A 138,208-nucleotide genomic window follows, 5' to 3' on the forward strand; every position below is an offset into this window, starting at 1 on the left:
AAAATCCTTCCAGAGAAGAATAGCCTCTCGTAGAATCTCCTCTGGCAGTGTTTCTTAGGAGAAAATAAGAGTGAGCTGTTGTCCTGGCCAGTTTGGCTCAGTGGTTAGAGAGTCGGCCTGAAGTCTGGAGAGACCCAGGTTCGGTTCCCGCTAAAGGCACGTACTGCGGTTGCAGTTTGTCTCCGGCCCTGGTTGGGTCGTGTGAGTGGCAACCACTCGATGTGTCCCTTTCACCTCGATGTTTCTCTCTCTCTCTCTCCCTCCCACTCTATCTGAACAAAATATCGAAAAATGTCCTCCAGTGAGGATAAAAAAAAAAAGTTACAAAGAGTGAGCTGTTGCACAGGCTTCCAGACAAAAAGCTCCACTGCTGCACACTGTCTATGTTCTGCTAACCTAAGCCACCAGCACCTCATGCCCAGACCTCTGCAGTCACCCGTGACCTGATCCTCCAGTCCTTGCCTTATTTCTCCCAAGGTATCCATGGTCATGGCTCAAAGAACATTTGATAATGTCATTCCCCTACTTAAAACCTCCACCGTGTTCTTCCCCTTCCTCCTACCCTCTCACAGAGGTCTCTGGGCCCTGTGTGACTTGCCTATTGTCGACCCCTCCACTGCCTTAGTCACTCCTGTGCTTGTCACACACTTGCCTTCTGCCCCTGAACATGCAGACTCTTTTGTCCCTCAGAGCTCCCTGCCCACTACATTCACCACCTACTAACTTCTCTTGATTTATTCCTCATTCATTCCCTCAACCAGTCAGGCACCAGGTACTGTTCAAAACAAGAGAGCCTGTCCCTACAAAGCTTACTCTCTACCACGTGGGGAAGGGTGGATGATATAAACAATAAGTGCATAGTGTGTATGATGGTGCTAAGGTGCTAAGTAGGGGAGGGTATCAAGAGTGATGGGAGCCCTGGCTGGTTTGGCTCAGCAGTTAGAGCACCGGCTTGAGGACCAAAGGATTACAAGTTCGATTCTCAGTCAAGGGCACATACCTGGGTTTCAGGTTTGATCCTGGCCCTGGTCCAGATACGTGCAGGAAGCAATCAATCGTGCCTCTCTCACATCGATGTTTCTCTCTTTCTCCCTTCCACTCTATCTAAAACTCAGTGGGAAAATATCCTGGGGTGAGGATTAACAAAACAAAATAGAAAAAAAAAAGAGCAATGGGAGTCAATGTTTCAGATGAGGGACCAGGGAGGTCTCTGAGTGAGGACCTAAAATCAGCAGGCAAGCAAGTCACAGCTCCTTTCAGAGCAGCCTCTTCCACCCCTCAACTCAAACCAGGCCCCGACATCTCCCATGGCTCCATTTCCTTTCTTCCCCTTGTACCCATCGTACACTGTACTTTTATGTTTCACTATTTTCAGCACATTAAATAAAATAAGCTCCATGAGGCCACAAGCGATGTCTATTTTGCACCCCTTTTCTCCAGCATCTAGCATAGTGTCCAATGTTTGTCTGTGACTTACCAGGTGAGTGATATTGGTCAAGTTATTTAACCTTTCTTCTATTCAGTTTCTTCACCTGCAAAATGGAGCTAATGACACCTACTCTCAGTTGCTGTGAAGAATAAATGAGTTAACACGTGTAAAGTGCCTAGAATAGTACCTGGCACACATTAAGCACTCAACCAATGTTCCTTATTAGTTATGAAAGACTGCTTAATAGCTATTTATAAAATAAATGACTGACTAGGGAAGGGAAGGGGAAAACTTGGGGTCACATTCTCCTGCCATTGGCAAAGGGGAGGCTGGAACCAAACTCCCAGCCTGCTCCTTTTTCCATCAGAACATGCTGCTTGCTGCTAGTAAATCCTTCTGGGGGGTGGGTGGGTGGGCAAAATATCCAATGCTTTAAAGAGAATAAGGAATTGATATCTGAATGGATACTACTCTTTCTTCCCTTGGGAGAGCTCAGGACTTAAGTTGGAAGTGAGTTCTGTGCTTTGCATGTCCCAATCAACAGCCCAAACCTGCTTGTTTTGGGGCAGGACCTGGCTCCCTCATTAACAGACATCTTCATTTCTTCCCCCTTTTGCAGCCTCTCAGGATCTCATACTAGGCATGACTGACCAGCCATGCGCATCTCCTTTGAATTGCTCTCCAAAGGCTATGTATCCATTTTGTTCCAATGATCAATATAATCACTCATGAATATGAGTCACTCCCTGTCTTGGGACCCAATTATTTTCTTATGGAAGCAGTGGTTGCAAAAATATATTGTTTTCCAGTTAACTAGTAAGTTCTATTTTTATCTATGGTTTCCCCACTCCTAATCTTGTATTACTGGTGAGAGGTTGCTGTTTAAACCTGAGTCCAAGTTCCCTTGTCCAAGTTCCCTTGTCTGCTAGGTCTATTAAGTCACCACCTTCTCCAGGCTGCCAATGATCTGAAGGGGCCACAAGAGAAGGTGCTAGCAGTCAATCTTCCTCTCTCTTCTCCTTTTGCCAACACCAGGGGAAAGGGAGGGAACAGGTCTCTGTTCTTTAGCACTCTCTAAGCACAAACCATCACTCCAGAGAGATTTTATGGGTGAGCAGGGAGGTTGTTCGGACTGAACTACTATGCTGGCATTTATGCAGAAAAAGGATCAAAGGGAATGCCATCTCTCAGGAACTTCAAAGTCATAGGAGCCTTGGCAGACATATCAGCTCTGTCCCTTAAACTAGCTGTGTGGCCTTGGGCAATATGCCACCATTGTGGAATTCTGTTAACTTGCGTATAAAATGGGATTGATAATGACTACTCACAGGGGTTTTGTCAGGATTAGATGAGGTAACAAATGTCATGATTGCTTCATCTTCTGCAACTCAGTGTGTGATACATCAGTCACTGAAGTCTACTCTATTTCCCTAAAGGGCAACTCTATCCTTTTAATTGCTTAGGCCAAAAACCTGGCTGTCCTCCTGGTTCTTCTCTTACAATCTTCATCTAACCCATCAGTGCCCTCTGCCAGCTCTGCCTCTGACCTTCACATCCAGGCCGGACCCCCCGTTCCATCTACCACCATTGTCTTGCTCCTGGATTATTGCAGTAGCCTTTGAGTGATTTCCTTGCTGCCATCTTTGTTCCCCAACAGTCTATTCATAATACAGCAGCTAAGCTAGTGTGGCCCTTTAAAGATGCAAGTCTAATCATTCAACTATTATGCTTAAAACCCTCCAGTGGCTCCCATCTCACTTAAAGAGTATAAGCCAAGTCCTTCCAGAGTCCTATAGGGGCTTCATGATAGATGCCGGTATTTCCTCTGCAGGTATCTCCTGCCACTGTCCGCCTTGATCGCACCCCTCCTGATGCACTGGCCACTTACTGCTCCTTGACCATGCTAAAGCACACTCCCACCTTGGGCCTGTGGACATGCTATTCCCTCCACATGGAAAGTTCTTCCCCCTAAAGACTGCATGGCTAACTCCCTTCTCTGCCCCACTGTCACCCTATCAGAGACTGTCCTAAATATATAAAACACCTCCACCTCCTTTCTTTTCTCCTTTTGTTCCACTTTTCTTCACAGAACTTATCAATTTATTACCACCCAACATATTAACTATCCTTGTGGATTTACTGTAATCTGCCCCTCTCCCTAGAATCTGGGCACAACTGTATCCAGGGTGCTTAATACAGGGCCTGAAAGTAAAAGGCCCTCCAAAGATATTTGTTGAATGAATACATAAGGCATGCAGCAAAATGTCCAGTTCATGGGTAAGCAGGAACTCAACATTAACTATTTTAAACTAAGGACATATATGGTCTAGAAAACCTACTATGAGAAGAATCACAAAACCTTTTCACTTCACTTCCCACTCCCACTTTTGTGGGCTGACAGTATCTTGGGCTCGCAGATGAGGAAACAGGCAGAGTGCCCAGAAAGGTGTACTTCCCAGCAGCAGGAACTAGAGTATAACAGCCATCCATGGAGTGCTCTCCCTGTGTCAGGGACATCCTTGATCCCATCTGATCAACACAACAACCCAACATGGTCAGTTCTTGGATTTATTCCCATTCTAAAAGTGAAGAAATGGAAGTTAAAAGAAATTAAGTATTTGCCCATAGCAGTTCCGGATGGTCTTCATTTTGGGGAATGAGAAGCCCTGAGGGATGCATTAAGATTTTCCAAGGGGTACAAAGGCAATTTAAAAGGAATCAATTTCAACTCAATTCCCCACCTTCTTCCTATGGGAACAAATCAGCCATGGAACTTGCCTGTAGCTCCCCCACCCCAATTCACATATCTCCCACCTTTCAAAAAAAAGGCATAACTACCCACTCATGGCAAATCTTACTAAGGTGCATTGTCACAGAGCAAAATATGGCTGGCACCACAAAGGAGCAATTCAAAATAGTATTCATGCTGAAACTGTGACTGCCTATAGTGACTATGTAACAAATCCTCCTGCTGAGTCAAGGTGATTTCCAAACTTTTGCATTCAATAAAGTTAAAGGAGGACCTAAAAGAATTGTCAGCTGACAGATCTGTAATAAATTATTTCAATAATAGATCACTGTGATTTTTTTGGCCCATAACTCAGAAGGTAACCAAAGAACTGAGTAATACTGCGACAGCAAAATGCCTTCAATTCCTGTGTACTTAATTACATGAACCAACTTTTTCAATACGTAGAGCCATGAATAAAAAAGTTGTGCTCAGCCCTGGCCGGTTTGGTTCAGCGGTTGGAGCATCGGCCTGCGGTCCTGAGAGACCCGGGTTCGGTTCCCGCTAAGGGCGCGCACCTCGGTTGCAGTTTGTCCCCGGTCCTCCCTCCCACTCTACCTGAACAAAAAATGGAAAAATGTCCTCAGGTGAGGATAAAAAGAAAAAGAAAAAAAAAAGTTGTGCTCATTCTTGCCCTGGCAGGTTTGGCCTAGCGGTTAGAGCATTGGCCTGTGGTCCCTAGAGACCAGAGTTTGATTACTGCTAAGGGCACGTACCTCGGTTACAGTTTGTCCCCGGCCCTGGTTGGGTCATACGGGTGGCAACCACTCGATGTGTCCCTTTCACATCGATGTTTCTCCCCTCCCCCCCCACTCTATCTGAACAAAAAATGTCCTCGGGGGAGGATTAAAAAAAAAAAAAAAAAAGTTGGCTCATTCTAGCAAATATGCATGAATGAATAAATGCATGAACTAAAACAAGTAGTTCCACTCAGCTTATGAAAAGAAGCATTTCAAATAAAACTTTTTAACAATGATCGCCCTGGCCGGTTTGGCTCAGCGGTTAGAGTGTCGGCCTGCGGTCCAGAGAAACCCGGGTTCGGTCCCCGCTAAGGGCACGTACCTCGGTTGCAGTTTGTCCCCAGCCCTGGTTGGGTCGTGCGGGTGGCAACCACTGGATGTGTCCCTTTCACATTGATGTTTCTCTCTCTCTCTCCCCCACTCTATCTGAACAAAAAATGGAAAGATGTCCTCTGGTGAGGATAAAAAAAACAACTTTTTAACAATGATCAAAACTAGTAATATACTTATGCTTGATCAATTGTGTATTTTAAATCATAAAAATTAAATCTCAAGGAAAATGTTTAATATTATGACCACAACACAATATTCAAAAATGTTTTAATTCCTGTATGTATTGTTGTTGTAGAGAAGTAGGATGACAAACTAAAGGCTTTCAAGGATAAAGTCTATTATACTAGAAAAAAATTCTGTGGAGGAAATAAAGTAGAAATATGAGTTCAAGCATGAAAAATGAACTATGTAAAATTTCAACTGATAAATAAAAACTGGTTTGTGTATTTTTTTCAAATGATGAGGGAAATCAAATCACTATGGTATTTAGACTCCACTGAAGATTTAAATTCCTGATGTAACAGTTTTATTTTTAGAATGTCAATATTTACAATAAACTACAATCATATCCTTTGCAACTTGAAACTCTCAGAGAAAAATTTCAGCGACCTAAAAATGTGCAAGTGGATAGTTTTCAAAATAAAACTCAGCTCACTGCTTGCCTGCCTTGTTATCAGCCCTCCTTTCTCCTCAAGGCCTTTAACCATTTTATCTAGGAACTGACTCTGACTGCTTAAGATAGAAGAGAATTTGGTGGGAATTTAGGGATCTGCTAAGAAAAAAACATTTTAACTGACCTACTTTTTTTTTTTCTAATCCTCACCAGAGAATATGTTTTTTATTGATTTTTAGGGAGAGGGAGGGGGAGGGTTATGAACTAAAACAAGTAGTTCCACTCAGGAATTATGGATCAGTCCCCCCCTGCAGGATATCGAACTAGCAACTTTTTGGTGTAAAGGACATGCTCCAACCAACTGAGCCACCCAGATAGGCCTAGCCTGTCCACTTCCTATTCATCAGCCAGCTCTCTCCCCAGCATTTCACCGTCTTCCAGGCCTTTGTTTGCACCCCGCCAAATCGATCTCATTTATTCAGGTAAAATCAGCCCATATTCAAAGACTTCCATTTCTTCAACTTTAAAATTAGGACTTAATGTCAAAGTTAATTTTCGTGATGCTTTTCCCATAAGTAAAGGAGAGAGAAAAATCTCTGACAACTCCATAAGCAAATTCAATGCCAAAGGTGCCAAAGCCTCCATTTGGATTTGGGGAGCTGGGAAAGGACGGGAAGCAGGCAGTCCGGCCGCCTCTTACTAGCAGCCAAGGCCTGGGGGCGGGTGTCTTCACTAAAACCGTACAACCAGGTTAACCTCCTGGGGAAGAGAAAAGCGGAGGGGCGCCTGTCTAAAAAGCGAAGATGACCCCTCAGAAAAACAGCAGCTACCCGGCACCTAACTGTCCATCCACCCCGAGATAGGTTATCATTCTCCAAGTGGCTTTGGACTTAATCCACCTTTTCCACCGCTACTTGTAAACCTTTCTGCACAGCTGTAAAACAGGAAAAATAACACCTTGCTTAGCAGGATTGCTGCGGCGGTGAGCCACAGGCGTAAAAGCGTTCGACCCAGTGGCTGCTACACAGTATGTGCTCAGTAAATTGTAACCGAAGCTTGAAAAAAAGGCGCGTACTCTACACCCCACCTCGCAGCACGACTGGTGCGCCTTGGGCGGTGGTTCTGCGCGCCCAGGGCCCGGCCCAGCAACAGCACACAGGCTCGGACGCCGGAGAAAACGAGGCAACTTCAGGAGCTGCTGGCCGACCAGTCCCCTCCCCTCCCCGGGGCCCGGCCGCTACCACCCATCCGCCCACGCGGCGTGCTACATACCCGGGGCCTCTGACCCGGTCTGTGCCGCCGCCGCTCGCCCAATCTCAGAGGCGCTTACTGGGTGGCTACCAGTGGGCAGGCGGGGCTTCGGGAGCGCGCACTCGCGGGCCGGAAGTCCGATCGGCGGAAGGGGCGGTACTGGGGTGGGCGTAACCAGAGAGGTGGGTGGGGAAAGGATGCTGCCCCAGAGCTCCGGCCCGGTGGGGCAGTGGGGTAATTCCTCCCAGAGCCAGAACCTTTACGTGAGGGGCGCTCCGAGAATCCTAGCTTCGAATTCAGGCCTGACCATCATTAGCTGTGCAGCCTCGGGCAAAGGTAATGGTACCTGTGGTAGTTAACTGAGAATCCTTTACCTGACAAGTCTTGAGCACTCTGTAAGAATTATCTCATTGAATTCTCATAGCCCTTGAGGTGGATGCTGTCACCATCCCCATTTTACACAAGAGGAAATATATTTAAAGATCAGTTCCCTCTCTCTTACAAAGCCAGTTGGCTGCAGAGCTCAAATTTGTGTTCATAATGGCCTAGCAAGTCATTTAGCCTCTCCTCATCCTGTCTCCTCTACTAAAGCTACTGTCACTTGTTGAAAGAGTTGGAAATACAGAAGTCCCCCTTTATCCGTGGCTTTGCTTCCATGGTTTCAGTTACCCACGGTCTACCTCAGTCTGAAAACATTAAAGTGGAAATCCAAGAAATAAACAATTCATAAGTTTTAATTTTTTGTTAATCCTCACCCAAGGATATTTTTCTATTTATCTTCAAATAGAGAGGGAGAGAAACATCTCTGTGACAGAGCCACATACACTGATTGCCTCCTGCATGACCCCGACCAGGGCCGGGGATGAACCACAATAGAGGTATATGCCCTTGGCTGGAATCGAACCTACAACTCATTGGTGTGCAGGCAGATGCTCTACTGCTGAGCCAAACTGGCCAGGGCCATAATTCATGTTTTAAAATGCATGCTTTTGAATAATGAGTCCTGCTCCATCCTACTAGGGTTATGAATCATCCGTTCACAGCTTATCCACACTACCCACCTGTAAGTCACTTAGTAGGCATTGCAGTTATCAGATCAACTGTCACAGTATCTCAGTGCTTGTGTTCAAATAACCCTTTTTTTTTTTTATAGCTTGTCTTCCCTGGACCAGCATCTAATCCAGGCTCATATATTGCATTTTGTTTTTATATTACTTCATTGTTTTTTTTGTTTTTATTTTGTTTTGTTTTTTATCCTCACCTGGGACTTTTTTTATTTTTTTTGTTCAGATAGAGTGGGAAGGAGAGAGAGGAAGAGAGAGAGAAACATCAACATGAAAGGTACACATCGAGGGGCTGCCACCCACATGACCCAACCAGGGCCGGGGACAAACTGCAACCGAGGTACGTGCCCTTAGCGGGAACCGAACCCAGGTCTCTCTGGACCGCAGGCCGATGCTTTAACCGCTGAGCCAAACCAGCCAAGGCCCCTTTTTTATTTTAATTTTTGCAGTGGAGAAACAATGGCTATTTTATTATAAATGGCACCACCCAGGAGAACAGGAAGCTAATGCTCAAAAACACAAACTCCCCAATGGTGTATAACTTACAGATTACATAGGGCAAAATCACAAGACACTGTGGGTTAAGGAATTTGGGGTCATGCTGGGAACTGATTGGTCAGAGGTGAGATAAGGATAATAATTTCTTCAGGTCTTGAGGACAGTTCTGAGGTCTGATCTTGTGTCCCTCTTTCTGGTCTCAGGCGTCATTCCATCTTAGGGCTCAGGAGCTGAAACATAAATTTAGGTCAAGATGTTATCTTTAGCCTGCCGTAGTGTGGACCTTATGACCATTAGTCAGATCCAGGCCACTGTCTTCTGCTGCCTAGGCAGTTGCTGATTATCCAGGGGGAATGGTTAGGTTTCTGAGGGGAGATACAGATACAGAGAGAGAGAGAGAGGATTTCCAGAGCTAGGATTTAAAGCTACATTTAATCAATGTCATAAGGACTCTTGGTTTCAGGTTTGTCTAGTATGAGCCTATCTGATACTTGAAATATTGAAAAACACCACAAGGGTCAGAGCATGAGGAAGCTTAGGTGAAGCCATCAACTAGATGAGGTGTTCTATACTGGAATACCCAAGGACCTCAGCTCTTTCTTTGCAGCATCCTTACCATCTACTACTGTATTTGGTTTGCTAGTTTAAATTATATCCTTTGATTCCCACCTACAACCTGTGCACCACCATTGAGCTTATTCAACATTTCCCCTTTGCTCCCAATTTAAGTTGTATTTCTACTTTGTCAGAGAGTGTTCTTCAACTTGTTTCTCTATATTTGTTTTAGTCTTAGATTTATAATTAAACCTATCCAATTTTCATAATCTGTTCTTTGCTAAACTTTTCCAATCATCTCTTAGATGAAACTTGACCCCTAGTAGAATCTTCAGTAAGAGTGCTTGAATATAAAACTTCTTGAGTTCTGAAAGTTTAAAACTAAAATCCTTGGCTCATATTTTTTACTTGAGTTTTTTTTTTTTTTTTTAATATTTCTTCACTCTTACTCTATAATCCTGTCATGTAGTTTGATGTCACTTGATTTTCATTTCTTTTTAAAAAAATGTTTTCTGCCCTGGCCAGTTTGGCTCAGCAGTTAGAGTGTCAGCCCGCAGACTGCAGAGTCTCCAGTTCGATTCTGGTCAAGGGCATGTACCTTGGTTGTGGTTTGTCTCTGGGTTGTACAGGAGGCAACCATTCAATGTGTCTCTCACATCGATGTTTCTCTCTCTCTCTCTCCCCCTCCTTCCCACTCTATCTGAAGATAAATGGGAAAAAAATATCCTTAGGTGAGGATTTAAAAATGTTTTTTCCCTTCCCACTCTATCTGAAGATAAATGGGAAAAAAATATCCTTAGGTGAGGATTTAAAAATGTTTTTTCTTTTTTTTTTTTTTTTTGTTAATCCTTACCCAACAATATTTTCCCATTGACTTTTATTTTATTATTATTTTTTTTTATCCTCACCCGAGGATATTTTTTCCATTTTTTGTACAGATAGAGTGGGAGGGAGAGAGAGAGAGAAACATCGACGTGAAGGGACACATCGAGTGGCTGCCACCCGCACGACCAACCAGGGCCGGGGACAAACTGCAACCGAAGTACGTGCCCTTAGCGGGAACCGAACCCGGGTCTCTCCGGACCGCAGGCCGACGCTTTAACCGCTGAGCCAAACTGGTCAGGGCTCCCATTGACTTTTAGATAGAGTGGAAGGGAGGGAGGGAGGGAGAGAGAAACATCCATGTGAGAGAGAAAAATCAATTGGTTGCCTCCCACACGACCCGACCAGGGCTGGGGATCGAACCTGCAACCCAGGTACGTGCCCTTGACTGGGAATCGAACCCACGACCCTTCGGTCCTCAGGCCAACGCTCTAACCGCTGAGCCAAACCGGCCAGGACTGTTTTATTATTTTTTTATTTTTTATTTTTTATCCTCACGCGAGGACATTTTTCCATTTTTTGTTCAGGTAGAGTGGGAGGGAGAGAGAGAAACAGAGAGAGAGAGAAACATTGATGTGAAAGGAACACATCGAGTGGCTGCCACCCGCACAACCGACCAGGTCCGGGGACAAACTGCAACCGAGGTACGTGCCCTTAGCGGGAACCGAACCTGGGTCTCTCAGGACCGCAGGCCGACGCTCCAACCGCTGAACCAAACCGGCCAGGGCTGTTTTATTTTTTAATTACAGTTGACATAGCCCTGGTCAGCTTGGCTCAATGGTTAGAGCGTCGGCCTGTGGTCCAGAGAGACCCGGGTTCGGTTCCCACTAAGGGTGTGTACCTTGGTTGCAGTTTGTCCCTGGCCCTGGATGGGTTGTGTGGGTGGCAACCACTCGAGGTGTCCTTTTCACGTGGATGTTTCTCTCTCTCTCTCTTCCTCTCTCTCCCTCCCACTCTATCTGAACAAAAAATGGAAAAGTGTCCTCGGGTGAGGATAAAAAAATATATATATATAACAGTTGACATAAAATATTATATTAGTTTCAGGTGTATAACCCATATACATGATTAGACATTCATGTAACTAATGAAGTGCTCATTTCAACAAATCGAGTACCATCTGACACCATAATATTTAATAATTATTTTTTTATTGATTTAGAGAGAAAGAAAGGGAGGAGGAGAGATAGAAACATTGTGGCCACCTCCTGCATGCTCCCCACTGGAGATCTGACCCACAACCTTGGCATGTGCCCTGACCTGGAATCAAACTGGCGACCTTTTGGTGCAAGGATCGATGCTCTACAACTGAAACACACCGGCTGGGCAATAATTATTTAATAATGGCCTCAAAGCCCAATAGTAATGATGCTGGCAATTTGGATACACCAAAGAGAAGCTGTAAAGTGTTTCCTTTAAGTGAAAAAGTATGTATATATAGGAAAAAAACATAGTGTACATAGGGTTTGGTACTATCTGTGGTTTCAGTCATCCACTGGGGATCTTGAAAGTACCCCCATGGATAAGGGGGGACTTCTGTACATAAAAGCATCTAATAATGCCTTACAGTAGGTGGTCCTTAATTAGCTCCTGCTCTGACTTCTTTTCCTCTCCCTAAACTGTACTGCGCTGTGCTTTCTTTAAGGTAGGAATTGTGTCTCTCTTCACTCCTGGTATCCCCGGTTTCTAGAATAGTGCCCAGCATAGCAGGGATCCAATACATTGAGGAATGAAGTAATTCAATATCTTTCTCTGATCACTTCAGTCACTGAAACCTTTCTCATTGACATCAATAGAACTGACAGCAACCACCCAACAAATAGGATGGTATCTCATGATCAAAAGGGCCATTTGGTCCAAACACCCTTCCAATGTTTGAATCTCCTCCATATTATCTCTTCTGTCTATACTTGGATGCGGCTGGTGTCAGGGAACTCACTCAGACTTTTGAGACAGCCTCATGCTGTCTTCAAAGTCTAGTCCTGGCAGTTAGAAAGTTCCTCCTTAGATCTTTCCTAGTTATAATCCATGGGGTCATGCAGAATAGCTCTAATACCTATTTCATAGAAGCAGATCTAATGACCCAGTCCCCTTCCTGGATCAACTTGCAGATAACCTAGGTTTGTGGTTCTCAATCTTTTCCCTACTCCACACATTTCAGAGGGACACCCAGACTCCCATCAGTAACCATGGCAGTGATAGGGATAAGAACATGCCTGCCCCTCCCCGCTAATCATCAGGCTCTTCCTGGGGCGTATTTTTAGGACACCCCTGCAGATGATCCTACTTTTCCCAGATACTGCCTCACAATATTGTGAGCTATTAGTGTACAAGCGGGGGCTTTGTCTTCTAAGTAGGCATCTCTGTGGTCCAAACTGTCAACAGCAGCTGCATCTCGCTCTGGGATGGTCCCAGAGGAAAGACTGAAGGGCTGCTGCCCAGGCACCTCCTCAGAACTGAAGTTCTGCCTTTGCAGTTTTGAGGTGATACCATCAGGGCTTTTTCAGCTCAAACACACATCCTGCATTATTTGGGATGGCAATAATGATCTTTGAGCTGGTTCTAACTGCTTACAAGGTCTCATTCCATCCTGACAATGACCTTCATCTTGGTCACCTCTGTGTCCTTAGCATCTAGCATGATGCCTGGAATATAGTGATGCTCCAGGTTGTGTGATGAACAACTCTCTGAGTCCGGTAGAGATGACTCCTTTGACACCTGGGTCTTTTATTCTTGGTCTTAAAATTAAACTTATTTTCCCTATGTTTATTTTAAATAAATATTAATGTGCAATTAAACTTATACCATACCTTACAAATACCATTAATATTTATTCTTTATTAAATAGCTTAAAAAAAAAAAACCTCCCAAAGGTTGTCCCCAGGTAGAAGATAGGGTCCAAACTCCTTACCCTGAAACTTAAGGACTTCTGTGACTTGGGCCCTGATCACCCCCTCCAGACATGTCTCACCGTATGTCTCACCAAATGTTCCCTCTTGGGAAAGGCCAAGGAGGATGGTAATTTAGTTACTTGCACCAGACTGTGTTAAAAAAGCAGGTTAAAGTCTGAACTCATAGTAAGTAGCAGTGAAACTTTGGGAAAATCATTGAACTTACTGTTTTGTCATTGTAAAACAGGAATAACACCTGCCCTGCTCATTGCACAGGGTCAAACAAGACAGCTGACCGTAGGGATCAAACAAGATCATGTGTTAGTGCATTTTGTGGGCAATAAAGCACTGTACAAACATAAGGGGTAACTACACTGTGTTCCTGCCTCTGCCCTTTGCTTGTATCATTTCCGCACCCTGAAAGCCTTATCCCTTCTTTCTTGCCATTCACTCATTTACTCACTCCTACATTAATTAATCCAACAAATATTGATGGCCTACTGTGTGCTGGTCCAGGTACAGAAGTGAGGAAAATCCTCACAGAAGAACATAGGGCCTTGTGGGGGAAAATGGTTACAAACTGAAAAATCACACAAACAAAAGTAAAACTGCTGCTGTGACTGAAGCTCTGGAGTGGGTCCATGGGGCCTGCCCTCAGAAACTATAATGGGGGGTCCAGGATTTAAGCTGCCTCCAAGGCCAAGTTCAAAGTCTGCTTTCTTCAGGAAGCCTTTTTTTAACAATGCTGTTCCAAAGAGCCAAACCCCCTGCCCTGCCCCCAGTTTCAGTTAACTTATCTATCTAGCTCATTTCATCATACCCCTTGTTATTTTGTTTTCAAGTGAGCCTGGTTTTCTGGATTTCACTGTAAGTGCCTTCTGGGCAAAGAATGCCTGGCACACTCTCTTACATACCACAGCATCAAGCAGAAGGCTGTGCCCGCTGTGCTCCAGGCTCATGTGTCAGGGGATGTCATAGGAAGGGTCCCCTTCCTTAAAGTGAGCGCCAGAGGAGACAGGAAACTGCCTAAGACCATTTCCCTATCCCTTATTTCATGATTGAGTCCACCAGCCCTGTTCTTCAGAGGAGAAAAACTCTCTTCCCTAGGACATCCAGTTGGATCCCTAGAGTACCATCTTTCTCCAACAAAAATTTGATCATATCTCTCCCCAGCTAACAATCTTCAGTAGCTCCTGAGTCTTCAGGACAAAGCCTAAACTCCTTAGCATGGCATCCACATCCCTTCTTGGTCTGACTCTTGACTAACTCTCCAGCCTCAACTTTCAAAATGGTCCTCACACTCTAAGCTCCAGTCATATTCTTCTTGTTTGTAGTACCTCAAAAGCACTTTACTCAGGCAGCTGGACTTTCATACCTTCAGCCTAGAATATCCACCCATTTGTCTGCTTCTCATATGAAAACTCAGCTTAGCTATCTTCTCCTCCAGGACCCCTTTACCCTGGGTTAAGAGTCCCTTTTCTAGGCTCCTGCTACATCCTGTGTTCCCTCTTTTATACACTATTCTGTAACTGTCGGTCTGTATACTGATCAACTCTTGGAGTGAACCCAAGGCTGGAACTATGTTGTTCTAGACTTGATTCTCTAGTTTCTACCATAGATATGTCATGAGTGCTCTAAAGTGTTGACTACAGGAACCACAACCTAGCTCTTGTCTTCCTAGGACCATTAGAAGCATGATTATCTGATATGTTGCGAGTACAGCAAGGGCCTTGATCTATGGTAGATATTATGAGAAAGTTTTTCTATGATTATCACATTAATGATGCTGACTTCCTGGGAAGGGAAATACTTTACTAGATATTGACTATCCCAGACATTTTACTGAGTGTTTTGCATACACCGCCTCATTTTACAAATGAGGACATTCAGGCTCAGGGAAGTTAAATGACTTGCCTAAGGTCACTCATTAGGCAAAGGCAGAGCCAGGATTTAGAACTCAGGGAGGCCCTGGCTCAGTAGCTCAGATGGTTAGCAAGTTGTTCCAATACGACCAAGGTTGCAGACTCAATTCTTGGTCAGGGCACATACAAGAATCAACTCATGAATGCATGAATAAGTGGGACAATAACCGATGTTTCTCTCTCTCTCCCTATCTAAAATTAATTAAAAAATAAAAATTAGAACCCAGAGAGCCAGACTCTGAAGCCTGTTCTCTTAACCACTATATTCTACTGTCCCCAGTAACAACCATGAAGAGATAATGGAGTATCTCCATGAAGAGCAATTTCCAGAATCTGCAGGACTTCACAGGCATATCCCTCAATCACCCTCTGGGCCCTGCTGTAGCCCACTTCCTTCTTATAATGCTCCTGCCAGAATGGGTGGTTAGGAAGAGACAGCAGAGCTAGATGGGAGAGTCCTGCTAGTCATTCTAGTGTGATGAGGTACTCAGAAAGCCAGGAATGTTTACCTTGAAAAAAATAACAATGTTAGGGAACCAGCTAGTAATTGTAGAATATGTAACAACTACCTAGAAAGACAAAGGATTATATGTTCCTACATAACCCCATAAGGCAGAACTTGGCCAACATCCCACCAATGAGAACTGTCTGAAAAAGGAAGGCTGTCTCTTATGAGGGAGTGGGGAGGAACAAATATGAGAACTCTTGGAACCCCAAAAATGCATTTATGTATAGACCCAATTCAGGAAACTCTACATTGCACTGTGACTGTAAACTCAACAGTAAACTTAGGCACCAGAATCACATGTGGTAATAGTACTGTTATCAAGTGGTCATTCAAATAAAAAATGTCACATATTCTCAATTTCTATTTAAAAACACAAAATTTAAATTTTATTTAGAAATCATGGATTCTACAACATCTAAATGAGGATTATAACTTGAAAAAGCCTAAGAAAGAGAATAAGAGCCTCTCTCAGGTCCCTTCTAATGCTGAAATTCTTAGAGGTGCTGGATATCAGAACTTTGGGTTTGTATTTGCATTCTAAACTCAGTTATGTTCACACTGCCTGCCCACTTCCCAGGGATGGCTCTCCACTGAGCCAAAACTGCTCAGTTTGCAGTAAAATGCAAGGCAGAATGTCTTAAGCTTTGAAGTACAAGAATGGCAGGGTTCACACAAACCAACCAGCACCTTCATCCCCCAGTAATCATTATTCCTCGATCATGTTTCATTATCTTTCACTTAACCTCTGCCTATCTGTGAGAAAAGAAAATGCAGGGTTGGGAATTAAAATATCAAGTGTGGCCCTGGCTGGTTTGGCTCAGCGGTTGGAGCGTCAGCCCGCGGACTGGAGAATCCTGCATTCGGTTCCCACTAAGGGTGCTTACCTTGGTTGTGGATTGTCTCCGGCCCTGGTTGGGGTCCTGTGGGTGGCAGCCACTCGATGTGTCTCTCTCACATCAATATTTCTCTCTCTCTCCCTCCCACTCAAAGGATAAATGCAAAAGAATGTCCTTTATCAGGTGAGGATAAAAAAACAAGTGTGGATTCTGGTTCTGTAACTACGTATCATTGCAAGCACAATTTTCTTCAAGTCCCTTTCCCTGTCTACTTCACAAGGCCACATAGCTACAATAGGTGAAACTAATACATGTAAAGCTTTATTATTATTATTATTTTTATCCTCACCTGAGGACATTTTCCCATTTTTTGTTCAGACAGAGTGGGAGAGGGAGAGAGAGAGAGAGAGAGAGAGAGAGAGAGAGAGAAACATCGATGTGAAAGGGACACATCAAGCGGCTGTCACCTGCATGACCAACAAGGGCCAGGGACAAACTGCAATCGAGGCACGTTCCGTTAGCGGGAACCAAACCCGGGTCTCTCTGGATGGCAGGCTGACGCTCTAACCGCTGAGCCAAACAGGCCAGGGTAAGCTTTTCTATTATTATCTCTGACTTCCTCCACTGGCTTGGGCTGCAAGTATGGTGGTGTGTTGACAGCAGTCTTGGCCCTACAGAGATAAATGTAGGTGACAACCCTCAGCCTGAGCAGGTGTCTTTGACTGCCTTCCAAAGTCAAATATAAATGATTTAAGATTATCTGATTTGGACATTAGTTACTTCTGCTCTTGCCACTGATATGAAAACCAAGAGTTGACAACATTTAGCTTTTATTTGTTTCCCTGAGTCAGATGAGAACTATTTCTTCTCATGTTGAGAGTTTCCCAAAGGCAAAGATCATTTTCCTTTTTGGCCAAGGAGCTCTCTGATGTTAAGAAGCTGCTCTTCCCTTGATACCCAGCACAATCCAACCTGAATGGGAAATCTCTCCGAATGGGAACCATGTCCTTGGGCTCCCTCCTCAAAACCCAGGTGTATCAGAGAACACTTGTGATTTCCACCAGAAACTGTTTCCCTGGTTTGCAAACTATTCATCTGAATAAAGTTTCTAAAAAACAAACAAAACTCAGGTATGATTACTCAATCACAGAGGTGAGACCCAAAAACGAAGCATTCAGTCAAGGCTAAAAGAGTAAGATGTTGCAGTTACCTTCTAATAACTGATTTTCTTAGATAGATTTATCAGACAATGAGACTTTTGTAGTGGTAAAGAATTAAGAGCGCCAAGGGCAGACAGATTTATATACTGATTTTGCCACTTACTAGCTACGTGACTGCAATTTACCAACCAATCATGGCCACATTTCTTCTTCCGTAAAAAAAAAAGCGGGGGGGGGGGGGGGGTAGAGTTCACATTCTAGGTGTATTAGGAGATTAAATGAGAAGTTTGAACATCTTTACTACAGAGCCTGGTATATAAGTGCTCAATAAAGAGTAATTGTGGAGGGCTGCTGTGGAGAGTGAAAGGGATACTGTGGAGTGGAGGTGGAAGAAGGCAGAGGGAATAAATGGTGATGGAAAAATAAAATAAAAGGGACACTGTGTGCGGAAGAGCTTTGTGGAGACCAGTACCTGGAGGTCCTGAAGCGGACACGTCTGCCCCGGCAGTCAAGTCTGCTGGCTCAGAAACAGTGCTCCGCATACCACAATCCACCGCCTCTCGTGAGGCCTTGATCTACCAACCACCAGAGGCCGCCCAGAGTCCCGAGTACAGGCGGCCAGGAGCCAACCTGGCTTCCTGCAGGAAAGCCGCTTTAAGAAAGCTTGATGATTCGGGCTACCGGTGGGTGGTCACACACGCGAGCCTTAGGCCCTCTTACCTACTCAGGAATGGTAACGGTTCTTAACGGCAGTCAGTAACGGATCACCTACGACCCGGGCACTAGCAAGGGCAGGCTGAGGTCAAACCTTGGATTTTGGAGCCTCCACGCCGGAAACCCTAAACTTACATCGAACTGCAATTCCCAGCATGCCACACGACCCTCCGGGTCGCGGAGCGTCGGCCCTCGAAGCGCGACCCAACGCCCAGTGTTTCCCAGTAGTGCTGGCCCCGACCTAGAACAGCCTCCCCTCTTGATTTCTGGGTATTGTAGTGCATCTTGTTCCGGTTTCCCGGGAATGAGCCACGCCTAGGTACGGCGTCCTTCGCCACAAAAACTACAAACCCCAGAATATACCGCCAGTTCCCCTCGTCCAATAGGAACCCCCCATGTAGCGAGGCGCGGAGGCCGGCTCTCGGGACTCAAGATGGCGGATGAGAGTGAGACAGCAGTGAAGTCGCCGGCCCCTCCGCGGCCGCAGATGATGGAAGGGAACGGAAACGGCCATGAGCACTGCAGCGACTGCGAGAACGAGGAGGACAACAGCTACAACCGAGGGTAACGAGATCCTCGGAGTCCAATTCCTGTCCAGTCTCCCACCACCTGGGTCTCTGGGGTGCGGGGAAGTCACCGGAGCTTAGTGTAACCCCACCCCCATATTTTTATTGGCTGAGACATTGAGATTCTGCCTGGCGATTGGTTGCTTTCTTTGTCATTTACCAAGGGTGGGTGCTCAGTGTATTAAGAGCCGGAGACATTCAATACTTTTATTATATAAAAGTTCTTCTCTGTGTGCTTCAGGCGCGTCCTGAGAAAAGAGCCTGTAGGACGATGGTTTTCGGTGGTACAACACAGGTCAACATAACAGTACAGTTCAAAGGGAATGTTTCTTATAGAGGTGTGTGAACAACGTGATTAGCAATAAATAATAAAACATTTCGCTGCACTTCATCTCCAACGAGGAAATTAATCAGGCTATACAAACCGTAATTATGTTGTAAAATGTCACTACCAGAGAATCTCAAAATATAAACTCACCTTATAAACCCTACGCAATTACTGTATAATAATGTTTTGTTGTATACTGTGACTGTTGCTCCCAATAATTCATGTTTCCTGAACAGTATATAATTAGATCTTCCCAGCATATTGGTTCTATTAACTGCAAAGTAGCCCCAAGCTTCAAGAAATTGAGTGATTATGCTTCTTGGACAGTGTTTGGAAGTGGGTAATACTGCTTCTCCTGTACTGTAGGGTCTTGCCTACTAGTAACTACTTGTTCCTTGTGCAGAAGAAACGTATCAGGCGTTTGAGTGTTGAGTTTTATTTCCAAGTCAGTTTTCAAGTCACACCCTATTGTTCCTCTTTCTTCACGGTGTTATCGTGGCTGGAGCTGACGCTCATTCCCTATTTATATCTATATTTACATATATTTTTTTTGATGTTTTGGATGAGTAACTTCCACCGAGTCTGTTGTCTGATTTTTGTAGTCATCTTGTCATTTGCAGTATTGATGGTATTCCTTGAGATAAAGGTTGGAATTAGGTCTTTGGATAAACTTTTTTTTTTTTTTTTCTTTATTGATATTAGAGAGAGAGAGGAAGGGAAGAGAGATAGAAACATCGATGAGAGAGAACAGATTGCCCCCCACTGGGGATCAGGCCCACAACCTGGGCATGTGTCCTTAAAGGGAATCAAACTGGCAACCTCTTGGTGCATGGGTCAGTGTTCAACCACCGAGCCATAATGGCTGGGCTTTTTGGATAAACTGTTTTAAAAAATTCTGCTACCTTGCAGAGATGAGAGAACATAAGATTGTTAAAGTGGTTTATAATCTACCTGTGATTAACCCTTAGGTTAAAAGATCTTTTATATTCTTCAGCCGGCATTAAAAAGGGCAAGAAGGTAGAGGAAAAGGAAGGTTGTCAAATTTGGTTTTATAAGACTGTGTTCTTTTGCTGTAACTCACAACCGATGTAATGTAAAAAAAAAGCCTTGTTTTGAAGTTTGATATTCCTAAGAATGGAAGAGCTGAGAAAGAGGAAATAGGAGGAACAGGAAGAAGGGAAAGCGCAGCCCTTCTGAATAGAGAGCACACTCAGAAATGAGAGTTGAATTAGAAAGTCATTTCAGAAGCGAAAGTACAGTTTCTTTGCTCTATATGTAGTTTCTTTTATTTTTCTGCCAAAGTGTTGCTCTGACCAGTTTCTATTGCTCTTTACTGGGTTTTGTTCCCTTTATTCCATGAATCATTTTGCAAAACTGCTCTGGTTTATTAAAGTACAATGAAGTCGTAACCTTTAAAAACTTTGAAGGTGTTTCTTTTTTTGGTGGTGATTGTTTTGTTTTGTGTTTTTTTCATCCTCACCCAAGGACATTTTTGCATTTATTTTCAGATAGAGCGGGAGAGAGAGGGGGAGGAAGAGAGAGAGAAACATCAATGTGAGAGAGACACATGGAGTGGTTGTCACCCACATGACTACAGCCGGGGCCAGGGACAAACTGCAACTGAGTTACGTGCTGAACCGAACCTGGGACTCTCTGGTTCGCTGGCCAACGCCCTAACCTCTGAGCCAAACTGGCCAGGTCTTGGTGGTGATTGTTTTATTTACAGTTATAGTCTGGGTGAATAAATTAAGTTTATTAGTATCTTAAATCTAGAGGTCTTTATAATAAGTGAGTTTGCGATGGCATTTGAGAAACAGAGGACCCAGGCTGAAGGACAGAGACTAGTTCTGACATTTAGATTCTGAGGTAGAGTCAACACTTTCCCATTAATTGTCAGAGTAGACGGTTTTAGGAAGAAACTGTATGGCACAGTGGGAAAAACATATACTTTGCAGTCATTCAAACCTGGTGTCAGTCCTGGCCCGTGTGGCTCAGTTGTTTTAGCATCGTCCTGGACACCGAAGGCTCACTAGTTTGATTCCCAGTCAGAGCACATGCCCAGGTTTCGGGTTCGGTCCTGGTTGGGGTGCAAACAAGAGGCAACCAATTGATGTTTCTCACATCGATGTTTTTCTCTCTCTCAAATGAATAAAAACATAATAGACCTATGACCTTGGGGAAGTTACTTAACGGTTACTTGTAGAGATTAAATGAGATAACATCTGGAATGCAGTCTTCCACCTCCCTCCTAGTCTTTCTTCAAATCTTTCTTCTCCCAGCTTGCCTCCCTGCCCTTATCACATACTGTATTTTTTGTGTCTTTTATCATAACACTAGTTAAATAATATATATGTCCAGTCCCTGCCTCACGTGAGTGTAAGGTGCCCGAGAACAGGGTTCATATCTTTGAGATGCCTGGCACTTAGTGTGCCTTAATGATTATATGCTGGATGAATGAATGGCAAATGTTTAATTTCTTAGCCTAGTGTTAGTGGCGTTTTATTTCTCCTCACTGAGAGGAAGGATGTCAGATTTTTCTTACATATACTCCTTCTTTCCCCCAAATAAGCCTCATTATAAACCATACTACAGATTTTGTGAAATACCTACAGAAATCAAGAATCTTCCACTTTACTATGGAAGTTTTCCACTGCTTTTTGGCTTCTTGAAATTTTTCTTGTCTTATTTAAAATGTTTTCAAAAGTGATATAAGAGTTGAAGGGGAATATCTCCCTTTTATGCTAATGATTCTCAAATATAATATGCAATTAGCTAATGATAGTTCAAATTGACCCTTATTCTCTTAGGCCTTTCAGGATGGGCTCACAGTGCTTTGTACTAATGAAATAAGCTACATTCATGCACTGAAATAATAGGAAATGCAGTTGTGCTAGTTTCTTATGTTCCTTTGCATATAAGTTTAGTTGTTGACTTTTCTTGTCATGTATTTCTTCCCTAATTAAACATTTAGTGAGTATAAATTTCATTTGTACATATGAACATATATGTGCCCATGCATACATGGATAGTGTACGTGTGTGTGTGTAGTAGATGTATCTGTGTGCAGTTTTTCTGTCAGCTTTTTTTTTTTTTTTTAATTCACTCTACAGATGAAAGGAGGGCAGCATTTTTACCATGGTTACTTGTCTGACATAACTTAGTTGTCCTGAGCGACTGAGAGGAGAGTCAGACTAAGGTCATCTTTATGCCACATCCCCCTGCAGTTCATGATTCATCTACATATCTACATATATGGTTTAATTTGCTTGTTTGTTTTTTGTGATAGGCTTTCCAAGAAATATCACTAAAAAATAAACCTTATTAGCTGGCAGATTTTAATTTTGGAGTACCAAGTATGTAAACTTTTTCTGGGTGTTTTGGAACAGGAAAGAACTTTTAAACTATTTTGTTCCTAGGATTCTTTGGAATTTATTTTGCAGTGTCATCGATACCATTGAGATGTTGGTAAGCCATGGGTCAAGAACCCTTTGAGCCCTGGCCGGTTTGGCTCAGCGGTTAGAGCTTCGGCCTATGGTCCAGAGAGACCCGGGTTCGGTTACCGCTGAGGGCACGTACCGCGGTTGCAGTTTGTTCCTAGCCCTAGTTGGGTCATGTGGGTGGCAACCACTCAATGTGTCCCTTTCACGTAGATTATCTGAACAAAATATAGAAAAATGCCCTTGGGTGAGGATTAAAAAAAAAAAAAAAGATAAAGAACTCTTTGATAAGGGATGTCTCTTTTTTATCCTGTTCTCTTACTCCATGGGGACAGGTTAAGATGGGTTCTTAAAAGTTTTTCTCACTTTCTAATTATGAGTTGTTATTCCATATGAAGAAACTTAACAGAAAAGTCTTTTTATGCCTTGGCCAGTTTGGCTCAGCGGTTAGAGCATTGGCCTATGGACCATTGAGTCTTGGGTTTGATTCCAGTCAAGGCCATGTACCTGGGTTTGTCCCTGGCCCTAGTCGGGGTCATGTGGGAGGAAGCCAGTCTCTGTGTCCCTCTCGAGTTGATGTTTCTCTCTCCCTCCCACTCTATCTGAAGATGAATGGGAAAATATCCTTGGGTGAGGATTTTTTTTTAAAAGGTCTTTTCGAAAGGAATTCCATAAGCTATCCTTACTTGCTTTTTAAAAAATTGTTCAGATTCTTTGAAAGTGGTTATTTCCGTATTTATTTGATGGCTTATAGCTGCATCAAGCTCTTGGAAAGAAGAAATCTTTTTAGTTTCTTTTTCTTAATCTCTCCCTTCAGCTTTTGCTTTTTCAAAACTAGATCAAAGCAGAAATGAAAAAAGAAACCTCATCGCTGATATCAAATAAGTGTTCTAATTTTATTTTGCAATTAAGTGGCAATTAAAAAGAAACTAATCAAGAGCTGCTTCAAAGAGAAGAGACTGGAAAGCAGAAGAAATGAAAAATAAATGAGAGCCTATTTCAGGGAGAATGCTGCTCATGGCAAACACGTTTTGCTGATTTTTCACATTGTTTAATTTGCTCACTCCAAAATTTCCCAGCTTTGCCAAGTTAACCGTTTCTCTGTAAAGTCTATAGATTTTGGGACCATAGATTTAGTAACTTTAGGAGGATGCTTGTTTAGCTCTTCCACTTTAACTGTTTATTTGATATCTGTACCCTGCTGGCCTCTCTTCTAATTCCCTAAGGAAGGTGCTTTTGTGATTGTTGCATTTAGGGCCCACAAAACATGGTGTTTTCTATTGAGAGCACACACAAAAAGAAACAGGGTTAATCCTTGTTTCGAAATTTTTTCTACCGCTGCTGACTTTGAGAGGCAGCTGAGGAGGACTCACTGTTGCGTTTAATAAGTGTTATCTCTTGCTATTATTACTATGTGCTGGGCACGTGGACTCTATGCTAAGCCCTTTGTATGGATTATCTCAGCTAGGCTTCACTTATAACTGGTTTAGCTTTTGTGATGAGGCTTGGGATTTGCTTCTCCAGTTCTCCCTTTGACACCCTGAAGGACCCATTCTGAACTTACAGATTTCTTTTGCCTACTGCATTGACGTCTACATCCTGTCTGTGAGTGTGAGTCTTCTCTTTGGATCTATTTAGTAACCCATGGACTTACCTAATTAGGAAGCTGATTGGTGATGGAGGTGGCTGGCCTCTTTAAACTCTCCTTTATGGACCAATATCTTTTTCAGAGGTCATTCTGGTGTGTGAAATTGCTACCAGCATTGAGTCATTGCTCAGAAAATTACTGAAAATGGTCTATGAATAACATTTGATTTGACCTTGGAGTTGCCAGGTTATATGGTCTAGCTCACCAAACCAACGCAGAGGATATGGAATTTACATTTCTGTCTCATTCCCATTTTAAACTTTTGAGTATATCAGAGCTTTTGTGACCCTTTAAAAACACACACGCAGACAAAGTAGTTTTCCTCCATGACAGGAATTGGCTTGTTCACCTCAAAACTCTGACTATCCCAGGGAGGGAAGAAGGTGGCAGTAAAAGCAATCTTTTGTAATCCCCACAACCTGCTGTTTTTCACAGGCCTCCTAGGGTACTTTGATGGCTGTACCAAAGTGTTTTTATTTTTCCTGTCATGTAGGATTCACAAGCAGGTTTTTATATAAATAACTGGAAATTTGCAGAGTTTGCATTAAGTGATCCTGCTGTCGCAGCAGTACGGAGGATAGGCAGCTGATACTGATTCATACCGTGTGGTTTCTACCTGGGCACCCTGGTAAATGCCACTTCGTTCACCTCTCTTTAGGCCTGCTGAGTACTAATAGGATTGCTGGTGAAGGTATCATACCTCATGAGTAAATGGATCTGCAGAAGGATTTCCAGATGTCTAAAATTGGAATCAAAAGGGTATTAGAGGATAGGATTTATTTTGTAAGTTTCTGTGGAAATTTTGAATTTTAGCCCAAAGAATTAATTTCCAGTTTTTGGGGGTAGTAAACAAGTGACTGGAAATTGTGAGTTTTATTTTCTGAACTCTTTTTTTTTTCTGTTGATCTTATAATCAAAGTTAAACCTGTGGGACTTCTGGTCAAGATGGCAGGTAGGTAAATGTGGTATCGTGTCCTCCCACAACCACATCAAAGTTACAACTAAACTACAGAACAACCATCATTCAAAACCACCTGAAATCAAGGTGAATGGAAGTCCTACAACTGTGGAATTAAAGAAGCAGCCACATCGAGACGGGTAGGAGGAGCAGAGGTGGATGGGCTGGTCCCACACCCACGTGTGGCAGATAAAAATCAGAAGGACACCTCGGCTGGGAAGGTCCTCCCTGAGGACTGAGGGGTCCCCATCCCACACCAGGCCCCCCACTCAGCGTTGCAGTACCAGGAAGAGAAGTCCCCATCACTTCTGGCTGGAAAAACCAGTGGGAACTGAGGCTCAGGGAGGTTGAGGCAGCTGGAGCCCCAGGCAGCTCCTCTTAAAGGGTGCGCGCACAGACTTATCGGACTCACTCCCTCTACGCTTGGAGAAGAGGCAGCTCGAGGGGTACCAGAGACATACAGGGAAGAACTGAGCTGTTTGGCATTGGAGCGAGGGCTGGAGAGGGGGCTTTCTCCAGGACAAATGTGCTGTCAGAAGCCTTTGTTCCTTTGGTGAGCCCTTCCCTGGGGCGGCAGACAGCCGCCATATCTGGGACTCCAGCAACCTGGCTCACACTGGTTGCCCCACCCTGGTGATTCCCTGAGGCCCCACCCCACCCAACTTTCAGGCCCACCCAAGCTGTTGGCACTTGCTTAAGCATAGGATTGGCCTGTCTTGGATCCTGCTTCAGGTTTTCCTAAATTCTTTCAAACAAGCAGCATCTGGTCTCAGCTAGCCCCATACCTCTCATTAAGTAATACATAGAAACAAACACAGGGAGGCAGCCAAAATGAGGAGACAAAGAAACAAGTCCCAAATGAAAGAATAGAACAAAACCCCAGGAAAAGAACTAAGTGAATTGGAGATAAGCAACCTAACAGATGCTGAGTTCAAAATACTGCTTATAAGGATGCTCAATGAACTTAGTGAGAACCTCAGCGAACTTAGGGCCTCAAGAGCATAAAAAAGGAGCAGTCAGAAATGAAGGAAGCACTGCCCTGGCCGGTTTGGTTCAGCGGTTAGAGCGTCGGCCTGCGGTCCACAGAGACCCGGGTTCGGTTCCCGCTAAGGGCATGTACCTTGGCTGCAGTTTGTCCCCGGCCCTGGTTGGGTCGTGTGGGTGGCGGCCGCTCGATGTGTACCTTTCACATCGATGTTCCTCTCTCTCTTCCTCTCTCTCCTTCCCGCTCTATCTGAGTAAAAAATGGAAAAATGTCCTCGGGTGAGGATAAAAAAAAAAAAAAAAAGAAATGAAGGAAGCACTAACTGAAATAAAGAATAATTTACACAGATTCAGTAGTAGAGTAGGTAAAGCCAAGAAGCCAACCATTGATTTGGAATATAAGGAAGCAAAAAACAACTAATCAGAACAGCAAAAAGAAAAAGGAATCCAAAAAAATGAGGATAGTGTAAGGAGCCTCTGGGACAACTTCAAGCGTGCCAACATTCGCATCTTGGGGGTACCAGAAGGAGAAGAGAGAGAACAAGAAATCGAAAACCTATTTGAAACAATAATGGCAGAAAACTTCCCTAACTTGGTGAAGGAAACAGACATACAAGTCCAGGAAGCACAGAGAGTCCCAAACAAGATGAACCCCAAGAGGCCCACACCAAGATACATCATCATCAAAATGCACACGGTTCAAGACAGAGAGAATCTTAAAAGCAGCAAGAAAAAAGCAGTTAGTTGCCTACAAGGGAGTTCCCATAAGACTGTCAGCCGATTTCTCAAAAGAAACTTTGCAGGCCAGAAGAGAGTGGCAAGAAATATTCAGAGTGATGAAAAGCAAGAACTTGCAACCAAGATTATGCTATCCTGCAAAGCTGTCATTTAGAATCGATGGCCATATAAAGAGTTTCCCAGACAGCCCTGGCCAGTTTGGCTCAGCGGTTAGAGCGTCGGCCTGCGGTCCGAAGAGACCCTGGTTCGGTTCCCGCTAAGGGCGCGTACCTCGGTTGCAGTTTGTCCCCGGCCCTGGTTGGTCGTGTGGGTGGCAGCCACTCGATGTGTCCCTTCACGTCGATGTTTCTCTCTCTCTCTCCCTTCCTCTCTCTCCCTCCCACTCTATCTGTACAAAAAATGGAAAAATATCCTCGGGTGAGGATAAAAAAATAAAAAAATAAAAAAAGAAGAAGAGTTTCCCAGACAAAAAAAAAAAAACGTTAAAGGAGTTCATCACCACCAAACCATTATTATATGAAATGTTGAAGGGTCTTTTTGAAGAAACAGATAAAATATATGAACAAACAGCCCTGACTGGTTTGGCTCAGCAGTTAGAGCGTCGACCTGCAGTCCAGAGAGACCTGGGTTCGGTTGCCGCTTAAGGGCACGTGCCTCAGTTGCAGTTTGTCCCCAGTGCTGGTTGGGTTGTGTGGGTGGCAGCCACTCTATGTGTCCCTTTCACGTTGATGTTTCTCTCTCTCTCTTTCTCTTCCTCTCTCTTCCTTCCACTCTATCTGAATAAAAAATGGAAAAATGTCCTCAGGTGAGGATAAAAAAATATATATATGAACAAACAAAATGGCAATGAATACATATCTATCTACAGTTGAATCTACAAACAAAATGAATAGGCAGAACAGAAACAATCTCATAGATACAGAGAACATTTTGTTGGTTGCCAGATGGGAGGGGAGTTGGGGGAATGGGTGGAAAAGGTGAAGGGATTAAGAAGTACAAATTGGTTGCTAGACTGACCTCAAAGAGAAGGGGGTTGGAGGGTCGGAAGAAATAAACCAAAGATCTTATATGCATAACCAATGGACACAGATAACTGTGGGAAAAGGCAGGAGGAGGGGGGCGGCAGTGGGGAGGAGGAGGTCAATGGGGGAAAAATGAGGAACATCTGTAATACATTCAACAATAAAGATTAAAAAAAAGTGAAACCTGTGGTCTATGTATAAGACATTGGAGCCATTTGATGTAGTTACAGTGGAGCTTTTTTGTTTTAATTCTTATAGGAATAGGATAGGTCCTAAGGAGGGAGAAGACAACAAATAAGAAAATTGATAATAAGAAAGCTGATTATTTGAAATCTTAACCAGTTGCTCTGGCTGGTTTGGCTCAGTGATTAGAGCGCCTGCCCTTGCACTGAAGGGTTGTGGGTTTGATTCTGTCAAGGGCACATACCTGGGTTGCAGGTTCGATCTTTGGCTAGATCTGCCCTGTGTGGGAGGCAACCAATAGATATGTCTCACATGGATGCTTCACTCTCCCTGCTCCCTCCCTCCCTTCCATACTCTCTCAATAAAAAAGGAAAAGGAAAAATATCCTCAGGTGAGGATTAACAAAAATAAATAAATAAATAAATAAAATGAAATAAAATCTTAACCAGTACTCTAATGAGCACAGCATATCCACTGCTTTCATAGAATATTAACATAGCTGTCTTATGGAAACATTACTATAAAGATGTTTCCTGACCCTTTTTAAGCTCTAGCTTTTCAGAGTTTTATTTTAATCTGTTATGCCTAGAAAGCATCAGTCAAGCACATATTTGTTGAACTCTTAACTGTGTGCTCAGCACAACTAGAAGTGCTGTGTGAAACAGCTGTATAAGCTGTGGTCCCTACACTTAAGGACATTTTTATTTCATTGGGAAGCCAGGAAGCAGCACATTATATATAAAGTATTAAATTGGGAGATTATAATCTTAAACAAATCAAGCATTAAGGAGGGCCAGGGAGGGAGGCTTTTGTGTAAAATATGGCTCACTCTCCTCATTGCCTTTAATACCTGCTCCTGTGATACACAAAGTCTGTTTTGGGGTCCTGTGTGATGAAACAGTGTTGTTTTGGCTTTGGAGATTCTCAAGTAAATTCTCACAGGGAATGAGACTGTTGTGTTGTGGGAGGAATGGGCCAAATCTTTAGAGATTGGTGGCTTTTCCCTGCGTACCAGTTGGTTAGTCAGTGACCAATTTGTTTCACATCTTGGGTCTTGGTTTCCTCTTCTGTAAAAAACAGAAGCCCTGAGATTCCTTTCAGTTCCCACTGTAACAGCTTTCTGTTCCTAAAACACACACCTTTGAGTGGATTTTGTCGTTCAGTGGAATTGAGAGGAGACCCACCTTAAGACCATCACTGGTCATGTTGTCAGGAAGTTTGCTGCTCCATTGCTCTCTGTCATCTTGTCCTTCCCTCCCATCCACTCACAAGCCCTGGCACTGCCTTCTGTTTCTAGAGATAAGTACTGAGGTTTATTTTCCACCTCCTCCCTCTAGCCCTAACATTCTAGCAGAGCATAGTATTTCTTATATGTTGGAACTTAGATGATTTTGACCTCTGGGTCTGTCATTTTGCTAATTCATCCCATGTTCCCTAGATTGTTCGTTAATAGCTTGGGTTGATCAACTTTACTTTAGAATGTAAAGTTCAAAATTTTCATGTGAACTCCCACCTCTCTTTCCATTGTAGGCATGTATCATTCCCCCCCACTCCCCCACCCCCCAAAAAAGAAGGCAAATTTTACTAGTTCTCTGTTCATTATTTTGGAACCAAATGAACTAAAGTTGGATCTTGATTTGGTGTATTTCAAGGTTCTAATCTATCACTTTGGAGTATGGTAAGGTGATTAGCAGGCTTAGAGAACTCTGAGAAATTTCTGTGTCACTTTGCAGAATCCCAGTATGCCCTGGGACATCTACCCAGTGGTTATGGACTTCAGGTCCCTTTATACTATGCTGAATTCACCAGCCGGTATGGCTCAATGTATTGAGTGACATCCCGATGCAATTCCCGGTCAGGGCACATGCCCAGCTTTCGAGCTTGATCCATGGTAGGAGGTGTGCAGGAGGCAGCCAATTGATGTTTATCTCTCTCTTCCTCTGTCTCTAAAAAAAATAGAATAAAAACCTATTTAAAAAAATACACTATGCCGAATTCTTTTTTCTTTTTTGTGGTACATGCCCCTAGTGGGAACTGAACCAGGGACTCTCTGGTCCACAAGCTGACATTCAACTGCTGAGCCAAACTGTCTAGGGCATTATGCCGAATTCTTAGAGGAGGGATGGCCTGGCTTCTCTGTGGTCCTCTGGTTTGGTTCTCCCTAAATCCAGATTGAGGCCATTCTTCTGTGAAATGATATTGGCTTCCTAATGCTTCTTTTTTTTTTTTTAATGTCCAGAATTAGAATCTGATTTTAGTGGTGGATGAACAACGCTGAAGAGAAATGGGTTCTTTTACTTATTTACTTATTTATTCATTCAGATAGAGAGGGAGGAAGAGAGAGAGAGAATCATCAATGTGAGAGAGACATACATCGAGTGGTTGCCACCCACACAACCCCAACCAGGGATGGGGACAAACTGCAACCAGGGTACGTGCCCTTAGCGGGAACCAAACCTGGGCCTCTCTGGTCCATAGGCCGACGCTCTAACCGCTGAGCCAAACTGGCCAGGGCCCTAATGCTTCTTGAAGACCTACTCTGAAGGTCTCTGAGCTTGGTTCCTTGTGAATAATTATAATCACATTAAAAGCTAACTCTGATGTGGGCTCCTTGGAAGTCTCTTCTCTGAATCTGTTGACTATAAGACCATGGTGAGTTCATTATATGTTCTCATGGATATGGCTCAGTGCAGTAATATCTTCTCTTTTTCTTACGTGAAATTGTGTTTATAACTATCCAGTTGGTTAATATGTAAGTGAGGATTTAAAAAAGAAAGAGTGGGAGAAAGGAAGAGAGAGAGACTCACCAGTTGGTTACCTCCTGCACGACCCCAACCAGGGTCGGAACAAACTGGAACCAAGGTGCATGCCCCTGACCGGAATTGAACCCGAGACACTCTGGTCCACAGGCTGATGCTCCAACCGCTGAGCCAAACCAGCCAGGGCTTTTTATTATTATTACTACGGATTTCAGAGAGAGGCAGGGAGAAGGAGAGAAAGATAGAAACATTGATGATGAGGGAAACATCTGTCAGATGCCTCCTGCATGCCCCCTAGTGGGAATTGAGCCCACAATCCTGGCATGTGCCCTGATCTGGAATCAAACTGGGGACCTCCTGATGCATAGATTGATGCTCAACCCCTGAGCCACACCAGCCAGGCTCACCTTGACCTTTTTGATGATTTTTTCCATAGAATTATAAAAAATTATTGTTACAGTAATTAATATACAAGGACCAGAGAATATATTACATAAGCTGAAATGCAAAGGATTGCTAAATTGTATCAACAGTGGGATGCTGGTTTGTCTCCTAACATCAACCAATTTTTTTGTTTTGTTGTTTTTTTGTTTTAATCCTCACCCGAGGATATTTTTCTTTTATTTTCAGATAGTGGGAGGGAGGGAGGGAGAGAGAGAAATGTCAGGAAGAGAGAGAGAGAGACGTCGATGTGAGAGAGACAGTCGACTGGCTGCCTCCTGCATGACCCTGACCAGGGCCAGGGATGAACCGCAACCAAGGTACGTGCCCTTGATCAGTATTGAACTCGCAACTCATTGGTCCACAGGCTGATGCTCTGACCACTGAGCCAAACCGGCCAGGGCACATCAACCAATTTTTAATCCTTCTAATGTTGCGTGTAATCCTGAGACCGAAGTGAGAATATCTCTGGGATAAGAAAACCACATACAGTTGTCATAAGCTGCAAATGGGCCTCTGTGTGATAACAAAATTTAGTTATTAAAAGAAAAACATTATCGCCTTGGCCGGTTTGGCTCAGCGGTTGGAGCATCAGTCTGCGGACCAGAGAGTCCTGGGTTCGGTTCCTGCTAGGGTCACATACCAAAAAGAAAAAGAAAAAAGAAAAACATTATCTTCGGGACATAAATGACTTTATGGTTCCTGTTCTTTTCCATGGCCTTGGAGGTCTTGCTGAGCTTCTGGTTTTAAGGAGATTACCTTATTTCTCCTCTGAATGTTATCAGTCTTTCTTCCATGTTATACTTTCTATGTCTCATTAATGTAATAGGTAAGAGGGTGCACTTGCATGTAGACTTCATGGCCTTCCTTTTGGGCTAAAGTAACCTCCAGCCTTCATTGGATCTTGTGACTTCATAGTCTTTGCATCAGGAAGAGGCTTGATACCTTCCAGGCTAAGAAGCTGTTGCCACTGTAGGCTTTCAAGCATGGGAGGGAGGCATGGCAAGCCATTTTCACAGCGGGGAGTTCCACAGCTGTAAGAGTTTAGGATGATGCAGAAAGGTTGTGACATCGAGACCCAGTAAAGATTGGAGGTAACTTTAGTCCATATGTAAGGTCATAAAATCTGGATGTGAGTGCTCCTACCAGGACTAGGAAGAGATGAGTCTGAAGACATTCTACAATATGAAATGGCAGTACCTGGTTACAAATTGCCTCTCTCTACACAGTATGAAAATATAATTAATATAGTGATCCAAGGCATTTTAAGATCATGAAGACTTTCTGAATTATAAAATAAATAAAGCTTAATTGGTATTTACCATAATGTATGGAAAATATATTTTATACTGTGGCACCTATAATTCTTCAAAAGTTGGTTATGTAGAATATATAGCTAAAACAATGTCCTAAACTAAGCTGATCCTGCAGATTAAGATTTACTGTACTCTCCTAATGTTGACTTTTTTTTGCTTTCAATTCTATTTATTTATTTAGTTTTTAATTTTAGGAAGGGAGAGGGAGAGAGAGAGAGAGAAGAGATAGAAACATCAGTGAGAAACATCAACATCCATCGGCTGCCTCCTGCATGCCCCCTGCTGGGGATTGAGCCTACAACTGGGGCATATGCCCCGACAGAAATCGAACTGGTGACCTCTTGGTGCATGGGTCTATGCTCAACCACTGAGCCACGCCAGCTGGGCTCAGTATTGTCCACCAAATTATAAATAATTTGTTCAAGAATCTTGATCAGATAATTATGAGAAGTTATAAAATATACAGGAGATAATTATGGTTCATAGCTTTTATTTGTCACCCAGTACCATTCCTGGCATGCAGGCATGCTTAGTCCTACCCACCTCCTTGCTTATTCCTTCAGCGGTTTTTTGTTCTTAGGTAGGAATAGCATATCTAAATGGGTCAGAAAGATTTCTGAATTGTTGACATATTATAAAAAAAATTAGATTGAAGATACTGTGCCTTGATTTCAACTCTAATTACAAGTGATTTACTCTTTTAAAAAAAGTCCCTAACATTATGTATTTCCAACTGCTGTGGCCCATGAATACATCTTTATTAAAAAGATGTAAAATCCTAATACCTTTGCACACCGTGCAGAGTGAGCATGGAACAGGAGAGTTCCCTACCTGAAGCCTTTTTCCTCCTCTCTGTGACCACCTCTACGTCTTTTAGACCCAAGTGTGCCCAGAGGCTTGATACCGCATGTATCTGCTTGCCAGATATTTCACTTGCACCTACTAAAAGGCAGAATCCTCGTATGAGTTTCCCCCACTGGGGACAGGCCCGGTGTGCCTTCCGTTCCAGGGGATACCTAGAGTGGGTGCTGGCTCCTTTAATAGGTTTTCACGTGTAAGAGAATCCATTTCTGAGGACCAGCAGAGATACTGACTAGAATGTTTTAAGGAAGAGAACAATCCAGAAAGAAAATCCAATTAAGGGAAATGTTTGCAGTGAAGTAATCCCAAGTGGGACTTGGAAGTGGGAGCAGGAACCTCATAAAATGTGTTCAGATTCCATCCTCCTTCCAAAGGACCTTCTCTGTGCCTCCTCACCTCTTCTTATTCCCTAACAGAGCTTCCTTTCCTTCAATGCCCATGTCCTTTTCTTACCCCCAAACACATAAACCTTGCTTCTTCCTTTCCAGAGAAAACTTTTATCATCTCATGTGAAAATTTTAACCATCTCATCCACGTAATTAAAATCTATATAGAAAGTACCATAAACGAACTGTGTGATCCTGGCCTCCCAAAACGGGGATTGGCTTTGAAAGCCCCACTGCAGGCTGCTGCCACCTTGGGCTCTTGCCAGATCGATGGATCCGCTGATGGGCTTCCAGGGCATACTTGCTCCTGAAGCCTTTCCCACACTCGGGCCGCATGTTAGAGTGGATGTGCTGGTGACTTGAGGGGAAGAGTAGGTAATGCGGAGGCCACAGTCAGGGCAGAGTAGGGCTTCTGGCCTGTGTATGTACACTGTGGATAGCCAGCAGAGAGGTATAGGCAAATAGGCTACAGCTGGGAAAGCTGTAGGGCTTCTTGCCAGTGTGCTTGCGCTGATGGAGGGGTAAGTGAAGTGACTCTTGCAGTCCAGTGTGAGCCCACCTGTAGGTGTCCAGGAAGAAGCCCTCATCAGAATCCTCACCCACAATGGGCTTTTCACTTGTGTGGATGAATTATGTTAGAGCAGGTACCTGTGATGAGAGAAACTGGCCTGACACTGGTCATAGGGGAAGGACTGCTCCCCAGAGTGGACCCACCTGTGGTTGGCCAGGAGGGAAGAAACGCTGAAATTGCAGCCACAGTATAGGCAAGAGTAGGGTCGTCTGTGGGTGGGAGTATCTTTGAGCCAAGGCTTAACGGAGCTTCACCTAGAATTCCAGTAGAGCTCTGGGCAGGCAGCTTTGTGATTGGGGCCAGGTGGCGTGCGGGATGGCAGCCACTGCTCGAGAGATGTTCCCATATCCCATCTCTTTTTGTTTTGGACTCTTCTCCAGCCCTTCTCTTTCCTCACTCCCATCCCTGGATCCCACAACCTTTCCCTCACCTCTGCTGACAGTTGCTGGGCTCTTACTCTCTGGATCCTGGATCTCCCAGCTCCACACCTCCACCTCTCCTTCCGGGGCCTGAAAATCCAAGGGGAAACCCAGATGAGAGGTTGGACCCCACAGCATAAGAAACCAGTAGATGATGATTGATTTTGATTTCTTAATGAAAGAATTCCAAGGAGGATGGCAGGGTGATACCAGGTATTACTCCCAGGCTGGCAATGCCAACATCAATTTAGACATGGCAGAAACCGGTGACAACAGTAATTAGGAAAGCAAGCTGTAAGGTGAACCTTAAAATTCATCAATAAAATGAAGAAAACCCAGAATCAAAACTATTTTCTAAAATCAGCAATAATTGGGAGAAACATTTTGGAGCAAATAAATTGAAAATGTCAAAGAAACTGTGATAACGTGATTTGTGTCTCAATAAAGATATTGAGAGACAATACAGAAAACGATAAAACATGGTAGGAAACCTAAATGCGGCTGAGAAACTGTTTTTGCTGCATTCATTGGGTGTGTCACAAAGAAGGAAACCAGCATGAGGAAGTCCCCTTTACCCCATTCATACTCACAACCATGATTCACATAATCTCGGTGGCAGAAATGGCTGGGTGCTTCACTTTTCCCAAGATTCCTAGTACTGGATTTTCCCTGTGGTGATCATCCAGTCTTAACCAGCTGGCAGTTGTCCTCAATTCTGCAGGCCTAATTTAGGCATTTTTCATGATTGACTATTTTGAACACAGAATACAGCAACATTAAATCACCTTTTTCCTTATTGTTTCCTCCCTTTCCAATACTGCCTTGTGCTTTAGATACAGCTGGGGAAACTCATTAAACCTAATGCATTGGGAGGGTAGGAGTGGGGGTGAGGAAGGGTTTCCACAAATACTACTTTTGGTTGTCATCCTTTTAAAATTAGGGCTCTAGCCCAGCTGGTGTGGCTCAGTGGATTGAGCGTAGTCCTATGAACTGAGGTCATGGCACATTCCCAGGTTTCAGGCTCAATCCCCAGTAGGGGGCATGCAGGAGGCAGCTGATCCATGTTTCTCTCTCATCTGTGTTTCTGTCTCTCTCCCTTCCTCTCTCTCTCAAAAAATTAATAAAAACATACTTAAAAAATAAAATAAATTTAGGGCTCTGCCCTGTTAACAATTGTCATTTGCCTTTGGTGCCAGCAGCTTGACAATCTAAAGAAAATAAACATGTAAAATAAAGGCAAGAACAGAACAGCCCTTTTCAACAAATAGAATATTCCTTGCAAGTGTTCCCTCCCTGGAAGCCGATGGGAGTGGAAGGAGAGCTGTGTTTTCTGGTGTCCTCCAAATGCCCCTTCTGGGAACCTGGATTTTCTAGTCTGCTTCTGAAGCCAACAGGCTTGATTAAAGAAGGTCTGGCTCCACAGAGAGCTCTTTGTCAGTGTAGCCCAAAACAGATGAATTTTTAAAAACCCTGCATCAGTATTTACTTGTCTTACAGTGGTTTGAGTCCAGCCAATGACACTGGAGCCAAGAAGAAGAAAAAGAAACAAAAGAAGAAGAAAGAGAAAGGCAGCGAGACAGATTCAGCCCAGGATCAGCCTGTGAAGGTAACAAGGAGGTTCTGTTTTCTTGCTACTGAGAGTCGATTTTTCAGACGAGAGAGTTTGGGGATAAATGTATAGGAACGATTTAGATTGACAATCTCCACTGGTATTACTTCAAGATGGAGGAGTTGGATCCCTCTGCTGCCCTCTGCCGCCCTAGACCTAGGTGATGAATCTGCTCTCATACCTTAAGACACAGCAGGTTAGACACTGACTCCCAAGCATGATGTCCTCTGAGAATGCACAGGTACATAACTGCATGTGGTGCTGTGCAAGGTGCTGGATGGAGAGTAATTACGTTGTGCCAGTCCCTGTCGCCTAGAGCAGTGGTTCTCAGCCTTTTCCATCTTAAGCCACCAGCACTGTGGGAATACAAGACCTGTTCTTTTAAGGCAGACCTTTATATATTACAAGCATTCTCTTAATGCCATAGTCATTATAATGACAGTCATGAGTCCCACGGTCAGTTTCCGAATTCCACTAGCTGAGAACCACTGGCCTAGAGGTGACCACCACCTAAGACTGGACCCAGAGGTATAGGTAAGGATTGTTTTGTTTTTTAAATAAAACAATATTTAAAAAAGAAAACCTTTTATTTCAGGTTAGTACTGTCTTCTTTGAAGTAGGCCCTGGGGGAAGTTTGAAACATATTCATAATTCCTCTTTTAAAATTGCCTCTCAAATAGTTTTATAAGCTTCATGAGAAATTTGGTTTCATTCTAATCTACCTACACTTTGTTTCATGCCTCAAATGATATGTTCCAACTTCAGTCTTCTGTCTTATTGAGGTATGGCTTCAAATAGTTTTTTACTATTTTCAGTATCAAACCCCCCTATGAAAAAAAAATTACCACCATTATTGACCACAGTGTTGTCTAGATTCTTGCCAGGCACTTCAACATCCCTACAAGGTAGGTGGGGATCTTCCCATTTTAAAGATGAGAGAGGTGGCTCACCCAGCTCTTTCAGTCAGTTCTAGCCTAAGCCCATGCTTTGGCTTTAAGGATTTTTGTTTGTTTTTTTGTTTTTCTGGAGATGGATATTTGGGTGACTCCAGGGTGATTTGATCTTGAACCTATATTGAAATGGTTCTCTTTGACTAGAAAAGTTTAAAAAAACACCATTTACATAGTTCTTTTATTTTCCTCTTCACAAGAGTGATGAAGTTCATTGTAGAGGATTTAGCGGGGGGTGAGGTGGGGGAGGGGGAACATAGTAAGAGGAAGAAAACAAAAATCACTGATAATCCTGTGGACGGAAAAGGGGCAACATACTAAACCTGACAAGTTCAGGGGAGGCCTATGTGGTGACCTTACAAACTCAGAGACCAAAAGTAACCACACAGGATGGTCTGAAATTAACACTTTCTAACTGAAAGCGAGTCATGGTGGGTAGTCATGTTCGCGGCTGGTAATCTTCCCCGACAGATCTTTACCTTAACTGAGCCTGTCTTACTGTCTTTTTGCATCTACTGTAATACACCTTTGGTACCCCCACCCACCTACCCACACACACACACACTGCACCAGAGCAGAGACCACAAAATCCCTCGTTGTTGTTGTTATTGTGTTCATTGTTAACTGCTAACTATCCTATACCCACAAATGTAAAAGAAGTATGTCTTTTAGGTTTACTTTTTATCCAATCCCAGAGATTCTTCCCCTTTGCTTTCTCTTGCCTCCCTAATCTATCACTAGTGGATTTTATGTAACTCCTTATGCTTGTAATGTGTAAAGTAAGGTACTAAACTGCCATTCTCTGGAGAGTTTTCTCAATCTGTTGAGATTTTGCTTCCCAGCAATTGCCGTCAGTTTGGCTCAAATAAACTCATAAAAATTCTCTACAGGTTTAAACGTTTCTTGTGTTGACAGTCCTACCTCCCAAAGCAATGTAAACATGTTGGTTTGTAGTCTTCCTTTCCTTCACAATCTAAAAAGGAAGTATGAAGTGTTAGAAAAAATTATGCATATTTTTGTATTCATAAGCCTGACATAAGACCCAGAAGCCATAAAAAAAATTGACAAATTTCAACTTCTGTGTAAAAGTCAAAAGATATACAATAAAAATAAGATAAACAACAGGGAAAATATTTGTAATACATGAATCAGTCATTTTAAAATAATGAATAGATAGTTCACAAAGAAAAAATAGAAATGTTCTATCGGTGTATGAAAAGATGATTAAACTCATAATGAAAGAAATGGAAATTGATGCAGTATTTTTTTTCTCTGAGATTGGCAGAGATTAATATTTGGTAAACATTATGATGAGCTTCTGGACAAACACACCTCATAATACTATTCATCGGTATATTAATCTGTTTTTAGAGAGCAAGTTAACAACATATGTTATAATTTCAAATGTACATATCTGTTGACCAAGCAAGCCTCCTTTCTTAGACTTTATCCTGCAGGAATACATATATAAATGAGCAAAAATAGATGTATAGGAAAGTTTATTACAGCATGTTTGTAACACTGAAGAACAGGACCACTAAAATGCCCATTGGTAGGGGGTTGGCTGAATATGCTGTGGTCCATGCACAGTTGTTAGAATGGGCGAGTGTGTGGCCACATGGAAAGGTCTTTTAGACATAGTGTTTAAAGAAGAGCATTTTGTAGCATAACACACTAGATGTTCTGGTTTTAGTTTTTGAAATTGTGTGTGTGTGTTTGGAACTTGCATGCAAAAACTCTTGAATTATATTTGCCTCTTGTCATTTTGCCTCCTCTATTAAGACCGTTGATGACAAGGATTATATTTGAGGGGTGGGGATGTTGGGTTTTTATTTTCTGTATGAATTATACACTTCTGCATTGTTTGGAATTTTATACTGAGCATGTATTCTGCCATCAAACATGACAAGAAGGGGAGAAATCTTGTAGGAAGCACCCACCCATAGAATTGCTCATCGTCAACAACTTTTTCTAGTTGTACAATATGTGACCTCTGGGTTTAGGACAGAGGAATCATACCCTTTCTTTGAGTTGTAACCGTTAACTGTTGAACCTGTAATTAATCTAAGATGCTTATTAACGTAATGGGCCTTTTGTTTCCCCGACTTTGTCTTGTTTAGATGAACTCTTTGCCAGCAGAGAGGATCCAGGAAATACAGAAGGCCATTGAACTGTTTTCAGTGGGCCAAGGACCTGCCAAAACAATGGAGGAGGCCAGCAAAAGAAGCTACCAGTTCTGGGACACGCAGCCCGTTCCCAAACTGGGTATGTATATGCTTTCTTTCCTAGTCGAGGGCGATGGCAAGGGATGTGCCTTAGCTGTGCTAAGGGTTCCACACTGAATTTGCGAGGGAGGACAATAACGTCTTGGTGGTTATTTTTAGAGGGTAATTTTGAAAGTGCAGTACAGAAAAGGCTATATTCAAGGACCTTATTGTTGCACAGTAGCACACCCTAAGAACAAATAATGGTTCTTTTAGTCCATCATCATTCCTTTTAAATCTGTAAGGAAAAGCAATGCATTGACCCATAATGAGTGGGGATGTCTGCCCATGAATCTGCCTTCCTATATAGATTTTATAGAGGGACTGTCTTGTTTATCTGGGCAAATGTTTAATACTGGAATGACCAAGTCCTAAGTCTCTTCCCTTGTCTCTTGCCAATGCATGCTTACTAAATTTTACTTAACAGTGACGGTTCAATACCTGGAACACCATGTGCAGGTTTGGTTGGTGCCCCTTAAGAAAGTGATAATGAGCTCTTAGAGGGCGGGGCAAGCAGAAAATCTAAAAGGATTCCAGAAGACTCTGGACATCAGAGTTAGAGACACCTGCTGAGATCAAGCCACAGCTAACCTTGATGTTTAACTTCAGAGGGTTACTGTTGACAAAAAGTTTCTAGAGTGGCTGCATCATGATTCTGGGCCCATTGGTAGCCCAACTCCTATTTTCTATGTGACTGGGAAAGTAAGTATGTTGAAAAAACATGTTCCAACACCAAATGTGAAGGACCTTCAGGTTGTTCATGTTATACTGCTTCCCTCCAGAAACACAGTGAGACTTGACAGGGTGTTTGGTTTGGGGGTGGGGAGAAGAGGGGCAGGGCCAAAGACTGGTGAGGGGCAGTTATACCCAAGGAGATTCATCTACTCCAGCAGTTGGGAGTATGCAGTACAAAGCCTTGCTATCAAGGTGTGGTTCTCCGACCAGCAGAATGGGCATTGCTTAAGTGCTTGTAGAAATGCAGAATCTCCTGGTCAGGGCAAATGCGCAGGTTGTGGGCCCGATCCCCAGTGTGGGGCATGCAGGAGGCGGCCAGTCAATATTCTCTCTCATCGATGTTTTTTCTCTCTTCCTTGCCCTTCCTCTCTCTAAAGTCAATAAAGAAAAACAAAATTTTAAAGAAATGCAGAATCTCAAGCCCCGTTCTAGATTTTTAGAATCAGAACTTGCAGAGTATTTGTGTCTACTTTGAAAGTTTCAGAAACTCTGCTTTAGAGCAGATGCAATTCTTGGGCAGCCTAGTCACAACTCAGAAGTAAGCTGAGGTATACCCCTACAGACAAAACACTGCCTGATGGTTATGAGCTGTGAATTTTGGCAAGCGGGCACTGTTCCAGGACCCTGTCCCAACTCATCCACTTTGTCTGTTGGGCTGTCCCAGTCACCCAAGTCCCAGGCCCACTGGCTAAGCGCTTTAGCAAGGCTTTGGGTCACAGTAATGCTGTTCCTAGGGCATTACTGGTAACCAGTCCCAGTGACCTCTTCCCCACAAGGAACAGGAAGAATGCAGAGAGCCACATGGTCTGCCTCTGAGTGAAATGCACAGAGAGACATTTTGTGGTGATTGCCAGATATCTTGGCCTATTATCAGATGGAGTTTTGGAGTCTTGGTTTGATTTTATTTTTAATTAGGAATTTGCAAGTGGGAACTTAGCTCCGTTTTATTATAGACAGTGGGACCTGGGAATGAAGTGACTTTGGTAATGGGCTTCTGTTCCTCTTCAGTCCAGTTATTATTTGTTCTTTGCCTCAGTTTCTCCACCTATAATTGTAAAAAGTGCTGCAGTTTTGTTTTCAGAAAAGTTTTGAGAAAGCCACACAGTTGCTCACAGGAGCCCTGATAGATTCAGGAAGATGCAACGGTGCTCAGTGCTGTTTCTTCTGGACACGTTTTCTGTGCAGCGTGTGGTGTGGGACTCTGTGGAAGAGCAGTTGCTCTAAACATCTAATCAGACTGCCTTTTAGGTCCATGACCAATCAAGTCCAAGTAAAGGATTCCTTTGTTTCCATGAGTCAGTTCATAGAAAGTACCACATTATAGACGTCAGTGGTCTGCATGGCTGAGGTGCTACCCTTGTTCTGCTTCTGAGTACCCTTAGTGTAGTATGATTTCTAGCTACTTGCCTTTATATTTTCCACTGAAATGAGGCTAATGATTGTAAAATTCAAGCAAATTGAGTGAACTGTGTTTTCAGCACGCTCCACCTTGTTGGGAGAATCATAGATTGCATTCCACTAGAGACCTAGAATACTTTAGAACTTTAAAATCATCCTAAATTGCCCATTTAAAGGCTTTCTAAACAGCAAATGTTTTAGGCTATGTAGCAGTTCTGTGTGCTTCAAATAAATTGTTTTCTAGATCATATCACTTGACTTTTTTTCTTAATTATTGATTTTAGAGAATAAAGGAGGTGGGGGAGACTTGTTTCGCTTATTTATGCATTCATTGATTGATTCCTTTTTTTTTAATCATCCTCACCCGAGGACATTTTTCCATTCTTTGTTCAGATAGAGTGGGAGGGAGAGAGAGGAACAGAGAGAGAGAGAAACATCGATGTGAAAGGGACACATCAAGTGGTCGCCACCTGCACAACCAACCAGGGCCGGGGACAAACTGCAACCGAGGTACATGCCCTTAGCGGGAACCGAACCCGGGTCTCTCCGGACCGCAGGCCAATGCTCTAACCGCTGAGCCAAACCGGCCAGGGCCATTGATTGATTCTTATATATGCCCTGACCAGGGATCGAATCCACAACCTTGGCATATCTGGACAGTACTCTAACCAACTGAGCTACCTGGCTGGGCAAGGCTCATTTTACTTTTTAAAGTCACCTATGTCCATTTCATTTACCAGCTCTTGCACCAAAACTAGTGCATTCTAAGATTTCATGAACAAGTGATGAAGGAGTAAATGGAAATGCTTATTGCATTCAGGACCTAGTAACCAGCCTAAATGCAAAGATTTGGCCTTGAGATTATTGTAATACAGTCAGGTGCTGCATAATACCGTTTCGATCAACAACCAACCACTTATACAATGGTGGCCCCATAAGACTATAATGGAACTGAAAAATCCCTGTCCCCTGGTGACTGTAGCACATCGCATTGCTCATGCGTTTGTGGTGATGCAGGTATAAACAAACCTGCACTGCCAGTTGTATAAAAGTATAACACTTGTAATTATGTATAGTACATAATACTTGATAATGATAATAAATGACAATGTTACTGATTTATGTATTTACTATACTATGCTGTTTATTGTTATTTTAGACCAGAGTATACTCTTTCTACTTATTAAAAAAGTTGTTTGCTGTAAAACAGTAAGCCATGTTATGCTGATAGCAGCCTTCCATGTCTTGTGTTTAGCACATCTCTTGATTCCATCATTTTCTCTTGTGTTTGATTTAATCTCACGTTGTTTTGTACAATAATGGGCTGTACAGGTTTGTAGTTTAGGAGCAATAGGCTGTCCTATAGAGCCTAGATGTGTAGTAGGCTAGACCATCTTGGTTTGTCTAATTGCTCTCTATGATGTTCGCCCAATGACGAAATGACCTGCTGATGCATTTCTCAGAATGTATCCTCATTGCTAAGTGGTGCATAACTGATTGTACAGTGGGCAAGATCAGCAGTCTCTTGTCTGTGGAAGTCATTTAGGAAAATAATAATAATAAAAAGATTCTGAAGTTAAATGTATTTTTGGAAAGGTGTAAGTTCAATATAATACAGAGAAAATAGACTAGCACCTAGGTTAGAGTAGAAATCCTTGGTACTTTCTAAGGGTCTGACCCTTGGCTTTTGTACACTCAAAAAAATTTGCATGGCAGTGAATTGGAAGTGGATTGACTTATGTTAAAATACTTCACAAGGATTACTTTATGAATAAATCAAAAGGTCAGTTTCTAAACTAAGGAAGAAAAAGATCAGCTCTTTCCTAAGCAAACCTATTGGGGAGCCAGATTGTAAATAGGTAGCTGGCTGCTTCCCTGCTATCTATCCACAGTGTTGGCTGTAGTTTTCAGTTTGTGACCCTTAGCATATTGGTAACATCTCATTTCTTGAATATTTCCCCAGAAGATGGTTTATCTGTAGAGACAGGGACCTTGTTTTTTCCTGGCTGTATCCCAGTACACAGTGTCTGATACACATTGATGTTGAGTGAAGGTGTTGAGCAAAAGAGTTAGGTGGTTAGTGCTGACAGTGTTGTCCTCAGCTCAGAGCCACAGGTTACCATTTCTGTTTCATCTGCCGCACAGATAAGTTGCTGGGAGAGTCCAGAGCTGCCTATTACACACTAGAATGATATATTTGGGCCAGGAGTCTGAAAGTCAGTAAAAGCATGAATTGAGTGTCTAGTATTTACAGTGTCCTGTGCTAGGAGCAAACAGTATACTAAGTTGGTTCCTTTTGAAGAGTCAGTTTTCAAAGTGTACTAAACATTGCATTCTTCCAGGTGTGAACATGAGTAAACTCTGAATTATAGAAACTAAATAATTAAGTGGTTGATTTGTGCAACATTTGTCAAATGAGTCTGATTTGGCTCTGGGTGGGAATCGAGGCTGTATTTTATGAGGCCCCCCCAAGCACTTCCCACACACTCCACAGAGGAGCGGTGTCTGTCCTGGGTGGGGATATGGTGTCAGAGCCTAACTTCCCGGCAGCATTGTGTGGACTCAGTGAGTCAGCCTAAAGGCCCTTGCAGGACTCTGTAAACTCTGAAGGCTCGGGTTGGCAGCAGCAGTTAACTGGCCCACATTGCCAAGAGCTGAGGCTGGCAGGGCCAAGATCCAGACTGGCGCCTAGATGCCATCATCTGGTTCAGGAATGGGCCCAGGACATTGTTGTTGCTGTTGACACAAAAGCAGCCTTGTTGCATCTCCTTCTAAATCCATCTAGATTGATGGGCCAGGGTCATGACAGCCCTTTTTGCACCAACCATGAGGCAGGAAGCCAAATTAGTCAAGATTAATGTTTGTCATTCAGTAACCAGAGGGCAATATAAAAGGATTTCAAAGAACCAACCACCTTGGATCCCAGTGATTGTTCTGAAGTTTTGCTGTGAATTGGCCCTTAGTTAGTGGCCAAGAAGGATAACTGGAGAGATGGTCTGCAGTTGCCAAGCACAGAGTGTTCTTTAGATGGGGGGCTCCTGGGGACAGGAGGAATTTGTTTTGGTCAGTTTTTGAACTGAGCTCCTTTCCTCCCCTAGGAGGCAGAAGTTAAGGCTCATGGCTGTGCTCTTCTTCTAGGAGAAGTGGTAAACACCCATGGTCCTGTGGAGCCTGACAAAGACAACATCCGCCAGGAGCCCTACACTCTGCCCCAGGGCTTCACCTGGGATGCCTTGGACCTGGGGGACCGTGGTGTGGTGAGTAGGCCCAGGCAGGCCACAGGTGTGGATTGGGTGCCACTTTCACAGGGAGCCCTGCAGTTGTACAGAGACAGCTTCTACTCAAGTCTTCAAGGACTCTCTTAAGAACTGAGCCAAATAGGCCCCCACATCTATTGCCTCTGGGGCCTGCCCAAGACACCACAGAAATAGCACTTGGCTTCTCTGGCAGGTTGAGAGTTAACCTCTATAGCTCTTCAAGGTGGATACCCTTTTTTTCATGTTTCAATTTTTCTTTAAAAATTTTTTTTTAAATTGATCTTAGAGAGAGAGAGAGAAACATCAGTCTGTTGCCTCCCATACACACCCTGACCGGGGACCAAACCCACAACCTGGGCACGTGCCCTGACTGGGAATCGAACCAACGACCCTTTGGTGCACAGGACAATGCCCAACTGAGCCACATGGCCAGGGCCACATTTTTCTTGTTCATCCATCCATTCATTCATTCATTCCCTTGTCTTAATGAGGGGCAGATGTGTGTTGGATGGCATTTTTGGTTATCTGCCACTTTATGTACTTACATCTACCACTCTATCCCTTGTGGCTCAGTTTTCTAGTACAACTAGCGTGCCTGTTCCAAGAGTCCCTGCCATGCCTGGTATGGAAAGGATTTGTGAGATTAAACCTAGTTTTTGGTAGTTTGCTTTGTCCTTCGGAAAAGCTTAGAGCCTCAGGATATTGAAGTTGGCCCCCATCTGGCAGAATACCTCTAAGGCAACACCTATTTCTCTACAGCTAAAAGAATTATATACCCTCCTCAATGAGAATTATGTGGAAGATGATGACAACATGTTCCGATTTGATTATTCCCCGGAATTTCTTTTATGGTGAGTTTTAAGTTCTTCGTTATGGTTCTGGGCCAAGGCAGAGAGCAGAACCACCACAGAACATCAGATTTTTCATGCCCACTGAGCCAACCTTTGAATGGCAAGTTAGTATGTAATTTCTGAGTGCCTACATTTGAAGGAGGTTTGCTTCCAGTGGAGCTTAGCATCAAAACCTTATTTAAGACAGAATAATTGGGTGAGGGAGACTTTGTGACATTGTTATCCAGAAGAAAAGATCATGTATTGTATGGTGACTTTATATAAAAGGGGAAAGAGCAATGAAGCTACTAAGATTTTTTTTTTTTTTTTTTTTTATCCTCACCCGAGGACACTTTTCCATTTTCTGTACAGATAGAGTGGGAGGGAGAGGAAGAGAGAGAGAGAGAAACATCGACGTGAAAGGGACACATCGAGTGGCTGCCACCCGCACGACCAACCAGGGCCGGGGACAAACTACAACCGAGGTACATGCCCTTAGCGGGAACCGAACCCGGGTCTCTCCGGACCGTAGCCCGACGCTCCAACCGCTGAGCCAAACCGGCCAGGGCAAGCTACTAAGATTTAAAAAATAAAAGAGAGGGGTAATTTTCTATCCAGCTCCTGAGTATGCTCAGTTGTATGAAATTGGGGTTGCCTGGCTGGGCCATCCATCATCCTGAGCCACATTTAATATCCAGGAAGGTAGAGGGGCTGCCTGATGGAGGAGGGAAGGAAAGAATGGGCAAGTAGGAAGCGGAGTGATGGAGCCCGGAGGGCAGATAGAAACCAGTGCTCCAGGGGCTCCATAATTGGCTCCCAACCACGGGACCCACTGGACTCAGAGCCAAGGAGCCAGTCCTCTGGCTTAAGCTGTCAGAGTGAGAGAGCACAAAGAAATTGCATCGGATATAAAACCTCAGTGTGATAGCCTAGGATTGGGTGGGTAAGTAGGCCAAGTGGGCTGAGCAGCAAGAAGGAGCAATGACTCAATTCTGTCCAGGAGGGCTTGGCCCTAAAGCGAATTTAGGTGCTAACCCCTAGGGAGGTGGTAGCAAGAGGTTAGAACCAAACTCAGCTGTGGAGCCCGAAGCTGGCAAGCAGCACTGCAGCCCCTGTCTCTTCTAGGGCTCTCCGGCCACCTGGCTGGCTCCCCCAGTGGCACTGTGGGGTTCGAGTGGTCTCAAGTCGGAAACTGGTTGGCTTCATCAGTGCCATCCCAGCAAATATCCACATCTATGACACGTAAGCACCAGCACCATTCCCCAACCCCCACATCCCCACCATCCTGCTGGGTCTGGGAAGGAAGGGAAGAAAAACAGGTACACATACCTTCCACAAAAGAAAGGGAAAATCCTATGGAGGGAGGGTACCTAGGCCCTGGGAATAGAAAGTCATAGTAAGAACCACCTATTTTACTCTGAATTGCTGGTGATTCTCTTGTCTGGGACCTGGACTGGAAGAGGGCCACCCTGAGGGCCAGTGCACTCCCTGCACAGGAGCTGTGCTGGCACTTGCACTTGGCACATGTTGCTGTGCTTGAGCAGCTTCAGCAGTGGGCTGGAGCCAGCAACTCTCATTCAGATTGTCGTGGGGCCTTCAAGCTCTGCTCTTCATTTGCCCTGGAAATGTCAGAACCATCTGCCACAGTCTTCTGGACTTAGAGGCCATGGATTCTTATTGGTGTCAAAACCCTTGCAATCCTAGAATAAACCTTGACTTACTCTGAGTTTCCCTGTGTGCTAAAGGTGGGACTCCCCCAGCCTGCCACCGCAGATTCACCAGGCAGATGCTGGTAGTGCCTCCAAATAAGTCATTTTGAGTCCCACTTAACCTTTGGAAGTAGAGTCTATGCTGTGCTGAGAGCAGCTCCTTGCTGGTGGAGCGGAGCAGTGGGAAAGAGTCCAAGTACCGACTGCTGAGCGCAGGTGGTGGCAGAACACATGCCCGTGCTGAAGGCCCCCATCCCTGCAGGGGTGGCTGCACATGTTTGAAGGGATTCCCTTACCTGTTAAAAGCCTTATCACTTTTTTCTCCCTCTTTAGAGAGAAGAAGATGGTAGAGATCAACTTCTTGTGTGTCCACAAGAAGCTGCGCTCCAAGAGGGTGGCTCCAGTCCTGATCCGTGAGATAACCCGGAGGGTTCACCTGGAGGGCATTTTTCAAGCTGTTTACACTGCTGGGGTGGTATTACCAAAGCCTGTCGGCACCTGCAGGTAATCATCTCTTCCTGCAAAGCCCTGGAAGTACTGGCATGTCTGCTCTAATTGAGGAGCTGTGTCACCATCAGTCACAGCTCTGCCTCTCAGCCCAGTGCTTGCCTGAGGGCATTGTGCCTCTCTGGTGCCTGATAAAAGAGGGGTGTGGGTACCCATAGGAGCCAGGTGTAGGGAGCATAGAGGAATGAAGTTGGGGGTTGTGGGAACAGCAGACTGGAAAGTGCATGCCCCCTCAAAGGGATTCTCCGCTCCTGTTTATTCCTGCCATTTGAAAATAAGAGGTCCGTCTGCTAGGGTTTTGTTTTAGTTTTTAAGAGCAAGCTCAAATCTGGATTTTTATGATAAATGTCCGAAAGTTTTAAATGGTTGGCTCAGTTTTGTTTGAATATTGTGTAGGCCAAAGAGAGCATGTCTGATCCCTGTGTGACCCAAGGAGAACCTCTGACTCAGAAAGTTGTTTGAAACTATCACAGTCTGTGCCTCAAGAATATCTAAAGTAAAAACACCAGATACATGCAATAGAGGAGGGAGGAGGGTAAACACTATTGTAGAGAACAGTTAAGTCATTTCAGTCTTCCATTGACTTGATTCCAGGAGTGAGGAGTGCTCTTCCCAGACAACTGCTGTAACAGGAGTTGCTTTTGAAATTGAGAAAGGAAAATAGGGAGAAAGAGAATCCAGGAAGGGCTCTGGCAGCTTTGCATTCATGGCAGGGGTGGTTGCGCAGTGTTGGAGAGCAGGGCAATGCCACTGGCTCAAGAGATGTGTCTCTTGTGCCACCTGCTGGCTGTCTGGGGATCTCCGTGCCAGTCTCTCTTTTTTTTTTTTTACTATTTATTTATTTTTTTTATTAATTTTTGTTACAGATGTTTCTCCTTTTTCCCCCACTGATTTCCCCCTCCCCCTCCCTCCTGCCCTTTCCCCAGTTTGGTGTCCATGTCCACTGTTCATGCATACATGCATATAAGTTTTGTGGTTTATCCCTTCCCCACCACCCCCCTATTTAGGGGATTGTCAGTCTGTATCCCACTTCCGCGTCTCTGGGACTACCCCCTTCCTCAGACTGTTATGTTCATTATATTCCACAAATAAGTGAGATCATATGAAACTTGTCTTTCTCTGTTTGGCTTGTTTCACTTAGGATGATACTTTCCAGGTCCCTCCATGTAGTCTCAAAGGATAAGAGGTCTTTCTTTCTCACAGCTGCGTAGTACACCATTGTGTATATGTACCACTGCTTTTTTATCCATTTGTCTACTGATGGACACTTGGGCTGTTTCCAGATCTTAGCTATTGTAAATAGTGCTGCTACAACATGGGGGTACATATATTCTTTCTGATTGGTGTTTTAGGCTTCTTGCAAGTCTCTCTTTTAAAAAAAATTTTTTTCATTGATTTTTTTGTTTTTTAGAGAGGAAGGGAGAGAGAGAAATATCAGTGTGAGAGCAAAACATCGATTGGCTGCCTCCTTCACACCCCCTGCTGGGGATTGAGCCCGCAACCTGGTCATGTGCCCTGGGCAACGCTCAATCCACTGAGCCACACTAGCCGGGCCCAATGTTCTCTTAATGGGACTTGCCAGAATCCTCTGAGGATAGGACATTTGTGTCCCCACAGGTACTGGCATCGGTCCCTAAACCCACGGAAGCTGATTGAAGTGAAGTTCTCCCACCTGAGCAGAAATATGACCATGCAGCGTACCATGAAGCTCTACCGACTGCCAGAGGCCAGTGGTGCTCCAGGGTGATGGGCAGGGGGCAAGGAGAATTTGAGAAGAGCCTGTTCCTCAGCAGGAAATGAGCAAGGTTTTGGGTGTGGGGGGGTGGGTTCAGAAAATTGACCCAACCCATAGTTGCCAGGTTCCTAGATTGTTCATTTCCATTGTTTTCTGTCATCCATAGCAAGGGCTTCATTTTAGTTTGACTTTCTCAGTTCCCCTGCACCTGTACCTGGGCTAGCTTCCCTGTCATCTGTTGATGGGCTCAGAGAACCCTCTTTAGCCTAAGTGAGCCTAAATAGAAAGATGAGGCCACTCAGTAAATGGCAGTACTTCCCAGAGCCCAGTGTAAATAAGCCATACTGCTCCCTCTGCCAAGTCAGGTAAAGGGTGAATGCCAAGGGCTCATGAGGGAAGCCCAGCTTTCTAACTCCAATGTCCCCATCCAGACTTTGCCATTGAAGGACTGGGCAACCTGGAGTGAGCTGGTTTTGTGTTCTGGGCCTCAGTTTGCCTAGTTTCCCAACAAAACGAACATTCTGTGTTCTCCAGGTGTGCGTGGCTTTAGAGTCCTATGTATCTTCATGTCACTGCTCTTCCCTCCGAGCTCTTCCAGGCAGTGTCGGACAGTTACTGGGTGCCTGCTTATCAGAGGGCTTGTCAGCCACTCACCTGGAATCAGGCTCACCCACCACTGGATTGGGGTTATTAGTGTCCCATTTTGAGGGACTGCTGCAGTGCAATTAGACACTGTCCAAAAAAAACAGATTTGGGGGCTGTGTTGGATGTCTTCTCCTTTCTGCTATTATGACAGATTTGCCCTGATTTCCAGGGAGTCAGAGAGCATTCTTAAGGTGTGGCAGTCAAAGAATGTCTCTGGGTCTCCCCACCTGTGGGTGAAGAACATCAGCATGACTGCTTTAGGTGTCATTGTGGGAGCTGCCTTATAGAAACAAGTCAGTAACTGTTCCCTAACGGCATCAGGATTAGCAAGGAATTTTGGCAGCGAGAGGTCCTGGAACTGCTATTTTAAAAGCAATACCTACACTGGGAAGCAGTTACATCAGCCAGTGACTGAGGTATATAAACTATTACTCCACCCTCTTTTCAGATTTGGCTGATCCCACCTTTACAGATTGAATCTTTGGGAATATTCTCTCGGCCCCAGTATTTACTTCAGAGCATCACATGGTTTCATTCCACTGAAGCATTTCTTAAGAAAAAGCAGCTGTGGAGTGGGATTCTGGTTTGAGGTTAAATTACAGGAGTTTGGTGCTTTTGTTCCAAATTTAACTTGAGTGAGTATTCTGCTGGGGGACTGCTGGTGCAGGGTGTCCAAGTGGACAAAGCGAGCACCCGGTGCAGATCTGCTAGGCCTGGGGGTTCCACAGTACCTGCAGCTGGGAGCCTGTCTGTGAGGTGCTCTAAGTCTATAGGAGAGACACCAGTGTAAGACGACATAGCTACAGTTCAATGGGAGGTTGTGAGGGCTCAGAGGAGAGAAGCCAAGAAAGGCTTTGCTGAGGCCCAGGAGTAGCACTGAGTTGGGCCTACCCCATCACATCCATGGGGTGGTCAGGGTTTCTCGCCATCTCGGCACCATTCACATTTTGTACCAGGTCATTCTTTGTCGTGAGGACTGTCCTGGGTATGTAGGATGTTTTAGTAGCATCCCTGGCTTCTACCCATTAGATGGTTTGTGGTACCTCTCCTGCTAGCTGTGACAACCAAAAATGTCTTCCAGTATTATCAGATGTCCTGGGGTAGGGTGTGCAAAATTGCCCATCAAGAACCACTGGGCTAGGGAGACAGAAGGTGCAGTCAGAACAGCCAGCTGGTCCAGGGGTGGAAGAACTTGTCCTGTGTTGCGTTTGGAACAAGGGAAGGGTGTGGTGGGTTGTGTTTCTTAGGGAGATGGCCTGGGCCCTGTGGATAAGAGGTTGAAGCTACAGCTTTAATGGAGAGAAAGGGCCAAAAGACAGTGGAGAAGCAGGACTTGTGCCTGAGTGGATAAGGACAGTGGAAGAGAGGGAGTTGCCAAGGGTGACCGAGGATTCTGTCTTGTGGGCTGGGGTAGATAGATCCAAGATCAGGTAAGAACGGAGACAATGTGAAGTTTTTGGTTCCTGTAGGACCTGAGATGAGCCAAGATTCTCACAATCAGCACATCTGATGCTGTCTTGTCTGTCTGCCTTCCAGTCTCCCAAGACAGCTGGATTGCGACCAATGGAAAAAAAGGACATTCCAGTAGTGCACCAGCTCCTCACCAGGTACCTGAAGCAGTTTCACCTCACACCAGTCATGAGCCAGGAGGAGGTGGAGCATTGGTTCTACCCCCAGGAGAATATCATTGACACTTTTGTGGTGGAGGTGAGTGGGGAGGGGTGTTCTGGGCCTCTGACCATTCACAGAGAGGCATCCTCCTTAAGTGGCTAGGTTTTCTAGGCTCAGTGACTGAAGAACAATTGACGGGAGTGGCACCCTAAACTTCCTTAAACCATTCATGTTTGGTCCTTCTTAAAGACAGGAAGTTATAGTTTGCATTTGCTGAAATCATCCCTTTGAACTTGGCGTGAGCCCTTCTCCCTCCTCCCAGCCCCAATCCCCATTGGTGACTGGGAGAACTGATCCCCCTCTTAGGTAAGCCTGCAATCCCTGCCTGTCCTGGCTTGAGGTAGTGCTGGTTAGGTGTTAGGGACACAATTGAGGAATGTGAGCTGCAAGAAGTCCCTGGTGAGGTGCGGGCCAGGCGAGAGAGCTGACAGATTCAGCCCACATTCTGGTCTGGGTTTTCATCCTGGTTCTGTCCTCAAGTGCCCTGGCCAGTGTATTTTCTCCTCCCTGCTTATCTTGTAGTTTCCACCCATTTGTTTAGAGAGGGAGAGCTGCCTGTGGGTAGTGCGAGAGCAAGAGGAAACATTTTGTCCCCAGGCTATGGGATCCCTGTGCATGCGTGACATTGCCTCCCTTTTTACTGTCTTTTCTTCAGAATGCAAACGGTGAGGTGACAGACTTCCTGAGCTTTTATACGCTTCCCTCCACCATCATGAACCATCCAACCCACAAGAGTCTAAAGGCTGCTTATTCTTTCTACAACGTTCACACCCAGACCCCTCTTCTAGACCTCATGAGTGACGCCCTTGTTCTCGCCAAAATGGTGAGGAGCAGACTGGAGGGAAGGTCAGGAGATCTGCAGGGCAGTGTCAGTGGAGTGGTTGGAGCACAGCTCAGGGGAGGTAGCTGCCCATGAACCGGGGGCTTTGAGCCTTCCTTGCCCTCCTGCTCTGCTTAGGGAAGAGCCCAGCGGTTTTCAGCCAGCAGCTAGAAACTAGGAGGGGGCAGGTAGCATCCACATGAAGTGAAGGCATTGAACTCCTCCTGATTTATTTCAGTGAGTTTCGTTCTCACGGGAGGCGCTACCAAGGAGCCTGAATAGCCAGGCCTGCTCGGGGAGGAAAGGGGTTCTCCTTCCGACTTCCCCAGCGTGGGAATGGGGAGATTGGTCTCTCGTGGTGAGTCATTGGAACGGCTAACTGTAGAACATGGGGAGAGGGGCCTAGAAATCTTTTATACCCAAGAGGTTATCCTCAGTCATCCTTCATTATGAGTTCTGCCCACTGTGAGCCCAGCCCACTCTGCGCCAGCTAGACGATGGCCAGTCCAGTCCCTGCCCTTGGGAGAGCTTCTGATCAAGGTGGTGAGACATAGGAAGTGTCTTCATCACAGACTCAAAGCAGCATGTCAGGTGTTATGAAATCACAGGTATACACTGAAGGCCTAAGAGTTGAGGTGTCCAGGGAGTGAGGGAGCAATGCAAGTGCTGGCAGGAGCCAGCTTCCTGAGAAATGGATCCAGGGCTTGGTCTTCAGGGAGGTGTGACAAGGAACAACGGGAGTGGTGGTCTGGACACCGAGTACATACGTGGGCTCGGAGGGACACAGGAGAGGCCAGGTAGGATGGCCTCAGAGTGTCCTGAGAACTGCTACTAGCGGGGGGGCGCTGGTGGAGTTGGGATTTAACATGGAAGCAGCCAGAGCTTCGGAAGGATGGTTGCTCTTGTGGCCGCCTGTGGGATGGTTCTAATAGGATAGAAGAGGGCAGGAGGGTGAGGCAGCTTTTACCTCTCTTCACCTGTTCTTCTTGCTTCCTGACGCTGTGCAGAAAGGGTTTGACGTGTTCAATGCACTGGATCTCATGGAGAACAAAACCTTCCTGGAGAAGCTCAAGTTTGGCATAGGGGATGGCAACCTGCAGTATTATCTTTACAATTGGAAGTGCCCCAGCATGGGGGCAGAGAAGGTATGTGAGCAGCTGGGCCTGCCCAGGTCAAGGATTTGGTAGAGCAAAGACAGGGCCATGGGTCAGGGATCCAGCATCAGTGATGGCCAGACTAGCAAGGTCATTGTTCCCCTTTTAGCAGCTGGTGTGAGGGTGGCAGAGGGGATGGGCTCCAGAGCCACACAGAAGCAGGAAGGTTGTCTCCGGCTTCTCTTTCCACCAGGTGAGTCGCTTCAGCTGGCTGGGGGCAGGGCATTTGGGACTGTCTCAGTGCAAGTCGAATTACCCTCAGTTAGCCAGGAAGTTTAGAGTCTGAGGGTCAAGGATTTTTGCCTCTGTTGGGCTGCTGCCCTTATCCCAGCATGACCCCTCCTCAGCCCTTCCTCCACCAGCTCCAAAGGGCAGCCCAGGACCATGGGTGGGGTCAGCAATTACAAAATAACTGACTGCTGGAGGGAGGCCTGCTGACCAGCGTTCCTTAAGGTGCTGGCAGTTGCTCTCCTTAGGATGTGATAAATGTAAAAAGGTTGAGCATGAGCCTTGGCTGGCTGTGAGTCTGTGCGCACAGCCCAGTGGCGCTCTGCAGACAGTCATTTGGCACTTCAGGTTGGGTGGGAAGTGGGAGAGGCTTCGATCAACTGTCAACTCTGGCTCTCCCCATTGGCTCTTCTAGGTTGGGCTGGTGTTACAGTAACCAGTTGCCAGTGAGATTCTGGATAAAGCCACTGAGAATTCAAACCAGAAAATGGAACCCCACTTGTTGGTCCAATTTTCACAAACGTGAGAATCCCTGGCAAGGGGAACAGAAGTGAACCGACTTTACCAAACCGCCACTGAACTTGACAATTGTATTGCAATGGCGTAGGCTGCGTGATGTCACCTCTGGCCGTATCTCTGGTCTCCCTCTTTTCCAGTTAATCACATCCTTATGCAGCCGTGATCAAGGGAATGTAACTGCTGAAAACTAGCTCGTGATTGGCTTATTATGGAGTTAACGGGTGAATAATAAAAGTATATATATTATATATATATATAAATATTTTAAATATCTTTCATGTTCCAAATGTACAAGGATGTTCGGTCTCTAATGAAAAGCTGAATCCAGATCATTCCTCAAAATTAGAATCAAGGACAGTGCCAGACATATACATTGGTACAGTGAACTATTTCCTTCTGAAAGCAGGCATTGACTTTTCTTAGGGGAGCAGGAGAAAGGATGTGGGGAATTTTATCTAGTTCTTCTGAATTGTCTGGGATGACTTGCTTGAAGAAGGCAGGGTAAGGTGGAGGGACTGTGCCAAGCTTTGGGGAGGGCTTAGATCCCTCAGACTAAGATGGAGTCCTAGGTGGAGCCAACCCTCCTCAGAGGCTTTCTTGCAGGCCCTGGGCCTTTTCCGCATTCAGAAACTGGGCGGTGGTCTGTGGAAGCACATTTCATTGAGTCCCTTCACCCATCCTCTTGGCCTGCTCCCTGTTGGAAGTCGTCCTGCCAACTCTTCAGCCAGCTGTTGCCAATCTTACAGGCATGAGTCCCCCATGAGATTGTGTTTTTCCACTCCTTGGGGTGACTGGCAGTTTGAAGGGGACCTTCGACCTCCTTGTAGCATTTGGGACTTTGTGGAGACCATGTCAGTGCAAGCCCTGTTTAGCTCATCTTAGAGCAAAGAGCCAGCACTCTGATGCCCCCAGGGTGGCTGGGCAAGGATGGTGTGGGGCCGATTCCAGGCCCCTTCAGCCACCAACCCCTGGCCTGTGCCTTCCAACCCATTGGCCATCTTTTGTGCTCCTTTCCAAGACAGCCTGCAAGGAATGGCAAAGGAGCAGTGGTTAGACGCCAACCTGGACTTGACAACAGAAATAATTTCATGTTGCCATTGTCTGAGTGTGATTTTCACTGATGATGGTTAGTGGATTTTTGTGGTGGTGGTGGTGGTGGTAGTGATTGATGCTGCCAGTTTCCCCGCAGTAATGGAACCTCCAGTCACATGGCTGGCTGTGTAGGCATTCCTGTTCCTCACTGTGCTCAGCCAGGCCGCTTAGGGAGGATCGGGTTGTGGAATTGTCAGCAGCCCACATCTAGGCTTGTATGTAACTTTTGCTCTAGGAGAAAGTAAGTGGGTGGATAGCGTGGTGTGGGGGTTTCCTGGCTGGTTTCACATCTCAGCTACTTGTAGAGGGAAGGAAGTCTTAACCAGGAAGCCAGGCTGTCTAGTCTTAGTAACGAAAGCCAAGCTCTGCAGCCCAGCAGAGCTGTTTCAGGCTGTAGGTTTTGGTGAGGTTTGCCAAAGGCTAATTCTGCAGTCCCAAAACTGGAAGAAATCGTATGCTTGAGATAGGGGCTGTGCCACCTGCTGGAATGTTGCCTGCTCTTTGCAGACTGGATTGGATTTTCATCAGAGGCCTCTAGGGACCTCCTTTCTATTGCCCCTGTGCTGCAGTCTGCAGTCACCAACGATCATGGCTGACCTTGGACTCCTTGACTCCAAGATACCCAGACCAAAGAAGCTGCTGTTCTTAGCAAGATGCTCACTGCATTCCGCAGACAGAGGAGTCGGAGAGGCGGGGCAGCCTCCCGGACATCAGACACATCGCCCCGGGTCCCAGAGCAGCTAGCCCTGTGCAGGCTTCTAAGGATATCAAAGAATAAAGTGCCCGACTCTTTGCTACCTTGGGCAGGACCTGAAACTTGGAATGTTCCCTGTCAGAGGCTTGGTCAGCTCTGGGCCTAGTCCCAGCCCAAACTGCCTGTGAAATGTGGGGTGCACAGTAGCCCCTGGAGTGAGTTTGCCTTGGTTGACCCAGGTCATGGAATGGAAACTATGAGGCCTGTGGCTGCTCTGGAAGAAACAGATCTCCTGGAAAAGCCCGTGTCTCCCTCCAAAACCGTGCGGCCCGCTCCTTGGACCCTGCTGTTCATGGCAGGGACCCTGCCCCACCCTCAGCACCACAACCCAGGTCTTCAGGAGTCGGCTCAGTGGCTGCTGTTAGTCTCCTTTTTGTCCCAACAGTCCTTGGGTTCTTCACTCAACCCCTTACAGGACTTCAGGTCAGAGAGAACCATTGTTTGGGGTTCAAGGCCTCCCCACAAGGAGCCTTGCAGGATGGTGGAGCCACAGCTGGCTAGAATCAACAACAGGAGGACCTGGGGCCTCATCACCTGGGACCTGCCCCAGGCAGCTGCTGTTGGGAGAGCCACCTGGGCGTGGCCCTTACTCTATGCTACCAGACTCTTCGAGGGCACTGGGCTTTTGGACACTCATGTCTCTCTAGGTTTATTTCCTGCTTTTGGATGGACTCTACATTTGACCCCTGACCTTGTAGCAATTCCCACGGCCTCCTGGCCTCCTGTCTCTGTGTCGGGAGAGCTGGGTAAAAAAAAGCCTCAGCTCTGGATTGAGGTCTGTGTAGGGGTTGTTACCCCACACATGCCTACTTTCAAAGATGCTAATGTCTGGTTTGAAGGCCAGCCCACACCGAACCACTTCAACACCTAGGTTTATGGAAAATTTCAGGCCTTTTCTGCACCTCCCTTCTAACTGCCAATGCACCCCTTACTGCTGGCGCACTGAAGCCCAAGGGTGGATATCCCAGTGGTCTTTAATTCTTTGCTCAAAGATGACCAGCATTTAAACAATCCAAGGGATGGCCCACAGGCCCGGGTAGCTTCAGGGAGCTGCAGTCTAGGAGAGGGTGAGGGGTGCGGGAGTTTATCTCCAGCCAGTGCCTATCCGCCTGGGGGAAGCCTTCTCAGTGGCCTGGCCCACCCGCCCCAGACAGAGGAGACCCAAGGCTTCAGTTTTGCCTTACTGCAAAGTAAAAGCAGGCTTGCAAACAGACTGTCCCTCAAGAGGCTTTGTGGGACAGTTTCATTCAATTAAATTTAAAAACATTGACTGCAGGCAAGGTGCTGCATCTGGGAACGGAGTGGGGGAAGCTTCACCTTTTCGTCTTGGCTTTTCTCTAGGCTGTGGGAGGGGCATCAATTTCCGGTGTGGGGGAAGAAACACCAAATGCATTGTTTCGCTTAATGCATCTCACTTGTTTCTAATAAAGGAAGCAGCTGAATAAAAACCCTTCCGCCCTCCTTGTTTTGTGGACAGCAGGTGGCAGTGGAACCAATGGCAGTCCTGTCTTGGGCTAGAGTACCCTCTCGCCAAGTGACAGTGCCCTGCAGGAAAGGCTCTGGTGACCACAGCACTGGGCACCTTTTGAAGACTCTTGGCAAGGCTGCCCTTTCAGGGCAAACTTGGCTCTTTTCCCCAAACCTCTCAGCTCCCAGCGAGGAGCCAGTACTGACCCAGCTTCACTCCGTGTAAGAGGAGCAGCCAGGCTCTGTGCCAGCACCAGGTACCCCGGCCGAGGAGCCAGTCCTGGGCCTCCACAGCTGGGAGATCGGCCCCTCTGTCTGGGTCAGCAGTGTCTCCTCTGATGGAGGGGCGCAGGCACTGCCCCTTCCCACTCGTCCAGATGCCACATCTGGGCCAAGGGCTGGTGGGCCTATTACAGCACCAGCGGTGCTTTTAACACTGCAGGTCCCCAGGCCCACTGCCCACCTACTGAGCCAGCTTGAGGAAGGGCCTGAGTAACTGCCTTCAACTTCCCATTTCCTGCTCTCTTCCTCTGGAATCTTCATTCATTCCCTGCCCCCATGCTCCGTTCAGGCCCCCCATGGCTGGTGCCTCTGAGCTACAGCTTGAGAGGACATGACCTGCTTCCGGGAACTGCTGTCAGGCTCTGCCCTTGTTCAGTGTTAGTGCTGCTGCCTGATGGAACCCATAGTGCCAGGATCCACATTTAACCCTAGAAAGCCACCTCCCTGGTGGGTTTTCTCTGGGTTCTGTTATCTGGTGTCTCGGCACCTGCTCCTAGCATCTCTAGACAGTAGCCCCGAGCAGCCGCTGCCTCCAGGCTGGTTGGCTGGTGGAAGGTGAGCCCCAAGTCTCTGGGATTTGTCTACTGAGTAGACAAGAGCCTTGGACCCCGCTGAGCCTGGAAAGTGGGGGTTTGAGGCCTCTCAAGAGCCCTGTCCCCACCCCCTTCGGACCATAACAGTTCTGTTCTGGAAAAGCCCATCCACTGCCTCCCCATGCAAGGCCGCCCTGAGGGTTGGTGGGTGGTTTATAATTGGTGTCCTCATGGTCTTGTAATGCTGGCAGCAGCCTTAAAGTAAGTCTTAGACAAATCCAAGCCCTGCTGGAGGAAGAGGCCCAAGAGACTGCCCCCATCTCTCCCATTGGGCCTGGTTGTATCCTCAAGGTGGCAGTGGTAAAGGAAGCTGGCTTCTTTATTTTTTAAAATAGTCTTGTTCCATTGTCCTCTCCAGAGCTCTTCTATGAAACGAGCTAAAAACCTACTTCTCGGTGTCCCCAGGGCTCCCAACCTTAGTTCTCCCTTCTTGCTTTAACAAGGATGGGGGCCTCAGGTTCAGAAGCTGGAGGGAGGAACCCAGGAAAACCTGAGGAGGGAGTCCTTAGCAGGTGGCCAAGGCCTGGGTGGGGTGTAACGGCTAGACTCAAGGGGTAGAGGTGGCTGAGGGTCCATATATACTGCTCCCCAGTCTCCTGGTGGCAGCAGGCCTGGCTCTTCTTAAGCCACAATGCAAGGCAGGCCGAGGACCTCAGGAGCTGGGGCCAGCCCAGGGTTGCAGGGAAAGGATAACCACCTGCTGCTCAGGAGGTGCTGAGGCAGCTCTCAGCACCCGGTGGAAACCTGAGCCTGGCGAGCAGGCAAAGGGGGCGGGCTGGGCGGGCTGGGCGGGCGGTGCTCCCGCCGCGCTCCACTCGAGGTTGGGCCTCTGCCGCGGCATGCAGACGGTATCCACAGAACCCGTGTGGGTCAGTTGGGCCCTCAGGAGTGCTGGATTCGGATGTGGACAAAGAGTGTGGCTGGTGACAGGGAGGCCCCGTCCTTGGAAAGCAGGTGGATGTGGCGGTACCCTGTGGGAAGGCAGCCAGGCATCAGGTTGCAGCTCACAGCCCAGATCCCGTCCCCAGCGGCTGGGCCCCAGCTTGAGCCTCCCTCAGGAAAGGCTCACAGGAAACTGCAGTGCAGGTGAGCAGGGTCTATGGGCCCAGACCCCTGTCCCTTCCATTCCCACCAACCCCACCAACCTTGCTTCAGGCTGTTGAAAGGCAGCGTGAACTGGCCCACAAAGTCATTGGGGGATGTGGTGTCATAATCTTCTACCATGAACCGGGTCAGCGCCAGCTCTGGAGCCCGTAACTGGAACTGCAGGGTCTGCCCCCAGCGGGGGTTGAAGCCTAGGGCACGGGCAGGTGGGCAGGTGGGCAGTCAGCGCCAGCTGGCCCCTGCCCTGCCACCTCCCTGTATTCTCGGCTGCCTGCCCCACCCCACTTCCACCAGCAGACCCACCCACCGTTGTTGAGCACGTAGTTGGTCTCCTTTCGAGCACAGTCCATGGGCACCCCATGGATCTCAACGCGCACCAGGGGGTCCACGATGGAGTTGGGCTTCTCGGCATTCAGCTTGGGCAGCTGCTGTGCAGTCAGCACCTGCAGGGGATGAAGAGCTGCAGCCTGGCCCCCCTGGGCACCCCGCCCTGCCCACCAGGCAGCCCCAGGCCTCCGCTGTCTCCTCCACTTCAGGCTGGCTCCCACGGACTGGACCTCCAAAGCCAGCTCTGAGCCCAGGGCAGGGCTTGGTCAGGGCCGCTAACCTGGATAGTGAGAGTAGTTCTGGGGGGTCCAGGGCACTCAGGGTCAAAGGTTGTGTCAGGCTGCCGAAGGCAGGCAGGTTTCAGGACGTAGCCGCACCGCCCGTTGATGAGGAAGCGCCCAGCGTTGAGGTCCATCTCATAGCCTGGCGTCTGGAAGTTCAGGGCCACTGTGGACACAGCGGGCTCAGGACAGGGGCTCTTAGTGGCCCTCTCCCCAAGATCTGTAGGCAGAAGACTCAGTTCCTCTCTAAAGGGGGCACAGGGTTCTGTGTCTGGGTAGTGCTGCTCCTCCCCCACCACGGCTTGGGGAGCAAGGTGGTGTCATGGCAGCCAGGTGATGCAGACTCCACTGTCACCTAGTATCTCTTCAAGGCTGGGGTGTGGGGCTGAGTGGGGCATGTTGGAGAAGCCCCCACCTTCAGGGCCAAGCCTGAGGAGGTCTGAGGTTTCTATACCCACCCCAAGGGGACCACACTCTCCCCCTTGGCAGGCTTAGCATGGGATTGCCAGGGGTATATGTGCATGTTTGTGTCAAGGGGGCACATGGGGGTGGAGATTTTCAACTTCTACCTTCATTAAATATGGGAGCTTTTTACACTGTCAAGAACAAACAAGCCTGATTTGTATTTCCCCACATACTCTGCTCATAATTTTAAAATAATTCTTATTAACGAAACAACTGTTTTCCACCTGGAAAGCTGTGTGGCCCTGTCACTGCGGGGGATTGCTATGACGCCCCACAGGCCACCCCAAAGCAGCACCCTGGCCCTCTGTAGCCACACTCACCCAGCTGACAGCCCGAGTTCCACATCTCCTGGGGGCTGTAGTTGGCCGAGTTCATCCGGAGCCCCGATGGGTAGACACGGATCAGTTGGCGGGCATTGTGCCTGACGAAGCTGTTCCCTGGCGGGGAGTTGGGGCGGGACTGTGACAAGTTCCTGGGGTATCCCTCCCCTGGTGTCAGGGGCTGTAACCCCTTCCCCAACTCCAGGGACAAGCTGGGAACAGAAGCTGAAATCCCATCCCCAGCTTCTCTTCTCTTTGACCCAGCAGGTGGGGAACCTCATGAGGTTGCTGAAGTCCGGGGAGGGACAGAGACCCCCTCCCACAGCCCTGCACTGCATCCCAGCCCCAAATCCCCACATTCCTGACTCAGATCAAACGCCAGGCCCCAGGCTGACGTGTCCCCCCCCCTCTCTCATGACTCGCCCACACACGCCCTCCAGCCACACTGGCTTCCCGGAACCCTTCCTGGATGACATGCCTCCAGGTCCTCCTGCAACTTGCTCCCCCATTTGGAAATCCCTTCTCCCTATCACCTGGCTGCTCCTCATCCTTCCCTCAGGTGTCTTCTCAGGCATCACCTGTTCAGGAATCTTTCCCTGATCTCACCCCCTTCTGCTGGACGTCCCCCAGCCCCCATCATGGCCCCGCTGATCACAGCATAATTGCCCAGCTATGTGCAGCCCCACCACGAGGCCGTGCGCCCGGTGAGGGCAGACGCGGCCTCCCTCCTCGCAGGGCCCCCTCCCCTCCATGCATGCTGGGCATGTGCTGGGCATGTGCTGGGCACTCATTCCCTGCACCCTTCTCTGGGGTCTTCCTGACCTCTTTACTGCCCCCAAAGCCCTCTCAATCTCCTTTCCAGACCAACTTCAAGATACCCCCCCACCAGGATCCTACAGGCCCCCACCGGCCTCCTGCCCCCAGATGCCAGATATCCCGGCTCCTACCTGCCTCTCGAATGAGCTTCTTGGCCTTGCGCTCACTGAGGGAGCTCATCTGGCAGGGCTGGGGTGGGACAGGGGCAGGGCGCAGGGTCCGAAGGCGAGTGGCACAGCAGTACACGACCAAGGCGGACAGTTCCGGGGAGATCTGCTTGGCCTAGGAGACAGCCGCAGAGGGGTTCCTCCCACTCCAGTCCCTAGTCCTCCTACCTTCCCTCCATCTGCCACCTGCCCCAGGCTCTGCGCCAGGGGAGAGCCCCTGCCCAGCCCACCCCACGCACCTGCCGCTTCTGCTCTTCAGCCTGCACCCCTTCTTCTTCCTCCTCCTCTTCGTCATCCTCCTCTCGGTCCGACAGAATTCGACCATCCTCGTTCCAAGCAGCTGGCAGCTTCTTCCCCTTCACCAGGACCCGGCCCTTCAGCTGCTGCAGAGGCCAATATGGGAGGATTAAGCCCTTTTGCCCCTGTATCAGCTGGTTGGTCAATCCTTCAACCACCACTGTGTGAGAGGCTGGGGGGGGGGGGAGGGGGCAGGAAAGAGACACAAAGATGAGTGGTTCCTAATAGAAAAAAAATGGGAAACAACCTATGAGGCCATCAACAGGGGACTGGCTGATGAGGTCCCCCCAAACATCAGAATACTACACGGCAGCCGTTAAAATGATTGAGGCAGCTGGGAACCGAAAGAGAAGTTGCCGTCTGCTACACACATCTTCAAAAAAGATCTCACGTGAAAGAAGCAGTGTAGCCCTGGCCGGTTTGGCTCAGCTGTTAGAGCGTCAGCCTGCGGTCCAGAAAGACCCGGGTTCAGTTCCCACTAGGGCCGCGTGCCTTGGTTGCGTTTTGTCCCCGGCCCTGGTTGGTCGTGTGGGTGGCAGCTACTCGATGTGTCCCTTTCACATCGATGTTTCTCTCTCTATCCCTCTCTCTCCCTCTCACTCTATCTGAACAAAAATGAAAAATGTCCTCGGGTGAGGAGGAAGGAAGGAAGGAAGGAAGGAAGGAAGGAAGGAAGGAAGGAAGGAAGGAAGGGAGGGAGGGAGGGAGGGAGGGAGGGAAGAGAAGGAAGGGAGAGAGGAAGGGAAGGAAGGAAAGGAAGGAAAGGAAGAAAGGAGCAGTGTAGAGCATGGAACCACATGATCTTTTTTACGTAACGTTTGAAAGAGAGGATGGAAAACGAAGGTCCCGGTGTGCTCTCCTTCCCAGATGCATGCCTGTGCCTCCCCACCCTTACCCTTCTTCCCACAGGCCTGCATCTCCTAAACTCCAAGGGACCCCATAAGACTTGTAACCAGGGGAGCGATGAGCAGCGGCAGCTTGTTCCAGACAAACCCCCTGAACCTGTCTCCAAGGCCCCCTTTCCTCTGACTTCCCAGTGAGCCAAAGCAGCCCTGCCTCGGCTCTCCTGTTGCTTCTTCTATGCTCGTCCTTGTTTCACTGTCCTAAGTATATTTTGCTGCGGTCAATAAATCCTTGCTTTTCTACCAAAAAAGAAAAGAAAAAGAAAAAAAGAGACATAGCTACGGATAGGGGTATATATGCGTGGGGAAATTCTGGAAGGACACACAAGAAATTGCTGAAGATGGTTACTTCGTGTGAAATAGGACAGGGATAAGCCCAAGTGGAAGAAAACCCATTTTCCATTGTATACACTTATGTACAGCTCGACTTTTTTTAACCATGTTTTTTGCATATTTGGGATTGGGAGTAGGAGAGTTTTCTCAAGGAGCCAGAACAGGATACATATCCTGAGGGGCATATAAAATACTCTGGGGTTTGGGAGGAAGGGAAGCAGGACCACCTCTGGCCAGAGTGCTGGGGAAGTTCCTAAGGCCACAGGAAGAGGTGGTGGCAGATGTCAGATGAAGGGAGGAGCAGGGGAAGGTTAAGGCAGAGAGAGGTGAGGGGTCCTGAACCAGGGAGGTGGCATGAGCGGGGGTGAATGGTGACAGCAGGCTGACCCATCCCCGTCTACGTTGGGGATCTGGGGGCATCACCTCTGGGGATGGCAGCTCTTCTGGGTTCTGGGAGTCCAGTGCCTGCGTCACCAGCATGTCCCCCAGGATGGTGCGGAGGTGGCGGGCCATGACAGCCTGCTGCTCCAGCCCACAGTGGTTCTCAAGGGACAGGATGACAGGGTATGGGGACAGCTGTGGAGAGAGAGGCAGCAGATCAGAGTCACTCACCCTTCTCTCCCCCTCCCATTCCAACCAACTCCTGCTACACACAGCCCCCAGCCCCTTCAGGACGAGCAGGCAAAGGCTGGGCTCTGGGGAGTCCGGGGGGCTGAGCCGGTGGGATGTGGGACACATGCTGGCACCAGTGTGTGCGTGGAGCAGCAGAGGTCAGAGGGGCCTGGGGCAGGGGTAGACTGTCGGGGAGGCTGAGGGCAGCTGCAGGCATGGTTTTCTTTCATAAATGCTCTTTCTATGTTAATGACATTGACCATGTCTTTAGGATGCACACTTTCCCCCCGGTTCATCATTTGTGGGTAAGAAATTGCAATTTTATGTAGACGCCATGTTAAGCTTCTCTGTTATGGCTTACTCTTTGGGAGTAATGCTTAAAATGTCCTTCCCTACCCCAAGGTTTTTTTCTGGAAGTTTTGTGATTTTAATACATTTACTAAATATGAGGGTGGGTGAAGGAAGCGTCTCACTCAGCTTTATTCTACCCCATTGGCCAGCTGTCCTAACGGCACCTGGTCAGGGAGTGATTCTGGGCGGGGTTTCTTTGAGAAGGACCGAGGGACCTGGGCTCACCGTGAAGGCGTGATCACGCACAGTCTGCACCACGTCTCGGAAGAGGATCTTGGAGGTGAGCGTGTGGCCATGGTAGATGACGGGCTCCCCTCCCGGCCCCTCCCAGCAGTCCAGCTCCACGCAGCGGCATCCCTGGGCAAAGGCCCTGCGGACAGACAGACAGACAGGCAAGGTGTCATGTGGGGGGCACAGAGCAGGGAAACAGACAGGCTGAGCCAGGTGGACCCCAGGAAGCCCACAGTGGGAGCTGAGCCCCAGAAGTGTCCACTGCCACCGCTCCTCCCCTGGGTACCTGACATAGGCCTCCGTGCTGCTGAGCCCCCCAATCTGGGAGTCAGTCAAATAGGTATTGTGGGAGGAGGAGATAAAGTAGTGGGCAAGGGGCTGGTCCATGTCCTGGAACATGCACGTGTGGGCCGGGTCCAGGGCATCCCCCTCGGGGGACAACAGATACATCATGAAACCGTCCAGCGTCATTAGCTCGTGCTGCTTGGCTGCAGGGATGGACAGAAGACAGCATCAGGCCACATAGGGGACCCCCATGTCCAGCCCCAAATGCCCCCAAAGCTCACTTGCCATTAAATGTCATTTGCCACTTAATCTACAGCCAAACCGTGTGAGGACAGTACATTACTATGTCACTTTACAGATGTGGCAGCTGAGTCTGGAATTGGCAACATAAGCTACACAAGATGGTGCCCACAGCCAGTAATAGCAGAGCCCACGTAGCTGGAAATCCGGACCTATAGACACCAAGACCTGGGCTGTGTTGACCCCAACCCATCTGTCAGACCCCACCTGTCTCATTGAGCTCATAGGTCTGGATGAGCTGCTGGGCATGGGCCAGCGTGGCGCCGTCCTCGCCCTGGTCCTCCAGGAACTCCAGCAGCTCAGGGGCGCTCAGCACGCGGTCCTCGCCTGAGTACCGATGGAAGATCTCCTCCAACTCGGGGCGTTTCAGCAGTCGCCGCAGAAACTCCTCAATCTCAGTCCCCTCCAGCCGCTCATTGTTGGAGCGGTCACACTCCTAGAAAGCAGAAGACACTCAGAGGAGGGGACACCCGGGGAAAGCTGGCCTGCACTAACACACCGTCATCTACCGTGGCCGGGAAGGTGAATGGCCCCATCCACAGGTAGAGAAACAGCTAGTGAGGCTCCGGTCTCGCTCAAGTGCATACAGCTGGTGACCTGCAGGGCTGGGATACTAAGGGAGGTCTCTCAGGTTCAGTGCCATGAAAAATGGTGACCCTGGGGCAGGACTGAGTCCCTGTGCCACAATTCCTGCTCCCGTGTGTACACATCACCGTTCTCACGTTCCCATATTCCCACCCAGGGTCTATGAGCAACAAAGAACTGAGGACCCACGTGGATCTGTTGGAACAGGGGTATGGGTGCCATGGTTCTCCTGTCTTTCAGTGTCACAGGCTGGTCACACAGTCAACATCCACATCCAGTCCGCCATGTGCTCTGACTGGGCCATGGATGCAGACCCCAACCCTGTGCTCCCACAGGTGTGGAGGGGCCCGGGAGGAGGGTGTGCACGTGGGCCTGTGAGCCAGCTCCTCCCTTTGCTCCTATGTGCAAACCACACATGGTCACCTGTGTAACGGGTGCCCTGTGCATTTGGAGAAGTGAAAACTACAGCTTCGCTGCTCACTGGGGAGTGGTGGGGAGGCCCAAGATCCTACAACCCTTGGGGTCTGCCTGATGGGAGGAGAAGCTCGGGCCAGCACTCCCATCCTGGCCCCGAAGCCTCAGGGGAGGGTAAAAGGGTAAGCAGGCCCAGCTGCGACCTTTCTGCTGAGAAAGGCCCCATCTCCACAAAAGCTGGATGGAGAGGAAAACCAATGACTCGGATGGCAGGCGGTAGGGCAGAGAGCAGAGGTCAGAGTGGTGGCAGGAACCCACCTTGAAGAGGCGGTAGGCGTACATGTCATTCATGTCCACGTTGACCATTCTGAGCAGGCTCTTGATCTCCTTGAAACTCATCTTGCTGTCCTGGTTGGAGTCTGCCCGGTGCAGATAGGAGTGAATCCAGGTGTGGGTGCTCAGGAAATACCAGCAACAGGTTGGGCACCACCCCCAGCTGACTGGTAACTGACAGGTTTGACGCCACCACCTGGCCTTGGGGGATCCCCAGTGCACGGGCCTGTGGACTCCCTGAGCACAGCAGCAGGCTGTCCTCTAGGAGCCGCGCTCCCACCCTCAGGTTGAAGACAAGGGGCTGGGGGCTCAGGCTCAGACTGTGGACCCCGGAAGGGCAGAGCCGTACCTCCCCTCGGCCTGGGGTTCCCCAGAGCCAGGGCCCGCCTCCCTCCAGGTCCCCCTACCACCGCCCCATCCCCCTCGGGGGCAGGATATTGATCGAGGCGCTCGCGCTGGCTCATGGCGTCCAGGCGCGCTCGCAGCTTGGCCAAGCCGCGCACCCAGCGCTGCGCCTCCTCGGCCGTGGGCGCCACCAGGTCCAGGTTCTTTCGGCGGCCCTTGAAGGTGACGGTGAGGCAGCGCGCCGGTGCGAAGGCTCCCCCGAAGCGCCGCAGGCCCTCGGACTGGTGGCCCTCGCGGACGGCCTCAATGTGCTGCACAAAGACTGCGGGGATGGATGGGCCGCGAGCTGCTGGGTCAGGCGCGCCCCAGCCGGGGACCCTCCCTAGCCCACTGGGGACCCTCCCTAGCCCACTAGGCACCCGCCCGCTCCAACTCACAGATGTGCTGCGACGGTGGGTGCGGGATGCGCCGCTGGAACCACACACTCAGGCCGTCCTCCTGCAGCCGGTACAGCCGCTCCTTCTGCCACGTCCGCGAGCGGATCTTGCAGAGCCGGGAGCCTCGCAGCATGGCACGCACGTCCTCATCCTCGGTCAAGCCTGCAGGTTGGAAGGCCGGGTGCATTAGAGCCTGGCCCTACCAGGACCTCCTTCCAGCCTTCTCCCAGTGGGAGCTGTGGCCTCCCTCTCTGAGCCTCCTCCAACTCACACAGGCCTCTCTCTCCTTAGTGGAGCATGCCCCCAATACTGGTTTAACTTGAGGCTTGCTGTGCCCCACCCAGGTACCCCAGGGAGGTGTGCCAGTAACAGGCCCTTCCTCCCTGCCAAGCAGTGGTCTCTGGAGGCCGTAGAGCAGAACAACTGCAAAGGCAGGGCGAGGGACTCAGGCCTCTCTTTCGGCCACACTCCTCCATCAAGGCCTCCAGCCTTCAAGCCCAGAAAAGGCTATCACTTACAGCCTTTTCACTTGATTTGAAACCCTAACCACTACCTAACCTAAATCTCTCTTACTGCAACCCAAGCTCCTCACCTCTGCTTTCCCAAAGACAAGAGAGGACTGCAGAAGCCACTCTGGCTCCAGGATCACAGATCAAAGCCTCCAGGATCGGCCTTGGCTAACCACAGGCTGATCTCCAGGTGTCCCCTTTGTGCCCTAGTGGGCCCAGCTGAAAACATGGTCTCCTGTGACATCTGGCATTTGCCCAGCCACTGTCACAGCCATGTAACCCCTCAGCCCACATGTGCTCTCCGGTCAGTGTCCACTTTCCCTAATAAGACAAATGCTTACAAAGCACTTTCTGCACATACTCCAGACCCTGCTCATGCATTAACACACGAGGAAACAAGCAGAGAAGCTTCAGTGACTTGCTGGAATTCCAAGGCTAGGAAGTGGTAGAAACAGACTGCAGACCCTGGAGGTCAGGCTCCAGAACATTTGCCCTTGGCTATGACATTGAACCTTCTTGCTCCTATCATCTTCCTTCCCCCTGCCCCCACCACCACCCAGGGCAGGGGGAATAGGAAAGCGCAGAATTTAATTCGTTGTTTGTTTGTTTATCCTCACCCGAGGACATTTTTCCATATTTTGTTCAGATAGTGTGGGAGGGAGAGAGAGAGAGAGAGAAACATCCATGTGAAAGGGACACACAGAGTGGTTGCCACCTGCACGACCCAACCAGGGCCGGGGACAAACTGCAACCGAGGTACGTGCCCTTAACGGGAACCAAACCCGGGTCTCTCTGGACCACAGGCTGATGCTCCAACCGCTGAGCCAAACTGGCCAGGGCATTAGTTGTTTATTTTATATTCAATTTTAACTTTAAAAAGTTCACCCATTCTCCTACTCACCCCCCCAACAACAGCCCCTGCCTCTGGTAACCACTAATCTGCTCTTTATATCTATGAGCTTGGTTATTTACTTATTTTTAGATTCCACATATAAGAGAGATCATATGGTATTAGTATTTCTCTGTCTGGCTTATCTCCCTTAGCATAATGCCCTCAAGGTCCATCCATGTTGTTGTGAATAGTAAGATTTCACTTTTTTTTTCTTTTTTTTATGTTAGTTCATGCATTTATTCACCAAGTATGTATTATTTCCTTTTCAAATGTGTTATTTCTACTTCTTTTTTTCTGTGCCAGGAATTGTTTTTGGTACAATAGTGCATAAAAATAATAAAATTCCACACACAAAAAAATTGGAATTTTATCTAAAAAAAATAAAATGGTATCCTGTTTTTAATTCAAACCATGCTTATGAAGCAAAATATTTAGACTTCAAATAGAATCTAACAGATTTTAATTCTGTCAAAGATGTCTATGATTTAATATTGAAAGGTCAGTTAAAATATTTTATTAAAAAAGTATAAAATAAACTATTTTATTAGATGAATTCATTTATTTGACACACTAAATTTGGCAAAGAAAACAACATGCAACTCATAAGAAGAATCACATTCTCGCCTGGCTGGTCTGGCTCAATGGTTGAGTGTCGACCCATACACCAAGAGGTCACCGGTTGGATTCCTGGTCAGGGCACATGCCCAGGTTGTGGGCCTGATCCCCAGTGGGGGCATGCAGGAGGTGGCCAATTAATGTTCTTTCTCATTGATGTTTCTATCTCTCTCTCCCTCTCTCTCTAAAATCAATAATAAAAAAAAAAATAGCCCTGGCCAGTCTTTCTCTGTGGTTAGAGCGTCGGCCTGCAAACCAAGGAGTCCCGGGTTCGATTTTGGCCAAGGGCACATACCTCGGTTGCGGTTCATCCCTATCCTCGGTTGGGGCTGTGCGGTTGGCAACTGATCAATGTGTCCTCTCTCTCTCTCCCTCCCAATATGTCTGAGGACAAGTGTAAAAAAATAAATAAAAATAAGAATAAAAAAAAAGAATCATTCTCAAAAATAATAAATTGCTGAATGAACCCCAGGATTAATTGCAAAAAACCACCCTGTACAGAAAAACTTCTAGGCCCTGGCCAGTTTGGCTCAGCAGTTAGAGCATCAGCCTGAGGTCCAGAGAGACCCAGGTTCAGTTCCTGCTAACGGCACGTACCTCGGTTGCAGTTTGTCCCTGGCCCCGGTTGGGCTTGTGCAAGAGGCAGCCACTTGATGTGTCCCTTTCACATCGGTGTTTCTCTCTCTCTCTCTCTCTCTCTCTCCCTCCCAATCTGTCTGAACAAAAATGAAAAAATGTCCTCAGGTGAGGATAAAAAACAAAACAAAAACCTAACTTCAGTGAATCCAGTACTAAACGTGCTTCTTTATATTCCTCAGCTTCTTCCAACTCCTTTTCACTCTCTAGTATCTGCAAGTCGGTATATGCAGCTTCCAACCTGTGCTGGCAATCTGGGATCATCATCCGGGACTCTTGCAGGATCTCTGCCTGCTTTTTAGTGGTATAATTTTCACCATCTTCAGCTTTCACTCTTTTCTTCTTTTTGATACATCATTTTTTCTTTGGCCAATCTACTTCACCACGCCGATTTTATCTTGATTTGCCTAACATGAGGATCGGCCATGGTCCCTCGAGCGCCACGGGGAGGAGGGCTGGAGAGCTGGGGTAACCTGCAGCAAGAGCGCACCGAGGTGGTCGTCGATGTAGCCTCCACGGCCCCAACATTTCATTCCTTTTTATGTCTGAGTAAAATTCCATTATCTATATACACAACAATTTCTTTAGTCATCCATCGATTGACAGTTTGTTTCCATATCTTGGCTATTGTAAATAATGCTGCAATGAATATGGGGGTGCGTATATCTTTTCTTTTGTTGTTAATCCTCCCCGAGGATATTTTTTTCCATTGATTTTTGGAGAGAGTGGAAGGGGGGGAGGAGAGGGGGAGAGAGAGAGAAACATTGATGTGAGACACATCGATTGGTTGCCTCCTGCACTCGGCCGAACAGGTGCTGGGAACCAACCCGAAACCCAGGTACCTGATCTTTTTTTTTTTAATAATTTTTTTTCTTTATTGATTTTTTAGAGAGAGAGAGACAGGAAGGGAGAGGGAGAGAGAGAGAGGAAGGGAAAGGGAGAGAGAGAGAGAATTGATTGGCCACCTCCTACATGCCCCCACTGGGGATTTGGCCCACAACCCGGGCATGTGCCCTGACTGGGAATCGAACCAGTGACCTCTTGGTGCATGGGTCAACGCTCAACCACTGAGCTACACCGGCCAGGCCAGGTACCTGATCTTGTCTGGGAATCGAACCTGCGACCATCCTGTGCAAGGGCCAAGGCTCTAACCACTGAACCATGCCGGTTAGGGTATATCTTTTTTAGTTAGTGTTTTCATTCCCTTTGGATAGATACCCAGAAATATAAATGCTGGATCACATGGTAGTTCTATTTTTAATTTTTTGAGGAAAGCCCATACTGTTTTCCATAGTGGCTGCACCAGTTTACATTCTCACCAATAGTGCAGAAGGTTCCTTTTTCTCCACATCCTCGCCAACACTTACTGTTTCTAGTCTTATTGATGGCAGCCATTCTAACAGGTGTGATGTAATATCTCATTGTGGTTTTGATTTGCATTTCCTTGATGATTAATGATGTAGAGCATTTTTCATGTACCTGTTGGCCACCTCTATGTCAATCCAGATTTTCTGCCCATTTTTTTTTTTATCCTCACCCAAGGACATTTTTGCATTTATCTTCAGACAGAGCAGGAGGGAGAGAGGGAAGAAGAGAGAGGAACATCAATGTGAGAGAGACACATTGACTAGTTGACAACCAAAAAACCCCAACCGGTGCCGGGGACAAACTGCAACCAAGGTATGTGCCCTTAGCGGGAACCGAACCCAGGACTCTCTGGTCCTCAGGCCGAAACTCTAACCGCTGAGCCAAACTGGCCAGAGCTGCCCCTTTTTTTCTTTGAATTGTTTGTTTGTTTATTTATTTTGCTATGAGTTGTATGAGTTTTTAAAATATATCAGACATATAATTTGCAAATATTTTCAGAAGAAGCAGAATTTAAATTCAGGGTTCTGGGAATCAAGTCCTAACTCTGTCACTTCCCAGTTACACAGCTTTGGTGGCACTAATCTGTGACTGCTTTAAGCCTCATGTTCTCCATTCATAAAATGGAAACCACAACACAACCTGCTACAAAATCCAAAATTCAGTCAAGATGTTGCCCATTCCGCCCTGGCCAGTTTGGCTCAGCGGTTAGAGCGTCAGCCAGCGGTCCAGAGAGACCCGGGTTCGGTTCCCGCTAAGGGCATGTACCTTGGTTGCAGTTTGTCCCAGGCCTGGTTGGTCGTGCAGGTGGCAGCCACTCAATGTGTCCCTTTCACATCAATGTTTCTCTCTCTCTCTCTCTCTCTCTCTCTCTCTCTTTTCCTCTCTCTCCGTCCCACTCTATCTGAACAAAAAGTGGAAAAAATATCCTCGGGTGAGGATAAAAAAAATTAAAAAGTAAATAAAATTAAAAAAAAAGATGTTGCCCATCCCGTGGTGCCACACCCCGCTTGGATTTGCCTCAGCAGAGGTCAAAACCAAAGGTCTAGGAGCCAGGGGACAGTAGAGGGGCGGGAGCTGGGCAAACCCTAGGGCCCACACCCTTTGGAAGGAGGGGCAGCCAGGGTGGATGAGGGCCCAGAGTTTCCAGAGAACTGGAATCTGGATCTGTATTGAGGCCTCCAGCTTTTTCAGTGTTGGCAACTAAATCAAATGGAAACAAACAAAATCCCCAAACACCACTGTGTGGGCCAAACGAAACAGCACTGTGGGCTTCTCTTTCTCCCTTTATTTTAACAAGCCCCCAAAACAAGGTTTGGCGTTAGGCTTTGTGGCCTCAAGGTCCCTGCTTGGCCAACTGCAAACCTTGACCTAAGGAATCAAGTCTAAATCCCTGGGCCTTCCTGTCTAACTCTCTCGGAGCCTTTGTAGTATCTTCTCCTTTCTATTCCATATACCAGAATACTTCAAGGTCCAGTTCAGAAATTACCTCCTCTAGAAAGTCTTCCATGATTTGTCCTCAAATGGGAGTTCTCCCTCCCTGATCACATTTGTTTTACTTTAATTAAAACAAATATCCCACCTAAATTGTAATTTTAGTGGATTTTATTTAACCCAAGGGCAGGAATGAGACCTATATCCTCACTCACCTCAGTGCTTGTCCTAGACTCTAGGACACTAGGACCTAGAGCCAGGCTTGCAGCCAATGTTTTCTGAAAGGGGAGGCAGCTGGACAGACGTCGGGGAACTCTACCCCCAGCTCTGCCTCTTCTGTCTCAAGTTCAGAGCAGAGGCCTTGTGGTCTGGGTTTCTCAACCCTGGCTGTGTGTCAGTATCACCTATGCAAAGTTGCAAAACCCATGGCCCAGAGATTTTCATCAAACAGGTGTAGGCTGGGGCCTGGGCATCTGTGTGTTTAAAAACCCATCCTGTGACTTTGAGGGCAACTGTGATTGAGAATCAGGGCATCAGTGGCAGGAAGAGAACTCTGCCATCCTTAGGAGGCTAAACCGTCCTCAAGGCTAGCCTGCAGCCCTAATGGCTCCAAGGGTTTCTCAGGGTATATAAAGACTATGCCCTCCTCCAGCCGGTGTGGCTCAGTGGTTGAGCACTGACTCGTGCACCAGGAGGTCGCCAGTTTGATCCCCAGTCAGGACACATCCCCAGGTTGTGGGTCCAATCCCCAGTGAAAGGCATGCAGGAGGCAGCCAATTGATGTTCTCTCTCATCGATGTTTCTATCTCTCTCTCCCTCTCTCTCTAAAATCAATAAAGGAAAAAAAAAAAAAGGCTGTGCCCTCTGGGTCAGTGCCCATTTAGTGCACCGTAGCCAGGAAGGGGAGGGGGTGGAAGGTAGCATGTGCCAGGCCAAGAGACTCATCAAACCTTCAGACCCCTATCCCCACATCGGGGCAACCTCTAAATTCTCTCATCCTGAGAAACAATGCGGTGGGGCAGGACAGTCAGGGAAACCTACAGGGCCACCACAGCTGAGCCCACCCCTCCTCCACCCCCTCAGCTGTGGGGAAAGGGGCCCTTCATTCCCACGCCTACCAGACTCTGAAGCTGCAGACACCTCCCCTGACCTGGCCAGCCCTCCGATGCCAAACCCATAGTTGGAGGGAGGGGAGGATGGGGCTAGTGAATGACTAAGGCCGGAAATGGAGGTGAGTCACTGAGGGCCTGCTTTGTCCAGAGTCTTCTGCAAATAGGACCAGGAGACAGGCAGCCTGAACTCTTGACCAGCCTCCCACTGAGATAGGTTCCCACGAGGAGGGGACCCCTGCTCCTGGCTCTCGCCACCAGCTCCCCATGAACCTGATTTGGGAAGAAGGGACATTCCAGCTATCCACTCAGGAGTCTGGCACTGGCCCCTGAGTCACATTGTCCCTTGGATCACACTACCACCCCCCCACACACACACACACTGGAAAAGCCAAACAGAATGAGAGTACGGGGCCAGGCTGGGCCAGGACTGAGTCCCTGCGTGGGTGCCTCTATTTCCTCATTGCTTGAGCTTCTAAACTCTGGGGTAGTCAGGGGTCTGGGGTGTCAGACAGGAGAGACAGCAGAAGGGGGTGAGGTCAGGAGGAGTGCCCAGGCACTAGGTAGAGATGCTGGGAGGAGCCTAGCTCTCTGCCCAACTACCCAATAAACATTTACAGGTCCTGCCAAGCTCAAACCCACAGACATGTCCTCCACCACATTCCTACCTGCTCAGAGCAGGCACACAAGCTGCCTGCCTTCTGCAATTTCTGTGGGTTCTCTAGCTACTCATCTCTGCCTTGAAGCTGAGCTGGGCAGCTCCATGGCTACCTTGACTGAGTGGGTGGAGGAATAATCATGAAATAGCAGCAGTAAAAATGAGGACAAATAATAGTCAAAAGGTGGAAACCACCCGGCTGTCCACTGACAGGTGACTAGATAAGCTGTGTGGTAAAGGGGCATGTAAACAGAAGGGTATGGTGCAGAGAGCAGGGTGTGAAAGGAGTGGTAGGTCTCCAGTGGGAGTGTGTGTGGAGTGGTGTGTACATACAGGGTGTGTGCACTGGTGTGTGTGTGTGTGTGCGCGCGCATGCGCCAGTGCACACTCAGGAAAGGCACATGGGGCTCCAGCAGGAATGTGAGACATGCAGGGAACAGTGACAGCCGACACCTTCATGCCAATGGGGGAGGGGAGTCTGGTGGCTGGGGTCATGAGGCTCTGGGAGGGGACGCATAACTGGCGAGGGCTCCCAAACACCTTCCCACCCAAATCCTCTAGCCAGCAGGCAGCCCCAGCACCCCAGGGACCAAGCTTGCCCTCCTTGACCTGCCACACCCAGGGCTAGAGCCCAGCAGAGCTCAGAGCCAGAGTCCATAACATTCCTCGGAGAATCAACAGACAGGAAAAGCAGGCAGTACTTTCTCTGCCCTTGGGTGGGACAGAGATGAAGGTGGTAGCACCCTTTCAGGCCGGGGCAGAATAGCCACGAAATATGAATAAGGGCAGAGGTTGGGGGAGGTTGCTTCCCAGAGCTGAAGAAGGAAAAGAGGTGGTGGGAGAGGGGGGACACAAGGCATGACAGAGCCAGACCCCCAGTCCTGCCTGACATGCTCCTGTTTAGCCAGGAGGGTTGCCTTGCTCTCCCCACCACCAGGCCAGGCACCTGCCAGCACCCACCCAGGGCAGCCCACTCACCCCGCAGGAGACATCCTGGGCAGGCCATCAGGAGAGCCCTCTTGCCCTGTGGCACTTGGTGGTGTGCACAGGCTGGGGAGGGCAGGGAGCAGGATTCTGCCCACTCTGCTCTGCTCACTGGGAGGATTAGTGACAGGGTGGAGCGTTAAAGGCACAGAGTCAGACAGGGTCTCTGGGGAGACAGGGTTGTCAGATAAAATTCAGGATGCCCAGTTAAATTTAAATTTCAAATAAACAACAAATGATATTTTAGTATAAGTTGTCCTAAATTACTCATTGTTTATTTGCAATTCACATTTAACTGGGCATCCTGTATTTTATTTGGCAATCCTATGAGAGCACCCCTGGAAGCTGGCAGGGCCACTGAGGAGGAGAAGCCCTCCCCAAGCAAAAATCACTCACTCATTCATTCATTCACTGTGTTCTGAGTTCGGACTCTGAGCCAGACTGCCTGGGTTCATATCCTCCCTCAGCTACTTCCCAACTTTGAACCTCTCTGAACTTCAGTTTTCTCATTTTCTTTTTTTAAAATGTGTTTTTTATTGATTTTTTTAAAGATAGAGGAAGGGAGAGAGAGATAGAAACATCAATGTGGGAGAGATACACTGATCAGCTGCCACCTGAACACCCCCTAATGGGGATGGAGCCCACAACCCAGGCATGTGCCCTGACTGGGATTCGAACCCAGATCTCTCAGTCCATGGGACGACGCTCAGTCCACTGAGCCACACTGGCCGGGCTCAGTTTCCTCATTTTCGAGATGAGGCGCATAGTACCACCTACCTCATATGATTGTGAGCATTAAATGAGCTATGTGAAATGCCTTGGCATAGTATTATAGAGGTGTTAATTAGTATTAATTCATTCTGGCAATAAAGAGCCATCATTGAACACTAGGCTTTGGCAGCAGGCAGGCAGAGGCTGTGTGGACTTGGGCCAGTGACTTCACCCCGCTCACCTCAAGTTTCTCATCTGTAATGTGAGGACAGTAGCAGCACCTTCCCCTCAGGAGCACTGGGGATTAAGTGGGATCCGGGCTGATACAGGCTCAGCACTGTGACCGGCCCGTCGCAGGTGCTCACTAGGCTCCTCTTCTCTCTTCAACTCTTCCCTGGCTTCTGGGGGCAGGCTAAGCCAGCAGCCTTCCCTGGGGCAGGGACGGGGGAGGGACCCCAGGCTCCACAAATAACTCCCACTCCACGTAGGCAGCCATTCCTGCCCCCCCCCCCCCTGGTTTCCCCCTGTATGGTCCTAAAGGCCCTCTCTTTTCCATGGCCACTCTGAGCCTGTGATCTCTGAGCCGCTCCCTGCCCTAGTTTATCTCTTGACCTGCTCTGAAATATAATCTGTTCTCTGTCGGCCATCTCTATGGCCAAGATGGTCATCTCAGGGCCACCCTGGTGGTGAGTCTTGGCCTCGGTATGGATAGCCTGAGGGGCGAGGCCCCATGATACCTGGGTTTCCTCTCCACCTGTCCCTGGACTCAGTGAGGCCTGGGGAAGGGGCCTTCCTCATACACTGGACATTCTTTCAGCAATCACTCAGCAGGACAAGGCAGTGTGAGGAGGAAGGGCAGCCAGACGACATTCTGACACCCACATAGTTCCTGACAGAGTCACTGTGATCGAGTGCCTGGAGCTCCCCTGCACCTTTACTCAGCCTAGGCTCAACTGTAATTATTTGCCTATAAGTGTCTCCTGCCACCAAACTGTGTGCTCCCTGAGGGCAAGACACTGTGTTATCTCCATAGCCCCTGGCACGCAGATGGGGCTGAGCAAACATGTATGGAATGAAAAGGCAGACAGGTGTGCAGGGCAACACCTCTGCCCTCCCCGGGACCCAGAACCCCTGTGAGTGGCTGACTCCTCTGGTTGTCTCAGTGGCACCTCAACTCCCCATGGCTCTCCTCCTCTCCCCAAACCACTACCGCTCCTTAGCCCAGAGAATACTGCCATCCACCAGAGACGCCTTTCCAATCTCACCGACTGCGCAGTCCAGCCCATTCTACATTCTAGGTGGTTCTGGAATCCATCTCAGCTACCCCAGCCCAAGTCTGTCTGCCCAACTGACCCCTCAGCCTCCCTCCTATGGGTATCCCTGTTTCACCCCAGCTTTTGTCCAACCCAACCCTACTGGGCTCAACTCCTGCCCTCCAAGGAAAGTCCCTAACTCTACAAAGGGGGGCCTTGAAGATCTGGCCCTACCTGTCTTTCTCTTTTTGCCTCACTCCAGTCTGTGGTTCTGGGGTACAGCCAGGCCCTCACTAGTTCCCCAGCATCTCACTTGCCCCCTCCTTTCCTAGTCTTATTTCTTTGTTAATCATTGTCTGACCTCCTTCCTGATGCTCAGCTCTCTGAGGGCCAGGACCGGGTCTGTCCTGTTCGTTGCTGAATCCCCAGGGCAGAGCACACTATAGACACTCAGTGAATGTTTGTTGAATGCATGCATGCTTGATGGAGGGAGATCACATCCTGTGTCTGCATAAGGAACATGCTAGGCATGTGGCTCAGAACGTAGTGCTCAATAAATTCAGGTCGAATGAGTGAGAGGAGGTAAGAGTAAGAACAAGGGGGTAGAGAGCAGTGGCAAAGGGAAAGCAAGACTGGCAATCAGGACCCCTGAATTCTGCCCCAAGATTCACACAGGTCTCCCGGGCAGCCCTGTCCTTCTGTTTCCTCAACCCCACACAGTCTCTCCATTATTAACTATTCTACTAACAGCAGTTCCCATACACGTTTCATAGTACTTTACATTTTACAAAGTACTTTCACACATACACCCCTGTCTTTCAAGCCATTCAACCAGCTAGTCAGTCCTACTCCCACTCCACTCTCCGGGCCCTCAGGGACTCACAATCCGTACCCCTCGCCCAAACCCCCACTCCAGCACACCCCGCGGGCGCCTCCTGGTGGGAAACAAAGGCCATCCTACGCGCCAAGCTTGGGCCCGGGGACCTCAGGTGACCGCTGGTACGACCCCCGGCTGGAATGGTGCTGGCATTTCATGCCTCACCATACTCCCCACAACCCCATGCAGCCTGGGAAGCCCCCTAAGGGCTCGCCAGAACACCCCGGCCCTCCCAGGCTGCGCCGTGGGGACAGTACCTGCCCACCCGAACCGCCCCCACCGGTCACTGACCCATCTTTTTCAGCGCCCGCAGCCTGGGCCTCTTGGTGCCACCGTCTTGGAGTGCGGATGGGGGCGGGAGCGCGACCGACGCTGCGACCTGGGCCGGCACCGGAGACTCCTGGCGCCGGCGGCTCCTCCAGCGGCCACACAGCATGCCTCGGGGGGCGGGGGGCCGGGGCCGGGGCGGGGGCCGGGACCCGGACCAGCGCGCGGGGACAGGACAGTGGGCGCCGCTCTGGCGCGGCCCCTGCTCTGCGCGTTCGCAAGCGCAGAAACTTAGCGGCGCTGGGAGGGAGTCGGGAGGAGTAAGTGCCGGGAGGAGGGAGAGAGGAGGGACGAGATTCTGGGAAGGAGGAACTTGGATGGAGGGGGCGGGCCTCGGGAGAGGCTCGAGGAGGGCGGAGAAGGGGTGGTGATTCCAGACCCGCAGTTGGTCCCTCCCCTAAGTTTGGGGAGGGGGCCGATCCGAGTTCCCCCTCCCCCAGTCTCCGCTTTCACCCCCTGCTCATGGGTCCCCATTCCCAAACGATCCTCGGATCCCAGCCTCATCGCTGACCTGAACCTCCATTAAGGGCACTGGAGGCGGCGCGGGTTGCCCTCCCTCAAAACCCCTTTCCCTGGACCCTGAACTCAGTGCGGACTCAGGACCCCTCCCCACCCTCTCCTCCAGTCCCACCAGGGGGCCTCAGAAGGGAGCCAGGCAGGGGAAAGGGTCTGCAGGGCGGCTCGTCCCGGGCCAGGAGTACTGGGTCCCGGAAAGACCAATAGGGACCTGGGGGCTGAGCCGGGGGGCAGGGCAGCCCGAACCCGAGGAGTGGGGGAGCCAGAAGTGGTGGGTGGGTAGGAAGGGTATTGCTGTGACTTCATAGGATTAACCCTCTCTGCACCTGGCCAGGTGCCAACTCCTTAGTTGTAGAAGTCTCGAAGCTGAATGGTATAAAGACGATAGGGTGGCCCTGGCCGGTTTGGCTCAGCGGTTAGAGCGTCGACCTGCGGTACAGAGAGACCCGGGTTCGGTTCCCGCTGAGGGCACGTACCTCGGTTGCAGTTTGTCCCCAGCCCTGGTTGCTGGTTGGTCGTGCGGGTGGCAGCCACTCGATGTGTCCCTTCACATCGATGTTTCTCTCTCTCTCTCTCTTCCTCTTTCTCCCTCCCGCTCTGTAAAAAAAAAAAAAAAAAAATTAAAAGACGATAGGGTGGCTTCAAGTCTACAGTCGCCGGCGGGACTGGGTTCTGGGGGTTTGAGGCTTGATCATCCTGGGACAGCCGCTGTATACTGTGTAGATGTCCGTGACATCAACCGTGGATAAGCATCGAGTGTGGGTTCTAGTGATGTGTGTACACTTACTATATATAAAACCACCTGCATATGTGTTCATGAAGAGTAGGAGGGACAGGTCTCTGCGTGTGTGCACACGTTGTCTGTCTCAAGTGTCCTGGGTTCGGGCGAGGAGCTGGTTGCACGCCGCCATTCGGCAGCGACCAAGAGGGTATATCAGGACCTAGATTTGCCAACTACTTGGCCCAGGCTGTACCCCATTCTCAGCTATCTCAACTCCGCATGCTGGTTTGGATCCTCACCCCTCTCAGAATAGTCTTTCTGAATGTCAAGTCTTGCCTTTGCATTTTTGTTATTGTTAATTCTCACCCCAGGATAATTTTCCATTGATTTTTAGAGAGGGGGGGAGGGAGGAAGAGAGATAAATATCAACGTGAGAGAGAGAAATGATTGGTTGCCTCACCCACGACCTGCCCCGTGCGTGCCCTTGCCTGGAAACCCTGGGCGGATGCTCTCACCAGGGAGCCAAACCGGCCAGGGCGGCCTCTGCATTTTTTTTTTTTAAATCCTCACCCAAGGATATTTTTCCATTTATCTTCAGTCAGAGTGGGAGGGAGGAGTAAAGAGAGAGAGAGAGAAGGAAACTTTGATGTGAGAAAGACGCACGATTGGCTGCATCCCACACGACCCCGACCAGGGCGGGGGACAGAACCACAACCGAGGTATTTGCCCTTGACCAGAATTGAACTCCATACTCTTTGGTTTGAACTCGCTACTCTTTGGTTAGGGCTGACGCTCTAACCGTTGCGCCACCCGAGGACATTTTTCGATATTTTGTTAGATAGAGTGGGAGGGAGAGAGAGAGAAAACATCCACGTGAAAGGGACACATCGAGTGGTTGCCAACCACACGACCTAACCAGGGCCGGGGACAAACTGCAACCGAGGTACGTGCCCCCAGCGGGAACGAACCCGGGTCTCTCTGGACCGCAGGCAGACGCTCTAACCGCTGAGCCAAACCGGCCAGAGCCCCTGGTTTTTTTGTTTTGTTTTGTTTTGTTTGTTTTTTGTGACACGTGCCCCTAGCTGGAACCCAACCCAGGACTCTGGTCCGCGGGCCGATGCTCAACCTCTGAGCCAAACTGGCCAGTGACCTCCGCACTTTTGATCCTGAGATTTCTTCCTCCAGAATGACTTTCCTCATTCTTCTCCTAGCTTACTGTTTTTTTGTTTTGTTTTTTTTTTTTTGGTGGCACGCGCCCCTAGCGGAACCGAACGGGGACTCTCTAGTCCGCAGGCCGGCGCTCAACCGCTGAGCCAAACTGGCCAGGGCTCCTAGCTTACTCTAATTATTATTGATTTGAGAGAGAAAGAGAGGGAGAAAGAGAGAAATTGTTGCTCCACTTATTTATGCATTCATTGGTTGATTCTTCAACGTGCCCTGACAGGAGATCAAACCCACAACCTTGGAGAGACTTACTCCAGCTTATTCTTAAGCCTTTAAAAACTCAGTTGCGATGTTCCTCCTCCAGAGCTGCTCCTCCAGAACTCATGACCACAGGACATGGCTCCCTATTTATTATTATTATTGTTATTGTTATTGTTATTATTATTAAATCCTCACCTGAGGATATGTTTTCATTGATTTTTTTTTATAAAGAAATAATATGAGATCATCATGTGAGAGAGATCATCAATCTGTTGCCCCGGCATGCGCTCTTACAGGGATCAAACCCACAGCCTAGGTATGTGCCCTGACCGGGAATCCAACCCGCAACCCGGTGTATGGGACCATGCTCAACCAATTGAGCCACACTGCCCAGGGTATGACCCCTATTTTAGCTACAGCGACTGGTAAGTGCCGGAAGAGACTTGAGTTCAGCTGACAGACGCCGATTTCCACCAGGGGGCGCGAGTACTTAGTGTTATTTCACTATGTCCACCAGGAGGCGCTTCCGCCCGCCTCTGGCAGTCCAGGGTAGGGTAGTCGACCACCAGATTCACCCCTCCTGATTGGGAGAGGCAGAGCTAACTATTTGCATAATCTTGAAAAAGCCGCGCTGAGTGGCTGGGGTATAGAAGCCGAATCTGAAACGAGCTCTCTCATTGGCTTAAAATCCCCTCGCCTCGCGTTCCCATTCCGGCCAGACTGGGCCGGGAGGTCAGTAGGAAGCCTTCGGCTAGTGGCGAGAGAGGACCCAGGTGTCCGGGCAGGGGGATCTGCAGGGTGAGTGCCGGGCTGCCGAGCAGGGGTGCGAGGTTCGGGGTGGGAGGATTGTTCGCCCGCCTGACTCCTCTTGGCTTGCCCACTAGCTTCTCTAGGAGTTGGAGATGCGCGTCTAGAGGGGCACTGCGACCCCTTACCATCGGCCTCTCCACCCACCCACCGAGGTCCACTCCACCCACCCCCGCCTCACCTACGCTGCCTTGGGGTAGAAAAAGGGGTCTCTTCAGCCACAGCTTCTGACCTCCCCGGGTATCTCACTCCGGCCTCCAAAGAGCTTAGTTTGCTCCCCTGGAAAGTGGATCCGTGGCTTACCGAGGTGTGTGCCGGGGTGGACCCTGGAGGACTGCTCACACGGAGACTTGTTCTTGCAGAGTGCACAAAAGTAGGGCCCCAGGGCTCGGCGCAGCTGGATATGGGTACTGAGAAAGAAATCCCAGAACCGGACTGCCAGGAACAGTTCCAGGCCGCGGTCCGAGTCATTCAGAACCTGCCCAAGAACAGTGAGTGAGGGCATGAGGACCTGAATTTGGGGGTCAAGATGGCTGGGGTCTGCCTCCCAGGATGCACTGATCCCTTCCGTTTTTGCAGACAAGTCTCTGCCTAGGTTGCCCAGTGGGTCCCCTCTACCTCCCACCCCTGGTAGACCCCTCACCATCTCTGCCCTCTCCTAGGGTGGTTTCCCCTCACCTCCATCCTCTTGGAGCTGAGGGTGATGCTCTGCCATCCACTCTCCAACTTCCTGCCCAGGCTATTACCGCCCTTCCTATGAAGAGATGCTTCGATTCTACAGCTACTACAAGCAGGCTACCATGGGGCCCTGCCTTGTTCCCCGGCCTGGGTTCTGGGACCCCATTGGACGATATAAGTGGTGAGCTCCCCACTAGCTGGGCAAACAAGCCTGTGCTGGTCAACCAGCCTCTCACAGCTCTCTGCCCCCAGGGATGCCTGGAACAGCCTGGGCAAGATGAGTAGGGAGGAGGCCATGTCTGCCTACATCACTGAGATGAAGGTGGTGGCACAGAAGGTAGGGATAGGCTGTGGCCTCCTCTCTGTACCCAAGCTCCCAGCCAGGTGGCCTGTCCCCTACCCTTCCATTGCTGTTCCCATTTGTTTCCTGCATGTTGACACCCCACGGGAATTACCAACTTCATGCTGTCCCCCTAAATCTGTCTCTGGTCTCTGGTTAGGCACAAGGTGGAGTGTATGATGACAGAAGCAAGATGGAGGGGGCCCAGCACAAAGCGATAGGAGGGGAGGGGCGGGAGGGGTGGAAGGGGCCAGATACCCCCCAGTAAACTTTATCCTCTACAGGTGATCGATACAGTGCCTCTGGGTGAGGTAGCAGATGACATGTTTGGTTACTTTGAGCCTCTGTACCAGGTGATCCCTGACATGCCGAGGCCCCCGGAAACCTTCCTGAAAAGAGTCACAGGTCAGGCCCCCAAATGGGAGCTCTGCAGGTGCTGAGTGAACTGTCAGGTTCAGGCTGAGGGGGCTGCTCAGTTGGAGGGGGGCCCAGGGGCAGAGGACTCCAGGTGATGTCAATGTAAGGACCCCAGCCACTGCCCCTAATGGGGAACAGAGATCTGAGCTCACTGGGAGGCACCAACCTCTTTCCAGCCCCAATCCTGGGTGCTGTGTCTCTGCAGGTTGGAAGGAGCAGGTACTGAATGGAGATGCTGGGGCTGCCCCAGAGTCTCCCTGCCTCCCCAAGGAACCAGCACCCACAAGCCCAGGTTAGTGGCTGTGCAGGAAGGCAGAGGGCCAAATGCAGGCCAGGGTTGGAGGAGACCTCCAGGTGTGGTGAAGGGGAGAAGGCTGAATGCCATGCTGTGCCCATCATACCTCATGCCCACAGACAGAGACCTCCTAGGCTCCAGGGGAAACCAGGAGGAAGTTTCTGGCATTTCTGTTCCAGGGCCTCACTTCTGGGGTCCATCTGTTGCCTCTTGTGGCAGTTTCTCTATTGTCCCCTGAACAGGTGCCTCTGCTGGGTTCTACACTCCTCCTCTCCCTCCGTTGCCTCCCTCTTTTACTAACCTACCTACATGCTCCCCAGAGTCTCAGCCACCCAGGGACCTGGACTCCGAGGTTTTCTGTGATTCCCTGGAGCAGCTGGAGCCTGAGCTGGTGAGATAACCCCTTGTACCCTCCCTTTCCCACCCCACTGTGCCCAAGCTGCTCCCACTGCTCCCCTTGGACCTTATGACTCATCTCAGCAGGTTTGGGCAGAGCAGATGGGTACCCCTGGAGGAGAGCCTGACACCAGAAACAGCCCCGTGCCCCCGACAGGGAAAGGTGAATCACTGCTTGACCCTTACCCCCCTTCATCCCTTGCCCATGGCCATCCCTTGGCTGCCCTCTTGGGGGAAGAGATGAAAGTCCAGTTCTGGGAATTGGAGAGAGCAGCCTCTGCCCAGGAAGGATTGCCAAACAGCCAGATACAAAGTCCTTGCCTGGCCTTCTCTCCCTGAGAGCTATCAGGAGCCATCAGGCACTGAGTAAGGGCAGCTGGGGCAGGAAGTGCTAGCCCCCCCCCCCCCCCCCCCATAGCTACAGCTACATGGCTTTGGGAGTCATTCTCTCTCTCTGGACCTCCCATGTGGGACTCTCAAAGGACAACAGTGAGTTCTGCCCTATCCTCTTCTATAACTTCCAGTGTGCCATGTCCCATAAAGGGCACTTTCATAAATATCATCTTTATTCCTTTGAGCCACCAGCCCTGTGAGGGAGATGGCATCTCCTAATTTTCAGATGACAAAATGAGGCTCAGAGAAGTTACTTACTTGCCCAAAATCATACAGCTAGCCTGTTACTCAGCCATATGTGAATGGACTTTACAAAAGTCACACTTGGTACAAGGGACTGCGTCCCACTCTTACTTTCTCCTGGACCTGCCCCAGCCTGCCACCACCCTTCCCCTAGCTGAGCTGCTTCCTGAGTTCTCTGCCCTATGTGTCTGTTTTTCACAGAGGGATTAAAAGGCAGCTTGCTGGGGCCCCAGGAACTGGACTCATGGCTGGTGAGGACAGTGCGAGCACTGCAGGAGAGCATGCGGGATGTCCAGGGGAGACTGCAAAGCCTGGAGAGCATGCCTGCCCCCCCCAAGCAGGTGAGCCCCCCAAGGCCCAGGGCAAGAGTGGGGCAGGACTCTGAAGGTCTCTGTGTTAGGCTCTTCATCCAGCCACTTCTTTGTCCCCACATCCATACCTGCCCACACCTTTGCCTCCTCCAGAGAATGTTGTGACTCACGTCACAGGCAGAGAATTCAGGGGATCTGAAGTGCTTGCTTCCTCCTGGAAGGGAGAGTGAGAAGGGCCCTCTTTTTCTGCCCTTACTTCCCTTTGCCTGAAGAGACACTGAGAGGGAGGAGTAATTCCAACAGTTGGAAGGGCCAGGATGTCTGCTCTTTGCATTGGGGCTGGAGGGTCCCTGTTGTCCCTAGTTAGGACTTGTGTTCTCAGTCTTCGGGTTTACTCCAAAACAATTCAGCCCTTGCATTCCTCACTCCCTCCCCTCGACTCCAAGATCTGCTTGCCCCTTCCACCTCAGCTTCTGCCATTTCTGGAGTCCCAGCTGTGTGCCAAATACCATTACATTATCTCACTTAATCCACACAACAACCCTATGATATAGGTTTTCATTTCCCTGTTACAGAAGAAGAAACTAAAGCTCTGAGAGGTTGAGTAACTTACCTGAGAGCACACAGCCTGGAAGATCCTCATAGAGGTGCTGTGAGGATTAGATAGCATAATGTATGCAGGTACTTCCCAGTGCCCAACACACACAAAGACCTCCTGGAATGGTGTTCATTGTTATTATTAGTATTATTAACATTAAGTGATGGAGCTGGGAGTGGCCCTAGGTCTATCTCCCTCCAAAGATGGCACCCACCATTAACTCTTGAGTGGGTCTGTTCTTGAGAAGCCTGGGGTAGTGGGGACAGGCGAGGGCTGAGTTGCTGGATGTGGTCACTTGGATGACCCCTAATCTCCTTGGCACAGTGAATATCAACCAGGGTGGCAGGAATTTCCTCATATCCACAGTGGCTAACATTTCAACACCACCTCCCCCCAGCTTTTTAATTTTGTTTAACTTTTACTAATTTTATATCCTGAAGATTTTAAAGTTTTCCACCCTGAAATACTTGCGTTTGCATCTCTAAAAATAAGAACATTCTATTACCTAATTTTATCACATACAATAATTCCTTCATATCATCAAATAGCTGATCCAAATTCAAATCTCTCCAGTTCTCCCAAAAGTGCCTTTGCCAGCTGCTCTGTTCTTTTAAGACTTTTAATTCAGACCAGTCCCTTTCCCTTGCTACTGAGTTGCTAATGAGACTCAGCCAGTGGTCCTGTAGAAATGTTCCACATTTTGGGTCTATCTACATCCTGGTGGCTAGTTTACATAACCAGATTTCATCAGAGGTGATGTTCTTCACATTAGGGGACACATATCGATAGCCTGCCATTAATGATTCTAACATGGACCACTATAGCATGGATAAAGGGGTTACAGTCTGGTCCCACCATTGTAAAGTCATGTTTTTCTTTTGCAACCAGGGTATTCCCGGTTCCCTGTCCACCCCATTTGTCATATAGGTTTTGACACAAATTGATAGTTCTTGCCTAATCGATAATTTATTTAGTGGTTGCAAAAAAAGTTTACTTTTAAATTCTATTATTCCTTTAAAATTTATGAGCTGTTATTTTCCTGTAGTTTCCTTGATCATCTAGGATTTCCCTGAAATACAGTGCCTTAAGAAAAAGCAGCATATGTGCTTAATTCTCTTTATCTATTTTTAAAGTAAGAAGTTGATTTAGCAACCATCTCAATGGTGACAAATTTCCAGCTTTCTCTCTCTCTCTCTCTCTTTTTTTGAGTATCAATGTGGACTCGTGGATTTTAAAGATTCAGTATTTCAATCAACTGCAACCATCATTCTTTTTGATGTTCAGATTGTCACAACTTTGGTCAGTGGAGACCCTTTCAGGTTGGGTCCTATCCTGACCTCATTAATCTTTATAAGCTTCCTTGCTTTCTGGCACCAGTGTCCCACAGTCACCTGCTGAGCCCTGGATCCTTTAAGCAAAGAATATTTAGAGACTAAAATCTTAGCACTCAGGTTCCTCATTTGAAATATGTGGCACATCCTTTACAATATGAGGGTCTTAAGGCCACACCAACAAGGTCATTGCTTTGTGGCCGAGGAAACAGCCTAGAAGCCAATCCCTCCACTTGGCGCCCCCTCCAGCCTCCAGTCCTCTTGGCACCTGGGATTGCCCTGGGAGGAGGATGGGGAGTGAGTTTGGAGCTCATCTGTCAGGGACACACTAGGAACCCCAGGATCCCTTCCCTTCTAGTGGCGCAGATATGAGGGCAGGGCTTCTCTGCTCCAGTCCTCACAACCTTAAGGAAGTGGAAGCTCCCACTGAGTTCTGGCATCAGGTTCCTAAGGAGGGCCCAGCCTGTACTGAGGCCTGGGCTGGCCTCTGACTCCCTCCCTCCTTTTTAGCAACAGAGGCCGCCATCCAGTGCTCGGCCATGGCCCCTCAGGCTCTCAGGTCCTACGCTGCTCTTCTTCCTCCTGTGGCCCTTCATTGTCCAGTGGCTGGTCAGACAGTTTCGGACCCAGAAGAGGTGACTCTCAATGGAGGAATCTCTACAGCCAACGGAGGCGGCTGTGTGCCCCTGTCCTGCTGTGCCCTGAGCCTTCCTAGGGTTTAGGAGAACAGCATTAATCCCACCCGCTACCACCACCACTACCAATCAGTGTTTGCCTTGGCACCCCTCCCCTAACGTGGGAGGGGATAAGACCCCACCCTTTCCTGCAGCTTTACTAGGGTGCTTCTCCCACCCCCAAGCTCCCCCCGCCCCAAACCATCCCCGGTTTCTTTGGAAGGTTGCAGTTTTGGTGCACGTTCGGGGTTCTGGGTTGGCTGGTGACTCGGGGGCGGGGCTGCTGGCCTCAGCCTCTGCCCTCTTCAACCCCTGGATCACCTGACTCTTCTCCCACCCCAGCCTCTCCCCTTGGAGGCTCAGCTCTGGGGCAGGCTGGGACTTGAGCCGGTTCCTGGGATTGGTTGGCTGGGAGGCTTTGGGAGGGAGGCCGGGAGGCCCGGCCAAGTTGGGGGAAGGCAGAGAGAGCTGGCCCCGGGGGAGGGGCGTGAGCTCCGTTTGCTAGCCTTCCTCTCTCCACACACACTCAGGACGTCATCACTGAAGACTCACTTACAAATGAATGTTTCACTAAATAAAATAAAACAAAACCTTAATCTTCTGCCGTCTACGAAATGAGGCGGAAATTGAGTCAGGAGCGCGTGAGGCACAGCCCCTTTCCTACTCCCTCCTACCCATGCCCCTTCGGACAGCCGGAGAGGCCAGCGCGCGGTGTTTCTGAGAGGAGGATTGTCCCTCCTCCGTGGACCAGTGAAGGGAACACCCAACTGGACTCTTCAGGAAAGGCGAGGGGATCCGGGTGTCCCGGGAGGGGTGGGGCTGGAGCCGGAGCGTTGGTGGCAGAGGCCCGGGCCACACCCACCGGGGATGGGGGCCAAGAGCTGGGTCCTCCCGGAGGGGGGCGGGGGGCAGCGGGAGCCAGGCGTTGGTCCGTCCCCACCCAGTTGTCACCACCGAAGACCAGGGTAGCTGCTCCCTGCTCCCCGCCTTGGGCGCGTAGGGTTGGGGTCGCGACCCTTCGGAAGTGCCCATTGGCCGCTTACCCCTCAGCTGCTCGTTCCTTGCATCCCCTTCCCGTGACCCCCGCCTTCAGGCTTTCCCAGGGAATTTTCTGGAAGGCCAAGACCAAGAGGGAGCCTTTTCCCCGCCCCACCCTTGGGCGTTGGAGCCGGGACATGAGAGGGGATCCCCCTGTTCGGGTGGGCAGAACGCCTGAATGGGCACAGACCTCCGGTTGATGCCGGCTTCTGGCTCCTGCTTGGCTGCGCGGGCACTGAATTTATTTTTCTCACCGCGTGGCAACTTTGGCCCTCCTCTGGTCAGCACCAGCCCTGTCGTCCAGGCCGTGTTGGCGCCTCAGAGACCACTGGCCAAGGTCCCCATCTGTGGAGGGCTGCAGCAGCCTTGAACTCTCTGTAGTTGTCACCACCTGGGCCCAGCACCTTCCTCCTCCTGGGTGAGATAGAGCTAGTTCTGAAAGCCCCTTCTTAGAGACCCTTAAACTCCTGAGTTACCTGGGTCAACCCCTGGCCTTGCCCATCCTCCCCACTGGAAGCTAGGGTCACTCTTTGACCCTCAGTCTTTTTCTCAAGGTGGTATTTTTCAGAACAGACACATGGGCCCTTCTGCTCCACAGTTAGCTCAGGGTTACAAGCAGAGAGGCAACAGCAGGGCAGTGGGAGAGGGACAAAATTGGTGCTGGGGGTGCAGGTGGAACGGAAGCCAGCTCCACCACTTGCACACATTGTGTGACTTGGGCAAGACAAGATCTTAATTGCTCTGAGCCTGGGTTGCCTTGTTTGTGAAATAAGGATGGTGATCTCTTTATCATAAGGCAGTCTTGGGTTTAAATGACCAGGGCATGTAAAATGCCTGGCAGAGGGTTAAAACTCAAATAGGTGCCTGGTCTCCTGTTTGACAGAATTCTAGAATTTCACAACCTATTAGTCTGGGCACCCCTCCCCCAACATGACAAATAAGTCCATACAGCTGAGCCCTGTCCAGTAAACTGAGGCTGGGTTCAGCTATGGAACCAAATCCCCTGATTGAGGGTACCCACAAGTCCTCTGGAGTCTGAAAACATGGTAACAAATAAGATGTCAGTAGCTCCTGAAGAGCCTCCTGTTTGACTGATGAAGCAGCACAGAAGATAGGTTTTTCAGATCGATCTGAGTTCTTGAAAGCTCAAGGAAAACAGGCTGGAGGGGTCAATTTCAAAACACCTGGCTGTGCCCAGGAGGTACTTGCTTGCCTCTCCCTTTGGGCATGCCATCACCACTTTCTCATAGAACCACTCTTGAATTCCCAGTCAAATCCTTTCATTGAACATGATGCTTGCTCTTCATAGAATGCCCCCCTTCCACCCTTTTTTGTTAATCCTCACCTGAGGATATTTTTTCCGTTGATTTTTAGAGAAAGTAAAAGGGAGGAAGGGATGGAGGGAGAAACATTGATGTGAGAGAGACACATCCATTGGTTGCCTCCTGCATACATCCCAACTGGGGCCAAGGATCTAACTTGCAGCCCAGGCACATGCCCTTGACGGAATTGAACCAAGACCCTCTGGTGTGTGGGCCTGTGCTCTAACCACTGAGCACACTGACCAGGGCTAGAATGCTCTTCTTTATGCCACTTTGCCTGAAAACGACTCATCCTTCAGAAACAGTCAATAAGTCACTTCCCCTTGAAACATGTACACAATTGTCAACTCCTAAGCAGCTTGGTTCACAAACTCCTATGTGGTTGTTGTCACCTGCCATTTTGGCTCACTGTGGTTTGATGGCCTCTCTACACAGTCCATGAGCAGCAAGGACGAGTTATTCATCATCATGCTTCCTAACAAATCTTTGCTAAATGGAGAAATAGACTGAATTATGCTGAAGCTGTTAGGAATGAAAAGGAACTAAATCTAGAGTTCTTGGGAGGGGGAGGAATTTTGTGTTTGTGACAAAGAAAAATGGCACGGGGGTCACAAAGACCTTCACACTAACCAGAACTGCCACTTAGTTGTCAAGTGACCTTGGATAAGTCACTTAATTTCTCTTAGTCTTAGAGATTTCCTATCTCTAAAATGGAGACAATAATTTCTATCCTTACTCACTGGGCTGTGGTGGGGTCAAATGGTTCTGTGGTAAAAGTACATTATACAGTGAAAAGTAGCTGGACTGTCAGCCATTGCTATTAAGGAAAAAATAATAAGATTGGGTTACTAGGTGTGTGGCAAGAAGCAGTTAAGATTAGAATGGATTTTAGGCCTAAATTATTAGGGTTTGGGTTACTACTAGGCCCTGTCCTTCAGGCAGATGCATGGAATCTGGAGAATATTCTCAAGAACAAGTCTTTCCCCCATCTCCCCATGAGTCTACACCACTGTCCTGGGCCAACCCCCCCCCCCCTTGCACCCATTTCTGGGTAACACCTCGTCTTTGGGGGAACCTCTGGCTCTCTCCGGGTGTTGCCCAGTACCCACTGACCAGGAAGAGCCCCAGTACCCCCTTCTCTCTTAGCCAGGATTGGTTACTTAAACTTATTAATTTCGTACCCCTCCCCAACAGCGAGGTTGATCAGCTGGCCCAGAATCCCCTGTCCATCTCTGGAATGCTCCTGGTGGGCTTTGAAGTGAACAGACCAAGTCAGCCTCAGGAGGCCATTTTCTTCGATAGAATATGAGGCCCCCGGGCCAGGCCTTCCTGCCTGGGGTTTCCAGGGAGCCTCTGGCGCTCACCCAGCGCTTCCCGGATCCCAGCCCAGACGAGCTCAGTCCTGGCCCACCATTTTGCACCGGTTGCTGGGGCAGCGGCGGCACTGAAAGGCTACAATGGGGCTGGATCTCATTCACTTTCGCCCATAGGTCTCGAGACCGGTCTGAGGGTGGCCGTCACTCGGGACTCGAACCTGCCTTATCATCTGAGGCCTAGTCCGAAGTTGCTGTGCTAACGTAGTCACACTGTCCCTTTAAGGCGGCACTTTTTATTCTTTATTTGTTTACTTCTTCATGCGCTTTTTTTTTTTAACAGAATGTGTTCACAATATCCGTCCGCAAACGTCAGTCCCAGGCATTAGAGACACACTTTGAAACCATTTCTGTAATCTTAAGAATGGAAAGTTACCAGCCACGGGCCAACATCTCTCCTTGTAAGATTTACTTTTCTTTTACACTTTAGGGACTACTTTTTAGGAATAAACCATTTTTTGCTTCGGTTAACAAATGTTTATGACCTTCAGAACCCTTCCGCTGAAGATAGTATACCATAGCAGGTTTTAAGACGCACCTTTTCATTAAAATGTTCTGTGTGGTCCCTCAGAGACAATCGAATCTTCTCGTATTCCTAAAGCAGAATGGTATGGTCCAGAGCCCGCCCCATCTTCTCTGCATTGGTTTTCCTTCCTTCGTGATACGTGTGACTATCGACCAATGGTCACTCACGTTTTGCCAGCGAGGGTTAAGCGATGGAGGGAGGTGGCCTGGAAAGCGCCCCCTACGCGTCCTGGGATTGGCTACGTCGCACGGCGCGTGAGGACGGCGGGCCCGAAAGATGGAAACTACGAGTCCCAGCTTCCTGCAATAGGGACCCCATTACGCATGCCCATGGGCGGGGCGGACAAGCTTCTATATAAAAGCTGCGCAGAGAGCTGCGAGGCAGCAGTTGGAAGTTGGCAGGTGCAGAGGCCAGTTGGGAGGGGAAACTGGGGGAGGAGGCGGAAGAGGAGCTGTCGGAAGGGGGAGGGGGGAGGGAGGGAGGAAAAGAGGAGGAGGTGGAGGAGAACTGAGCTGAGCAGAGCAGAGCATCGAGCCAAAGGGGAGATGAGTTTGTCTGTCCTCGGATGAGGCTCCGGTCCGGCCTAAGGAACTGGGAGCTCGGGTTGGAGCGACACCCGTGGAAGTGGGAGGAGGTGGCTCTGGGACCTTAACCCCTTGTGGGCTCTGCGGCAAGGGATTTAACCCTTTGTTGGTCCGGCCCCTGGGAGGCAGCGTCATCGGTAGTTTTAACCCCTTCGGGGCTGGGTTTAACCCACTGGACTTAACCTCATCTCCTAGCCCACCAGTTCTTCCATTGTGGGGGCGCTCTGCGGGGAGGCTTGAGGCCGACCCCCTCCTCACATTACGTACTCTTCCTGCTGCTGCACCCCTTTGGACCTGCTAGCTGGTCGCGCGGTGGCGCTTAACCCTTTACTGACTTGACCTCCCCCACGTTGCAATTGGAGTTTGCTGACAGGACTGGCTAAAGACATCACTACAGGAATTACCGAAGTGGATTCTGTTGGACATTTTTTTTTAAGGAAAAGAAAAACCTCTTTTTTCCTCAAGGACTTACAGCCAAAATTCTTCAAACTTTGAGAAGAGGACTATTAGCCATGGCCGAGCCACTCGTGTCGGAATATCTGCACCAGCCTCAAACTAGCAACTGTACAGGTGCTGATGCTGTCCATGAAGAGCGGAACCCCGATCGCCCCCCAGGCGCGGAGGAGCGGGTGCCCGAGGAGGACAGTAGGTGGCAATCGAGAGCGTTCCCCCAGTCGGGTGGCCGTCCAGGGCAGGAGGGGGAAGGGAGCCTGGAACCCCAGCCGCCTCCTCTGCAGACCCAGGTCTGTCCAGAACCTAGCTCCCTGGAAGCGGACGATAAGGGCCAGAATGGAGACGACGTGTCTGCTGGTGGAGCACTCGCACCGCCGGCGGGAGAGGAACCCAGGCCGGAGGCCGAACCTCTCGCCCAGCCATGTCATGACTCTGAAGCCAACAAGTTGGGGGTTCCTGCCGCTGGGGGCGAGGACTCTTGGAAACAGCAGCAGAGACAGCTAGGCAAGAAAAAACATAGGAGACGCCCCTCTAAGAAGAAGCGGCATTGGAAACCGTACTATAAGCTGACCTGGGAGGAGAAGAGAAAGTTCGACGAAAAACAGAGTCTGCGAGCTTCGAGGATTCGAGCCGAGATGTTTGCCAAGGGCCAGCCGGTTGCGCCCTATAACACCACGCAGTTCCTCATGGATGATCATGACCAGGAGGAGCCGGATCTCAAAACCGGCTTCTACCCCAAGCGGGCTGCAGCCAAATCCGACACCAGCGATGAAGAGTTTATGGAAGAAGCGGGCGAAGAAGATGGGGGCAGCGACGGGATGGGAGGAGACGGCAGCGAGTTTCTGCAGCGGGACTTCTCCGAGACTTACGAGCGGTACCACGCGGAAAGCCTGCAGAACATGAGCAAGCAGGAGCTCATCAAGGAATATCTGGAGCTGGAGAAGTGCCTCTCGCGCATGGAGGACGAGAATAACCGGCTGCGGCTGGAAAGCAAGAGGTTGGCTGGCGGCGACGATGCGCGTGTGAGGGAGCTGGAGCTGGAGCTGGACCGGCTGCGAGCTGAGAACCTCCAGCTGCTGACGGAGAACGAACTGCACCGGCAGAAGGAGCGAGCACCGCTGTCCAAGTTTGGAGACTAGACTGAAACTTTTGGGGGCGGGGGAGGGGGTAAAGGGGACTTTTTACAGTGATGGAATGTAACATTATATACATGTGTATATAAGACAGTGGACCTTTTTATGACACATAATCAGAAGAGAAAATCCCCCCGGCTTTGGTTGGTTTGGTAAATTTAGCTATGATGTAGCTTGCGTGCTTTCTCCTGTTCTTTAATTATGTGAAACTGAGGGATGCATTACTTTTCTTTTTAGAAGCTTTTTTTAAATGTGTAATTTGACCAAGTTACAATGCATTTTCTGTTAACAATCCTCTCTTTAAACAGATCTATAAGGTGGCCAAATCTGAGAACCATTAAATTCATTCTAGTTATAATAAATTTATTTGTAAATGTAACATAGTTTAAGTGTGATTTCTAGAACTAATTCAAAATAGTACTGACTTAAGCAATTGCAATTTGGGGGGAGGGGTGTAAATAAATCATTAAATTTGTTAGTTTGAAAAAAAAAATCTTTAATGGAAGCACTTTTAATTTGCCGATTTTCCCCTTGGTGAGTTCCAGTGTGCTACAATATACAGTTCAGGCAAAATATAAAGATTTAAATAGCTTCAAACTTAAGTGTGCTTGCTTTCTAGTGCCTTGGTTTTCTTTCCTGGTGTTGGAGAAATAAACCAGTACTGGGTGTTTGGGGAGTAGAAAGTGGCTACAATCCAAGCTTAAAATTTAATTTTGTATCTCAGTAGCCATTCGAAAGTCTATTAACAAAAATGTAAATATAATTTGGCAGTTTGTTAGACAACTGGCAGCCTCATATTTCATTCTTACAAGTAGGTTTTTAGTCATCTCCACTCCCCCACCCACCTTTGAGGCTGAGAGTTCCTAGATGCTTGGAAGAGGCTTTTTAAATTTTTTCCTTTATTGATTTGAGAGAGGAAGGGAGAGGTAGATAGAAACATCAATGAGAGAGAACATCAATTGCGTGCCTCCTGCATGCCCTCCACTGAGGATCCGGCCCACAACCTGGGCATGTGCCCTGACCAGGAATCGAACCAGTGACCTCTTGGTGCATGGGTCAATGCTCAACCACTGAGCCACACCAGTGTGGGGGAATAGGATCTTGGTAAACCTATTGCTTAAGGCAAGCAATGGTTGGATAACCTTGTGGGGCAGCTCTTTATATTAAGATGTTCAGAGGTAGGGGATTATGGATTTATGGAGGAAACAATTGGGGCATTCCAAGGACTTACCCTAATTGTCCAATACTTAGGTGCTCCCTAATCCAAAAAAAAATAGCTGTCCACCTATACATGAGGGTCAAACTAAAGTTAGAAATGCCCCCCTCACTGCATCAAATATAAAGCTTCTAGAGGTTAAAGAGATTAACTCCTTGGGGGCCAGGTAGGAACCCTGCACATATTCCATGTACAGGTGCTATTCTCAGTCTCCTAAACTGCTCTGATAACAGAATTTTTGTTGTTTTGATGGCAGCAGTTCTTGAATAGTTCTGCTCTTGAAAATGCAGGGAGGCCCTGGGAATTAATTTCTGCCTCAAAATCAATATAGTAAGAAATTATTGTTCCCTCCTGTCACCATGGATAACCCAGCCATCTTCACTTGTCCTATGTGTTTCCTTAGGGCAACTGCACTACTCAAATCACTAGCACAAACTCCATAAAATTACATGTAGACTTGTGTTATATGTACATTTTTTTTCCAGGGAAAAGGTTCAAGAGAATCATGAGATTGTCATTTAAACTTGAAGGTTTAAATACCCCTGCAGGGAAAGGGGAAAAAAACCTCCCACTACACAAAACTTCCTTTGCAGGTAAATGAAACAGTGGAGGTGGTGGGAACCTCACAAGTGAAATGCACCTTATAATGCATAAGGAGCAAACAAATCAATGAATCAAAAGGAAATTATGCTGGTCAAGACTGACTCAGGGCCCTCAAAGCTGGACTGAGCTTGTCCCTGGCCCTATTCTGGTAGATGATCTATGGGAAACAATGTATGATCAGTGTTTCCTTTGGCCTAAAATTTACATTAAATGTCTAATTTGAGATAGTTTTCTTCGTGTTTTTAATATTCCTTCTGCTATGACATCATGCAGCAGTCCCAGAAACCTGGCTGCTTGGTGGAAAGGCAGCAACACTGCCCTCTGGCTTTACAGTGCAGAGCAGAAGCCTCATTTTGATTGCACTAGGATGCAGCAATAATAACCTCTAATTTCAGAACCTCTCCTTAAGATGGATTTATGTATAAGAATCTTGCTTCCCCTACTATTAGTCTTGGACAGACTTTATAAGTACATTTATCATCAGGAAAAAAAATACATTTTACTCTTAGGAAGCAAATGCACTCGTTTTTTAAAACATATATTTAAGAGTCTCATGCTCTACTGACTGAGCTAGCCGGGCGTTTAAAACATGTATTTAGTTTTAAGTAACTGATACATTATTTTACCTTGAACTATACAACTTTCTGAATTCTGCTTTCAAAGGCACTGGCATTTTATTATATTGCATTTATATTCTTAGAATGATGAGGTTTGTATGAAATATGAGTTTCTAGCAACACTTTCTACATTGAAACACTTGACTAGCATATTGTCCTCAGGGCAGAAGATTCTAAATCACCAATATTTACAGGGAGTTGTGATGACACATGACCCTCAAGTCCACCTAAGCCTTTCACTGAAGTCCTCCTGCCAAACATTTAAACTGAACTGCATAAGACCATGCTTACACATTAGCAATTTCAGTTTGTTCCCTTTCTAATACCGAGGCCTAAGTATCCAGACAGGGCAAAGCACTTCCCAAACTTTGATACGGTTGGATAGCTTAATCCTCTTTTGAGTAAGGAAAAATTTTCTTTGGCCTACCCTATCAGGAGACAGGTTCTTTTACATTTCAGTTTGAAGAGAAAAAATCGGAGTTCTGGATTGGTTTAGCTTTGAAAAACAGACTAGGTATCTCTAAAGAGAGGAAACATGGAAAAAATTAAACCAGACTAGGAGTCAGAAGAACCAGGGTCCCAGTCATACCTTTAACATATACTAGCAGTACAATCCTGGACACATCTCTCAAACTCTCTGAGCCTCATTCTTCACCAGCAAAATGGGCTATGCTACCTTAAATAACTGTTAAAAGGATTAAACAAGTAGTATGAAAATGTGCTACACATGCATACAACAGTTGCCCCCTTTTTTTATGTTGATCTTCACCTGAGAATATTTTTCCATTGATTTTTAGATAGAGTGGAAGGGAGGGAAGGGGGAAGAGAGAGAGAGAGAAACATCAATGTGAGAAAGAGACCGTGATCAGCTGCCTCCCACACCACCCTGACTGGGGCCAGGAGTCAAACCTGCAACACAGGTCCGTGCCCTTGACTGGGAATAGAATCTGAGACCCTTTGATCTGAGGGCAGATACTCCAACTGCTGAGCCAAACTGGCCAAGGCCACCAATTGCCCATTTGATTGGTATTTCCTTTTTATCCTTATCCAAGGATTTATTTTTTTAATTTATTTGAGAAAGAGGGAGAAAAAGAGGGGGGTCGGAGGAGGGGAGAAAGGGATGTGAGAGGGAGACATCAATCTGTTAACTCCTGTAGGCACCCCAACCAGGGATGAAACCTGCAACCTGAAAGGTATTTTTAATTTTCACTTCATCCAGGATTTATAATATAAATTTTAGCCCTGACCAGCTTGGCTCAGTGGTTGGAGCGTCGGCCCATGGACTAGAGAGACCCGGGTTCGGTTCCCCCTAGAGGTAAGTACCTTGGTTGCAGTTCATCCTGGGCCCCAACTGGGGTTGTGTGGGTAGCAACCAGTCAATGTTTCTCTCTCTCTCTCTTCCTCCCTCTCTCCCTCCAACTCTATCTGAAGATAAATGCAAAAATGTCCCCGGGGTGAGGATAAAAACAAACAAAACAAAACAAAAATATATAAACGTTATATAAATATAAAAATCCTTTGCTTGGGGAAATGTAAATAAATATACTTTATCCTAATGACTTCAAGAGTTGGAGAAATCAGAGTGAATCCAAGAAATTAAAGAAGAAAAAAAAAAATCCACAACCCAATAGTCTACCTTCAGAGAATCAAAAACTGGCTATATTTAGTCAAACATTAGGTAACATGCTACAGGTGTCCCCCTGGCCACTTATACCCAGAACTGGCAATAAATATTCACAACAGCGTGATGAAAATGTTGGATAATGAATGATAGTACTTGTACCTAATTAGGTTTATTTGCATATGTGTGTTTTTTATTTAAAAATTTTTTCACATTTGACAAGATCACTAGAGTAAAATTCCACTTTACTATTCTTCCTCATATATGGTGTAAATTGTTGACGCTAAAATGAAAAGTAATTATTATTATTTTTTAAATGTTTCTTATTGATTTTACAGCAGGGGGGGAGAGGGAGGAAAGGAGCGAGGGAAAGAGAAACACTGATGTTGCCTCCAGGGATCAAGACCACAACCTGGTTATGTGCCCTGATTTGCAATGCAACCAGCAACCTTTCAATGCACAGGACAACACTCAGTCAACTGAGCCACACCAGCCAGGAAAAGTAAATTTTTTTTATCCTCACCTGAGAACATTTTTGCATTTATCTTCAGACAGAGCGGGAGGGAGAAAGGGGGGAAGAGAGAGAAACATCAATGTGAGAGACACATTGAGTGGCTGCCACCCACACGACCCCAACTGGAGCCGGGACAAATTGCAACCAAGGTACATGACCTTAGTGGAACCAAACCCGGGACTCTCCGGTCTGTGGGCCAACACTCTAACCTCTGATTCAATCCAGCCAGGGTGGGAAAAGTAATTTTTAAAAGTCAAATTCAGGCCCAGCCGGTGTGGCTCAATGGTTGAGTGTCGACCCACGCACCAAGAGGTCACTGGTTCGATTCCTGGTCAGGGCACATGCCCAGGTTGTGGGCCTGATCCCCAGTGAGGGGCATGCAGGAGGTGGCCAATCAATGTTCTTTCTCATCAATGTTTCCATCTCCCTCTCCCTTCCTCTCTCTCTAAAATCAATAAAGAAAAAAAAAGTCAAATTCAGGACTTGAGCACAGTGGAGTCTGCTGACCAAAGTGTAATAGTCTCATTTTGCAAATGGGACAAAATCTATGGTCTAGGAAGCAAAGATTCAATCTTTAGCCAATTTTTGCCAGTCATCTTAGAATATTAGAAAACTTACAACCTCATTCCATCTCATTAAAAAACAACAACAAAGACTGCCCTGGCTGGTATGGCTCAGCAGTTAAGAGTCGGCCTGCGGACCAAAGAGTCTCTGGTTCGATTCCAGTCAGGGGCGCATGCCTGGGTTGCAGGTTTGATCCCCGGCTCCGGGTCAGGAAGCCAACCAGTCGAGGATGTTTCTGTTTCTCCCCTCTCTCTCTCTCTCTCCTCTCTCTCTCTCCCTCCCTCCCTCCTTCCCTTCTACTCTATCTAAAAATCAATGGAAAGGTATCCTCAGGGGAGAATTAACAAAAAAAAACAAAACAAAGGCTGGGTTTGACAGATCAGTGCTGCAGCTCTCACAAATCCTCCTGTATAAATTTATTCTTTTTTTTTTTTTTTATCCTCACCCGAGGATACTTTTCCATTTTTTGTACAGATAGAGTGGGAGGGAGAGAGAGGAAGAGACAGAGAGAGAGAAACATCGACGTGAAGGGACACATCGAGTGGCTGCCACCGCACGACCAACCAGGGCCGGGGACAAACTGCAACCGAAGTACGTGCCCTTAGCGGGAACCGAACCCGGGTCTCTCCGGACCGCAGGCCGATGCTCTAACCGCTGAGCCAAACCGGCCAGGGCTATTCTTATTTTTTTTTAGTGGCAATTCAATGATCAAAATTCCTTCAAATGGTTAAGATGCTACAGGAAACTTGGTAAGTCTTTTGAAATAGTGTGATCTTTTAACACAGCACCAAGAGCAGTTACATTGGCTTACTTTTCTTTTCGCTAAGGGCACGTACTTCGGTTGCAGTTTGTCCCCGGCCCTGGTTGGTCGTGCAGGTGGCAGCCACTCGATGTGTCCCTTCACGTCGATGTTTCTCTCTCTCACTCTTCCTCTCTCTCCCTCCCACTCTATCTGTACAAAAATGGAAAAATATCCTCGGGTGAGGATAAAAGAAAAAAAAAAAAAAAAGAAGGAAATTGTAAACAGTTTTCTTTTTTTTTTTTTTGGTACGTGCCCCTAGCGGAAACCGAACCCGGGACCCTCTGGTCTACAGTCCGATGCTCCAACCGCTGAGCCAAACCGGCAGGGCTGTAAAGAGTTTTCTGAAGTCATATTCTATTTGACACATTCACTGACTTCGTGCGAAATGTTAATAAGCCCTGGGTGTGTGGTGAGCAAAAATAATATTCCTGAAGGAAAATGTGGGAGTTTTAGAGTGCTTTGTGCAAAAGAATCTGAGAAAATGATAGCATCGCTGCTCTTGTAAACTACTAAGCAGAACTTGTCCTAACCTCCAGAGTCATCAGAGGAGGTTAATTTGAAGTTCTGAAGCCTGCTCTAAACATGTAATTCTGCATATCTGGATAACTCCAATACAACTTTCAGGCAAAGGCAGAAGACCAACTGGAGAATGGAAGGGAGTATCTATGAGGTTAGTTCTACCTTCCTCTCTAGTTATTACTAAAGTGTACTTAACAAAACAGTAAACATTTGAACAGCTTAGAAAGACAAAAGATAGAGAACGGTGAGAGCTAAACACAAAGAATAAAACACTGGTTAACTGTGGAAATCAAATAGTTCAGAAGCAAGCACCTTCATCCTGAAGAGAACTGCTGCAAAGAATCAATGAATCCTGCTCACACATAGCCACTAGTCCCCAAGAGGTGGCCACCGGGCAAATGTAAAATTTCCAGGACTCTGTGGTAACTGCTTGGGTACCCTGAGACTGACCTTTGTCCAGCCTATTTGAATGGGCACCCTTTGTATTGCCATGGGCGCATTTCAGTAAGGCAGGCCTCCCAACTACTCTAACCTTCGAAGTAGAAGTTCTAAAGTTCCCAAATAACAAAGTTATAGTGAGTAAATGTTTAAACAGCTACTGAAGAATAGTTACTTTTCAAGGTATTTATGAGGGAGGTAGCAATTGATAGCATTTTCAAATTAGGAAACTGAGTCATATCCAATAATTTCAATAAAAATTTTTTTTAAAAAAGGAAACTGAGGCCCATACAATATAGTCTATTACAGAATTTGTCATAAACTACAAAGCAACTCCAGGAGAGGGCCAAGAAGGAAGTTGAAGGTTGGGCTGAATGTTAGATGAACAATAGACTCAGCAACAAAACAGTTTGGCCTAATCTTCAGGATTTGGCCTCTAGCCAAGCCAACCAAGTCAGTGGTAGCACAAAGAAATAGAATTTGGAGTTCTTAATTTCTAATTCTGTTTTGTTCAGTAGATAACCAAACTGGTTTTATTTCCAACGTTTCTTACCAAGGAATGAAAAAGCTTTATGGGTCAACCTTAAAAAGGATAAGCTTTCATTTTTATAAATGAGTAACAAATTTCTGCACCTGGTATTCTCCACTTAGTAACAACCAAAGGTTTAACTAGATTGTTTCAAAATGGAAGATGAATCACAAGAGTCTGGGATTCTCCTCCATTAAATTCTTGACAGAAGAACCTCAAAGATAATCTTCAGAGCCCCTTTCAGCTCATGACTATTTAACTTAACTCCTACCAAGTTAGCGTCAGCTGTTCCTAACTCAAATCTTCTCTTGATCTGAAGAACAGTGTAAAATGAACACGGCATAAGCCCAAAGTTAACCTACAGTATGGATCGAGTGTACTGGAGCCTCATTTGGGATTAAGTGGTTCAAATTTTCTAGTAAGAACTGGAGATCATAAGTTTGCAATGCAGTTCTAAGACTTTTTCGGAGAATACCTGCGGAATGTGGGGAGTAAAGCTGTGGAACTGTCACTCTCAGTTTCAAATTATTTTATGTATTTATTTTTGTTTCCACTGATTTTTTAGAGAGGGAGAGATAGAAACATCAATGTGAGAGAGAAACAACCATGGCTGCCTCCTACACTCCTCCTACTGAGGATCCAGCCTGAAACCCCAGCATGTGTCCTGACTGGGAATCAAACTGGGACCTCTCAGTACATGGGACGACGCTCAATCCACTAAGCCACACTGGCCAGGCTCTCACACTTTTTAAAAATTTTACTTTATTATTTATGAATAGGAGGAGCAGGGGTTCAGTTCTGAAGAACACTTCAAGGTTCTTGCTATTAAGGCCAAAGGCTTAGAAATGATTTGACCATCTGTAATTGGCAAAGAAATTCATCACAAAGTACCCTCAAAGAGCAAGTTTACTGCCCAATTACTCCCCTAGATCAGAATATACCCAGGCATAGTTTTAACTGACATTTTAGCAAAAGAATGATCAAGATATCCCTGAGCTATAAATCTCCCTGAATTTAGATTTCCAGCAGGAAACAAAATGGTTTAATCTGCAATTCAAAAAGGAACTTCAGCCCTGGCCAGTTTAGCTCAGTGTTTAGAGCATTGGCCTGTAGACCAGAGTCTCGGTTGGATTCCCACTCAAAGGCATGTACCTCTGCTGTGGGTTTGAAACCCAGCTGCAGTCTGGGTTGGGCCAGAGGCAACAAATCAATGTGTCTCTCTCACATCGATGTGTTTCTTTCTCTCTCTCCCTCCCTTCCACTCTCTAAAAACCAATGGAAAAATAGCCTCAGGTGAGGATTAAAAAAAAGAATTTCACATCAAACTTAAATTTTTAAGAATCTACTTCAGCTGTAAATGTAAAGCTGAGTATTTATTTTTTCAGAGCAGGTCTCCTCTACCTCCAAAACTCCCATATATGTGAAGTAGCTCCAAACTGCAATTTCTATTTTGGTAGCATCTAGAATCTACAGAAGAGATTTTCAATTACTTGGAATTTCAAAATAGAGGTTTCCTAGTAACAATGCACCTGTAGCAACCTCCCCCCCCCACCCACCCATTTAGTTTGTGGGAGAAAAATTCTTTGAATTGGAAAGAATTTGTATTCTTATAAAGACTACAATGGAATTCGTTTTTTTTCCCTCCTTCTTCTTCCTCTAGGAGGGCAGATATTTCTCCAAAAGTTTTGGTAGAAGTTATGGCTCAGATTTCAAAATGCAAACAGATGTTCCTGAAGCATCCGAAATGGGCCACTCCCCTTTTATTCCCATAATCCTGGTGACTCTAAGTTATTTTGTATCCCAAACCTGTAAAGGGCAAAAACCCATACCCCTTAGGTGTAAACTTTCAAGAGAAGTGGAAAAACACCCTTTTGGAGTTTCCCCAAGTGGCTAGTGACGTGCGAGGTCAGGTAGTTCCGAGAATGGGCGCTGGATAGGTTAAACCTTGAGGACAAGAGCGTTCAGAGATTTCCAAGCATTGGGCTTGTGAAGGTTTCTACAGGCCCCTACCTAACTAGTCCCAGTGGAAATTAGGAGTTGGGCTGTTACTGGAGGAAGGCTGTTTCGAAGCCCCGGCCGCCGATGGCCTTGGTATATGAGGATGGGGGTGGGGAACGGTGGGTGCACCCGGCTCTCCGACCTCGGAGCCTCCAGCTGACTGCTACGCCAGAGGGACGCGCGGCCGGTGCAGCGACCTGCACCCTCCCCTGCGGCCCCCAGTGTTTGGAATCTGGCGTCTTCGCCACCTCGCCCGTCCAAGTGGGGGCGGAGGGGGAGTCGCGCTACGCTGGGCCTCGCCGCCATACCCAGGCCGAATGGGGCTGGGACAAGAACTTGGCAGAGCTCGACCGCATGATCTGCGTTCCCGTGGAAAGTCAGAAGAGTCGTTTCACCCGATCTCTCCCCAACTGGGGTCTCGGGAAACACGCGGTAATTACCCAAGAACCCCGCCCTCTGTGAGAGGCGAGGCGGCGAGGCTGCCGGGACGGTTTGAGGCCTAGGCCCGGCCAGAAGACTCCAACCTTCACCCCCCAAACCCCCAGTCCCACTTCCCGCCATCTCCCGGCGTCGCCACTTCAGGCAGCCCACTCGGCCCGGCCTCTCCCCACGCCCGGACCACCCCCCATGGGGCGCTCTCACTGTGCAGCGAGTCCCTCCGCTGCCTCCTCCCAGCCCAAAATGGCGGCGGCGGCGGCGGCCACCGATCCTTCTGGTCGCCTTCCTCGAGGACCGAGGATCCCTCCGCGCCCACAGCCCCTCCCCCCTCGGCCGGATCTATTTTCTGCCTAGTAAAGATTAACGCCATCAATGAACTCTTTAATTGAGCTGAGAAGCTGATCCGGTTGTGCTTCCGCACAGCAAACGTTTCAAAAGCGAAAATATTGGCAGACGAGCTGACCAATCAGAGGAGGCAAAGGTGAGCGCGGGACGACTCCCGCGCAAGAGGAGATGGGTTTTGGAGTTCTCAGCGTAGCTGTTGACGTGACAGGATCTTGGGTCGCCTTCCCAGGGTAGAAGAACTACAATCCCCAGCAGGCACCGCACTGTAAGGCTGTTCCCTCCCCCCAACCTTAATGCCTGAGCGGCTTGACCAGAGAGAGCTGCTGCAACTGCAGCAAGACGTAGGGCTGAGGCGTTGGGGATTGCAGAGACAGACGATTGCACAAAGACACACAGATATAGTCGTGTGCATAGCCCTTGACAACAAATAGGTCAGTTCCGCCTTTGCAAAACCTCTTTCCCGGACCATTTCCTCTTCCAAAGAATCCATCCTTAATCCAGTTTAGTTTCCCTCCCAGCTGCATGTACTGTGAAGACTTCTTCCCCTTTCCTCTGTTTCCCGTCCTGAGAGGAAGCAGGGAGACAGGCCAAGCCCTGTGGACGAACAGGCCTCAGGCTCAGGCCCAGCCCAGGCTCCAGACGTGTTTCTTGAGGCAATGACTTCTGGAGCCCCGCTTGGGGAAGCGTTAGGGGACTGCAGTTAAGATTGAGGCCTCTGGAAAGGACCCAGTCTTGTCGGAACCACTGACCCAGTCCACTCTGAGTCTCTAGGTCATTGCTGTATGTATATTGGCCTCCTCAGGCAGTCTCCTTGCCCACTTTGGTTGTTGGGGGAACAAAGCTTAGTCCTACCTTGGGCCTCAGTGACTTCCAGGAGAACAGTATCGGATATAAGCCTGGCCCTGGAACCTGAGAAACAGGACGGGGAAGATGGCTTCTTAGTCCCCATTTGGCCCCTTGCTGGCTGGAGGTGTGAAAAACAGGGTGTGGAGGCCGCCTTTAGGGCCTTCATTTGAAAATGAGGGTGTGTAGGTCTGAAGCTACAAAATGGCTGCTACTGCCTTGGTTCAAAATTCCTGGGCAGCAAGCCTTCCTGAGACTTCTCCTTCAGGACTTAGGTTTCTGTTGTTATTTAAAGCAGGTGTCACTAGTTAAAGGCATCTGCTGAGAGATTTGGAACAGAAGAAGGTGGCCACTCTGAACCAGACCAACTGTAATACAGAGTGATCAGCAGCCATGGAGGAGGCCAAGGTAAGCCTCACCTTCCCAACCCCCTGAGTGCCCTGAACATGGATTCTGCCATCTGGGATCCTGGCTTCTTGTCTCAGATGTGTCGGCAAATTTGGAAATACAATATTTTTAAATGAGTCCCTGCTATGTGCTGGGTAATATGCCAGATGCTAAGTCTGTGCTATCTAATGACATCCTAGTAGCTCTTCAAGGTGGGACTTATTATTTCCCTTTCACAGAAGGTAAGGTTTTATTTTTTTAGAGAAAGGAGGGGAGAGGGAGAGAGAGATACAAACATTGATGAGAGAGAACATCCATTGGCCACCTCCTGCATGTCCCCCACTCCGGGGATTTGGCCCACAACCTGGGCATGTGCTCTGACTGGGAATCGAACTGGCGTCCTCTTGGTCCACAGGTCGATGTTCAACCACTGAGCCACACTGGCTGGGCCAGAAGCTAAGTTTTTTTTTTATTCTCACCTGAGGACATTTTTTGATATTTTGCTCAGATAGAGTGGGAGAGAGAGAGAGAGAGAGAGAGAAATATTGACATGAAAGGGGCACATCAAGTGGCTGCCACCCACATGACCCAACCAGGGCTGGGGACAAACTGCAACCAAGGTATGTGACCTTAGCTGGAACCGAACCCAGGTCTCTCCGGACTGCAGCTCAATGCTCTAACCACTGAGCAAACTGGCCAGGGCCTAAGTTTTTTGTTGTTGTTGTTTTTGTTTGTTTGTTTTTCTTTATTGATTTTAGAGAAAGAGTAAGGCAGAGAGAGAGAGAGATGGATACATTGATGAGAGAGAACATTGACTGGCCGCCTCCTGCATGCCCCCCACTGGGGATCAGGCCTACAACCTAGGCATGTGCCCTGACCTGGAATCGAGCTGGTGACCTCTTTCTTGGTGCATGGGTCAGTGCTCAACCACTGAGCCACACTGGCCAGGCAGAAGCTAAGTTTTTAAAAGCTGAAATACTTTTTCTAGAATCATGCAGCCAGCAAGCAACAGATTCAGAGTTTAAACTTAGGGCCTCTGACAACAAGAACCCTGCCATATATTTTGTCGGGGCTGAAGCAGGGAAAAAGTTTGAGCAATTGGTTCATAATTTGGGATGAGATGGGTAGTAGGATATCACCCACAAGAGATGGAGAGACAGATTGTATGAAACCCTTAGGATGTCACCTTCTGTTTTGGCAACAGGAACCCAAACCCCCCAGACCGTGCTCACTCTCACTGCCCCTACCTTGCCCATTCTTCTCCCCTATTCCACAACTACCTATAGCGGAGGAGGGAACTCAGCTCCTCTGACTCACCCTACCTAGCCACTTACAGTGTTTCCTGGATTTATTTAATTTGGACTTCATGGCATGCCAGGGCTAGAAGGTTTAGAGAGGATAAATGACTCACCCAGGTCACACAGCTCACCTGCAACAGTGGTAATAGTGGTAGCAGGACAAACCTTTAGGAGGGAGGCAGCATGTGGGGCTGAGGGGCAGGATTGGCTTGGGTGAAGAGAAAGATCATTAGGGAGCATTTGCTGAGGTTTGGGACCAGGTGAATTACTGTGCACATAAAAACAAGCCACCCTGCCCAGAGTTCCCAGCAGCCTGCCTGTTCCTGGGTGGGGCTGAGATCTGTCTGATTTGGCTTAAGACACTGATGGAGATGAGGCTGGTCATTTTTTTTTTTTTAAATAAAGAGTCTCACTTTATTATTTTTTATCCTCATTCGAGGACAGTTTTTGCATTTATCTTCAGATAGAGTGTGAGGGGGGAGAAATATCGACGTGAGAGAGACACATTGACTGGCTGCCACCCACAGGACCCTAACCGGGGCCGGGGACAAATTGCAACCGAGGTACTTGCCCTAGGTGGGAACCGAACCCAGGTCTCTCTGGTCCATGGCCGACGCTCTACCCACTGAACCAGACTGGCCAGGGCAGGCCTGTCGTCTTTTTTTTTTTTTTTTTTATCCTCACCTGAGGACATTTTTCTATTTTTTGTTCAGGTAGAGTGGGAGGAGGAGAGAAGAAGAGAGAGAGAAACATCGATGTGAAAGGGACACATCGAGTGGCTGCCACCCGCACGACCAACCAGGGCCGGGGACAAACTGCAACCGAGGTACATGCCCTTAGCGGGAACCGAACCCGGGTCTCTCGGGACCGCACAGGCCTGTCATTCTTAATTGATCTCTCTGCAGGTGAAATAACAGTACAGTACAGCGCACACGTACACACATGCACACACACAACACACTCTCCAACATACCTCATTTTCCCTAAAGGTCTCTTCAGGGTTTGCAAAATGTATGTAACACACCTCTAGCTTTTACAGGGCTGCATTCCCCCCCGCCCCAATACATACCCTATGCATGTATGGACCCAAGCTCAGATGTCTCTGAACCATGTTGTACATTATAAAACAACAAACCAGTGGTAGTAGTTATTATTAGAATTCCCCAAACCACAAACTTAGAGCAACTCATTCTCCATTCCCCTCTCAGTACTCCCCCCCACCATGAAGAGATAACCAGATGCCCTGAACACACACTCTCTTGACAGAATCCTTTGCACCTCTTAGATAAGTTCTAGAATTCTCTCAGCTGGAGACTGGAGGTTGACCTTTCCTCTCCCTAGTTAGGACCTCTTTCCTGTTCCTCATGCAGATGAATGATATCAACTCTTGCCTAAAATAAATGCACTCCATCTTCTTCACCCTAAAATGACAGAAAGGAGAATCTTGTGTTCCAATATCTTTTGGATCCCCCTCTCTTATGGGCTTTATATCATTTAACATATATTTATTAAGCACTTACCTTGGACCATGCCTAGGGACACAGTGGTGAACTGAACAGACAAGATGCATTCTTTTTTTTCCCTAAATACGTTTTACTGATTTTTTTTAGAGAGGGAGAGAGAGATAGAAACATCGATCAGCTGCCTCCTACACGCCCCTTACTGGGGGTCAAGCCTGCAACCCCTGGCATGTGCCCTGACCATGGGACCTCTCAGTCCATGGGATGACACTCAATCCACTGAGCCACACCAACCAGGCAAGACAGCATTCTTATAGGAGGAAGACAGATGGTAAATGGTAACATGCTAAATGCAATGTGGGATATTAACTGTGTCACATGATAGGGAGTCAGTGGGAAGAGGAGATGTGGGGCTACTTTAGATAGGGTGGTCAGGGAGGGCCTCTCTGAAGAGGTGGCATTGGAACAAAGCCCTAAAGGATGAAAAAGGGTCAGCTAGCTGCAAGCAGGATCAGCTACATAATTTGTGGGGCTCAGTGCAAAGGGCTCTTTATTAAAAATTGTTAAGAAGGCCCTGGCCAGTGTGGCTCAGTTGGTTGGAGTGTTGTCCTGTATCCTGAAAGGTTGTGGGTTCGATTCCCCATCAGGGCACATACCTAGGTTTTGGGTTCAATCCCAGGTCAGGGCAAGTATAGAATGCAAACCAATCGATGTTCTCTCTCACATTAATGTTTCTCTCTCCCTAAGTCCCTCGCTCTCTTTCTTTCTCCTTCTCTAAAATCAATAAGTATATCCTCGGGTAAAGATTAAAATATTATTAAGTTCAAGACAATGACAGCAGAGCATTAAGCAAAGCATGGGCCTTTCTGATGGGGAGGGGCATTGAAATCACAGTGAAATACACAGGCGAAATTCCTGCTATTGCTGTGAGTTTGCTTGTGGCCAGTTGTGGGACAGACAGTAGACAGGTAAGCCATAAACAAATGGTTGCAGAAGGTTGAGCTCTAGAGAGGGACTGTTAGGTGGGTGTGGGAGGGGGTGGAGGGGCAGGGAAGGATTCCACCACCAGGGTCAGACTGGCTGTGATCCATCCTTCCTCATGTTCTCTCTTTAGACCTCTGGCTCTTCTGGGAGCCCAGAAACACCTCCTGAGCCTCATGACCCTGGCGATTCCCTGCCCCTAACACCCCGGATGGAGAGCCACTCAGAGGAGGAAGATCCTTCTGGGGCTGGTGGTGGCCTGGGCTGGAATGGTAGGGGTCCCCGTACCCAGAGCCCAAGGGGCAACTCAGTGGAGGCAGTGCTGGGCCGGAGGAAGCACCGCCGGAGGCCTTCAAAGCGCAAGAGGCACTGGCGGCCCTACCTAGAGCTGAGCTGGGATGAGAAGCAACAGCGGGATGAGAGGCAGAGCCAGAGGGCCTCCCGGGTCCGAGAGGAGATGTTCGCCAAGGGCCAGGCTGTGGCGCCCTACAACACCACCCAGTTCCTGATGAATGACCGAAACCCAGAGGAGCCTGACCTGGATGTGCCCCATGGGGCCCCCCATCCAGGGTCCAGTGGGGAGAGTGAGGCAGGAGACAGCAGTGGCGGGCAGGGCCAAGCTCCTGGTGAGTTCCAGCAGAGGGATTTCTCAGAGGCCTATGAGCGCTACCACACAGAGAGCCTGCAGGGCCGCAGCAAGCAGGAGTTGGTGCAGGACTACCTAGATCTGGAGCGGAGGCTGTCGCAGGCTGAGGAGGAGACCAGGAGGCTGCAGCAACTGCAAGGGCGCACCAGCCAGCAGTCCTGTCGCCAGGTTGAGGAGCTGGCTGCTGAGGTAGAGAGGCTCCGGACAGAGAACCAGCGGCTTCGGCAGGAAAATGAGATGTGGAACCGAGAGGGCAGCCTTGGCAATGGGGAGCCGGGCACCTAGGGATGCCCCCAACCAAGTTAACCCAAGGAGACAGTTCCATTTCATATATATTTAGGCCAGCTGAGTCTCAAGGAGGCAGGTGGCAGGTAGCAGATGAAAACCATTCTCAGCACCCCTGCATCCCCTGAGAACAGCTTGATGTCCACCTTGTCATTTCCACAATTTGTTCTTTAATGTCATCTTATTTTTCACAGAGAAAATAAATGGTTTTGGTGAAATCAAATGCAAGTGGCTGGGATTGATTTCACTAGGGCTCTGAGATTCAAAGCACATTCATCCCAGAGAGATTTGGGACTTGGGGTCCTAGTGTCCCCTTGCCCCAAGTCTAGGAGGACAGCAAACCTGTATTGGGGACCTATCAAGATCTCCAGGATGCCTGAATTCTGCTTTGCGTGTTGGGGGCAGTCAGACTGCTCTGAAGGTTTTATAGAGAGGTATGTAGAGGTGGGAGTGGGCTCAGTCAGCAGCCCCTGGGTTCAGCCAGAACTTGACTTAAGATGCCAGATTGCTAGGAGGAGCTGGGAGCTTCCCCAGAGGAGAGAAGGCTGGGACTTTTGGAGAAGGTCCAAGTCCAGGGATTCCTTCAGGGTTTGTCTGCAGGCTCCCTGTGTTCTCCCTGTCTTCCCTATAGTTTAGAGGCTGAGCTAGATGAAGCCTGGGTGCCTTGTGTCTCCTTCTCCTGATAGCCCCCCCATCTCCCACATCTTCCAGCCAAGGAAAGGGCACTTTAAGCACTCAAGGGAGGTTTCTCCTGATGGAAAATCAGCCCAAGAGGCAGTGAATTGATCCTTAGTAGAGCTGGTGGCCTGGCTTTCCTGGTGCTCTCTGTGCCTCCTGCTCCTCTTAGCTGAATCACCTGTATGGTGAATCCCCTCTGAGTTGAGCCTCTGACCTGTGTGCACATAATAGAGAGCTGAGGCAGCCTGGAGGATGCTGATACCACCAACGTGCCAGCAGTATTGGGCTCTGAAAGGAGCTCACACACCCCTGCTAGATGGAAATGTTGTGAACCCTGTATGTTGCCAGGATAACTTTCATTTCTGCCCTGCCACACCCAGGCCTCACCAGTACCCTGTACAAGGAAGCAAGACGACGGATTCAAGGAAGGGATGGGTTTCAAGAGAGAACAAAAATCTCCCATCCCATGCCCAGCCAGTGTGATTCACTGGTTGAGCATTGACCCATGCACGAAGAGGTCGCCAGTTCGATTCCTGGTCAGGGCACATGCCAGGTTGTGGGCCTGATCCCCAGTGGGGGGCATGCAGGAGATGGCCAATTGATGTTCTCCCATCAATGTTTCTATCTCTCCTTCTCTCTCTAAAAATCTGGTTTAGCTCAGTGGTTAGAGCGTTGGCCCGCGGACCAGAGAGTCCTGGGTTTGGTTCCCGCTAAGGGCATGTACCTTGGTTGCAGTTTGTCCTCGGCCCCTGTTAAGGTCATGCAGGTGGCAGCCAGCCGATGTGTCTCTCTCATGTTTATGTTTCTCTCTCTCTTCCTCTCCCTCTCCTTCCCCCTCTATCTGAAGATAAAATGCAAAAATGTCCTTGGGTGAGGATTAAAAAAAAAATCCCCTATCCCTGTGGGGTCTGCCCCTGGAACCCTGGCCAAGGGTGTTAGGCCCCTTCCATATAAGGGACAGCTCTGTCAGGAAGGGCCAGAGGAATAATTATCCCCACTTTGCAGATGGGAAACCCAAGGCTTAGAGAGAGAGTGGCTTTTGGGACTCTAGGAATGCTGACCCAAGGCCTGCCTTCCCCATGGGGTGCTAGCTAGGGACCCACAGAACCCTGGGCAGGCTGGGCAGCCTCCCTGCTGCTGCATTCTTCAGCATGGAGCCTGAGGGAAAGGGGAGGGGGAAGTCTGTTTACCTGGAGGGGTGTGAGTGTGTGTGTGTCTTAGTAACTAGGAGGGAAGATTCCAGAGGCTGCGGTAGTGTGTGGGGGATGGGTGTGGGGGTGGTGTCAGGAGGTGGTTTGGGCCAGCTGTCCCTGAGTAGGCTAGAGCTTCACACGGGAGGGGACAAGTGAGAAGTTCAGCCCTTCTTGGCCCAGAAGCAGAGTAGCCTGGAGCCAGGAAAGCTGCCAGCTGGCCCTCTCCGCCCCCAACACACACACACACACACACACTCCCTCTCACACTGGCTGAAGGGCTCTTGGTCAGGACTGTACCAATGTGGATTAATATTCCCAAAGTGGTGGGTGACAGGATGGGGCAAGAAAACAAAGAAGGGTGTGAGCTGGGAAAGTGTCAGGAGGGGCTGAAGGGGATTAGTGAAGAAGTCAGTGTCACCCCCTTTCCACATCTGGTTCCCTGTCCTCAGTGCCCCCCACACCCCAGTGGAGCAGGAGAATCTCCAGGCTCAGTACTGGGAAGAGGCAGCCCAGCTGCAGGTGGTGGCCAGGCGCAGGTTCATTTTGCCTCCCCCTTTCCCTCTCCACTGATCCTGAGGCCTGAGCTTCTCCCTACCCATCAGTGATGTAAGCTCCAATTTACACCTCCCATCTCCAACACACATACCCCCTTCAGCTGGAAAGAGGGGCTTGGACACACTCCCTTCTCTTCCCCAGGCCTTTCCAGAGCAAATGCCCAGTGCCTTACTGCTCTGGTGTCCATTTGCTCTCCAGGACCTACTTTTCTTTTTTTAATCCTCACCTGAGGATATTCTTTCCATTTATCTTTAGATAGAGTGGAATGGAGGGAGGGAGAGAGAAATATTGATGTGAGAGAGACAAATAGACTGGTGGCCTCCCGCGTGACCCCAACCAGGGCCAGGGACAAACTGTACCCGTGGTATGTGCCCTTGGCTGGATCAAACCCAAGACTCTTTGGTCTGAGGGCCTAGCTCTAACCAGAGCAATTTCCAGGACCTTCTTAGTCACCTGAGCCACGGTGGGGAGGCCCAGAGAGGCAGATATTTCACAGGAGTTACTGCAGAAGTTTTCCACCAGCCCTGTTTACCCTGGCCTGAGATCCTCCTTTCTTCCCCATTCAAGATTTCCCCAGCTCAGGTGCAAACTCCTGTGTTCAATGGACATACCTGCCTGCAATAGGGTCAGGGAATGAAGAGAGGTAGTGGGAGTGGACAGAGGAGCTGAGGGGGCAGGAAGAAGCTGCCAGGAGGTGGGGAAGAGGGTCTGAGGTGAAGTAATTCAATATGAGGAAAGAGGGTTGGCCAGGTCCCATTGCCTCTATTGGGTGTAGGCAAGGATGGCACTGTCCCTTTAAGTGGGGGTGCCAGTCAGTGCCCTCCCCTTGTGAACCCAATTCGTGGGCACACTGAGCATGTGCAGGAGCTGTGCAAGGGAGGGGAGGGAAGTGGGGGGATAGATTCCGGAGGGAACTCCTCACCCCCCGACTTCCTGTAGCTGCCCCACTCTCCTTCCTGGGTCTGACAAAGGAGCCATGGTGCTCCCCCAATCCCTTCCCCCATGCCAGACCCCAGTGGGTGCTGCCCTCTAGGGGCACTGGGGTCTGCAAGGGGTGATGGACAGGTCCTTTCTGTCCTGGGAATTCTCAGGCAGCCCCCTGCTGCCCAGAGGTGGCACACACACTCAGCCCAGTGACATCCTCACTTCCGTGGTGTAGGCAGTGGGCAATTTTCCTCTTGCTTAACGTGTCTGATTTCATTCCACTGGTGCCAGAGGTTTTAAAAGATCCATAGACCCATGGTGACGCTCTGCTCTGAAAATTAAAAACAGCTAAAAAATATGAGGTCCCTGCCCCCATCCCCCAGGAGCTTCCAGTCTAAAGTCAGAGGAAGCAAACAGCTCAGAGGCTTAATTAAGACTGCCAAGTCCTCTTCCCTGCCTCCTACCTCAGCGCCTCCCCCTTCACCTTCCCTCCCCCTCTTGGCACTTGCCTATTCTTCTTGCTCCCTTTAATCTCTTAGCCACAGTTACCCTTTTTTGATAATTGATCGATTTTAGAGAGAGAATGAAAGGGAGCTAGGAAGAGAGAGAGAACAGCATCAATTTGTTGTTCCACTTGTTTATGCACTCATTGGTTGATTCTTGTATGTGCCCTGACCAGGATCGAACCTGTAACCTTGGTGTATCAGGACAACGCTCTAACCAACTGAGTTACCTGGCCTGGGCTGGTACCCTTATTTTTATTTGAGGTGAAATTCACCTAACATGAAATTAAACATTTTAAAGAGAACAATTCTGTGGCGTTTAGTACATTGACAATGTGTGCAACTGCCACCTCTATATTACCCCCAAAGGAAACCCTTGCACCTATTAAGCAGTTACTCCCCATTCTTGCCTTTCTCCAGCCCAGGCAACCACCAATCTGTCTTTTGTCTCTATGGATTTACTTATTCTTGATAATCTGGTGGTAGAGGCAAGAGGAAAAGAGTGGTCTCTTGGGACCTGTATCAGAAAAACACAGATCCCCTGGGGCCTATGTGTAGGACACACTAGACCAGTAGACCAGTATTCTCCCAAACTGTGATCTATCCCAGTTCTGCTTCTAATTCAGGGCCCTCCTCTCTTCCTTTTATCAAGGGGTGGGGGTTTCAGGCCAGTGCAGGATCCTGGGCCCTCTAGGGCCTATTCCTGGCCAGGGGGCTTCTGTCTAGGATTGTGTTAGTGGCCTGAAAAATATAATACCTCCTTAATCCTCTTGGCTCCTCCCTGCCAGGTCCAGGAAGTCAAGGTGGCCCCATGGGACTTACTGTGGGGTTTGGGGTCAGAGGCCTGAGATGAAGAAACTTCAGCTTAGAGAGGTTGGGAAACTTGCTCAAGGCCACACAATGCCTGTAGCAACTTGTTTTGATTGTATTTGAGCTCTTGACCATTGTGCCCTCCTGTCTTCAAACAGGTAAGTAAATTAAGGACTTAGCAAAGTGTCAGCTGTGTAGGAGGTGCTCTTAAATGGAAGCAGCCATAAACTTGACTACTTTGGGGGCATTGCATAATAGTGAAATGATTAGCTCCACTCCAAGGTGGGTTGTGGGAGTTCCTCTCACCCCACCTTCCCTTATCTTTTGGAGAGGATTTCCATTTTGCTTTCTCCACTGGGCTCCCTAGAATGACAGCTTTTGTGGAGGTGGAGGGGGGCTGCCTGGATCTGAACCCTTAGGGCAGTTGGGTGTGCAAAGCTTGGCTCATCAACCCCCAAAGATGATGTTATTTGTTGCCTTCACCTGGGGCTTAATTCTCCCATTTCTCCATGGCTAATCATTCACCCCTGTCCTCCAAACAGAAAGGCCTTTGTGGACCCAGGGAATGGAGGGGACTGAACAGGCTTTGCCTGGCAGAGGCACAGGCTGAGCAGCTGCTCCCAGTTGGCTACTGTGAACTGGCTGCCTGTGAGCATGGACATTCCAGAAACCACCTGTCCCAGAGATCCTCCCTGGACTCCTTCCAAGGTGGGATGCCCAAACCGGCCCTCGGGGCATCTACTATGTCCTGCCTCAAGACAACCAGTATGGGCCCCCTCCCCTGCTTCCTCCTCACCCCAGTCTCTCTGAGAAGAAACTCCCAAGGAGACTAAGCTGTGAGGAGGACGTTATAAGCCACATGGACATCCAGAGCCCACCTCTGCCACAGCTCATCATTCCACAAGGAAGAGAAAGGAGTCTCCTTGGGCCCAGAATCTTACTCCAGCTCCCTCCCTGGGGTTCTCCTCAGGCCCCCACACACCCAGTCAGCCATGTGGACTCTTTGACCACAGTGTGAGGACACTGCAGGCTCCCTTGCAATAGCACTTGGAACTGAGCCCTGTGGTTGTTGGGCTGGTCGGTCTCTTCTCTTACCACTGGGGGAGAGGGAGCCCACTGTCCTTTCCAGCTAGACCTTCCTTCCTTCCCTTCTCAGTTCTAGCCTCAGCCATTTCCCTCTTGGGCCTTTGAAAAAGAGGATCCTTTTTTCTCTGGGCCCCTGCTTCAACTTTCCTCACTTATAATTCACCTCACCTACATTTGTAGCCATGTACATCACCTCTCCTTAGACTCACCCCACTTCCGGGATCCCCCCTGAACAACTTCGGCTTCCCTGGCCTCCCTGGACAGTGTTCCTCGCCAGCCTCTCATCCCCCCTCCCCAGGGTTCTAGATACTTAAGGACTTTAAAAATATATATATTTTTTTTATCCTCACCCGAGGATATTTTTCTACTTATCTTTAGGTAAAGAGAGAGGGAGAGAAACATCAATGTGAGAGGAACACATCAACTGGTTGCCTCCTGCACGACCCCGACCAGGGCCAGGAATGAACCGAAACTGAGGTACGTGCCTTTGGCTGGAATCGAACCCAGTACTCATTGGTCCACAGGCTGATGTTCTACCACTGAGCCAAACTGGCCAGGGCTAGGGTTTTTTTTTTAATCCCCCAATGGCTGCACAAGTATGATCCCGACACTGTTGAAAAAATCTTTTGGCTGTAATTTGAAATTCTATGTTTATGATAAACTACCTTCATACGCATTTGTGAGTTTTCTATTCCACCAGTTTTCTATCTCTATTGATAAATCAGTCACAGTTTTAAAAGTATAATAGCTGCTTGGCCGGTGTGGCTGAATGGTTGAGCATTGACCCATGCACCAAGAGATGGCTGGTTCGATTCCTGGTTAGGGCACATGCCCAGGTTGTGGGCCAAATCCCCACTGGGGGGCATGTAGGAGGCAGCCATTCGATGTTCTTGCTCATCGATGTTTCTCTTTCTCTCTTCCTCTCTCTCTCAAGTCAATAAAGAAAAAAAATTTTTTAAAATGATTATAGCTACATAGCTCTATTATCTCTCATAACCCTTTTACTAAAGATTACTGTATAGTCTTAGATTAAAAGTACATTTAGAGTACATTTAAAAGCAGCTTGTCCAGATCCCCTTTCCAAAGCATATCTTTATGTCTTTATATATGTGTTACATGCTGTTGAGTCAGCTCTGACTCCTGGCGACCCTGTGAATGAGTGATGTCCACAATGTCCTGTCCTCAACAGCCCTGCTCAGCTCCTGTGGACTCATGCCTGTGGCTTCTTTTATGGAGTCGGTCCCTCTCATATTTACTTCCTCTTTTCCGGTTGCTTTATATTTTTCTCAGCATTCGTGTCTTTTCTAAAGAACCTGCTCTCTCATGATGTGCCCAAACTAGGACAGCTTCAGTTTCGTCATTTTTGCCTCCAGCACTGTTAATTTGCTCTAAGACCTACTTGTTTGTCTTTCCAACAGTCCAGGGTATCTGTAGCGCTCTCCTCTAACACCATGTTTCGAATGAACAATTTCTTCCCTATCAGCCTTCTTCACTGTGCATCTTTCACATCCGTACATAGTAATTGGGAATGGGAGGGTGTGGATGATCTTAGCCTGGGTCTCTAATGACACATCTTTGCTTTTTATCTCCATATAAAGATATAGGTAGTTAAATATGCAGATATAGGTATCTTAAAAGGAAGCATATGAGAGATTTCTAGATGTTACCTAATTAGATATCCTAGCTTTAAACCGGATTAAATAGATTTCTAAATCTGTGGCTCTGTCTCATATTTTTTAACCATTTTTAAGTATACAGTTGAATGGCATTAAGTACATTCACATTGTTGTGCAACTATTACCACCATCCATCTTCAGAACCTTTTTCTTTTCATCTTGCCAAACTGAGACTCTGTACCCATTAAACAATAATTCCCCGCTCCCCCTCCCCCTGTCCCTGGCAGCTACCATTCTTCTTTTCAAGAAGCCTTTTGATATGATTGCTTTCCTGCTGCTTTCCATCCAGCTGGAGTCCAGGTTCCCTCTCTTTGCAGAAATCTTTTGTCCAATAAATTATTGCTTCTCAACTTGACTGCCTATTGGAATCACCTAGGAAATATTTTTAAAGTTCTGATGTCTGGGCACCACCCCTGGAAATGCTGATTTAATTCTTCTGGGGTGCAGCCTGGGCATTGGAATTTTTAAGGCTCCCTAAGGAACGCTCCTGTGCAGCCAGGGCTGAGAAGCAGAGTTCTAAGAATTCCAAATGTTCTCTCTGCTCAGTGTGTGTGGCCTGGAGTCCCATGTGTAGGGTGCCTCTCCTCTGCCCACAGCCCTAGGAGGACCCCCAGATGGCATAACCTCTAGTGTACAGATGCCGGACAAGGAGTCAGGGTGTTCTGTGAGCCTTGGTGGCCAGACCAGGGGATGGGCAGAGCTCAGGTTAAAGAAGAAAGAATTACCACCAATCAGCTAGGCGTCAAACTGTCTCTGGAGACTCCCCGACCTGGTAGTACCAGGGCCCGTGAGGAAGGGCAGGAAGTGAGACCAGAAAAACACTGAAGGCCCCCAATCAGATTCTGAAAATCTGCCGGGCAAAGAGCTGCTGCTTCATTGCCACAGCAGCACCACCGCCTGCCGGCAGTGTGTGTGTGACGATGACTTCCACCCATCTGGGCGGGGGCCTCCAACTGGGGGTTTACCCAGGCCTCCTGCTGCCACTGTCCATCTCTGTGCGAGTGCTGTGTGCAAATGCTGTGCAAGGAGTTTCAGAATCAAATGCTATGTTTGCTTCCCTTTTTAGTGCCCTCTTGATTGTCCCCTCCCTGTTTCTTCTCACTCACCCAGAGTGGAGATTAGGGAGGGAGGAAACCACCTGCAGGCCAGGGCAGGGAGGGTGCCCTAGAGCCATCTGGGCTTCTCCAGTGTAGAGATTAAGAGCACAGATTTTGGCATTGGATTACCCAGGTTCAAATCCTGCCTGCTTTATTCTGCCTACTGCCCTCCACCCGCCACAGAACAGGACAGTCACCTTCCCCATTGCCTTCATGGACACACATGTCCTCTTCTGCTGGTAAAGGTGCCATGTCTCATTGGGATCACTAATTTGTTCATCCAACAGATACTTTCTGGGTGTATTAGTCCACTAGGGCTGCCAAAAGAAAGTACCATGGGTGGCTTGGAACAACAGAAATGTCTCACAATTCTTGAGGCTAGGAGTCTGAAATCAAAGTGTGGGCAGGGCCATGCTTCCTTTGAAACATATAGAGGGAAGAAACTTTCCTGCCTCTCTTAGCTCCTGGTGGTTTGCTGGCAATCTTTGGCGTTCCTTGGCTTATAGGTACATCACTCCAGTTCTCCATATTCCCTCTCTGTGTGTTTGTTTCTCCTTTTTATAAGGACACTAGTCCTATTCAACCAAAGCCCACCCTATTAACCTCACTTTAACTCGATTACCTATACAAAGACCCTATTTCCAAATAAGGTTACATACTGAGGCACTGGGGGTTAGGACTTCAACGTATCTTTGTTGGGGACACAATTTGATCTGTAACTTTAGGTGTTCATGCTGTGCCTGGCCCAGTTCTAGGCACTGGGGATGTCACAGTGAGCTCAATGGACACAGTCTCTGCCCTCATGGAGCTTACCCTCTCTTGTGGTCTTTTAACCTACAGCTTCTTTTTCTTTTCTGATCCTCACCTGAGGATATATTTTTACTGATTTTATTTTTTTAGAGAGAGAGGAAGGGGGAGAGAGAAAAAGAGAAACATCGATATGAGAGAGAAACATGGATCAGGTGCCTCCCATATGCGCCCTGACCTGAGATCAAGCCCACAACCCGGGTATATGCCCTGACCGGGAATCGAACCCACCACCTTTCCGGGTATGGGATGATGTTTCAGTCAACTGAATCACCCAGCCAGGGCTTAACCTATAGCTTCTCTTGTGATGAATAACTCTGAGGTTTCATTCATGTGAGTTTATTTGGGTGATGTGATGAGATCGTCATTGCACCAATAGGGAGACTGAGTTTCGAACTGAGGTGACTTGCTCAGGATCATGAGATCAATGGGTAATAACACAAGCAATAACAATATTCAGCACTTGCTAGGTACCAACTAGTGCAAACTTTACACACTTAATCTTTTTTGATTTCCACAAGCATTTTTCAGGATGAGGAAATTGAATTAAGTTGCCCAATATCATGGGGCAAATAAGGGATTGCGCTAGGACTAGAACCCAGATGGCCCAATTCCAGCGTCTATGCTCTTCATCACCACCATATGGCTCACTACAGGTAGACACAGCCTTGTGCCTTTTCTGCTGCTCTCTGCTCTCTGCTGAAAGCCCAACCTGATGACTCATTGAGCCCTCCAGGCCTAGCAGAGAGCCACCTCTTTGTTCTACTGTGCCCAACTTCTCAAAAGTTCCTTCTCCCTTCCTTCTTCCTTCCTGTTCCTCTCACTCTGGACAGAGTTGCTTTTTTTAAATGTTTAATGTATTCTATAATAGTATAGACATTAAACAACACCCATGTACTGACCACTCAGTTTAAGAAATAGCAACACTGTTATTATTGTTAAAGCCCCAGCATCATATCACTCCCCAATTGCATTTCTCACCCTAGAGGGAACCAGGATACTAGATTGATGACAATCATTTCCATGTGTTTTTAGAAACACAAAATTGCTTGTGACTGACAGTAAGGAATTTCTGAGCTTGATTTTTTTTTTTTTAATCCTCACCTGAGGATGTTTTTTCCTGATTAAGGGAGAAAAAGAAAGAAAGAAACATCAATGTGACAGAGAATCATCTATCTGATCTGTTGCTTACCATATGTACCCCAACCGGGCATGGAACCTGCCACCTTTTGTTGTGTGTGGGATGATGCTCCATCCAACTGAGCCACACCAGCCAGGGCTTGAGCTTGATTTTTTTTTTAATCCTCACCCAAGGATATTTTCCCATTTCTTAATTCCTCATCCGAGGATATTTTTCTACTTATTATCAGATACAGTGGGAGGGAGGGAGAGAGAGAGAAACATCAATGTGATAGAGCCACATGGACTGGTTGCCTCCCACACGACCCCACCAGGGCCAGGGACGAATTGCAACCGAGGCACATGCCCTTGACCGGAATCAAACCCGTGACTCATTGGTCCTCCAGCTGTAGCTCTAACTGCTGAGCCAAACCAGCCAGGGCTCCCATTGAGTTTTTCTAGATAGAGTGGAAGGGAGGAAGGGAGAAAGAGAGAAAGAGAGAGAGAGAAGAGAGAGAGAGATGGATGTGAGAGAGACACATTGATTGGTTACCTCCCACATGACCCTAACCTGCAACCCAGGTCCATGCTCTTGGCTAGGAATCGAACTCATGAACCTTATAAGGATTCTTGGCCAAATGCTCTAACCAACCTTTTATTGACAAGGAAGCATAGCAGGAACTGAGGATCGAGGTGGAGGAGTAACTTAAACTGAATCTATTTTGAAAATATATTATGATGAAATATTTCAGACAGGCATATAGAATAATGGAGTGAATCTACTGCTTAGGAAGTAAAACATTAAAAATAATCCCCAGGGTTTTCCTTCCTGATCACATCCTTGCAGTTGAACCACCCATCTGAATTTCGGGCTTATTTTGAGATGAATCTTAGGGGAGGAGCAGGGATTTGCAATCAGGTAGAGGTTGGAAAAAGGTGTCACTAATAGAAAGATCAGCAGGAATCAGTTTGGGCAATGTGTATTGGGCATGGCTGGCACCTGGGGCCCTGTAGGGGAGATGAGAGGGGAGAGTTTGGGGTGGTAGATCAGCAGCCAGCCCCCCGCTCTCCTTGGGGGCCTCACTTCTGTATTTTCCTTTGTCATTGCCCCAATCACATGTAGTCATAATTATTTGTTAGCTTGATTCTGAAATCCTAAAGGTAGGGATCATCTCAGTCATCTGAACATCTAACAGTGGCTAGAACAAATGGGCTTCACTCAATATTAAATCGATAAATGAGTGAATGAATAACTGTTCAATTTTGTTGTTGTTGTTTATATTTTTCTAATTAGTTCATGTAGCCATCAGTGAATATTGTTGTGTTCTTTTTTATCCTCACCCGAGGACATTTTTCCATTTTTTGTTCAGATAGAGTGGGAGGGAGAGAGAGGAAGAGAGAGAGAGAAACATTGATGTGAAAGGGGCACATTGAGTGGTTGCCACCCGCACAACCCCAACCAGGGCCGGGGACAAACTACAACCGAGGTACGTGCCCTTAGCAGGAACCGAACCCGGGTCTCTCTGGACCGCATGCCAGTGCTCTAACTGCTGAGCCAAACTGGCCAGGGCAATAACTATTTAATTGATTTTAGCCTTTCTTATTGGGAGTGGAGTGCTGGTGGTAAGAGGAATGGAAAGTTTGAATGGAAAGTCTGATTGAGAGTGTTTTTGAAGAGAATTGTCATTTTATTATCACAAGGTACATCCGTATTGCCACATAGAGACCTTGTTTTTTTAAAAATTTTTTTTAAAGAGACCTTGTTTTAATGTGTGTCAGTAAGGGTGCAGACAGGTGTGAGATGATGGAATGGATGACCAGAGGGTTTCTCTCAGCTACAGCTACTACCAGTGTCATTCACTAGCGTCATTGGCTCTGATCGCAGGTATTCGAATAATCAGCTTCCCATAGAAGCAAGACACATTTCTCTTCCCAGAAAACAATCCCTAAAGCCCTGGCTAGGGGGCTCGATTGGTTGGAGCAATGTATTGGTACACCAAGGTTGTGAGTTCGATCCCCGGCCAGGGCACATGCAAGAATCAACCAACGAATAAATAAATAAGTGGAACAAGAAATCTATGTTTTTCTCTCTCTCTCTAAGATGAATAAATAAATTAAAAATCCCCAAAGCCTGTGCACTCCCTCCCTTGTGTTCATTATTTGGCTGACTCTGCTTATGGCTGCAGAAGCAGCACCTCGTTTGCATTCCTAGAACCCTCTCTCAGGGCTGGGCATGCTTCTGTGGGTTCTGAGTGGTGAGAAGAGCTTTTCTCAGATGCTGCATTCCACATGGGGCCTAAAAAACAGATAAAAGGCGTCTGCAATTAGTGGCATCTCTTTGCACACAAAGAATGAATGGGCCAAAGGCTGTTTATTCTCTTGCACCGGTCAGATATGCCCTGTAATTCTCTCTCTCTCTCTTTTTTTAATCCTCACCCGAGGACATATATTTTTTCTATTTATCTTCAGATAGAGTGGGAGGAAGGGAGAGAGGAAGAGAGGGAGAGAGAGAGAGAGAGAAACATTGACTGATTGCCTCCAGTATACAACTCTGACCAGGGCCGGGGATGAACCGCAACTGAGGTACATGCCCTTGACCTGAATTTAACTCATTACTCTTTGGTCCGCAGGCCAATGTTCTAACCACTGAGCCAAACAGGCCAGGGCCCCTGCAATTCTCTCTTGACTGAAATCCCAGAACTCCCTGAGCCCCGAAGTTGTAGTTCATTCTTTTTCATTGCAACATAGACTTCCATTACATGCATATACATAAAATGCGTTAATTCATTCTGTGGCCACTGGACTTTTCAGATGTTTTCAGTTTTGGGTTATTATGTTAGTGCTGCTATGGAAATCGTTTTACATGGCTTTTGATGCACATGTGTGCACATTTCTCGTGGGCATATCTAGCAGTGAAACTGCTGGGTTATCCTGTACGAATACACTCAGCTTTAACAGGAACTGCTCAGTGGGTTTCCCCCCTACCAATTGAATATGGGAATTCTTTGCTCCACATCCTTGGCCAAAACTTGGTTTTATTTTTTCTTTCTTTCTTTCTTTCTTTCTTTCTTTCTTTCTTTCTTTCTTTCTTTCTTTCTTTCTTTCTTTTTTCTTTCATTTTAGCCATTGGGGTGTGGATGGGCTTAACTTTTTAAACTTAAATTTACTGTGCTAAGTACTTTATATGCATCTTCTTATTTTACCATCACATAATCCCATGAGGAGGGTATTGCCGTTAACACTGTTTTACAGATGAGAAAATTGAACAAGTTAAGGCAGTTCCTCAAGGCTACACATAGTGAGGGCTAGAGCAGGGCCCCCAGGCTTCATCGTCCCCACTCACTGTGGTCTGGAGCTCATGTTGGGAGACGAATCATTAGAAGTTGGTGAGACAAATGCAGTAACTGAGCCATAATGTGAGGTGCAATGGTGGCCCCAAAGCTGAATGAGACCAACCTCAGTGGGTGAGTCAGGAGGAGTTACAGAGGAGCTCTGAATTGAACTGGATCTTTGGACAAGTCAACTTAGAGTACTAGCGCCTGTCTCCAATGGCCCTAGTGAGGATTTAAGGTGCGGGCATTAGGTAAAGCTCCTGGGACCTTGCACAGAGCTGGTGCTCAATGAAGGGTTGTAGAAGAAATTAGTGAACTGAACGTATAGTTATGGTCCTTCCTGGAGCCAGGGGGATGAACAAAGTGACCTTTCTAGGTCCTTTTCATCCTGAGTCTTGGGAAGGGAGGGCAGGGGAGAGCTGGAGAAAAGGACCAGTTTCACTGTCCCAGGGAGGGAAGACCCCCCCCCCCCCCGCCCTCCTTCTGCAGAGGGGCTGTGAGACCAACTTTTTTCTACACAGGAAGAAATACATTACAGGGCATCTCCAGCCGCCTGCAGCACACTGTCCCTTTCTCCATCTCCATCCTGCTCCCTGGACCCAGCAAAAAGGACTAGAGTCTGGGAGCAACAACTCTTGGAGAAAGGCCCAGGCAGGCTGGTGATGGGTGGAGGAGGCGTGTGTTTGTTTTGAAAGCTTGGCGCAGCTCGAGAGGAGAAAGAGGAGGAGAGGAGGAGGAGGAGGGTTAGGAGGTAGAGGAGGAGTGAAGGTGGAGGGGGAGAAAAAGGAGAATTAACGTGCTACTCATACTCTAGGGCCAAGGATTGAAGCCTCTTCCTGCTTATCCTGTCCCCTCCTCCACCAGGCGTCAGACATGGGAGTTGCCTTGGGGTATCCAAGGTGGGGGAGGGAGGGCGGGGAAGCTGAGGGCCTGGGAGTGGGAAGCTGGACCCCGGCAGGGATGAGCGGCTTTGCTTACAGACCCGGGTGGGTGGGCTGAGTTCTGGAAGACACCCCACCAGGCCAGGCCGAACTTCGGCCAAGCACGGCCAGAGCTGGCTCAACAGCGGCACCTGCTGGCCAGGGCCCTCCCTGCGGGGCGGGGCTGCCCCTCAGCCCCGGAGCCCAGCGGGTGAATCACTCTGGCGGCTGCTCCAGCTGTCAGACCAGAAAATGTCGGGGGCTGAAGAATGTCCCCAAGCGGCGGGGCTCGGCCCTTCCGGTCGCCACCTGTTCCCCTAATTTTGCCTTGTACACCCAGGACACCGACCGAGGGTCCGCCCTGGGCCAGTCAGGGGCCAGCGCTGGGGGAAAAGAGCAGGATCAAGGTCCCTAACTTCAGGAGGCTCCAGGGCTGGGTAGTATTTTTGTTTGTTTTTTAACTTTATTTGGAAAAAGAATTCAAACAGAAGAGTTACAAGAACAATGCAAAGATCCTTCATATACCCCTTACCTAGTTAGATTCACCACTTGTTAAAATGTTGTCCCATTTGTGCTCTCTCTATTTATATATATAATACAATTATAATTAAATAAAAATATGTAAATATTTTTTTTCCCCCTGAACTGAGAGGATGTGGCGACTATCATGACCATTTACCCGTAAACACTTAGTGGGTGTTTTCTAAGAACAATGGCATTCTCTCACATAACCACAGTAGACTTTTGAACTTTGGGGAATATAACATTGATACAATACTTTTATGTACCCTACTGTCCACTTTCCAATTTTATCCACTGATTCAATAAGAGTCCTTTAAGAGTCCTTTTCTCTGTAGTGTAGGATTCAGATCAGTATCACACTTTGCATTTAATTGTCATGATCTTTTAGGCTTCTTTAATCTGGAGCAATTTCTCATGTTTCATCTTTCATGACATTTTTTTCAGATTAGAGACCTCCTTTATTCTTTTTTTTGTTAATCCTCACCTGAGGATATTTTCCCATTGAGTTTTAGGTAGAGTGGAAGGGAGGGAGCAGGGGAGGGAGAGAAAGAGAGAGAGAGAAACATGGATGTGAGAGAGACACATCGATTGGTTGCCTCCCACAGGAACCTACAACCCAGGTACATGACTTTGACCAGGAATCGAACCTGAGACCCTTCAGTCCATGGCTGCCGCTCTAACTGCTGAGCCAAACCGGCCAGGGCCCCCTTTATTCTTTTACTAAGTGCTCCTCATTTTGGGTTTGCCTAGTGTTTCCTTAAACATTGATTCAGGCCGCACATCCCAGGTGGGAATATTGCACACGTGATGTTATGTTCTTGGGGTGGGATTCTCCACCTTAAGGGCTCATGGGACTTCTGAACCTCAAGAATTAATCCCTGAGTTATCTGTAAACACTTTAATCAGATTTTGAACACAGGTTATAAACAGCACCATTAATTATGTGTGTGTTTTCTCTCTGCTGATGGCCGGCTCAGGCTTTGCCCCTTAGTTTCTCCCCTTCTCTCCCTCCTGCCACCAAACTTGCCATTGAAATTCAGCACCTCCCCTTGGGAGCATTATTCATTTTGAAGGCCACTAGGGACACCCTAATTGTCCAACTCAATCGTCTTCAGAGTCCTGACCCTCCTGACCTCCTCTCAGAGCTCGGGGCTGGCCCTCCTCCCAGGACCAGTCTGTTTCCCCAGCCTCCGCCCATCCTCCCTCGCCAGCAAATGACTGGATGCTTGCTGGTGCCTGCGGGCTGCTCTGGGAGCGGCTTTGCAGGAGGTGGCTTATCTGGGGAAATCTGCAGGTCCTGGTCATTCTTGTACCCTCTCTCCACCCGAGTGGAGACATCCTCCCAGTTCCGGCCCTCAGATGGGTCTCTGGACTCCATCAACATGCTGGTGTTTCCAACATCCCCTCTTCATCAGCTTAGGAGGGCAGTACTGAATCCACACCCTCCTGTCTGGACTGGCCCAGGGGATGCCCCTCAGATTCCAGGAATCAAATGGAACTGTTTACTTCTCTCTCAATCTGTAACTCTTCCTTCCTCCTTGTCCCCGTTGTGACCCACCATCTCTGTTACCTGCACTCCAAACAGGAGCTATTTTTTCACCCCACATCAAAGCCATGCCTTCCCTTTCAAAGATTTCGCCATTCCCTCCCTCTTCTTTCCTAGTCTGTGTTTTGTTTTGAAGTCCCCAAATGGTCTTCAGTTCTTCTCTTTCTGATGCCCTCAGCTGATTGTGTCCTTCCTGCCCCACCCCCATCAGTCACCAGGCTCAAGTCTCATATACTTAGCATGTACCCCAGGACCTTGTGAACTGCACTTGTGGATCTTTCCAGACTCCCACCCTCCCCATCTAGTCCCACGTCCTCCTTCCAGGCATACCAAACCTGTCGTGTTTCATGTTTCTCCCAATAGGTTATTGTTACTGTACCTTTGCACAAGCTGTTCTTTCTGTTTGAATGGCCATTCACATTCTTTTTTTTTTTTTTTTTTTCCTGTGCGTTCCCCTAGTGAAAATTGAACCCGGAACTCTCTGGTCCGCAGACCAACGCTCCAACCACTGAGCCAAACTGGCCAGGGTGCCATTCACATTCTTTTTTCCACCCTCCTTCCACTAATTTGGCCAAATGCTCAAATGTCATCCTCTCTATGAAGACTTCCTGACATCCTCAGGAAGCTTTGCATTTACAGCTGGTCAAGAGGGGCCTAGTGCTGGCCTCCTCCAGCTATACCCCCCGACCCAGGGCAACGAGCCCACTGGGAGCCCTGCCTCACTTTCTAGACCAGTGCTGTCCAATAGAACTTTCTACAATAACAGAAGTGTTCTCTATTTGCACTGTCCAATACGGTAGCCATTAGCCATATGTGGCTATTGAACACTTGAAATGTGGCTCAGTGTGACTGAGTCTGAATTTTTAATTTCATTTTATTTTAAATAGTTTAAATCAAAATTTAAATAGCCACATGTGGCGAGTGGCTACCATATTGGACAGCACAGGGCTTGACCATGCCTTAGGTACCTGGGATCTCAAGGTTCCCTGCCCAGGGCCTGCACAGGTGAAGTCCCAGGTTTTTTCTCCTAAGGGAAGATCGAATAGCTGCATAGCCTGAGGTGTGCAGGTAGCAAAGGGTGCTGTTTGTGTGGAATGGAAAGGGCTTGGAAATGCAGCCTGGTGTGTGTGTGTGTGTGTGTGTGTGTGTGTGTAATTGTGGCCTCTCTTAGTGTAGGACAGAGCTGGGGGTGGGAGAAGAAGGAGGTGCTCTCTGTGAGCTGTCTGTCATGTTGCAGTGTAGAGTTCTAGAATTTTTTATTTGAACCTGGTGTTCTGGGTCCTCTTGAAGGTATATTTACCAGAGTAAGAATTTATTTATCTTTGTTGGCATGATTTATAACTTTTAAATATTTAGATGAATTGTAAGTGGGCTTCAGTTGACTTCTGGCCCTGGACCCACAAGTGTCAGGTGTGGGGCTGGAGTTGGTTTCTTCCTCCAGGGCCCCTGTGCACACAGAACCCCCCTCACGCTCCCCATTCTAGGCTGTGAGCTTTTTCCAGGCAGTCCTGGGTTGGTTCTTCTACTTCCCAGTGCCTGGAAATAGTTGCTTGCTTGAGGCCTTGTCCTGATATTGGCTTTTGTTAAAATGGCTTCTGGGTCGGCTGGCTGGCCAGGAGCGAGACCTTTGAAAACTGGCTGTCCCTGGTCCAGGGGAAACGGTAGGCAGAGCTGGGCCCCCAGACTTGGGTTCTTATCTCTGCTCTGCCATTTTCTTTTCTTGTTTTTTTTTTATCGTCACCTGAGGACATTTTTCCATTTTTTGTTCAGATAGAGTGTGGGGGGGAGGAAGAGAGAGAGAGAGAAATATCGACATGAAAGGGACACATTGAGTGGCTGCCTCCTGCACGACCCAACCAGGGTTGGGGACAAACTGCAAACAAGGTACGTGCCCTTAGCAGGAACCGAACCCGGGTCTCTCTGAACCACAGGCCGATGCTCTAACCGATGAGCCAAACCGGCCAGGGCTCTGCCATTTTCTTTAAAAAAATTTTTTTCCACCCTGGCCCTTTCACGTTGTGTCCCTATTCACGTTGATGTTTCTCTCTCTCTCTTTCTCTCTCTCCCTCCCACTCTGTCTGAACAAAAAATGGAAAAATGTCCTTGGGGGAGGATAAATAAAAAATTTTTTTTCTTTATTGATTTTAGAGAGAGAGAGGAAGGGAGAGGGAGAGAGAGATAGAAACATCAATGAGAGAGAACATCAATTGGCCACCTCCTGCATGCCCCCACTGGGGATTGGGCCCACAACCTGGGCATGTGTCCCAACTGGGAATTGAATTGGTGACCTCTTGGTGCATGGGTCGATGCTCAACCAACTGAACCACACCTGCTGGACTCTGCCATTTTCTTTTTCTTTTTGTGGTATGTGCCCCTAGCGGGAACCGAACCCGGGACTCTCTGGTCTGCAGGCTGACGCTCAACTGCTGAGCCAAACTGGCCAGGGATCTGCCATTTTCTTAAAAAATTTTTTAAAAATTGATTTTAGAGAGGAAGGGAGAAGGAGAGAGATAGAAACATCGATGAGAGAGAACATTGATTGGCTGCCTCCTGCATGACCCCCACTGGATATCAGGCCCACAACCTGGACATGTGCCATGACCAGGAATCGAACTGGTGACCTCTTGGCACATGGGTCGATGCTCAACCACTGAGCCACGCCGGCCTGGCTGCCATTTTTTTTTAATCCTCACTTGAGGATATGTTTATTGCTTTTTTTAATAGAGAGAGAGAGAGGAAGAGAGAGGGAGGGAGGGAAAGAGAAAGAGAGAGAGAGAGAGAGAGAGAGAGAGAGAGAGAGAGAGAGAGAGAGAGAGAAACATCAATTAGTTGCCTCCTGTATGCACCCTGACTGGGAATGGAATCTGCAACCTGGGCTGCTCTGCCATTTTCTTGACCTTGGACAAGTCACTTAACTTTTATGAGCCCCGGTCTCCTCATCTGTAAAAAAATGGAGTTAATAACACCAACATCTGCGTGTTACCATGAGGAACAAACTAAATGAGACCCTTTCACAGGCACAATGCCTGCTATTTGGCAGGTCTTCCATAAATGCTCCTTCAGTCAGCATTCATTAAATACCTACTGTGTTCCAGGAGCTAGGCTCTGTTCCCTATTGTAGGGGCCCCATATCCCAGAGGATGGGGCTGGGTCCTCTCAGAGGCTCCCTCAGCCCCCCCATCCTTTTAGCTCTGCAGCCCTGGGCACCTGGGAGCCCCATTCAATTGACCACTGGTTGGATGGGGCCTCCTCAGCCCTAGTTTGTGTGGGCTTCAGTGCCCTGCAAGGAAAGACCATGTTTTCATGTCTGGTTGGGCTATCAGAGCTGGTTGAGAAAGACAGATGGACAGACAGACCAACAAAGGTAATAGTTGTTTGTGGCTTTTCAGCTCAGCCAGACACCCCAGAGTCTGAGAGGGAACCAAAGGCCTCCCTGGGAGACTGTTTCAGCTATTATGGCACTTAATCTGAAATTAAGATTTGGTGTTAACCACAGAGCTCACTCCCACTCCCTCAGCTGTCCCCTCAAGGTCAAGAAGAGTGAGAGGCCCAGCGTGGGTGTGAATCCTGACTGTGCCATTTTCTAACTGGGTGGCTTCAGTTACCTCACCATTGGCAGCCTCAGTGGCCTCATTAGGAAAATGGGACCAGAACAGTCCGCAGCTCACAGGGCTACGGTTTGTAACTCATCCTTTGGTTCCCCCTCCTTTCCAGACTGTTACCCCAACTCAGTCCTTCAGTCTTTACCCCTTGACCTCAGAACTGACTACTGACATGTTTGTTTTACACACACACACGCACGCACGCACGCACGCACACACCCTATTATGGCATCATCATCATCATCATCATCACCACTTCTATGCTAAGAACTATATGTAGCATTTTTTATATTCTATTCTAGATATTTTCTAATTTTTATAAGGAGTTCATCAACCCATGAATTTTTTAGAAGTGAATTTTGACATTTTCAAATGCCTGGAGTTGTCTTTTCTTTTTATGTTGTCTTTTTGTTGTTGTTAATCCTCATCTGAAGATATTTTTTCCATTGATTTTTAGATAGAGTGGAAGGGAGGGAGAGAAAAAGAGAGAGAAACATTGATGTGAGAGAGACACATTGATTGGTTACCTCCTGCATGACCCTGACAGGGGCCAGCGTTTGAACCTGCAACCCAGGTACATCCCTTTGCCCAGAAATCAAACCCGCGACCCTTTGGTCGGAGGGCTGACACTAACCGCTGAGCAAAACCAGCCAGGGCTTTATGTTGTCTTTTTGATCATTGATTTCTAATTTAATTCTATTGCTGTCAGATAATGAGGTCTACATGATTTTTTAAAAAATTGGTTGAAACTTGCCTTATGGTCTGATATGTGGTCACTTTTTTTTTTTTAAATCCTCACCTGAGGACATTTTTCCATTTTTTGTTCAGATAGAGTGGGAGGAAGAGAGAGAGAGAGGAAACATCGACGTGAAAGGGACACATCGAGTGGCTGCCTTCCGCACACATGACCCAGCCAGGGCCGGGGACTGAACCTGGGTCTCTCTGAATTGCAAGCGGATGCTCTGACTGCTGAGCCAAGCTGGCCAGGGCTGTGGTCACTTTTGTAAATGTGTTCCTGAAACAAAAGTGTGTTTGCCCATTATTGACTAGAGTATTCAAAACATTAAATTGGATTAAGTTTGTTAATGATATTGTTTAAATCTTCCATGTCCTGACTGAATTGTTTGTCTGTTTAAACTATCAATTTCAGAGGGAGGTGATTAAATCTTCCTTGTCTATATCCCCCACTATTTCTGCTTTATGATTCTGAAGCCGTGTTATTAGATGCATACAACTGCAGAATGACTCTATCTTCCTGATAAATTGAGGCAGGGATGTTTCCTATGTCTCTCTCTGCATGTCAGTTTTTTTCCCCAAGTTAACTCAAGGATATCACCTTCTGGGCATCCTTGACTTTTGTGAAGAGCAGATTATCTCTGATCCAACCTTCTACCTCCTACCTTCTGAAGACCCAGGTTTTGTCTCGTTCCTTTCTGGATTTGTGTCTAAGGGGATTTTTCTTTTCTTGCCAGCTCAACCTTGCATTGAAAATAGCACACACTCACATTTTATCTTTTTTCTAGCATTTTTAGCTGTTTTCTATCAGAAGGGTTTCTCTGGAAATAGAGTCCACCTTATTACTAGAAATAAAAGTTTCTGCTAAGCCCTTTACATGAAATTTTATTTACTATTCAAAACATTTCTATGAAATCCTATCCTGAGTTTTTCAGAATGAGAAGACTGAAGCTCAGGGGCTTTATGACTGGGTTTGGGTCCTAGTTCTGACATTGCCAGCTGTGTGGTCTTGGTAAACCAGTCACTCAAGAGGGCACGGAGCTCAGAGGGCACAACAACACGGTCTGCCTTGCAGGGCTGCTGTCCAGCTTCAAAGGACACATGGAAAGTGTCTGGTTTTGCACCTGCTACAGAGTTGGTGCTCAGAAGATGTCAATGACCATTGTTGTCTACAGGGAAGGGACATGCACCTAGTACTAGGGGCTTGTCCTCTCTTCAATGGAAGGTGTTGACAGGGATAGTTCAGTGTCTGCCTGACAGTTACCTGGGGGATCAAAAAGGGCACACTTCCCTGACGCCCCTCCAGTGAGATTCTGATTCGGATGCACAGCCAAGTTGGGCACCTGCGTCCCAACTGAAGTGTGGTTCATGAAGTGTTGTCCACCCTACTCCCCTGGGCTGCCCTTGGTGGGTTATAAAAAGGACAGTGTAGTGGGGTTACTTCCCTCATCTACCACAAGTTGCCTGGAAGACGGATAAGCAGCTCTCCTGGGTTAGACAGCAAGCAACTTACTTTCATTTTAGTTAAATTTTTTTTTTTTTTTTAATCCTCACCCGAGGACATTTTTTTTTTTCCATTTTTTTGTACAGATAGAGTGGGAGGGAGAGAGAGGAAGAGAGAGAGAGAGAGAAACATCGATGTGAAAGGGACACATCGAGTGGCTGCCACCCGCACGACCAACCAGGGCCGGGGACAAACTGCAACCGAAGTACGTGCCCTTAGCGGGAACCGAACCCGGGTCTCTCCCGACCGCAGGCCGACGCTCTAACCGCTGAGCCAAACCGGCTGGGGCTTACTTTAATTTTTGAATAGGTAATAAATGCACATGGCTCAAAAATCAAAATGGTATAGGTTACCACTTTTATTACTTTCCCTATGCAAAGTCAAGCAAAAATAAACATTTATTCTTATTTCCACCTCCTTTTTTTTTTTTTTTACACAAAAGATAACATACAAAAATACTGTTCTGCACCATATTTTTCTTCAAAATATCTCCCGGAGTATATATTGGAAATATATATCCTGAAAATCTCTCCATATCAATACCTAGCATCTTTTTTTTTTTAACAGCTGCATAGTTTTGCATCCTGAGGATATACCACAGTTTATTTAACCCTTCACTGCCCAGTATAGTAGCCACATGTGGCTATTTATATTGAACTTAATTACAATTTACAATTTGAAATTTATTTCCTCAGTTGCCTAAGTCGCATTGTGAGTGCTCAGTAGCTACATGTGGCTGGTGGCTACCATACTGAACAGCATAGACAGAGGACACTTTCATCAATGGAGAAAGTTCTATTGGATTGCTGGTTTCACTGATCCCCTGTATCCAGATACCTGGTTTATTTCTAGTCTTTCAGCAGTTCAGTGATGATGAGGTGCATCCCTGGGATGCAAGAGAGCTGAGTGTGAGCTGTCCTGGGAATGCCGGGCCTTCAACCTCAGATCTCGAAATCTGGAAGGCTCCTAGAAGAGGAGGGATTTTGGGTTTGGGGCTGAGGCTTGACCAGGGCCTGGAAACAAGACTGGCCCTCAAGCACAGGCTTCCTGCTCAAGCCTAACCATCTACTCTCCTCCAGGCCTGCCAAAATGCAGTCCTACTCTCTTTCATTCAGTATTTAAGTCTTGTGCTGGGGATGCAGGGACAGAAAGAACGACACAGTCTCTGCCTTGGAGAAAGAAAGAGACAGATCCTCACCTGCCTTGTGACAAAGACTTTCAAAGAGGCCTCACCAAAGATCAAAGGCTTGTGAGTACCCTCTGTTAGTGGGGATGAGGGGAAACAGGCAGTTTCATCCATTACTGGGGGTTGCAAATTGGTGAAAACATTTTGGAGGGCAATTCCATGAAAATCTATCCAAAATTTAGAAGTTCATAACCTTTGACCCAGCAATGTCATATTTATACACTTGTCTTACAGATACACACATAGGTGCAAACAAATATACGTATTAAGATATATCCTGCAGGCAGCAGGCTGAACAACCTCAATATCCACTAGGAGGGGAATAGTGAAATAAATGGTGACACACCCATATCATGGGAGACTATGTAATTTTGTAAAGGAAGATATATTTTATTTATTTTTGTTAATCCTCGCCTGAGGATATTTTCCCACTGATTTTTAGAGAGAGTGGAAGGAAGGGAGGGAGAGAGAGAAAGAGACACATAGAGAGAGAGATACATTTATTGGTTGCTTCCCATAAGACTCCAACCAGGGATCAAACCTGCAACCTGGGTATATGCCCTTGACTGGGAATCAAACCCACGACCCTTCCGTCAGAGGACTGACGCTCTAATGGCTGAGCCAAACTGGCCAGGACAAGGCAGATATATATATTTTATTATTTATTTATTTTTTATTTTTAGAGAGAGAGAAGGGAGAGGGAGAGAGAGATAGACACATTGATGAGAGAACATCAACTGGCCACCTCCTACACACCCCCCACTGGGGGTTTGGCCCACAACCTGGGCATGTGCCCTGACCAGGATTCGAACCTGTGACCTCTTGGTCCATGGGTTGACACTCAACCACTGGGCCACACTGGCCGGGCAAGGCAGATATATTTTTAAGTGAAAATAGCAAGGTGCTGAACAGTGTGGAATGTGTGCTATCATTTGTGTCAAACATATACACTGATTGTATATACCCAAACTATCTGGGAAAATACATTAAAACTGTTTTCCTCTTTAATTGTGAACATGTATTACCTTTTTATTTTAATTTTTATTTTATTATTATTATTATCATCATTTGTTTGCATTTATCATCAGATACAGCTAGAGGAAGAGAGAGAAATATCGATGTGAGAGAGACACATCCAGTGGTTGCCACCTACACGATCCCAACCGGGCCGGGGACAAACTGCAACCCAGGTAGGTGCCCTTAGTGGAACAACCCGGGACTCTCTGGTCCTCGGGCGGATGCTCTAACCGCTGAGGCCAACCGGCCAGGGCTTATTATTTTTGAAGAGGCACAAGCTGAGTAATGGTGAGCAGGGGAGAAGAAGGAGGAGATCCCTAGGGAAACCTGCTATCACCTGAGCTCTGAGTGAACCCAGTGGCTGCACAATCCCTGCACTGGAGGTGACAAGGCGACAACGGTCCAGAAATGTCACCCACGCTGTGACTCCATCTTCATCACCACTGGAGGCCTCGCCCTATCTGGCTGTCATACTGCCTATGCCCAGCAGGGGGAAGCACACACCCACCAAAGCATTGGTTCCAAACTTCACCAAGCATCCCTTCTAGGATTTCCTCCTCTGTGGACCATGATTGGAAAGATATATTCTGCCAAGCCAACCATATTTTATTAGGTAATAATTGATTAAATTCTCCACACATCCCCCCCCCTTTTTTTTTGGTTTCTCACAGTTCTGATCAGCACAAGAGAGAGACTGGGCTGGTTGTTTTCCACACAAGAGGTCCTACTTAGCCCAGCCTGATTTCCACCACACCAGGAGTGAGGGGTGATTGGCAGTGGCCTGAGCATCCCAGGTATTGAGGGCACAGGCTGGCAACTACTGCATTAGAGGTTCCCCACCCTGCTCGGATTTTCAGCTGCAGGGCACAACTCCTGTCCTTCTACTTTCTCAAAGAAGTAGGTCTGGGCAAGAGGAAGGGAGCATGAACACCTGGCACCACAGACTTGACTGGTGGCAGCCAGTGTCCCAGATGTCTTTAGAATCTGTCCCTTGCTAGGCTGTGAGCAACCCAAAGACAGGGACTCTTCTCATCTGCCACAGAACCTCCAGGAGTGAGTACAGTGCTGGGCACACAGCTGGTGCTAAGTAAAATTTTGTTGTTAGGCCTAGCCAGGTTGGCTCAGCAGTTAGAGTGTTGACTTGCAGACCAAAGGGTCATGGGTTTGATTCCCAGTCTAGGGCAGGTACCTGGGTTGCAGGTTCCATACCTGGCCATGTCTGGGTTGCGTGGGAGGCAACCAAACGATGTGTTTCTCTCACAGTGATGTGTCTCTCTCTCTTCCTCCCTCCCTTCCACTCTCTTTAAAAATCAATGGGAAAATATCCTCGGGTAAAGATTAACCAAAAAAAAAAAAAAAAGGAAAAAAGTTTGTTGTCAAATAGGAAAAGATAGTCATTGAGGGGACTAAGTTCTTTAAAAATAAAGAAAGAGGGAAAAAAAGAAGAAAGCTAATGTCAAGGGCAAGAACCCAAGGACAAGACTTGTCTGTTCTAGGCTGGAGGTGAGGGGGCAGTGGTACGGAATGGATCACCTTCTTAGCAAGCTCAGTGGGTCCCTGACTGGGACAGGAAATAAGTGACTACATCTCTCACATGAAGTGCTGATAACCTAGGAAGAAGAAAGGTTTACATCAAGGCAACCTGGGGAAAGGAGCTTGGTCATTTCAGGGCCTTCTTTAAGATTAGACAGTTAATTTCCTAGCTCCTGTTTAAATTCTTGTCAGGGATTTTTAATTTGAGAGGGAGGTCAGAAGGAAGAGGAAGGGGACACTTATGGCCTCTGGCCTGGCCTAGAGAAAATCCAGGGCTCATTATTTTGTCCTCCCTTCTCAATGTCTTGGCAGTGCAAGGCGGGACCAATTGAGGATCTCCACAAATTAAATGGGGTAGGAGCCCTAGCTGGTTTGGCTCAGCGGTTAGAGCATCAGCCTGCAGACCAGAGAGTCCTGGGTTCAGTTCCCGCAAGGGCACGTACCTCAGTTGCAGTTTGTCCCTGCCTCGGTTGGGGTTGTGAGGGTGGCAACCAGTCGATGTGTCTCTCTCACATCGATGTTTCTCTCTCTCTCCCCCTCCTGCTCTATCTGAAGATAAATGAAAAAATATCCTGGGGTGAGGATAAAAATAAATAAATAAATAATTGGGGTATGAGAGGAGCAACTGAAAGGGTAAAGCTTCAAATTAAGGCTGGAGACTGTGCCCAGACCTGGGGTTCTACACCCCTCAATACTCTCTCATCCTCTGGTCTATCCTGAATGAGAGGGGCAGTGGGGCACCAGGCCAGCACCTCCAAGGCGGTGTAGATTTTGAGGGTAAACAGAGAGGCCTATTTCTGCTTTTTATTAGTTGTGTCCGCCGGACAAGTCACTTAACCTCTCTGAGCCTCAGTTTCCCCATCTCTAAAATGAGGATATCAATATTTATC

At 47.8% G+C, this 138,208-nt stretch overlaps 6 protein-coding genes and 1 pseudogene across 13 annotated transcripts in view; 4 read left to right on the plus strand and 3 right to left on the minus strand.

Annotated features, from left to right (window-relative positions):
• Positions 1-7,271, minus strand: part of DCAKD (dephospho-CoA kinase domain containing) — a 23,229-nt gene extending 15,958 nt beyond the window's left edge. Inside the window, exon 1 of one of the 4 annotated variants that reach the window (XM_036269633.1) lies at positions 7,176-7,271. The gene's annotated coding sequence lies outside the window, so the exon portion shown is untranslated. Of the gene's footprint in view, positions 1-1,477; positions 1,493-6,990; positions 7,016-7,175 lie in introns of those variants that run through there. The other 3 variants (XM_036269634.1, XM_036269638.1, XM_036269635.1) reach the window with 3 other exon arrangements.
• An 11,336-nt stretch (positions 7,272-18,607) lies between these two features.
• NMT1 (N-myristoyltransferase 1) lies at positions 18,608-55,088 on the plus strand. The gene is made up of 12 exons (XM_036268140.1): positions 18,608-18,748; positions 36,299-36,407; positions 39,481-39,625; positions 44,896-45,014; positions 45,774-45,865; positions 46,970-47,086; positions 47,887-48,057; positions 49,678-49,786; positions 51,977-52,147; positions 52,767-52,934; positions 53,939-54,076; positions 54,729-55,088. The coding sequence occupies exons 1-12, from the start codon at positions 18,618-18,620 to the stop codon at positions 54,747-54,749; spliced, it is 1,491 nt and encodes a 496-aa protein (XP_036124033.1). The 5' UTR covers positions 18,608-18,617; the 3' UTR covers positions 54,750-55,088.
• A 4,747-nt stretch (positions 55,089-59,835) lies between these two features.
• On the minus strand, positions 59,836-79,404 carry PLCD3 (phospholipase C delta 3). The gene is made up of 15 exons (XM_036268714.1): positions 79,260-79,404; positions 67,926-68,087; positions 67,582-67,810; positions 67,129-67,258; positions 66,019-66,247; positions 65,513-65,714; positions 65,221-65,365; positions 64,456-64,608; positions 62,740-62,883; positions 62,465-62,615; positions 61,518-61,634; positions 60,732-60,898; positions 60,432-60,567; positions 60,166-60,315; positions 59,836-59,991 (listed from the first exon to the last, which is right to left on the minus strand). The coding sequence occupies exons 1-15, from the start codon at positions 79,402-79,404 to the stop codon at positions 59,903-59,905; spliced, it is 2,349 nt and encodes a 782-aa protein (XP_036124607.1). The 3' UTR covers positions 59,836-59,902.
• Positions 68,571-71,004, minus strand: LOC118633986 (annotated as a pseudogene).
• Positions 79,405-82,769: 3,365 nt separating the features above from the next.
• On the plus strand, positions 82,770-88,981 carry ACBD4 (acyl-CoA binding domain containing 4). The gene is made up of 9 exons (XM_036268569.1): positions 82,770-83,255; positions 83,503-83,623; positions 83,695-83,779; positions 84,067-84,187; positions 84,405-84,491; positions 84,815-84,885; positions 84,978-85,053; positions 85,728-85,867; positions 88,277-88,981. Exons 1-9 carry the CDS (start codon positions 83,168-83,170, stop codon positions 88,403-88,405), a joined length of 918 nt encoding a protein of 305 aa, XP_036124462.1. The 5' UTR covers positions 82,770-83,167; the 3' UTR covers positions 88,406-88,981.
• Positions 88,982-93,087: 4,106 nt separating this feature from the next.
• HEXIM1 (HEXIM P-TEFb complex subunit 1) lies at positions 93,088-95,248 on the plus strand. The gene has a single exon (XM_036268571.1). It carries the CDS (start codon positions 93,796-93,798, stop codon positions 94,873-94,875), a length of 1,080 nt encoding a protein of 359 aa, XP_036124464.1. The 5' UTR covers positions 93,088-93,795; the 3' UTR covers positions 94,876-95,248.
• A 9,874-nt stretch (positions 95,249-105,122) lies between these two features.
• HEXIM2 (HEXIM P-TEFb complex subunit 2) lies at positions 105,123-111,196 on the plus strand. 5 transcript variants are annotated; one of them, XM_036268934.1, is made up of 3 exons: positions 105,123-105,209; positions 106,215-106,324; positions 110,176-111,196. In XM_036268934.1, exons 2-3 carry the CDS (start codon positions 106,310-106,312, stop codon positions 110,971-110,973), a joined length of 813 nt encoding a protein of 270 aa, XP_036124827.1. In that variant the 5' UTR covers positions 105,123-105,209; positions 106,215-106,309; the 3' UTR covers positions 110,974-111,196. The 5 variants fall into 5 exon arrangements, with proteins under 5 accessions (XP_036124827.1, XP_036124830.1, XP_036124831.1 ...); XM_036268937.1 differs by having other exon boundaries at positions 105,128-105,209; positions 106,212-106,324; XM_036268938.1 differs by lacking the exon at positions 105,123-105,209 and adding an exon at positions 105,272-105,338.
• The last annotated feature ends 27,012 nt before the right edge of the window (positions 111,197-138,208 follow it).

Source organism: Molossus molossus, unplaced genomic scaffold (genome assembly GCF_014108415.1).
Source record: "Molossus molossus isolate mMolMol1 unplaced genomic scaffold, mMolMol1.p scaffold_m16_p_19, whole genome shotgun sequence".
NCBI lineage: Eukaryota > Metazoa > Chordata > Mammalia > Chiroptera > Molossidae > Molossus > Molossus molossus.

What these genes read in the sequence shown, in the direction of transcription:
- PLCD3 (XM_036268714.1), bottom strand. Translation starts at nt 79,404, where the DNA reads ATGCTGTGTGGCCGCTGGAGGAGCCGCCGGCGCCAGGAGTCTCCGGTG. An exon ending in ACGCCTACCGCCTCTTCAAG is followed by an intron (nt 66,248 to 67,128) that starts GTGGGTTCCTGC and finishes TCTGCTTTCTAG; the next exon opens with GAGTGTGACCGCTCCAACAA. An exon ending in TGCGTGATCACGCCTTCACG is followed by an intron (nt 64,609 to 65,220) that starts GTGAGCCCAGGT and finishes CTCTCTCCACAG; the next exon opens with CTGTCCCCATACCCTGTCAT.
- ACBD4 (XM_036268569.1), top strand. Translation starts at nt 83,168, where the DNA reads ATGGGTACTGAGAAAGAAATCCCAGAACCGGACTGCCAGGAACAGTTC. An exon ending in CCCATTGGACGATATAAGTG is followed by an intron (nt 83,624 to 83,694) that starts GTGAGCTCCCCA and finishes CTCTGCCCCCAG; the next exon opens with GGATGCCTGGAACAGCCTGG. An exon ending in TGCCTGCCCCCCCCAAGCAG is followed by an intron (nt 85,868 to 88,276) that starts GTGAGCCCCCCA and finishes CCTCCTTTTTAG; the next exon opens with CAACAGAGGCCGCCATCCAG.
- NMT1 (XM_036268140.1), top strand. Translation starts at nt 18,618, where the DNA reads ATGGCGGATGAGAGTGAGACAGCAGTGAAGTCGCCGGCCCCTCCGCGG. An exon ending in CCCAGGATCAGCCTGTGAAG is followed by an intron (nt 36,408 to 39,480) that starts GTAACAAGGAGG and finishes TGTCTTGTTTAG; the next exon opens with ATGAACTCTTTGCCAGCAGA. An exon ending in AGCTCTACCGACTGCCAGAG is followed by an intron (nt 49,787 to 51,976) that starts GCCAGTGGTGCT and finishes TCTGCCTTCCAG; the next exon opens with TCTCCCAAGACAGCTGGATT.
- HEXIM1 (XM_036268571.1), top strand. Translation starts at nt 93,796, where the DNA reads ATGGCCGAGCCACTCGTGTCGGAATATCTGCACCAGCCTCAAACTAGC.